This window comes from Scleropages formosus, chromosome 5 (genome assembly GCF_900964775.1).
Source record: "Scleropages formosus chromosome 5, fSclFor1.1, whole genome shotgun sequence".
In the NCBI taxonomy this organism is placed as follows: domain Eukaryota; kingdom Metazoa; phylum Chordata; class Actinopteri; order Osteoglossiformes; family Osteoglossidae; genus Scleropages; species Scleropages formosus.
In genome coordinates, this window is record NC_041810.1 from 25,228,334 (window position 1) to 25,362,446 (window position 134,113).

At 49.2% G+C, this 134,113-nt stretch overlaps 3 protein-coding genes and 1 long non-coding RNA gene across 5 annotated transcripts in view; 3 read left to right on the forward strand and 1 right to left on the reverse strand.

The window, feature by feature from the left end:
- Positions 1 to 68,674: 68,674 nt before the first annotated feature.
- Positions 68,675 to 89,614, reverse strand: LOC108942137 (uncharacterized). Its single transcript, XR_001966689.1, has 3 exons — positions 89,539 to 89,614; positions 69,855 to 70,018; positions 68,675 to 69,030 (listed from the first exon to the last, which is right to left on the reverse strand). It is a non-coding gene; the product is annotated as an uncharacterized LOC108942137 (long non-coding RNA).
- ehf (ets homologous factor) lies at positions 72,026 to 81,564 on the forward strand. The gene is made up of 9 exons (XM_018765271.2): positions 72,026 to 72,267; positions 77,671 to 77,799; positions 78,075 to 78,341; positions 79,131 to 79,184; positions 79,725 to 79,787; positions 79,888 to 79,956; positions 80,046 to 80,096; positions 80,297 to 80,492; positions 81,017 to 81,564. The coding sequence occupies exons 2-9, from the start codon at positions 77,703 to 77,705 to the stop codon at positions 81,114 to 81,116; spliced, it is 897 nt and encodes a 298-aa protein (XP_018620787.1). The 5' UTR covers positions 72,026 to 72,267; positions 77,671 to 77,702; the 3' UTR covers positions 81,117 to 81,564.
- A 224-nt stretch (positions 89,615 to 89,838) lies between the features above and the next one.
- On the forward strand, positions 89,839 to 121,145 carry pdhx (pyruvate dehydrogenase complex component X). Its single transcript, XM_018765834.2, has 11 exons — positions 89,839 to 90,012; positions 92,479 to 92,562; positions 94,381 to 94,481; positions 103,043 to 103,245; positions 103,918 to 104,016; positions 110,343 to 110,505; positions 113,328 to 113,475; positions 115,949 to 116,007; positions 117,280 to 117,438; positions 119,444 to 119,508; positions 120,289 to 121,145. The coding sequence occupies exons 1-11, from the start codon at positions 89,859 to 89,861 to the stop codon at positions 120,554 to 120,556; spliced, it is 1,503 nt and encodes a 500-aa protein (XP_018621350.2). The 5' UTR covers positions 89,839 to 89,858; the 3' UTR covers positions 120,557 to 121,145.
- Positions 121,146 to 127,171: 6,026 nt separating this feature from the next.
- The window catches only part of cd44b (CD44 molecule (IN blood group) b), an 11,910-nt gene continuing 4,968 nt past the window's right edge, over positions 127,172 to 134,113 (forward strand). Inside the window, exons 1-4 of one of the 2 annotated variants that reach the window (XM_018765287.2) lie at positions 127,172 to 127,241; positions 127,342 to 127,530; positions 133,568 to 133,733; positions 134,101 to 134,113. The exon at positions 134,101 to 134,113 is cut by the window's right edge and continues 127 nt beyond it. In XM_018765287.2, coding sequence (XP_018620803.1) covers positions 127,464 to 127,530; positions 133,568 to 133,733; positions 134,101 to 134,113 — 246 coding nt within the window. In that variant the 5' untranslated portion in view covers positions 127,172 to 127,241; positions 127,342 to 127,463. Of the gene's footprint in view, positions 127,242 to 127,286; positions 127,531 to 133,567; positions 133,734 to 134,100 lie in introns of those variants that run through there. The other variant, XM_018765286.2, reaches the window with a different exon arrangement.

Genomic DNA, 134,113 nt, shown 5'->3' on the forward strand with positions numbered 1-134,113 from the left:
TTGGAGGACATCACATCGCATCTCTCAGCTGTAGATTCAAAGCTTCTACCTCTTGGCCGCAGCGGTCTTTTAAGGTTTGGTTGTTGTTGTTGAAGAAGATCTCTCTAGATTGTCTGTCTCATTCGATGGATGTCGGCTTCCGTCCTTCCTTCCAGCGCCCCCATCGCGTGATAGAGTGTGGAAGAGTTCACAGTCACTTATGCACCCGAGTCTTCTAGCTTACTGAGCCCATCATATGTCTTGGCCGCAGTGTGCTCAAAGTGTGGTGCTTCTTGCAGAAGGTCTACTTAGATGTTCTGTCTCATCCATTGCAGGTAGGCCTCCATTGTTTCTTTCTAGTGCCTCCGCCGTGCGGAGCTGTTCACCGCCGACACCTCGCCTGCACGCCTGATTCTTCTAGCCTGCTGAGCCCATCGCCTCTTGGCCATTACCTCAAGTTGTCTTTGTTGAAGAAAATCTTCAGACTCTCCTTCTCATCCCTTGGTCTTCCAGTTCTAATCTTACCAGCCTCTCAGACCCTCTCACATTGCGCAAATACCTTGCTTTTACCTCTCCAGGTACCACGTCCCCTCCGCCTGACTCCCAGGCCGCTGTCACCACAGCTGTCCGCCGCCTATTGATCTCAAGTCCTTGGACTCCTGATAGGATGGATGGCTCTGAGCAGGTGCAATGGCAGCCACTTCTCGCTCCATCGTGTTCAGCCTAATTGCCACCGGGGCCACGGGGGTGTGAAGGCAGGCGCCCCACAAAATACAACCTTCCCCGTTACTCACAGAGCTCCGCGTGCTGACGGAGAGCTCAATCGTGCGCAAGGAGGGCGCAGATTCTGCAGCCGCCCTGTGCGAGGCGCTACGGAGCAGAGTGTCGAGGGAGAACGGAACAAAAAAAAAACGTTCTCGTTCACGACCCCACTTTTTGCAAACATCACATTTCAATAACGGAGCAAAGTTGGGGACAAACAGCAACGGCGGCGGCAGCATATTAGGAGAAAAACAAATGCACAGACTGTGTTTAATTTAAGAGTTTAAGTGTGTTTTCCAGAAGATGTTTCTGCTCCTTTGGACTTAATCTGCCATCGCAATTAATCTGTTTTCTCACGGGAAACCATTCCGTTCTCTTCCAAGCAATACACCGGCGGCCTACATTATGGCAGCGGCACAATGCTATTAGAGATATCTGTCAAAGAGGAGAAATATAAGGTGGTAAAAGCACAAATCCCCGAGCAAAAATTAAAACCGGAAGCCGGAGAAACAGAGAAAAATTACCTGCCTCAAAATAAATTCAGTATAAATAAATTACATTGTTGAGACGCACTAGACCTTTGAATTACCAACAAATGGTTATGAATATATAAGTGATGCCTTAAAAATGTGCATATGCATGGCATTATGCTGCATTGATTGGGAATCGGAAAATTCGGGTACAATCAGGGATGGACTGATAAACAGCTGCTAAAGTTTCCGGATATGTCGCTCCCTCCTCTGAATTTATGCACCCGACACCACTAAAGCACGTGCACATAATAGAATTCCAGCTTCCCGCACTAATACATCCAGTCCGTTGTGGAAATCAAGATCTTGGGTTTAATTTGCTTTCATTCCCAGGAAAGAGCAGCGACAGAGATAAGGTAACAGTGTGCAGTGAATGTGCAAAAGGAGCCCTTTTTACCACATCAGTCAAATAGAGGCAAAGCCCTCGCTTAGTTTATCGTAGACACAGTCGGGGAAGACACTTTTATTAAAGGTTATCAATACCTGTCTAAGCAGGACAGAACACGTGGATAAGAGCATTGTAAGTTTCGGAAGAGTCCATTTTTTGTAAGGCACTTTTCGCTTAGTCCTGTCGTTATGAACCACCGTTTCTCCAAAGTGCCTTAAAGTGTGAGGTTTGTACGCCGAACTACTTTCAGTGATTTACCCACTTACACAGCAGGGTCATTTTTACTGTATCGATTCACGGTAACTATCTTGATGAATGGTGCTGCAACAGGAGTAGGATTTGAACTCAGACCCGCCTGTGCCGGTGCCCCGAACCCTCACCCATCAGTGGTCGGGTGCAGTAGAGAGCTCACCGGAAAACTGACCTTGTAGTGTTTTAAACAGCAGGAGGGCGAAGCCACTTGGAGGCACAGCAAACAATCAACGGGGAGAACAATGGGCACCCCCCCAACCCCTTCAACCCCCCAAACCGAGTCTCAGCGGTCATCGGATCCATCTGTCCTTCATGAGACAAAAGGCTGTCACACGGAATCACGTCCACCTAGACAGTGGCCTCTGAGGGTTTTATTTGCAGCGAGAGCCACCCCTCCCAATCGCCCACATGGGTATGAGCTTTTCTGTGCCCCCCCTCAGAGCAGGGCGTGTCCCGAGTTGCCACCTTGGATGCCCAAAGGACCCCGATGCACGCAGAAGTGAAAGGCCGTGGGGCCCATCCACCGGGTGGCGTACGCGTCTCTGGCCCCCGACCCCGTCCTCACTTCATCACAGCTTCAGTCGCAGTTGCTATAGAAACTATTTTGGCAGAATGCTAAGGAGGCAAAAAGATTTCACAATGTATAGTCTTATTTACAACTTCACGCATTAAAAACTGCAGGTGTCAATGCCACGCGGGCGCACCGTCCTGGGAGACCGTCACTCAATGAAGCCATTATTTATTCATGCGTGTGACTCGAACCGAAGGCCTCGGCAACCAGTCAGCTCCCCTGGTACCAAAACAGGAGAAAGGGGGATTTGCGCCATTATGGGGAAATTGCAAAGCAAACGCAGGCAGTCTTAGGAGCTTCGCAGCACAGCATTCTGGGAAATGGAGGCAGAGCTCCAAAAGCTCACTCACAGGTGTGGTCTCCGTGCGTCGGCTGAGCTCGGCGATGCGGGCAGCGATGTTGTTGCGAAGACTCGAATTGGACCCGTGCGGGGTGGCGGAGGAGGAGAGGAGCGCGGGTGCCCAGCGCCGGTGAATTGCACCGCGGCGGGAAGCAGCGCCCCAGGGCAGGGAGCGCATTACGCTTATTTGTCTGCCACGCCGCTCGGCATTATCGGCGAGGACGGGCCGCTGGGGCCTCCGGGAACCCTGCCGATTAATCCGATTTTTTACAAATTACCTGCGATTCGGGCCGTCTCCGCAGACACGCTTTTATCTGTGTAGTTACCACGGTGCATTGCGAGGTGCCGACCTGCACGTGCGCGTAAATAAAGCGCCGGGGCCGGCAGCGGCTCGCCGCTGGTGGTCCCACGGTTGGCGCCAGCAGATGAGCAGCGGCTTTTAATAACGGCGCCTGTTTATTCATTTCCCTCGTCCTTCCTTTCCTTCGGAGACTCTTTATGCAGCGCGACTCCGAACGTCACGCACTGATGCAGCCAAACGGTTTTACCGAACCCATTAAATGACATTCAGTTCAGATCAATTTCGTTTTTACGCTGCTCCCTTTCCAGCACCGTGGTTCTAGAATGCTTCAAACTGCAGGGTCGATTCCTCGCTTAAGGATATAACGGTAAAAAGATGGTAATAACAGTACAAGACTGGCTGGCAAACGTTTGCTTATAAGGCTCTGCCTTCATTCAAGGTGTCTTACGGTGCAGATGCACTAAACTATAGTCAACTATGGTACTTACTGTTATCTACCGCTACAGAGCGGTCTAACACACAAACACACACAGGGAGACACCAGTGCTACCCACTGAGCCACTCTGCTGCCCACTGCCTATGATATATTCTATAACGGAAGTATGGTAAAACGCCGTTAGGGCAGTTATGTTGCAGTCAGAAGGTTTTTGGTTTGAATCCCACCTACTGCTGTAACACCCTTGATCAAGATACTTACCCCGAACTGAAACAGTGACAGTTACTCTGCTACATAAATGGGTAAACCGGTGTAAGTAGCTTAGTGTACAAAGGCAACACTAAGTCGCTTTAGAGAAAGAGGTTGGCAGAATCGCGGTAAATGAAGGTATCGATGGTGTCAAAGGAGTCAATGAAATGAAAAGCCGGTGACGCAAAGCACACTGCGAGCCGGTCGCTGTGGAAACCCCTACCAAGCTGTCTGGGAGCTGAGGCTCCTGATGTTGCGCTCCAGCTCTAAGTCGTCCTGATCTCGTCCAAACGGGAGACACCTGTGACAGGTGAGGGAGGCAGGGGACCAGGTGTTTGTCTCTGTCTCTTTCAAGTCTGCTGTTCTCTCTGCCATTAAGCCGCCGAGCGCCGAATCTCAGTCGCTCACCTGTGGCGGCTGAAGTGTTGATTCCAACGCTGCTGGCAGGGGTGGGGGTGGGGTGAAAAAAATCCTTTTCCCTCCACATTTTACCTTTTTCAGGCATCTGCTGAACATTTTGCCAAAAATTCCCGGATCCGGCGGCCGCTTGAGCCTCCAAACAGGCAGAGAAGCGAATGGAGCCGATGCGCTGCTCTCCTCCTATTGTGAGGACAGAGCTCGGTGTGTGTGTTTGTGTGTGTTTGCTGCGGGACGCCTCTCGGTGCCATGCGTCTGAATGGGGCGAACAAAGTACGGCGCCATTACCGCTGGCGCCATCTCGCAGTGCGCCGAGGCTCCGCGGCACCGCCGTTCATAAATAAATACATAAATATTTAACCCTCGCGCTTCAGAACAAAACAATGTTTTGGAGGCCGTGCGGAGTTGGCGGTGGTGCAGAGAGACAAGCACATTTATAAGCACTTATTTGACAAGGAGGCGAATGAAAAATTCAGGACGTGAAAGGCTGAATTATGTATAAATTCCTGTGTGTCCGGGGGCAAGACAGGCAATCAGCATCACACGTGTAAATAAACCTTCGCGATGAGTTTATCTTCGTTCGCCGTGATTAACTGCGCGGATGCGTCGGCTTCAGCGGGGAGGGGCGATTAAGGGGGCGGGAGGGTTTGGGGCGATGGGTTCTGCCCTACCTCAAGTCCAGAGGTGAGTAAAGAGGGAGCTGAACTGACAGCTGGTTCCTGAACACAGGGTTTACATGTGGCACTTTTCTCCAAAGCAGCTTATGGTTACTTACCCTGTTATACGAAAGGTAATTTTACTGGAGCAATATAGGGTAAGTACCTTGCTCAAGGGTAGAACAGCTGAAAGTGGGATTGAAACCTGCAACCTTTGAGGCCAAAGGCAATAACTCAAACCACTACACTACCAGCTGGCCTCAGTTTCAATCACCGCCTAGTGGCCAGAGGTCCTGGGTTTGAGTCTCACCTTCTGCTCTGGTGCCTTTTTCATCAAGGTACTTGAACTGAGACAGTAAGAATTACCCTGCTGTATAAAGAGTAAATCAGCGTAAGTAGCTTAAAAATGCAAAAGTGAACTGTTGACGATTATAATCACTTCAGTTCCTCAGAGGTGCATGAAGGTAGCAGCGCTTAAGTAAGTGAATGTAAAAGTACATCTACGGTGGACTTTAAAGCACCAGCCAATGAGACGCTACCGAGAAGGACGTGGTTAAAAACGCGTGAGCCCATCGTCGATCGTACCCAACGTAACATCCCTAAGAGGGCAAGGACACCAGAGCACACGCTGATGCCGCTGAGCAGGTCTTTTGTTTACCTTCGACCGGGTATGAACACGTGGAGGACGGAAGATCGCATCCCTTTAGTGGACCGCTGGAGTCAGCTCGTCTCCATGGTGACGCAGCCTCCAAAGTACCTGTGCGTCCAATTCCATCAGGCATTTTGCTCATGTAAAAGTTAATAAAAGACAATCAAAATGCCAACAAATGAATTAACTTCAGTATGTAAGCGAGCCCAGTGTGATATTGCTGGTTTGCTGGCGCTCTGTTGTTTTTATGCCTGAAAAAGAAGAGACAGAGGGAGAGCGAGAGCGAGGGAAGGGCTTTCAACGAAAATATCGAGGAACACCTTTTCCAGTTTCAAATGACGATGCCATATAAAGCAGCCTTATATTTCGAGCGGCCGAGTCTTCCGGTTCACTTTCCGTCATAACCGCGTATCCTTCGGCAGGGTCACGGCGCTCCAGAGTCTATTCCGGAAGCCCGGCCCACTAGGCTGCTACATGAGCTCACGACACGGTATTACTGCATATACGTGATATAGAAAATGAAGCGCTGTGGTCGGCGGCGTAACCGCTTGTCAAAAATAAGAATAGTAGTCATGGAGCTGACTGCTCAATATTAGAGTGTACGTGGTACCCACCCCCCACCCCCAATGTGTCATTGCTCACGTAGACGTAGTGTTGTCGGCTTTGCTTTCTCACAAAAATCACAATCCAAAGACTGGGCTGCGAATCCCACATCCTGCTGTCGTACCCTTACTTACCCCGAACTGACACAATAAAAATTACCCTGCTACTGAAATGGGTAAATCAATGTAAGTAAAGGCAGTAAAGTAAATCAGCGTGAGTAAAGGCATCAGCTGCATAGCGGTTAATGACAAGAATAATTACAATAACAATTAAAATCATCTGTATGTGGTAACCACTCGTAGCGATGTGGGCCGAGGCGAAGAAGGATACGCATGTGAACACACACACACACACACACAAGCTGGAAAAGTAACACTCCACAGCTCCATGCTGTTATTTTAATGTGTGTTATATTAATATGGATTATATGATCTCATGGCTCTGTATGATCCCTGCAGGTATGTATTTGGACATGGTTACATTTCATCTCTCGCAGTGCTGAAGGTCTCCCACTGTCAATGTTTAATATGAAAATCGGGTATTTTAGTGGCTGCATACTTAAATATAAATATATGAGAGTATATTCTGTGTGTGAAATGTGTTCAAAGTTAAACACAACGGGGTTTTGCTCCTCTTTCACACCCACATATGCAGATGAACAGGTTTCCCTTAAAGGCAATTTTGCAATTATTTTTTTTTTTGTTGTTGTGTGCTGATGGATGGATGTGGAAAGGAAGGTACGATTTACCGCGATGACCTGACAGCTGCAGTGAACAAACTGCACACGAGTCTTGTTTGTTCATGTTCTCCGAGCTTTTCCGGGAGGCGAGGGCCAAACGCACGCAGGGCTGCGGGAAGGTGCTTCGCAAGGTGTTTCCGGCCGAACTGAAGGACGTCGCCTAGACAGGGTTTCCTTCGCTGATCAAGGGGGGTTTGGGCTCGCTGATTTGGTGGCGCCGTCTCCTGGGGACCTTCCGGTGGGGTTTCTGCTACCCGCACGGGGAGGGGAGGAGAGCATTGGACAGAAAAATCCCATTTCAGGTGCAGGGCCTTTACCACGTTTCATGGTGAATAAGCAGTTAATACCTTTTACAGATAATAACTGATGGAAAAAAGAACAATAAGAGCAGCATTAAACACTTTACCTGCATTTCATAGGTCGCAAGTTCACATTTCGAAATGTTTATGTTATTGTTCTCGGTCATAGTTACGACTGTTTGTTGTAACAGTTGGTGCCAAAATAAGTCATTGTCGCTATTTCATTCATTCATTCATTCATTCATTCATTCATTCATTCATTCATCCCTTCCTTCCAGGATCGGCTTCTAACCCCTACAGCCACCAAGTGGTAAAACTGTTGAAACCTCCACACACTGAGGTGGGACTGAACCCACAGTCCAGGAGCTGGGAGGCCACCACAGCACCCTACTACACACACACACGTTGACTGACACCACTTGCTCCAGGTGGGGTTGCAGCGAGCCGGAGCCTAACCCGGCAACACAGGGTGCAAGGCTGGGGGGGAGAGCACACACCTAGGACTGGAGCATCCTACTATTACATTATTATTATTATTATTGTTGTTGTTGTTGTTCATTGCCTAGGGGTCTCTCCCTGTCCTGAGGGGGACAGTGTGCTCTGTCTAAACCAACACGGCACTGATTTCAATCTGTCATTTAAAAAAAGAGCAGCTCTGCGGTGGAGGCCACGATGACGGAGACTCGTTGACCGAGTTCTTCACAACCTGGGAGAGACGGTCGTTTGGCATTTCCAGGACGGACCCTAAGGACAGCATCCCCCCCCCATTCCTGACCTTCATCGCACCACCGACTCCATTTTGATTACTTTTCAACTCGCCGGTGTCCTGCTATCTGTCTCTCTGTCTCTCTTCCAGTTTGTGCGTGTGTGTGTGTGTGTGTGTGTGTGTTTCACAATAAAAATCCTGGATAGGCTAAACAAAACTGAATCTAAGCAGCGCCTGGAATATGACACATTTCTTTCTCTACTCAGATATGATTAAAGGTTGTGAAAGGATGAGTCTAAATGCAGTCGTTATGTCTCAGCGTAATAATGAAAATTAGTGTTTTTGTCAAATAGCACATCACAATTATGTTTACACAATTCTCCATATACACATATATAGTATATATACTCTATGTACTGTATACACGGCTGTAATTACTGCACCTTCATAGTAACACGTGCCGCGTCGCTGAATCTCCACTTTAATGGACTGATTCTGTACGTAGGAGTGACCTTTCTCTCCAGGTAAAACATACTCAATCCCATTTCTGAGTAGTTCTTCTGTTTGTACTTCATCTTTTTTTGATCATGAAAACAGCTGTAATAAAAACAGTGAATCTGCATAGCTCTCAGGGCTTATTTGCATATTTAAAGACACGGTCTGTTTGTTTCTGTCGATTGTCTATTTTTAGTTTCTTCTTGAAGATATATGATAAATTAAAGTCCCACAAAGCCAGAACGCTAGCGTATTGAAACCCTGCAGGAGATGGAAGCCCCCCCCCACCCCCACCCAGTGGCTCTGCACATAAAGGCGAGTGAGAGATAATGGTGCATAAAGTCAGCATACGGCAACGGGGTTCCTGCGGGAGCCGCTGAGCGTGAAAGTGCAGCGCAACACGCGGGGCTGTGTCCTCAGCCCAGACCCGAGCGATCCCCCAAAAGAGCCTCCGCTGCCACTCGCTCCCAACCGTCCAGCTCACATCCTCCACAATAATAACTCAGCCACTCTCTCCGCACGTCTGAATGCCTCCTTGCAGCTGATGAACCCTGCCGCTGTGCCGACGTCGGCAATATGGCAGCATGAGCCGCAGTGATGGGGGGTCCTGTAAGACCAGGGCTTAACCTCAGTAGCCCAAAGCCTGCAGGCTGTCAGAGCATCCCCGGGGGGGTGCAGCGGCACGAGACCCTGGCCAGATGCACATTACCGGGAGGGGAAGATGTGAACCTGTCTAAGATGAAGAGAAAGCCTCGGCGCTTTACAATAAACGAATTAACTAATTAATAAACGGGATAACGAATGAGCGCAGAGCTGATTTTCGCTCTCTGGAGGCCCATCTGTTGATTCCACGCTGAAGCTGCTAGTGAATCTACACATTTATAAAAGATTAAGGGGCAGCTACAAGACAAACGCCCATGAGCCACTTTCTGCCACGAAAGGTGCAGGGGAGGGGTGGGGGACACGTCCCCGGGGGTCCGACCTCGGCGCTGCCCGCAAAAGCAGCTGATGCCAAGATTTCATAACGGCAGCTATTGAAAAGCAATTAACTGCCACTAATCACCACGTAATTTATGCAGCTGCTCCGTCGTGAGTGGAGAGGAGGTGGCAAACCACTCGTGTACCACAAGTCGGTGGGGAGCGGCGACGGGAGCGGCGAGGTCCCAATAAGATCCTCTACTCGTGGTGTGACCGCTTCCTGTGGTTGGCATCAACATCGCTGCGACAGGTCCATCATAACATTAGGGAAGGGACGTTACCTTCCGTTTCCAAATACACTCAAAGGGACAGACCAAATGAAAGCAGATCTTCTATATGGCACCTGGGTGAACCAATATTCCGTCACTGTTACTGTACAAATGGTACACTGTCAAGGTTGTACATGAGCATGTGCTTATTGTGTGAGAACACAAGTGGAAATTGCAGTGACTTCATGTAAACTGGGGTGAAAAGTGACACTTTCAGAAATACCATCACTTTAGGATACTCTACACAGTGTCTCAACCGCATTCCGTTAGTTTAGGATCTGGACCCGAATTTTAATGTCCTTCATTGGAAGTCGGGACCGTTGAGTTGGGAAGCGGTTTCCGGATTGTGGGAGCACAGAAATTCGGGACAGTGAACCAAAAAGAAACGTGTCGGACGACCTGCGGGGACACAGACACCTAGAGGCTGAACGCTGAGCACGACACGTCTGAGGAAATAACACTGCAATCCCGGAGACCTTAATTTTAATGAAATTCTTCTTCAAAGTCATAAGCTTATAGAGGATAAATTATTAAAATCACCGATAGGACAAAGAGGAATTAAAGAAATTAGCCTGAACACAGCAAGAGCTTGAGAGCTGGTTGGTTCTGACCCCTCGATTAATTTCACACCACATTAATGTAAATAGTCCAGGGTCAATGCTGAGACTTGGGGACACACATATTAATAGCATGCTGACTAAACGCAATCTTTGTTCAGTATCGCAGGTCATTTTCAATTTTATTTTTTATTTATTTATTTATTCTTTCAATTACTTTTTTTTTAATTAACCCTTCTCCTGCCCCGGTGGGAACCGGGGGTTTTTTCAGGTCTTGCCCACAGTCAGAACTTTCCTTTCGCACAACGTACCCTCAGTATCGCCAGGAACACTTACTTGCATAACCTGTGGTTCAAGGAAAATACTATATTTGATATCCACTCCATGACTTTTTTCTCTCTCATCACGGTATTTGCCTTCCATTTTTAATTCTCATCTCCCCCAGGAAGTCTCACCACCTAAGTCAAGGGTATGAGAGGAAGGCGGGCAGGTTGCCGTGACTACGTGGCTCCATTTGCCTTCCCGGCAACTTTCCACCGTAATAACTACAATATCTTCTATTGACCATTGTAATGATCACGGATGAAGGCCGAGAGAACTCAGGCACGGGGAAAATAAGTAAAAATGCAGCGTGTTTGCGGGCCCACATATTGCCTTTTGAACAAAAGTTTGAATGCACTAAAGCGTGTTGCGGAGCCCCATTTACCTGAGTTACCAAAGCAGTGAAAGGAGAGAGGAGGAAGCGGAAACAAAGCAGCGAAATAAAAGCGACAGCAATCGCTCACACGCTTCGCCGTCAGGCCGCCCGAGGTGCACGTATTATCATTATTCATTTAGCTGATGTTTTTCTCGGCGACGCAGCTAAAACAAGACTGTAATCCACTGGGACAGCTCCAGAAATGAAGGTAAAACATCTGATTTGGTCCGATCGGAGGCCCAGACGGGCTTCGCTCTGGGGTGATGTGTGTGGTGACGAGAGCGTGCTGCACACACTGCCCATGTGAAATGGAACAGCGCCCTAGGAGAGCATGTTCGTCACCGGAGTTTTCCAGTCTGACAAGTCAGATGGCGGTTAAGTGGGCCGTGCGGCTGCGAGCTTCGGGTCGGTGGGACGCTGCTGGGAAATATTCCCGTTTCGCTCTCAGCTATACCTGCGGCGCACGGAAATAATGAGACTGAGAGCCTCCCCTGTGCTCCAAGGAAAACACTTCTAAGGACATGGGATGCCACGTGTATCTGTCGTCATGCATCTTATTTGTTGTTGTTGCTGTTTTTTTTTTCTTAAATAAGGGCACTTGGTGTAGCCTTGGAAAGAAAAAAAAGGGAAACTTGGAGCCCCCAGTAAACTGAGCACCTGGGGCCTGTAGCTGGTGAGACTCACATGGAATTGACATTAACGGCCCCGGATCCAGTTGTAATGTTATTCACGGCCACTGGTTCTCCTGTGTGATATTACCATCATTTTTATTCATGGTATCTCACCAAATTGTCCTTGGGAGAGAAGAGAGATTAGAGCACGCGGCGAACCATGGCTTGTGAATAAACATGAAAAACAATCACGGCTCCATTCGGAACGAGAAGCCGTCTACGCGGAGCCATGAGGAGCTGCAGGAAGAGTAATGGACTTGTTAAAAATAGATAGAAGGGGAAAGAAATAATAAAACAAATGACATTGTTCCTTATCATCTCACTCTCCTTTCTTATTGACTTCCTGGGTCCTTTTCATTGAGATGAAGGGATGAACATAAACCCAGCGGCGCATGTTCTCCGCCGGGCCGCATAGCACAGCCAAGGCCGTGGCTCTGGAAGCAGCATGGCGCTCGCTCGGCGTTGGGTCCTCAACTGCGGGGGAAGCCCACCACAAGACCCCCAAACAAAACAGCGCACTGTGCACCACATCGAGTGACAGCGTCTTCTCGAGACACGATGAGGCCCCTGAAGGACGCAGCGACGGGTCGTGCAAGATGAAGCGTCGGACTGACTGACTGAGTGAGTGACCCTTTGGCTACATCTCCTTGGGCAGGAGGATTAGCCATTCCGAGAAGCCGCTACTTTCTTTGCAGTCCAAATAGAAAAGAGAACAAGGGGAAAAAAAGAGGGGTATGGAGGGGAAGAGAAATCAATCTTACTCGCCGGTAATCAGCAATAGCTCAGGCAGCTAATGCCAAACATAATGACCTTGCAGGCAACGTGGCGATAAGCAGAGGAGCTGCGAGCGACTGGGGATGCTGAGAGATGGCATCTGACGGTGGCCCTCTGACAGCCACTGCTCAGGCGCTGGCAGCTACATCTGAGGAACAACACGGGCTCCCGAGTTGCCGGGTCTCATTAGGACCTTTGGAAAGGTCACGCCTTCTAAACGACAGAAACTGCAATCTACAGAGGAGGCTGGAGGGAAACGTTCTGCGAGCCCGGCCCGGGGTGAAAACAACACGCTTTCGCCTTCTACTTCACCTCCTTCGGAAGTGCATTTGGGGAAGGAAGACTCACGGGAGACTGCGAGCAAATGTGCACAACAAAAGAAACTTTCGTTTTTTTTTTTTTTTTTTTTGTCTTGGATGCATTCTCTCCGCATAATATCAGTGTGTCTGGGGGCTGCGCCGCCTTGCACTTCCAGGAGAGGTGCGTTCGGAGAAGGGTCCGCTGGGAGCCGACTGTAGTCGCGCAAGACTGAAACACGTGTCTTGAGCTGGACTCCTCTGTTTCTGGCCTGTACTCTTCAGGGTTATAGTCTGAAGACCCACAGCACCAAAGGCGGTCTTGAGGCCCCAACACGTCATACAGGTGTCCACATCTAACACAGTGCGGTACATGTGTCATGGATGGTTACGCTTACAGTGTTACTGGGAAGTTCCTTTAATTCTTATTTTCTTTTCAAAACTGCTTAATTAAATCAGCAATTTCACTGGAACCACTGAGGTTCGGTATCTTACTCTACATACAAGCTCATCCCGATGTTTCCACAGGCAATATTTCGGTAACATTATCAAATCACAAACTGCTATGAATCCTGCCACCATCACTGCCATCCGCCGACTTGTGGTCAACATCGCTCGGGGAAAAGCTGAAGTGTTACGCCGTGAATAAGACAACGGATCATTTAGTCCCGATGGGAGCTCATTGAACGAACAGGATGACTAACTGAGAGCTTTCAATGGAAGGCTCAAACTCATCTTTTCTGCCATCCCTCCTCTGCAGGCACCCCAAAAACATGGTAAAGAGTGTAAGAGGACACAGGAAGGAAGGACAAAATGGGCAAAAAGCCAGGGTCAGTCAATCAGTCACAAGGAGCCTTGAAAGTCCTGGTTGATTGGTCTGCAGTCTAGGGAGGGGAATGAAGGGGTGTCGACAACATCCAGTGGGGGAAAAGAGACTTTTACCTTCCACACCTTGAAAACAGGGATAGGAGTTAAAAGAGCAGCGCTCACAGCAAGTGGCCCAGCGGTTAGCGCAGCCTCTTCTGAACTCAGAGGTCCCGGGTTTGAATCACACCCGCTGCTACTGCAGTGTTCTGGATTGAGGTGCTACCCTTTAACTGATGCTGTATAAATTGGTCGAGGTGGTTTCATGTTGTAAATTGCAGTAAAACAAGCATCAGCTCATTCCTGGCTGTAGCCCATCCCCAGAACTGCTGGGTTCTGGTGAAAACACTTTGTTAAGAGGACAGTGAGCAGCAGATGCGGCCAGCTAAGCAATAAAGACCCCTTAAAGCTGTGCTGGAGAAGGAACGGAGATGTTGGTTTCATGGTTCTGTTTGTAAAACCATGTGCTCTGGTACAAAGCTTGGTGCAGATTTTGTTTTCACTTTGTTAGTGTGGTAGATTCTGTTGACTCATTATTGCCTTGGATTACTTCTGGTTGACATCATGGGCAGAAAGAACAACAATGGCTGCAAGTCCACCCACCGTTGCCCCATGTCTGCTCGCTGAACCCAGCATGCCCTGGCAGTATGAGATCCCATGAAGCACATCACGCAACACAAAGAGGAACAGAAAGGTCTGCGCATGCAGTGCCAGCTACAAGTATGACCACTATGGCCTCTTGCCAGCCCCGGTTGAATTGCCACATACGATAGATCCAACTGATTTAAATGACTGACTCGTTTAAAATCGTCTTCTAAATATGCATGTAAATCAGAGCAGGTGCCACTCTGCATGGCAATGACAAACACGCTCGTTACACGTAATGCCAACGCTTTATTACGCAATGTGGAGCTTGCCTGTCAAGTTGACTGCTTTGCACTTCCTGTGTGTGACACGTTATTCCGAACATTTGCTCCTGTGCGAGAACGTCGCTCGGCCTCATCCAGAAACGTCTCAAAATCACAGCGACGTTGACAGAGACGCCGAGCTCGGACACGCAGTTCCCGGACGGCGAGCCAGAACAAAGTGTACGCTTCAGCTCCCGTGCCATCATCGATGAAGCTGGACAGATACAGGCTGCAGATGTTAGGTCGGCAGAGCAGGGCAACTGGACTGATTCTGCCAGGAAACCGTTGTTTTTCTTTCGTGCTGCGGAGGCCAGAAAGTACCCTCTTTAGTTAAGCGACACATATCCTTCCTCATCAGTGATGATACACCTCAACCGAAATGGCGTTTTCTTCTTCCTGCCTTCACTTTGCTTAGGTTCTGGTGCCGCACATTAACATTGCAGCCACGCAGTTTCACGGGCAGCAGTGGCGGTGGCCAGGGGCAAGAAGGGGGGCCGCAGGATCCTTTTTCCCCTCCTCTACCTCACGGCGAGGCTTTCAAAGCAGACCGTGTTTAATCTCCAGTGTTGCCCTTGGGGTGACCGGGACTGATGTCACGGCTGAACCCAGAGTCCTCGGAAAGAAATGGAAAAAAGCCGCGAATCCAGCTGCAGGTGGTGACGGCGTATGAGTGCATTTCTTTATCTGATGGGCAAAGGCCCGATAAAAACAGGGTGCACTTGTGCAAACAAAGAGCGAGGAGGAGATCGCAGCGGGGCACCGGCTCTGCCATAGGGGAGGATAGATGAATAGACGGGCTCATTGACGGGAAGCGGCGTTCTCGTTGTTTTGTCGAGCCATCCTGCCTGTGGCTCATTTGTGCCAGGCAATTGTTTGGCTCCCAATCCAGCGCAGCTCGCCTCTTCAGTCCGTTGAATCCAAATCAGGCCTCGCTAATGACCTCAAATAGATTTGTTGTTGCTGGGGAAAAGGAGCTGTGCAAAGCATCGGAGTGCCTCACCCGCCTGAACTCTCCACGAGTCGCTGTGCGGTAATTGTAGAAGCGTGCGTTCCTAAATACAATGGCCACATTCATTTGAGGGAGCACCTGATGCCTCCTCCGCCACGGGTCCGTGGGGTCTCTAGTTGGCACGCCTGCCGCTTCAGCCATGCAAATCACTTTGCGTTTTGCGTCCTCTCGCTTTATAACTCGGCTGCGTCCGTCACTCGTGGACAGAGAGCTATCTCGCCATTTGACAGAGTGTCCGTTACGATAATGCAGGTCCCAGGGGAACACTAAAGCCTCTAATAGACACCGGCGCCCCGTTAGAGCACTGTCACTTACCCCTGCCTGTCTGGAAGAGGCTTTCTGCCCCTTATCTGTCATACCCATTTGTCCGACCACGCGTTCCCCAACTTCCGGTGACTTCCTTATGAGCTGCTCTGGGAGGTTTGTTTAGACACAACTGAGGTTTGGACGACACTAATCGTTTACCAATTGTTCCTTCACACACGGGTCTTTGGCATGGATTCATATCGCATTGGCTGAACGTCTTTTTTATGCCAAAGGGCTGTTACAGAAACGCTTCCAGAAGGCCTTTCTATACGAAAAATAGCACGTTTACAGTTCCGCGCTGGACTCCTTGTGAAACTAGTTCGGTACGAGGACTATTGTGCTTCTAATGTGGTAGTAAAGATCTGTTATCTCTCATTTTGCTGTGTTTCGCGATCCTTTGTGAGGAGGAGGAGAAGAAGAAGAAGAAAAAGAAGAAAAAGAAGTGCTCTCAATGAAACTGAATTGAAAGGAACTGAACGTAGCAAGTGATCCCTTTCATGAATAGCGCTATCATAGAACTTTCTGGGCCTTCAAATTGCTCCATCGTGCGATACTTCCATCACCCTAAAAGAGTAACATTTGTCCGGTGATCCGAAAGATGGACAGGTGTTTCCTATCTGTTCTTTCATGTTTCATTCACTAAGGTGTGAAGACATTCAATGAAAAAGCGATCATAAAAAGAAGAGTGCGACTCTGTGCCTAATTAAACGCACAGAAAAGTCTTGTGTCCTCATCAGTCTGGTAGACAGAAAACGGATGTCGATCCTCGCACCCTTGTTCACGGTACTTTCCTGCCCGCAGCTGTCGCTGCTGGGTCTTTGGCCCTTCGGGGAGCCCACCAAAGTAGCATGGCAGATGGGTACTAGTGGACAGCCTCAGGGTTCTGGGGAGGCTCCAGCGGGGCCTGCAGATCTCACGCACTCAGAGCATCATGGGAGGTCACCTGCCAGCTGCACCACGGGTCACTCCCCTCTCTGAACCGGAGCCACCGTTTGAACAGCTCCTTTGTGAATATTCATGAAGAACCCCCCGGGACTTTCTTGGATGCTGAACGAGTGACAGTTACAAGGGTTTAAAGCATCATCGACAGGAATCGGAGCCAAAAAAGCGAGAAACTGTCCCGCTCACGAATATTTCCGAGCGCCTCTCCGCTGCACGTGCTCTTTAACGTCCGGCGCGGCGAGCGAAAGAGCGCGGCGTTCTGGGAACGCGTAACGTCGCTTTCCTCAGCTGCAGCCCCTCTCGATGCCACGTTGAGATTCCATTCGAGACAATCTGTACAATTTCATTGTATTGACAGATGACATCGCAGGGGTTTCTCGTGCGAGCGAGCCGTGCATCTGGATCGAGCCGCACTCGCTTTGTTGTTTAATTTTCCTCCCTCCTGCCTCGCTCCCTCTTTTGTATTGGATTAGTAATAGGCGCACAATAGTGGCAAAGGCTTTGTGTTTCTCGTGGTAATGATAAAATGGGCCCTTGTCACTGCAGAACGCCGTCCATCTGCGCTCTGAATCCGGACGCGTGCAGCACTTAATAAGGCATCAGCCAGCATTACATATCGTCTCAGACAAAGTCTGCCATCAATGTGTCGCTCTTTCCCTCCCTCTCCTGCTGTGACCCGTGCGCCCGGCACCGCAGATCTCGGTTCCGCAAAGCGCCGCACATTCAGGCTGCTCACAATTACTCACATTTTCTGGACGGAACAAGCCGAGTGAATAAAGTTCAAGAAAAACATGCGGGTGCTGAACAGAGGTGTTGACATTTCAATAAGTGAGACGTCTCCTGACAGGCCCCTCCCACCCCCAGCAGGCCTCAAAGGCAAGGTCAGGTCCACACACCTCATTTGAGAGGAACCGATGTCCCATCCTCTCCTTCCCACTCCTGTAAAGAGGTGGTGGCTTACTGATTACTGAGTTTTTGCCTAATTCATCAATTTCATATCTGTCAAGCAAGAAATCTGTCAGGCAGACGTTACAATATAGTATTAATATTGTATAATGTACAATTTTACTTATCGATTAATTGTTCACTATTTAAAAAGCTTAAATAGTGTGTATGAAAAAAAACAAATCTGGTTTGATTCCCTACTATTTAAATTAGACCACTGTATTTGTAAAAAGGTTATGTATATAGTGTGTGTGTGTGTGTGTGTGTGTGTGTGTGTGTGTGTGTGTGTGTGTGAGATATGTTGGTCTATTATTTTGGATTTAGTAATCGGATGATTTCGGTGACAGATTTTTTTAAAAAAACCGATGCCACAGGAAATCGAGCCTCAAATGTTTTGCTTCACTGAAAAATTGCTGCCATGTGCACAACAAATGCTGATCCGATGTGACAGCGTAATGTCATCTGTCTCCAGCCCAGTAGCGAACGCGGTATTAAATTCATTGCGCGGGAGGAGCTCCTAATTTCTGACTAATGAGCAATTTGCGGTCAGTTGTCATTGTCGGCACGGCCGAGCCGAAAACATCACCCAGCTTTTAAGAGCCGAGTCTCTGAGTGAAATAAAGCCCTGGATAAATGAAGTTTTAATTACACTTGCTGCTACTTGGGGAGCGGACGTCAGCGGCAGCGGGGTGCAATTACAGTACGCTTTACTGTTTCCTTCCAAAAAGAAAAAGAGATATGAGGAAAACACAAGTTGGCTGTTTGACAGTGACAGAGTCGACACCGCCGGCGTTGTTTGCTCTGTCGGGATGATGAGTTGCTTACAAAAGGCGAAGAGCACTGCGGGCAGAGCCTTGCGCACGTGAAGCAAGCGCCTGATGTGCTCGTCCGGAAGGCCTGCCTGCGTGCCGGTGTCGAACCCCCGGCCGAGCCGCGGTGTGACGTGCCCCCATCAGACGGGGACACGCCGCTTTGCGCACGAGCTGAGTCCGGGGGCCACGCGACCCCCAAGGCCATCACGCCTTCTCAATTGCCGCACGACACGAGCGGCCCGGGACTCGGAACCGCCGGGCAAGATGAAGGATCGGAAGGCGAACCCGTCTGCCGGCAGACGGATCACTGCGAGAAGGCAGCGTCTCACTCATCACCGCTGAACGGCGCCTCCTGTCAGAGCGACAATGGCAGATACCGAGATAAAGATGTTTAAACGACGATCGCAATGTGCTTCCGCTCAGAAGATTTGAGGAACGCGTGGAAAGGGAGAAGTTTGAAAAATGGTACGGAAACGAGAGCAGAGCGTACAGACAGGCGGGATGGAGGCTGGGGGTGGGGGGTGGGGGGAGGGAGGCAGCCTGAGCTGTCATTTAGCGGAACATAAAAAGCCAAAAAGGAAAATATAAAAGGATTTCTTTAATATATTTTAAATTATGGGTTAGTCGCTCAGAAACATTGCGTCTTTTATGGATGCTGCAGAACTTGGCGGTGGGGGTGGGGGAGCTGAATAAATCGCTGGTTGGAACTGTCACCCAAACAAATGAATCAAATTAAAGAATAACCTTTCCGCGTTATTGAGGACGCCTTTTCCAGGAGCTTTAGCGCGTCGCCATCAATAATAAATTGAACCTGAAAAGATTAACATGGCATTAAAATGAAATGAGTCAATCGGGGAGACTGGGCACAAAAGAGTGCGCATACCACAGTAATTGTGCTCACCTTCCACATTTACACCACATGGAACGTGGGACAACTTCGGGTGCCGATACGGCCAAGAGCAGCAAGCGTTTATGAGGTTAGACAGGCGGCGCTCCAGGTGATGCTGCCTGTGCTGTATGGACACACACACACACACACACAAGGATTTCTTGCCGCCTCCTAAAGAGCCCGGAGACAGCTGAGCAACAGTGCCGACCGCGAACCTGGACCGCAGCCTCCACTGGCACGGAGGCATTCTACCGGGCCGGTGACTCTTGCCAGAATCGCGTTACTAAAGGTCACGCTAGAGTGGATTGTCAAACGGAGGATGACGCTATCTCCGCCACCCACGGGCACTTTGTCTTCTGTCAAAGCGGGACAAATCCTCGACAGGAAACAGAGAAACCCGTGTGGACATACGGCAATAAGTGAGCCTTTCCGGAAGCTGAAAGCGAGGTCCGGGCTCACGTTACCGTCCTCCTGACATTGTTCCTCTCCTCACCGCCATCCATTGCGTTTGTGGTTTCCGGGCGAGAAGCCGTCTCAACGAGACCCCGGATCAATAGTCCCCCAACTCCTAAGTTGAGTGCAATGGACTAAAGAGCCTCATCTGTAACCCTTTTCAATGTCCCCGCTGTCGGCCCGGCGATCATCCTATCGATCTGGCCCAAATGGGGTGCCCGTCCGCTCCAAACTCCATTTCGCCCCCGCGGGGAAACGACCGTGGATCAAGTAAGGAAGGGTGCGACCGGTGCGGAGACGGAGGAATTCACAGCCGGCAGCACGGTTTGACAAGCGATGTGGGTCATTAGCAGGGGAATTGAACCCGAGCAGCAGCTAATGCCAAAACAAGGCCGAGTTCCTAAACCGGACACGCGAAGCGGTTCGTGGTGCACGGCTTCGTCTTCGGTGTCTTCTCCTGGCAGATAACGTCAAAAAAAAAGTGCTTCGGGGGTGCTGGGGGTTGGGGCTCCTGCACGCCCAGGCATGTCTGCGTGGGATCAAGAATTTACGCATTTGTCCTTTTCTTGTTGCTCCTGCGCTCTTCCTTTCTCACTTTATTTATATATTTGCTCCAGGAGAGTGATTGAAAAGCTGCCCGCAGATCCGGGTGCTTCTCGAGGCCTGTCTGTACTCTAATCCATCCTGCTGCCCTGGACGCCAGCCGAATGTCAAGCACCTCGGCTGTGCCACGGAGGGGGGATGGGGGGGGGGGTGGGTGTATACACGGCTAGCTGGCCCACCAGTACTGAGAGAAAGGTAATTTCTGCAGTTTCACCTCACTACTTTTCTTCATGTGACTCTGATTAGCTGAGATAATGTATCTCTCGCATTAAAAGTGCTAATAAAAGGGTGGGGGCTGGGGGGTGGAGGAGGTTAATGGGGTCCCTGTCCTCTCTTTAAATAAACTCCTCAACCAACGTGTTTTGACACACACGAGCGCGACGGAAAGCTCGGAGCCGACAGGCGATGGAGGCGGCGTCCCGACACGTCACATTTACATTTACATCTTCTCAATGACCTGTCACGATGCCATCGTGGCGGGGCGGAGGGGCGGGGGGTGCTCAGAAATTCATCGGCAAGCCTACAAGCTTCAGTCGCCTCTCCGCTCCATGTGGCACGCTGCGGTCAGCAGGTGTGAGGTGCCACACGGTGAACTTACCAAAGGTTTACAAAAAGTATAGAAATATTTTTAATATAAAAGTCTCTGCGGTTCAACTTGCTCCTTCCCTCTGTCTGCCCCTTTAAATCCTTTGGCCGCACCTGACCCTCGTCTCGAACCGGCTGGGGCCAACAATCCAGAACGCGGTCGCGGTCCGCGCTCCGGCCCACCTCACCTGCCAAGGAACATGCGCGGAAGGGGCCGATTCCACCCCTCGATCCCCTGGATGGAAACATCCGGCAAAGCGGCCGAGAGCAGGATGGGAAGTAGGACCGTCTCGGTCAGAGAGCGCGGAAAATGGACCTGCTTTCGCTGCCGTTGCCGTGACTTTGTAAGTGTTGTGGAATTTCCCTCCATTTGGCAGCGCAGGAAATGTTTCTCCTCTGCGTGATCTTCAGCCCCCATCGCCACGAGTCAATCCTGCAGGTACACTTCCAACGCCCTGGATGCCATCCAGGCAACAAAGGAAGGTTACGGAGGGGCGACGGGGAGCTCTGACAGCTTTATAAATTGCTTTCTTATTTGATGTATGCTCGTCGAAGTCGGGAGCGCGAAGCTGTGTTTCCGGGCTGGTGCGCGCGTGTGGGTGTGCGCGTGCAAATGCACGTATTTCTTTTACTTCCGCAGCGCGCTCTACTCAAAAAAAAAACAGAAAGGATAGCAGTAACTGTGCGGGGAAAAAACGAGGAAAGCTCCCGTCGGGCGGCGGATCACTCGGCCCGAGTCGTTCCAAAGTAATTTCCTCAGACAAATTGAATTTGGGTGGCGCTGAGTCGGCCGAGCTGCGGCTAATTCCCAAGCAGGCGGTCGCCGTGCCGAAAGTCGCACTTGCGGTCCGTGAACGGGAGCCGTAGACGCGCGAAGCTGCGTTCGAACGCCGCTCACGGCGAGGAGCGTCTCCGGGCGCGCGTTAGCCTCCCTTTGAGGGAAAGGCTGCAGGAGGCGCCGTTCCCAAGCCGTTTGGTGACAGCGCCCATTGTGGCTTCCCGTCGGCTGGAGAGCGCTGCCGCATTAGCGTCCCCAGGAGGAGAACCACGGGTGGCACCCCCCACCCCCGACAATGGGCGGGGGGCAGCAGGTGGCGTAGAGGCTTGAGCCGCCACCTTCGCAACAAAGGACTCGCGTTGGAAACCTTGGCCAAGACACCAAACCCCGAACTGACCCAGTAAAAATTACCTTGCTGTATCGATGGGTAAATACAGTACGTTTCATGTGTTTTGTGGTACGAACACAACCCGAAGTCTCCTTGGAGAAAGAGGTCTGATACTAACCAGGTGAAGACGACATGTTCTCGTAAGCGAAAAGACGGACGAGTTTTCTCTCGGTGCTCCGGTTTCTCTATGTGCTCAGGAACGGAAGTGGGGGGGGGGGGGGGGCTGCACATGTTTTCACCTGTCACACATTTCCACATTTTTGCAGGTGACTCATGGCTTTTTTTGGCGCGCTAAAGAAACAGCTGCCAAATTCCGGCACCATCCATGTCCCCCTCCCACGGTAAAACGGACTCCATTAGCACAGGCGCGCCGTTAGCCGCCTAATTTCATTCATAATGAGTAGCGCTGCGTGTCAGTGGGGGTGTGCTAATAGTTTCCAGAAATAACCGGCCGGGGCGAAAGTCCGCTTCACGGGAGAGCGGAGCTGAAAGCGCGGCGGGAGAGCGACACGTGCGTCTTCACACATCGAGGCGCCGCCGTTTCCCCCAGGAACGTAAAACTGTTGGGGAAGGAGGGGGACACGTGGACAGGCGGACGGACAACGGGCCGCTCGCAGCGGAGACAAGGGCTGGAAGACTCCATCAACACAGGGGAGGAAGTGCATGCTGTCGTTGGGGGGGTGGGGGTGAGCCCTCCTCATGACGGCCCTCGCTGGGCCCCTTTGTGGCGCCGCCACGCTTAATGGGCCTGTTTTTGGCCCTAACAAATAGCACTGATTTTGTGGGCACGGAAGCGAAGGCATTTCTTAAACACACCCTGTCAGGCGACTCTTTTTTCCGCTGACGTGGGAAGCAGGACCGGGGTTCGAGCCCCTCCTTTGACGCGTGTTAATATGCGACCATTTCGAACTGCTGATTGAACTGCTGATTGTTGCCTCCACATTTGATCCATTTGTCCCGCTGGACACGGAAAAGGCGCAATTTTGCTCAAGTCGTTGGTTTGTGCAAACAGCAGCGGGACCCTCGTCTGCATTTCAAGCGGCGACGCTCAAGGAAACGTTCCCTTTCTTCACCTTGATGCGACACGTCGAACGCAACGACGCCGGTTCCCCACGTCGCCGACACCACTGCTTGTTTGCGACTCGTTTCGTTCGTAGCTCCAAAGTCACCTTTATTCATACGCCAGCTAGAGGTTCTCGATATACGAAAGGGTGCGAGCGCAGACATCCCTCCATCCCTCCCTTCGTTCGCTGCTCGATTTAGGGCACAATCTCGGTCACACTTTTTCATGCCTGTAACTCCGAGCGCCATACAAAGAGATCGATGTGAAACGAGTGAAAATCGACACTCTGCCCAAACTGCTGCGCTGACTGTCGCCTCATTGATCCCACCGACATTTCCCACGTCACACAAGAGCTGTAAACACCGTGGCACTGAGTTGAACTACGGTGGCTCCGCGCTACTTTTCTCCCGAGAGCCATCGGCTCAACCAGCAAATAAGTAAACAAGTCCTTTCGAGCCATTTAACGACCCCCGCCCAAACCCTAAAAACGCTCACGACACGGGGAGGCGGCGTCTGGCCACAGCAGGAAGACCTTCAGAAGAAGTTTGTGGACGGATGGTGAGGAAGCGATCGATGGACTACAAAAGAGCTTAAACAGAGGTGGAATTACAGAGGCCAATTAACCTTCTTGTAGCGGGAGCCCATCTGGCGGAAGTGCTCTTTCGCGTCGGAATTAGCAGGAAGTAACCGAGTGGATAAATAACACTTAAAGCCGAAATATTGTCGAAGGCCGTGCGGATAATCGTGATCGTGGGGGGACCTCAGGTCATTGTGCCCGTTCGCTTCAAAAGATGCTGCAATGTTTAATCCAGTCATAATGAGGAAGCGCCGTGCGGCTCGGAATAAACATTTACAACCTCATCATGGATATTATTTCTTATGTACAAAGTAAGGTCTCCGTGGAGACGGCGCAACAGAAGAAGGGCTTTAACACATAGCGCAGTCATTTTAATTATCCAATGAATTGTACACCCAAAGACATCAAAGACATGCTGTATTTTTTACAGTAAATCAATGAACCCACAATGATAATTATATTCTGCCAAGTCGAAAGCACCTTTATGTTTGTACACTTGTGTGTTTAATTAATCACGCTCTTCCCTCCCCAGCGGAGGGGGATTGTTTGGGAGTCTCTTTCTTAATTAGCCGTCCCCGAGCGTGGGGGGAGGGGGGGGAGGGGGCCTCAATTAGACACTTAATGAAAGTCAGTGATCATAAAACACAATTACTGCTGTTGTGCACCCGCTCTCAGAGAGCAGTTACAGTCAGGGTGACAGGTGAGACACGGCGTCACCGCGGTCACGGTCACGGTCGCCGGAGAAGGGCAGGGGCAAGACACCGCACCCTCAGGGGTATCAAATGCAGGATCCCACGAGTTGCCCGAACACAGACGATGCAGCGACAGGCCGAGCTCCAAGTTCAAATGCGACAACAACGGCGAACGGCGCCCAGAACGAGCCGTGTACATTGCATTCATTCAAACCTGAAAAGCAAAATGTGAATTACGATGCCTTCATTTGTTTTTTGTTTTAAAAACGAAAAACAAATTATCAGTTAATTATGTTTAAAAACCATTTTTTTGCTCAAAATGTAAAATTTTTAAAACACTCCTCATTTATAGTTTCTTGCAAGCTAATTTTTTGAGTTATTTTGTTTTGTGATATTGTGGAACTACCCGGATGATGTAAGGTAATGAAACCGTGCATAATCCATCAGTGGTTTCATCGAACGTGCTGACTTCGCTCCGAGTTTTTCATAAGCTAATATGGATCACTAGGTGCTTTTCAAAAGCAGCAAGACAGTGACAGCAAGGGAGGAGGAGATGTCCACCGATAAAATCAGCGGGATTTTTTAGGTGCTATTTCTTAAGAATCTTATTACTAATAAAGTGCAGGTGTTAAAAGCATAATGAAGTTCCAATTTACATTTATTTATTTATTAGACGCTTTCCTCCAAAGTGACTTCCAATGAACTCTATGTGGTGTTATCAGCCCACACACCTTATTCACCGCGGTGACTTACACTGCTAGATACACTACTTACACTGGGTCACTCATCCATACATCAGTGGAACACACTCTCTGTCACTCACACACTAGGGGTGAACCTGAACAGCATATCTTTGGAGTGTGGGAGGAAACCAGAGCACCCAGAGGAAACCCACACAGACAGGGGGAGAACATTCAAACTCCACACAGACCGAGCAGAGATTGAACCCACGTCCTCTCGCACCACCCAGGTGCTATGAGACAGCAGTACTACCCGCTGTGCCACCCGTTCTTGGTGAGGCTACTTGTTAGACAGGAAATATTGTGCACTTGAGGGCATTCATCATATTTGGTATTGTGAGATTTTTATTTCTGCACTTTGTATGATTAAACGAAAAGAGAAAATTAATAAACAAGTTCTTTTCTTTTTTTGTGTGTGTGCTCAGAAACAATAAAAAGCCATTTTTCATTTTTCTGCTTTCAATATTAAATCAAAAAATGAATGAACACAATGTACATGGACCCAGAACCCCGGAGAAGCGCGTTTCGTGAGATTCCAGAATGTCAGTCTCACCTGGACACAATGTCTCTACGCCACAGGGGCCAACGGGCAGCTTCTCTTTTCCTCAACAAAGCCCGCGGAGGAAGGTCATGCTGGAACATTTGCCTCCTGGGAAAACGCACGGCTGGTCCAGTGCCACCTCCAAACCTTCTGGGTCTTTCCATGAATGGACACTAAGATGTATGCAGGTTCTAACAGTTCTGTGCTCACACGGTCGTACCCCAAAATACACCCATTGGGGTTACTGGAGGTCGACTTCATGAGAAGCGTCACTGAAGACCAGAAAGCGGGTGGAACCGTACAGCGGTAATACAGCGTTCCAGAGTAATTAATAATGCAGAACTGCTCCGTTACGTCGTGTCGTAAGACCAGTTTGGCCAACTGTGAGCACCGCTGTCAATTCTAATGGATTGTAGTGATATTTTAGCAAAAATGGGTGTCGAGTTTGCGTAAAAACATTGACCGTTGAAACAAATGGCAATTACAAGAGAGGGGTTTTTCAGGAAGGCATTACCTTCGTGGGGGGGACTATGCGGAGATTTCCTTGACTTTAAATTTTATTAACTTCCCCCAAAGTTAAAACTCAAAGTGCATTTGACAGCTATACGTAACGGGCGTTACGATGGAGACGGACTGCTCACCGCGGCAATGGTCCTACAGCGAGTCGTACGTAGCCGAGTAAAGAGCTAGCGTGTCTTCCCGAGAGGGGCTGGGGGTGCGGCTAGCACGAAAGCCAGCCGTGCGAGGGGCAATTAAGTCGCTCAAGAGGAGCCCTCCAGCAGGTGCGGGAGCCCACGTCGGAGTTTGACTCAAGCCGGCTCTTTCCGAAAAATTGGCAAGTGACCCTAGAGCGCGGGGTCGCGCTCAATCCGCACGCAGCAATCGGCGTGGAAGGCATTGATTAATGGCGAAGACACGTCTCGTTAGGGCCGGGAGGCTGCGCTAGTTATGAAGGGCCCTATCTGTCCACCGGCGCGGCCAAGCTGCCGGCTAAAATAACAATTCAACAATTGATTCGAGCCCGTAATTAATGGCCCCCTCTCCGCTTTAATTTATGGAGGGTGTCAACACTAACTTGATAAAAGGAGCCCGGACAAAAGGGGACATGGGACCAATATGCCCGATATCTGGCGCGTGGTGAAATATGGCTTGACGCCATGTGCTGTTGCTCGGGGACGGGGCTATCTCTGCGGGAGGTCCCCCGGGGAGGCGGGAGGAGCAGCCTGCCGATGCGCGATCCCCAGGCGCGCCGAGCGGTGATCATTATGAATGATGAGTTCTCCGGCACAGGTGCCTGGATCGCCTTAGGAAGCCAGAGGAGGACGGCCGGCCGGTGGAGAGCGGATCAATCCTCTCCAGAGACGCTGACGGATGCCACCAGGACGACGGGTATGGATGTGGGAGCGCTCGACCGCCCCGCTCGGATCGCCGTTCGACGGCTCCGGGTCCAACGGCTCGTCGGCTCTGCCGTCTCCGATGAAGGGCAGTTTATGAACTCCAGCGGGTCCCTGCTTTTTTTTGTTTCTTTCAATCTGTACCGTGTGAAAAATACCCTGGCGAGTGGCAGGCGACTTGTCGACATGTCGTTAATGGCCTGGAATCGGTCCCCATCTGATACCGCATCACCCGGTCAGCTCCATCACCTGCGCCCACCTCCTTGCTTCGGCTCCCGAGGCTGAAACAGGGAGGACGGAGTCGCGGCGACACGTGAGACGGGGTGACGAACCGCAGCGCCATCCATCATCTGCCGTGCCGAGAAAAATAATCTCTCCGGGGAGCGCGAGTATTTCCTCCACAACAATGTGCGACAGCGCAGGTCAGAGCCAAACAGCAAGGCGTGATAAGTGCTGGGTGGATTTTTGAGGCTTTTGCAAAAAATCTCTCTCTGTTGCTGTTGTTATGCAATGAAATAAACATGAATCCCGTCCTCTTACTCGTCGTGCAGCAGAGAGTGTGAGCTGACTCACACACCACTCACAGTGCCACGCGGCGCTGATTTGTGTGCCTTTGTGTTTGCTTAGGAAATGAGTCTGAGATCCTTTCCGCAACGAAACTCCAACTCACATCCAGACCCCCGACAGCGGTGCTCATTGGTCCAATTGGGTTCCCTTTGTTTGTTTCGAGGGCAAAACATACATGACAAACCCAGGTAGAAAAGGGGCAACAGGTGGCGTAACGATTAAGGGCATCGCTCCGCAATTAAAGGACCCCCACCTCTATTGTAACCCTGAACTGACCCCCCACCCCACCACTGTACCACCCTTGAATGGGGCACTAATCCCGAAATGGCACAGTAAAATGTCCATTCTGTATACATGGGTAAATCAGTGTAAGCCACTTAGTTGCAAACCTAACACCGTAAGTAGCTCTGGACAAAAGCATGATGTCAGTAAACAGAAATGATACTAGAACAGAGCATAGCAATGGTGAGACGGAGCTGGAGACGGTTATGGTTCATACCGGTGGGGATGCAGACCAAATGTCTCAGGACCGTGTGGTCCACATGCCGTGAATGAGGTCCTCCTTTGCCGAGGCTGAAGGTCACTTAAGAGCCTGTTTCAACAGCTACGGATAAGAGTTAAGAACAGGTTTGAACCCTTAAAGTGGCCAGTCTGAGTCCGTAGAGGAGTTCAGCTGTGGAACCCTTAAGCCACATATTTGACCTGGAGTGCTGCAGAGAAAAACCCCCAGCTGTACAAAAGGATAAAACTGTGATTCATTTTGGAGAGACGGGTCTGCTGAGAATGGGAAATATCGCTCTGTATTCAGACAGCAGAGTGAGGCTCGTGGTGAAAGGAAACTCCTGGTGAGCAAAGTTTTTGCGCTGTTATTTCGGCGCCGCCGTGGAAAAACAGGCGACACATCTGAGTAACAGAGTGCGGTATTAAATAACTTTCTATTAAGGGCGTTTTCGAAATAGAGTGACGTTTTAATTTAATGGAGTTAACGTCACGATTTTCTTTACTGGGCATTAGATTCCATCCACCCACCCACCCATCCATCCATCCATCCATCCATCGCTGCTTATCCAGTGTAGGATCACTGTGGTTCAGAGTCCATGTCAGCAGATTTACTTATCACTATATTTTAAGCTTTGTGGAGCATGATCACCAGAGTGGGCCGGTCCACCAGTGTTTCTGGCACAGTCCCCCTGATCATTGCTGCTCTTCATTACCCATCTATGCAGTTTAGCTCTTTTCCCATCTCATCATCTTCCTGCACATTCACCAAGAGAGATGACATAACATAGGACATGACTTGGCTACAGAAGTATAAAGATTGCATTTTAAAGCACATCCGGTGTGTAGAAATGGAAGCTGAAATTCAATGTTAATGTCTATACATGTTACATTACCACTGATATGTGCGCTTGTTTACTCTGTTCCTTACACTTTCTCCGCAAGCAAAGTCATCTGGTGTACAGTGGTGCCTGATTTCCATGTCGCTGCCTGGTGCTCCACAATCCATAGCCGCTGTTGCTTGTAGCACCAAGTCAACTGCAGTGGGAAACCACCAAGAGCCACTCGATCAACCAAAAAAGCTAAATCAGAGCAATGTAGTGTGTTTGTGCGTGTCTGGGTGTGCGTGTGTGTGCGTGCTCCAGCGTTGTACGGTGCACCAAAGTACATCTTCTAACGCCCATCATTTTCTCATGTGTTTCACGCTTTTCTGAGCTCTTCCTCCCAATCAAGCATAAAGATTAATTGTAGATAAATAGACACGGGGAGGGGGTTCCTGCGATCCTTTCCGGCACATTCCCCGTGCAGTGCTTCGTCAACCTCGTCTGCTGCACCACAGACTAATTTCTTGTGGGAGATGGTGGAGCGATGAGCCGGCCGGCCTGTGAGTTCCCACCCCACGGACCTCGGGGGGCAGTCGTGCTGTTTTTCTCACTCTATATGTGATTTCGGAAAATCGTAGCAGGCAAAGATGCGCATAAATAAACGTCAGTGATGAAGAACAAACAACGAGGGGACGTTCGCAGGCCCAGGAAGCCCAGCTCAGCTGCAGATGAGCCAAAGCCTCCACTTCGCTTTATTGCACCTCTTTTTATTTTTGCCACCAGCAGGGAGGTGCCGGCGCGACCAGTTGCTGACTGCACCGAATGGGAAACAAGCCGCGAGAGTCCCTCACCGGCGCACCATTTGCCAGGATGATGTGCCGTAAACGGAGGGATGTTTCACTGAGCGGGCTGTGCAGCAGTCAAGGGAAACGGATGGACGTGGCCGGAAGGTTGTAGGTTCAATTGGCTAAAGAGGAAGAGCACTATATGCTGCACCAGACGTTCCGCTGGGAATCCGTTCAGGAAATAGAGACGCACAGCAGAGGGAGAAGGAGATGTTGCAGAAATACGGCTGCAGACAAAGCAGCGTGTTGCCCTGAACCGACTCCCCCGTGATTCAGTGTTTTCCCAAATCTCGTGACAGGAAGCTGCTGGTTCCTCAGACACTCGAGGGTAGAATTAGAGACCAGGTCAGCTCTGCAATGACCCTTAACCACAGCCCTAATCCCTGAGCATTACCCCAACTGTACCCCAACCCGAACCCTAACCCTAATCTCCTAACACTAATTCTACCCCAACCCATAACCCTAACCACTAACCCATAACCTTTCTCTGTGACCCTACAGCATCTCTGCCTTGCTGCTGATCGGTTAAAAAAAAATGTCAAAGAATACTGGGTGTTCTCGGAACATTCTGGAACCTCGACTGCCCAGCGAGAGCAGAGGGGATACACAGCTTTTATCCTGCCAGTGCAGTCGCTGCGGGACACAACCATCTGTTTCTGTAAGGCAGCGACCGCCTGCTCAGCGCCCAACAAGGGACCGGCCTGTCGCTTCCACAGTCACTCTACCACGCAAACTCGCCGCTTGAAAGAGCCCCGGGGGCAGCTCCTTAAAACATGCTGCGCTTGAAGCCTCCGCTCATGAAATAGCCATGTGAAAACATGAAACGACCCTCTGGTGTCCTTTTACCATTCCAAGGTAACCCTCGCAGACAAGGACGACGGCCCTGCTCTCCGGCCCTCCATTTTTACGGGTCATTAGAGCATCGGCGAAATACCAAACGAAGGGCGTTTCCTTGGAGATGACAGCTGGCCTGCCATTGGCTATCGCTCCTGCATGTTGTGAGGTCAGCCAATCAGATGCCCCCATTCAGAAAGCGTCGAAAATTCAATTAATCAGTAGAGGAGCTTGATTGGCTGACTTATAGAGTAAAAAACGGTGAAGCGCACTTTGCCAGGATATGACACCGGATATGTTTGTAAATAACAGAGAAGATTTGTATTTTACTGCTGCTGGCAAAGTGTGAGGCAGAGGCCACGGTGTGAACTCTGTGTGGAAAGGTTGCTTTCCGTGCCCATGGTACGAGAACCACCCTTTGCGCTCCATATCCACATTAGAGGCACATCCTTCCATCCATTCATCCTCATTTGGCCAGTCGGTCGGAGCCAAACCCCGACGGTACCGAAAAGAAGGAAATTAATTCTTTCCAAACAATGAGAAGAAATGCTTCGAAATAATTAAGCCGCCTTTATGAATTAAGCCCCCAGCGACAGCCTCCTCAGATGTAGCGCAATAACTGGCGAAGCTGCCGTGGCGCAGTGCGTGGGGTGGCGGGCCAGCGGGGGAAGGGGCAGGCGGACAAATGCAACGGGGGCCTTTGTGGACCCAGAGAACCAGGTCTTGCTCGGTAGGAGGGCAGCCTGTGTGTCTCGGTGAGTAGCTGGAGGGATTTATTGTGCCTGATTAATGGCAGTGATTTCTCCAGCCGCCTGCGTCTTTATATTATTTGTCTGTAATTCGGCCCGCTGCCGCTGACCACACGGGGCCTGATTAAGGGGCCTTCAAACTCAGGCTGATAATGACGGAGTGTCCTTATTTTTCCACCCACCAGGGGAAAGGGGCAGCACGAGAAGGGTGGGCTGGCAGGTGGGCGGGGCTACTGGTAAACCGGCGCAAAGGGAAGGGAACGGACGACACGCGCCGGCCTCTTGGCCCTCCACGCCCACTGAAGGCTTTTTTCAAAGAGACAGCCTTTTCCAGCACATGTTTTCGATGGAAAATACGATAAGTGTCAAAGAGTGTGACAAAGGTAATGGCACAACATTTGGCGCACAGCGGCTGTATTTTCAGCGCCGTATTTCCTCGCTGCGTATAGCCCCATTACCCGCTGCGCCGAAACAGCTCGCCGTACGCTCTGCAAACAAATAACAGCTTGCCCTTTTCAAAGTAATGCATGACTGTGATTTCAGCCTCTCACTAAGTTCACTTCACCACACACTCAAGTTTTTTCTCGCTGGATTCCGCAAACAGCCCAGTGTTTGCCGGCCGTATTGGACCGGCAATCTGGTCCACAATGCCAACCAATTACTCACTTACTGTGCAATTATAAATATTCACTAAAACATTAAATATTGATCACCGCGTGTCATCCCGGAGATAGAGCTAAATTAAAACAAATATTAATCAGAAACTGGGGTGGCAGCAATATTTATAAGGGCCATAATTGAAGCAAAGTGTTGGAAACACTCAGTGGAGTCCAGATTGTTTCTGTTTACGGCACTCTGCCCTTTCTAATAATTGTACTGCGGGATTTCTTCAATTCCAGCCCGACATGCGTCGGTGGCATTGCAGTTAAAGACACCCTGGGAAACACGTAAAACTGTAAATGAAACATCGTATTTCTCAGAGTCCTTGGTAACCTGTAGTGTGTGCAGTGATCCAGCCATTTGTTCAACAGGGTAATTCTACACTATCAGGTCACGGTAAGTACCTTGACCCCAGGTACTGCAGCAGGAGTGCCATTTCAAGGACAACCAAATGGCCTTTTGGAGAACTAGCGATGCCATTGCGTAGAGAACAGCCTCAGGGTTGCATTATACATTTAAAATGGTCCCTGAGCAGCTCTCAGCTTCGCTGTTTATGGACCACTTCACCGGCCATCTGCGGTCGGGGAAGACAGTCGGCGAGCGCGTAGCCGCGTGTGCGTATCTGTGAAGGAACCGTGACGCTCCAAGTGTCCGACAGCAAGGCCAACAGCCGAGACGAGCGGAGGGAAGGTATTTCGTGGCGGTGATCCTGGACTGAAGTGCACAGCTCTGCTGAGGGGTCTGTGTGCAGAGAGAGACATCCTCACGCAGCACTTACAGCGATTTACTCAGTTATACGGCAAGGTAACTTTTACTGTATCAGTGTAGGGTAGGCAGGAGGTGGGATCTATCTATCTATCTTCCTCAAGACAACAGCAGTAGTTGTCTATATTTTTTCAAATATGCATCTCTTTAGTGCTGCTCTGCCAGGGCCAGTCGATGGCTCTGCGATATCTTGGGCTCCTTTTCCAGCTCATTTTCTCGGGGAAAACCACTTCCTCGCTCGTCTTTCTCAAGAAGAGCATGATTTAAATACTGCGTTCTTTACTGCCCGCGCCATCATCTCCGTGAGACAATGCGGCGGAAGCACCCTGTTTTACGACGTGAGTTCGGAGAGGGGCGAAAAATACCGCATTTTGTGTAAATTTCTGTGTCGCTCCGAGCAAGATAGGCAGTGAAGATATCGCTTATAAATAAATCTGCATGACAACTTTATCTTTATTTACTTTGATTAATTGCAGGAGTGTGCGTGTGGCCTGCGAAGATAGAGGCCCCGGCTGAGCGCCGCGCTCTCCGAGCACAAATCACATCTTTAATCAAGTGAACGCTGTCACCCCGTGATGGCTCCATTGTCAGGAGAGACGTCACCTGCCGCATCCGTGCCGGGGGGGGTGCCCTTTCATACTTCACTGGGATGATGGATTGCTGCTCCCAACGGTCCCACGACATCTAGCAAAATGGCCATCAGAACGTCCTGTCGCAAGGGTTTCTGTTTGTTTGTTTGTTTGTTTGTGTGTGTGTGTGTGTGTTCCGGGAAACAGCAGCGTGAAGCTGCCTGACGTTACGGTTCCAGTAAATAATCAGTGCAGCACAAAGACACACGAGCGAAATCACGCTGCCTGTTCCAGCCCTTTCAGTAGGTCACTCAAGGTCAGGGCTCCATTGCGGAGAGCTTTCCTTCATCGATCCGCTGTCCCTCAAAGTGCTGAGCGAAGCACAGAGATGCTGCTGCGCCGAGCGCCCACACAATGAAATCGCAGCTCAAGAGCGCTGCCAGCTTGACAAGCCGCCGCTGCGGGGGGGGCTTGCGATGGGCAGACATCCTTCATTTGCATTGGCAGCGCTCCAGCGGCACGATGTCCCGGAGCACCAGACGGTCTTTAACCTCCCGACCGCCCTGTCGTTCCGGCAAACGGCCTCCTAGAGGCGCTCTGGTCATTCCGCCCTTCGGGCCGCCGCTCTTGGGCACGTCGCTGCCGTTCCCGGGGTATCGGCGAAGGGGCTCCGCCGTCACGCCCACAAGCGCGGCGCTTGACGCGAATCGCCGCGCTAAAATAATGTCGACTTCTAAGCCGAGTAAGTCGCTTTCGATAAACTAATAATGTAATTGTAATGTAGTAGCGGGCAGAGCGCTAATCCCGGGATTATCCGCTGCCGCGTTGTGAGGTAGCGAGCGAAATACGGCAGAAATTAATAGCGGGGCCTCGTCTCCTTATCACGGCCCTTCGCTTTCGGGTTCGAGGGGCCAGTTTCCGCCGCTTCTTCCATTTGATTCTCGCATCTACGTGTTGCGTGAAGGTTGTGTCTCAGCTCACTGACGTGCAGAAATACATCTTTGTTGCTCTTGTTTCTGCCTGCAGCGCTGTCACGCCAAGCGCCGTCGCCTAAAAATGATATTCGGCGGATGCGACTCAGCCTTGTCCGTTCACCGGCTCCCTGTGTCACCTAACATCAGCTTTATTACTTAGTGGCACTCAATCAAATATTAAAATGGTTATGCAAATAAAGTCGGGAGTGGATGATGAATCTGTTTTAGACAAGTATGTTGCTGGCTGGAATGAGCTCGAACGCAAGCCCAACGCTGAGTGGATTATGCACACTTTTTACAGTGCGGGTGATAAACTCGTACTGTTGCCTTTCCCTCTGTGCGGCGGAGCTCTGGGGAAAACAGTAGGTGGTGCAGTGGTTAGAGCCCTTCCCTCGCATTTAAAGAACCTGCATTGGATAGAAACCCTTGATCAAGGGGCTCACCCTGAACCAACGGGGGAAAAATTACTCCAGGAATGGATGCTGCATGAAGGGGGGAAGTCACTGCAAGTAGCTGTGCGTACAAATGCAGTAAGTGACCTTGGAGAAAATCATCAGCCAAAATAGTACTGAATGTGTGCGGAGCACCTTGTAAGTGGAAAATATCGTTTTAAATGTTTTAAAATATTTAAATTTTTGCACGCAGCGAACAGTGCCGCTCTGGAAAAAGACGGCTGTGAAAGTCACTTTGGCAGAAAGGCACGGGCCAAATAAAAGTTATAACGATAATAAAGTTTATTAGTCGCAAAAGCTTATTCATTCCTGGAGCTTCCCTCGCAGTTCCACTCTGGTTTATTGTAACGCGTAACGAGAGCCTGTAACGGCAACTTCGCACTCAAGTTCTCGGCACAATTAGCCGACGCCACTGATTCTCCGGCCGAACCGCCACGGCTCTCCGGCCCCGACAAACCGTTTGTTTTCCGTCCGTCTTCCGAGAGCAACGTTGGTCTTTCCGGGCGCCTGCACCTCCTTCCTCGCTTTGAGTATAAACGCTAGCTGGCGCCGCATTTGAGTTCCACGCCACGTTCTCATGGCACCCCTTCTCCGCCGACGAGAGCCCTGCCCGGCCAAGGCCGATCCAAGCGCTCCGCAGACGCTCCTAGAGGATCGCGGGAAACCGGGCAGCGGCTGCTGAGCGGTTCCGGTGGTCGGCCATCAAAGCGAGAGGCGCGAACACACACGTGCGCATGCGCACGCGCACGGCGGGCGCGCACGGCAACATCAAACGGTGTCCTCCTGAGACGATCCATCTGTGGGGGCAGCGCTCGTTTCCACGGCGCTAATGAGATCAGCGGGACTCGACGGCCCGTTTCCATTGTGTTTGGGCTCAAACGGATCGGCGTGCATTTCATCTCGCAAAACACGTTTCACACTAGTGCTCCTAATCCGGTCGCTTCCAGCCTGGCAGATGGAGGAGAGCAAACACACAAACACAATGCAGTGCTGGGCCTCTGTGTGTGTGTGTGTGTGTGTGTGTGTGTGTGTGTGTGTGTGTGTGTGTGCGGGGCGCTCTCTGATTTACACGTCTGACCGCAGGGGCTGAGAGCACCGCGAATCCCCGACCAGCTCCTCGCGCCCCATCCCGGCATATCGATTGCGCCGCTCCTGAATAATCCTGGGCGATTTGAGCGCTTTCTCGCCCGCCGTCCCCGGCAATCTGTCTCCGACATGCCCGGCGCCTCTTACAAGCCCTGGAGGAGCGGCGTGCGTTGGCAGCCACGCGGCAAAAAAACAAACAACAAAGCATAACGACATCTGTGTTACAAATCCCAGCCGCCGCGCGCTCCACCAGGTACCACCGCCCGGCGCTGTGGCGAAGGCCATGGTGGTGACGTCATCTTCCCGCCCTTTTTTACGGCGCCGCCGACAGAGCTCACGCGGAAGGGCTGACCTCGAGCTGCACGCTACCATCTGTGGACCGAAAGAGTCCGAGGAACCGTTTCTTAATTAAAACGAAATAAACACTCGGCGGCGGGTGGGGGGCGTCTGCGGTGGTTTAAATGGAAATTAAATGATTCATCCAGCGCCGTAGAGGAGTCGAGGGCCGCTGATGAGCCATCGAGGACGGAGCAGAGGCGATATTCGCACAGCGCTTGGAAGTGGAGGGACTGAAATAAAGAAGGAAAAAAAAAACATATTTTGATATGTGAAAAACAGTTATTGTAACCAAAGGTCATCTCGGGTCATGTGCTCCAAACGCAGGGGCTCGGGTGAATCAGTCTCTCTCTCACACACACACACACACACACACACACACAGAGCTATGGTGTCACAAAACAAAGAGGTAAAACTTTGTTCAAGGCACTTCAGATGTTAACTATTCATCTTTTCCCTGTCAATAAATGTAACGCTATAAAAATATAATGCAGCGAAAATAATATTTCTCTTGTTTTAAAAATAACATTCATACATTATGTTGTGATTTCCAGTAAAAAAAAACGGACATGTATCTCGGCGTATATTATTTAAAGGGCCCATTTATCTCCTTATCCGGAGGAGCCAGAATATTAAAAAGGGCTCTTAATACATTGTTCCGGAAATTTCCCGAAATTGCAGATCAGCCTGAGTTTGCAATAAAAACGCAGCAGAACAAACCGCTGTGCACGGAAACTGCACGCAATGGATCACTGACAAAAAAACCATTTATCCAACTGTACAAAAGCAGTGGAGAAAGAGCATAAAAATGACTAAAGTGTCCCTGCATCCCGGCGACTGTTTTCTCACTCGAGTCTGAAACAATAAAGCAGCAGAACATGACAAAAGAGGGAAAAATGTGAGGAAAGGAGCTTCGCTCCCCAGGCGGCTGCCTTCACAAAGACGGGCTCCACTGGAAACCTTTATTTTATTCCATTCATACGTTTCGAAATGGAAACGTTCCCACTCGTGTTCCGCTCGCGAGGAACCGACCATTTCGGAGACCTGAGACTGTCTCCATTTACTCTGTTTGAGAGTAAAACAGAGACAATGTGCATGAACGGACTAACTGGGCTTAAATCTCAATTCTGTTGGGTTCGCGACTGAATCCCACCTCCAGCTGCAGGACCCTTGATCGTGGTACTTGCCCCGGTACTAACCCATACGGTACAAGTGATCGCGCTGTAGAAATGGGTAAAGCGGGGTAAAGGCGGCTATTCGGTGCCGGACAGTGACGCTGTCAGTGAAAGAGGTCAGTAGTGATGAGTGGTGATGAGCAGAAGTTTGTTGAATATTGACAATATGTATTTGACCAAGGGGGCACGGTGGTGCAGCTGGTTTGGCCAGGGCCTGCTCTCCGGTGGGTCTGGGGTTCGAGTCCCACTTGGGGTGCCTTGTGATGGACTGGCGTCCTGTCCTGGATGTGTCCCCTCTCCCTCCAGCCCCGCGCCCTGTGTTGCCGGGTTGGGCTCCGGCTCGCCGCGACCCTGCTTGGGACAAGCGGCTTCATACAATGTGCGTGCATATTTCACCATTTTTCTTTCCTCTCAACAGATATTTGAGAGATAACAAGGTATTCACACGGTAAAGTCTACATCCAAGCAAGTGTAGAGAACAGTTAAGCTTTGTGCATATTGTTGGGGGGGACATGCAACGCAATCAGTCATCGCCGTGAAGATCATGAGCTCATGTAAATGTTTCGTTACAGACCCACATCCCGGGTTCCAGTCCCCCATAACCCTCTCTCCCCCGACCCCCCGCGGAGCTTCTATCAATGTTTCACTGATACGCAACTCTGTGTAATTATGGGTTGCCTATTGATAGTCTGATTCAGGTCGCCGATGTGGAGTGTCCCGTCAGAGTCGATGTAAAGCGTGTTGGTGTGTGTTCCTCGGGGGATTGATGGCCCCCTGCGATTGCTCGTGTTTGTCGGGTAGGTAAGGAAAGAAACGGGAAAACGATCTCTGTAGGAAGGCGGGAAGCGTTGGCCACCTGTCGCTGGCGCGCCTATTGGTTCCATTGTGAGTGGACAGCTGGGACAAATGGGTCAGAAGCCATCTTTTGTGGTGAGATCTAAGCAGAACGGAAGAAGAGTGCATTTATTACTGCTTGGGCACAAAAGAGGACATCCAGTTTTCCGCGAAAATCTGCGCAGAGATACACTTCAGCCGAAGATGGTGTTGTTTCAACCCAGTGATTAGAGGTACTGCCTTTGGAGCCCAAGGTCACAGGTTTGAATCCCACCTCCGGCTGAAGGATCCTTGAGCAAGGTCCTTACCATAAATTGCTCCAGTAAAATACCCCAGCTCTAGAAAGGGGTAAATAATAGTAAGTAGCTCGACATGGGAAGCGGCTTTGGAGAGGAGAAAAGTGTCAGATAAAAGAATAAATGTGAGCGAGCGACACTGTGGTTGAGCTCGGTGGGGGGGCTCCGGGTCGCTCCGCCGCAGTTGGCCGAGAGGGTCCACCTAACCCGACCCGTACGCAGACCGCCGCAGTGAGGCGCCGCAGCCCCCGTGCAAACGCTCCTGCGCCCGGTGTTCAGATTTGGCGCGGAGCATCAGCTGGCACCAGGGGCGGCGTCAACAATCACATTTGCTCGACCTCTGCGGAACGAGAGGGAGACCCTCGGGGATCCAACCCTGCGACGCTTGGCACGGGGTGATCGATCACTGGCGCCGCCGCCCAGCACGTTGAAAACACTGCTCTCGCGAACAGTGGCGGCACACACACTCCTACGAGTGGACACATCGGTGGTCAGGGGTGTTACCTGTCTGCGGCAAAAAGCTCTTTGAAAACCTCTGCGTTTCTACAGCGAACGTGCGGCGAATGATGCATGGGGCAGAATCACAAATAGTGATACAGAAACGGGTCCATTTGAGCAGAGGGGCGGAAAGGAGTTATAATGAGGATGCGGGTCCAACGTTAACTTCTCCGGAGGACGCAACGGGACACTTGAGTGAACAACGTATCTATTAACTTTAGAAGCATTTTTAATCATGCCAAGAATCATACTTTTTAAATTTTCTTGGCGAACTTGCGCTGCACATAGTCATTATTGTGTCACATTTGGTGGCAATAACTTAAAGGCCCAAAAATGAAACAACTTTTTTTTTTTAACAAATTAAATCCATGTTGAACTCGTATCACCCCCTTGTTTTTCCCGTTGGTGCAAATGACCTTTTCGGACGCAGCACCGTTACAAATAAAACAAGCAGGGGCCTCCGCGCTCACTGCCTGAGCGCCCCCCCCCCCCATCGTGCCCCAGTGCGGCTCTCCACACGAGCACTGCTGCCGCCGGGAGGAGAAGCTCCCTCTACGCTGCACTCGACCACTTTGGTGCCACTTTGCCAGCAGAACGGCGACGACAAACAAAGTGGCGAGAGATGGAGGAAAGAGAACGAGACGCGAGTCGCCTTCGCTGTTTTATTGTTACTGGACATTAGAACACGACTCCCCGTCGCCGCTCATTGGTGAGGGACCGCTGTTGCACTTGGGTCGTATTTATTTCTAGAACATGCACAGGCAAAATGGCACCATTTAACATGAGGGATCAATGTAAGAGGAAGCGTCGACACAATCACGTGGGTTGCTGGAGGGGGGGGGGGTTTATTCAACGGTGGGAGGATCAGCAGACAAAAGGACAGGGGGAAAGGGAGGCACAGGGAACTGGCGTCTCGTCGGGGTGCTCGGGATGAGGGGCTGCGATCGGGGTCGGGGTTGCGTGCGGGTTCGTGCTCTCTCTCTCTGACGTCTCGGGGTCGTCTCCGGCGTCAGCTCCTCGCTCGCTCGCTCTCTCTCGCTGGTCGAACCGGGGGGAAGAAATAGAGGCCTCGATCGGGTTCGGCTGCTGTTGTTCCGTCCCGGGCTCCGCCCCCCTTCAGACCGCCCCGGCGCGCTACAATCAATTATTCATTTTTCAAGGCCCACGAAACCCTCCAAACACCGGGTGCAGTAGAACAGCACTGCGGTACCTCAGTCCTGAACTGTACTGCTCCCGCTTACTCTAACTGCTGCTTTTCAGATTGGCTGGAATTTGGACCCCACTCCCCCCACCCCATCGCTCCCTATAACCCCCAGAGAATTCGTACAACACATCCACTTCCCAGAATAACTTAAAAGGCTAAATGCACCAACGTACATGTTAATAGGCTTACGGCCGAAGGTGAGACGCGGCCCAAACTGTCCCGGTTCAGAGACGCGACCCACGGTGCCGTCGCCTCTGAGGGAAGGCGGGTGCTGGTCCCGCCCGTCAGGGAGCCCAAGCAAGTTGGCCGTATCTGTGAGTTACACTTCCAGTTCATCAGTATGGAAAGTTTAGCATTAGGATTAAGGTTAGGGTTATAGAAGATGGAATGAAATGTTTAAAAGGCAAAAATAAAACATTGTGTGTAAAAAGAATGTGCAATTATACACCAGTGTGTGATTCTTTATGGTTTTCAGAATGTGTTTTGTGTGAAAACTGACAGCACTCTGTGTGTGTGTGTGTGTGTGTGTGTGTGTGTGCCTGTATACCTTATGTGACACATACACACACAGATATCGATCTTAACAAGCACAGAAAACACGTGGAAATGTAAGACACAGGTCCCAGGGATCCTGCAAAGGCAGCCGAGCGAAACGTGAGCTTCGCCTTCGTAAAACGTATTCCTACCTTCACCGGCGCCGCCACCGCCCGCAGAATTGAGCGCGGGAAACCAGGAGAGCGGCGGGCGACAAATCTGTCACTTCCCCCGATTCAGCTGAAAATGCTGAACGCCAGAGTCGGGCGTGAGAACACGCCGAACGGAGTGGAGTTATAGGGCCAAAAATATTGACACACAACTAAAAACGAGGGAGAATCAGAGGTTCGGCACAATGAAACGCTCGTTGCAGCGCTATTGATAAGGTGTTATCGAAGGGCCTGTTTTCCCGAACAATATTGAGCCCATGAATTAGAGAGATAAAGAGAACCACAAACAGCTGCGCTTTACTGCGTTGCGCGCTCCTCGGTTTCACAGGCGCCTTCGCACACGTTGCCCTCAAAGCGATTCATCACGGCGCTCAGTTTACGCCGCGGAGCCCCGAGGTGCGGAGCCTCTTCATTTGTCTTATTTACTCCTCTGCCTTTTCATTTCTTCCGGTCGCGATAAAAGTTGTACTCTCCAGGATCGGTTCTCAGAAAGCCTCGCGCCGCCTTATAGATTTCCCACTTATCTCTCCATCCATATTGTTGATCGTTAATTCTCTTGGTTTGCTGATAAAGGTGCCCGACGTGTTTGGCGAGAAAAAGTCTGAGCTAATAGCGCCGTACCGTAGTACTCGTTGGAGTCGTACTGTACACCGACACTGCTTTGGGGTCTTTGTCCATCATCACTTCCTTTTCCCAACTATGATGAAGACACGACCCACGGGTGTGTACGGAATGTACCGGTAAATAAACGGCGATGGGCTTTCATTTGGAAAATCCTCAGCATCCTTTGCACCCCAGCACCGGGCAGGACGGGCCCCGGGACTTCCAGACGCACCTCGGGGTGCTGTTTCCTATTCTGGGCCCTCACGTCATGGGCTGAGATTGCGGCGTGGCCGCTGTGCTGAAAGGGACCCCGGGGCACTTTTTCGAACCCACACTCACCACGCGTACAAGCCGGGCAGCTGGCAGTCTTTGCAGCAGACAGGTCCTGGAGCACCGGGAGGTCCCACTGCGGGTCCCACTGTGGGTCCCCTCGTCCCTCGTTTCTGGGTCCCCGAGCGCCCTCCCCCCATGATGCTGGCAGAGCCCCGCTATTTGCTCCTGTCCTTTCAAACAATGGAAGGGTAATGGCTTCCCTAAGGCTCTTTCTCCTCACTCTGATTAGGCGCCTGGCGCTGGGCGGCCCTGGCAATGAAACAATTAGCTTCATTCATCAACCTTACTGCTGGAAGCGGGGGGGGTCGGGGGGGGAGGAGAAAGGGCAGGAGGGAGGCTGCCGTGATAAAGAGTCTCCTCGTTTTCTTGGCTCGCGAGACTTCCCTCTATCCATCCCAAGTCTGTCCCTGACCCCCCACCCGGTGCTGCAGAAAGGAGTGAGCGCCAACACCCCCGCAACCCCTACTGTGTACAGCCCAGAATAAATCACCGCCAGTACCATGGTAATACATTAATTAGGCTGTAGGTAGCGTGCCGCTTCACATCCCGGCGAGCTCCGTGCTCGGCGGTGCCGCCCGATTTGTTCTAGTTAAATGTGTGTGGAGAAAACGGTGAGTGAGCGTGGACGAGTGCTGCAGCCTATCAGCATCGCAGCAAATTACACTAGTACAACGCAGTACAAAGTTTGTAAAAAGTTTCCACTTTTTCAGCTGCACCTGCTCGGGAAACTTCCAAGTCATCGCCAGGGCACCTGGTACCCTTTGGACGCAGTGGTTGCAGGTTTGAATCCCTACTCCAGCTGGAGTGCGTTCGAGCAAGGTACTTATCCTGAATTGCTGCAGTAAAATTACCCAGCTGTATAAAAAGGTAAATAACTGTAGGTACCTTAACACTGTAAGTCGCCAGGCGGGAGTAAACACGACGTGAATCACCGGTCATTTACACCTGTGTCCGAGACGCGGCGGTTGGACCAGTCGCCTATGGTGATGAGCAGGGTGAACGACAGGCGCTCCGACAGGGAGCTCATTCTCATTCTCAGCCCAGACAGACAAATCGAAGGATACCGAAATGAGGAGGATTTGGGCGGGATTAGCTGTGCCGCGACGGGTTTTATCGGACAAAGTTGTCATTGTGCAAAGGTGAGTGTGTATCGACCGAGCGGCAATTCTCTCGCACCCCCGGCAAGCGCATGGACACTGGACACAACAGCCGCCTGGGCCGCCTGAAAGCACCCTGGTCCAGCTCACCTCAACGATGGGGTGGTCAAAAATGAGCGACCGGGTATGGAACCCACCTCATCCTCAGAACGTGAAGCGCACCTGTGCGTGCGGCGATGTACCAGGGTACAGTCGTACGTGTCGAAAATACCACAGGAATCCGCGTGTCATTGCTCACTCAAAGCAGTCCCCTCGGTACGAGCTGCCAACGCACGGTACACAGATCCTCTGCTCCCCCCCCGGTGTGACATCCATCAGCTGAGGTTTGGGGTTTCAAGGGTCGCCAGTTCACAGGGAGACAGTGGGACAGTGTGGAAAACGAAACAGAACGCCACGCCGTGGTACACACCGAACGTGTGTGTGTGGAGAGAGAGAGGGAGAGTTGGGGAAAAGCACATATAAAAATAAACACGTCTGAAAGACGAATGGTCGTCCACCGCCTTTTCCCCAAGGATGCTGTATGAGAGATTTACAATAGAAATATAAATACGCATAAATATAATTTATCCTATAAATATATGGAGTGTATGCCGTATGTTTCCTGGCAGTTGTTTCTCCTTGTCCGTCGTTCTGAATAACGGGGTAAAGCGTAACGCACAGTTGTCCACGGCACTGGGCTTCTCCTCCATTACCGCTCTGTCCGCATTAGGCCTTTTTCTCGTCGGTCGGCCTTCGACACGAGAGCTTCTGCGAAAGCAGCACGGTCCTAACCACGAGTTTTATTAGCAGAAGCTCAGTTTTTGTGGACTCCGCACCACCGAGGATTTGCTGGCAGTAGCCTGCATCGTATTGATCCGGCCGTCAATCTGATCGGATTATTGGCTACTCTCATCTCCTCTCCACCGCGTTTTTATCATGTTCGCATCTGACGTCAAGATGCGGTCGCCGCCAAACCCGCAGCTTCGTCTCCCACCATGTGAGCTGGGATTATTCTCGGTTACTTTCCCTCTTTATTTCTCTGAGCAGCATTGTTCGACCTGAGCTCAAAAATCCAACTAAATTATCATTAAACCATTACAAGATTCAATCACTGTTAAACTCAACTGAAACACACACGCATCATCTGAACCGCCTGTCCCGTACGGGGTTGCGGGGTGCCGGAGCCAAACCCGGTAACACAGGGCACAAGGCTGGAGGGGACACACCCAGGATGGGACGCCAGTCCATCATAAGGCACCCCAAGCAGGACTCGAACCCCAGACCCACCGGAGAGCAGGACCCGGTCCAACCCACTGCGCCACCGCGCCCCCCCTCAACTGAAACAATTTTCCAAAATAAATCCTTGACCATTAAAAAAAAAAAAATTGCATCGAAGAGCAAATGTTTTTCTTCCTCAGCGTAACCCTGGACGCGACAGAAGCGCTGGTCCATCCGTCTGCAGCCGTTTTCTCTCGTTCTCCTCGATGCCCTGATCTGTGGAGATATTTTCACCAAATCTGTCCCCACTCACAAGCGAGACGTTTAAATACAGCGAGCAGCAGTTGTCCCCGAGGCTAAATTATGATTAGAAGTGAAAGCAGGTTGCGAGAGGTGTGCACCCCCACCCCCCACCCCCAGCAACGCGGCCGCCAGTGGGGCACATCTGTCAGCGTAAAGAGAGCCGTGCGCCGCTCGCGCTCCTCCGTCAGCCCCTAATCTTCCCTCCTTTCTTCCTGCTATTAGTCTCTCATTTCCTGCTCTCATATCTCATAACCCTCAGATATGATATTAATGAAGGTTCCTCAATGGCGGCGCTTCAGCCCCCTCAGATTTGGGATAAACCCACCTCGCGGACACAGATACGGGCCCGTCGCGGCTACGACCGCAGTGTTAATATTTGTGGGGGGGGGTGAGTGCGAGACGACTGGAATCGGAGGAGAGTGACCGGGGGGATCCTGCCTGAAGCGACGTTGTGAAATTTTCCAATGCCACTTTTTTCAGCCGCTGAGCAAACTGGACCAAAGTAGAGTGACGCCCAAGAGAAACGCAGGTTGGCTCCCACGCACCTCATCCTGGAACCTCAAACCGGGTCTTTTCTCAGCCAAGACCCCAATGCATCATATGTGACGTCAGCTACACATCACATGTTTCAGCAACAGAGCCAGCAGGTGGCAGACTGGTTAGAGCATCACACTCTAGGTACTTACCCAGAATTCACAAGTAGAGTAAAAATTACCCTGCTGCATAAAACAGCACATTGCTGTAGATCACTTTACATAATAATCTGTAAGGTGCGTTTGTACCCAGGGAAGTGTGTGATCATACGCAAGGAAGTGTGCGTTCGTACGATTCACACACCTCTTTGTGCCGTTTACCTTGTTGTTACAGCAGCTCCGTTTCCTCAGTGTTGGATCTGCATGCACCTCCCAAGTGAGATGGGGGGCAAAGTGTGTCTCGCAGCTTCAGCACCTGACTGTGATCTCACCGGGTCCACCTTGTGCGTGCGCCATGTTCCTCTGTCCAGGGTAGCCCCTATCGGACCCTATCCCACGTGTGACCTGCGCTCTGCAGCAAAGTGGGAGAGCATAGGGAGGGAGGGACTTCATCTCGGCACCTCTGTCTCCGCCCTGCTCCCCGTAACACACAAACACACACTCACACACGCAGCACGTACACAACAGGTGCTGTGAAGCGTTGCCCATTTCTCTCCGCCTTCCAGCTGTGGCGCCCCCCTGTGGTGGTGCTCACCTTGGCCGCTCGCGCGCTGCCGCTGCGTCCCGGGCCGGTGGGCAATCCTTCACATTGCCGCCCCTTTGACACATTGTTATATGGAGGCCATACATCATACTGCACCGTCATGAGGGGTGGCGGCAGGAGCGGAGGGGAGGGGAGGAGAGGAGAGGAGGTTAAATTAAGCAACGAAAGAAGAGAACTGGGCCGAGCAGCGGAAACCTTCAGAAAACAAAGGTTTTCTGTTCTGGCTCCAATGTGGTGGAATGAGATCCCTCGGAACTGCTGAATCCCTCTTGACTCATCTCTTTCGGACTCACTTACCGTCCCCTGATTTGCTGTGGGCTCCACGAACATCTTTAATAATTAATAAAATCCCCTACATGCAACTGTGATGTACACTGTTTATACCGTGGTACGTGACAAAGTGACTGCACTGCAGAATAAATGTAAAGTTCTGCCTCAAAACCTTAAAGGGTTCGTGGTGCAGCCAACCTGGCGGCGGTCTAATAAGCCGGTGGGACTCAGATCTGGGCAAGAGCGCTGTCGGCGGGGTGTCAGCAGGCAGCGCCAGTGTGCGCCAACCGGACTCGGGTCCCAGGACAGCAGAAGCGCGCTGCTGTTTCATCACAGAGCAAAACGCGTAACCAAAAATACCCCGGTACAAAAACTTCATGAAAAATGAATGAAGTGCCCGCACGCAGAGCTCTGTAAGTCACTCTGGATGAAAGGTGTCTGCTGAGCAAATAAGTGGGGATGACCGCGGAGGGACACCGTCTAGCATTGTCTCCGGAACACGCGGTGCATGATGGGAGAGGGGAGCGGCGCCGCCGCAGAGCACCGTCACGCACCCGTTTAGGCCCTTTCAACTCGAACCTTTGAAGTGACAGTTGCGGCATTAATAATCATCAGTGCAAAAAGTCGTCGTCTTTATCCGGTCGGCTGCAGGAGCGTCTTCCCGAGCGCTAAATGAGACGCCGCTGCGACGCCGCTCAGAACCATGCGTGAATATTTCATGTTTTCCTTTTGTCCTGCGCATGACAAAGTATCGCAGATGCGGTGTGTAACGACTGGTGAACGACGCCGGTTTGGTCGCATCTTGAAAGCGCTCATCTCCGAACTGCGAGAATTCCCCACAGCGCCGGGCCTCAAGGACACCGGCGTCTGCACCGCCAGAAGGCCGTTCTTTGTCGGGACTAGGAGACGGTCCTTTCGTGCGCCATCCGGCTGGAGCATCCTGGGAAAATCACGGCGGTTTCGTTTACGGACTCTGTGCCCAGCAGACACGGAGGAGCTTTGTGTCACTTCAGAAACGCCAGGAATTTCGCCGCCGACGGGCGATGTGTTTCCTGTAAAATCGCCGCTCTCCAGTCCCTTCTAAGAAAAGTCGCTTTTTTCATCCACACAAATGAGTGAAATGTGGCGGGCAGCTGAAAGATGCGGAAGCGGCACAACGATGAAGGGACCATAAAAATGGGCAGCAGCACCATAACTGGGTATTTAAACGCCGGGCCACACTTGAGACACCCTCCAAATTACAATTAGGGGATCTGACTCTCACCACCACCGCTGCCGTCTCCATGAATACATTAGAGGACGTGTTCCACTGGACCGGCGGGGGTCCTCGTGTCTCCGTGCGGTGAAGGCCCGGTACGTTTACCCACTGACCCATGCCAGGGCTCCAAATGGACATAGGATCTCAGGGAAGGTGTCCGCTCACATCCCCAGCCGCCTGGTGCCTCATCACCATGACAGCATCAAACAAGCTGTTAAGCACAAAGTAGAAGAAACCCCAGATGAGGCGTAATGAACGTTCCACCTTCGGGGCCCTGCCTACCAAATGGGGTACGGAGGGAACGGCGTTCGCTAACTGCTGTAGCAAGCTGACCGACAGGAGACGGTACGAGGACCCAGGACAGACCTCCGCCGGTGTGGTGGAATGGCTTCCTCTGTCCCTCAGAGCTGCTGACTCCCACAAGTAGCATTACAGTTATAATTTTTATTTGGCCAATGCCTTCGCCCAAGGTGACTTACAGTGTGAGGCTTGTACACTGAGCTACTTACGCTGATTTACCCATTTGTACAGCAGTATATCAGTGTATCAATTCAGGTTAAATACCTATGTGACTAATAAATATTAAACAGAGGGAATCAAAAGGGTGTTTTATGATCAAACAGAGCCTTTCGCTCTAAGTAGAGCCTTTGATCCGCACCGACTGTCCCGGCTCACCGCGTCCCTTTCGACACAGCATGAACTCTCGAACCCTGGATGCATTCGAGAGGAGACATCGGAACGTACACTTACTCACGTTAACCTACCTCTGAGTGATATACCACGGAAGGTTTGAACACTGAGCCACTTACACTGATTTACCCAGGTATGTTCAAACCCAGGTCCTTTGAATGCAGGGTGACATCCCTCACTGTAAGTGTCATCTTAACTGGGACCGTGGCCAAAAATTTGACCGTGTGTCACTTTCCAACACAACTTGCCGTAGTGATCCGTGACCGGAAAGGACCGGAAAGGCCGCAGATCGCCCGGATCCCACCCCCCAGGTGAGCTGACCAGTCCATTACCTGCCGGTCCTCGAAGCGGGCCATCGCAGCCCACGGTCGGACCTGGCAGAGCTGCCCGTTGACACAACCGTGTTCTCAGCGCAGAAGGAAACCCTTTTAACCTGTCAGCGCAGGGGCAGTTAGGTCGTGCATGAGCAACCCCCAGGAGTTCTGACATGTTAGCGAACAGAGACCCGTTCCGCCGCTACCCCTGCCGCACTGATATGATTGACATTGGCATGCGTCGCACCGTATTAGCCCCGCCTCGCAGACCGAGTGCTACCCAGCTGGGTCCCAAAAAGCACTTAGTGCAAAAAAGTGACTCTCTGTCTGGAAAGGGAGGCAGCGGCAGCAGTGGAGACGCGTCCCTCAGTCCAGCGACACCTGTAATCCATCCGAAAGCAATTGTTCTCCGAAGGGACTTTCATACATTGCGCAAGGAGCAGGGCACAAAAGAGGACGGGTGAGTTGTGAGCCGTGTGGATGCTCTTGTTCACGCTGGATCTGCCCGTCAGGGTCCAGCAGTGAGGCGTCGACATCAGCGGCGTACGATACGTGAGGAAACGGAGAAAGGACAGGAGCCGCGGCACAAGAGCGACAGAGAAAGTGCCTCCGCATAACCGTCGCCATATTCGACACTTGGCAGAACACAGGCCATTTTTTGGCCCCGCCCCTGACCCACCGGCGCCTCGGGGTTCTTCCTACTTATTGAGCTCCACGCGACTGCGGATAAGTCCGAACCAGCCGGGTGAGAAGTGCGCACATGGAGGGACACCGCTACCACGGTGAGGTGCCGACGGTGCTTTGGCCCCTCCTGTTGGTGATCCCAGGTACCGCAGCCGGCCGGACCAGAACCTGCGTACCGCACCTGGTTCCAGAGCAGCGTCACGGTCCGCTGGGGGTCTGAGGTTTAAAGCTGTATTATGTGTGTCTTATGACCGCGGCATTTTTGCACCTCTCAATCGCATTCCATCTTCTACTGAGTTTAAGGCGCATAACTGCGTGCACAAGTGCATTCTGGATAACAGAATAGTGCACAAATTCTCCTAGGGTGAAAGTGATGCTCTTTATCGCACTCTCTGTACATCTTGTTCTTAAATATTATTGTTACAGATGCCTGTCACCCATCTGATCTGCGTGACTCATCCATAGCGAAAGACTATTTTTAATTATTTAGCCAATGTCCTCATCCAGAGAGACCTACAGTGATTTCTCCACTGGCATCCATACCCATACAGCAGGGCAATTTTTACCATGTCAGTTGGGGTAAGTGCCTTGATGGACAGTACTGCAGCAAGAGGTGGGATTCCAACCCAGGGTGGGATGACACTCCAGTCATCACTGTGCCTGCTGCATCACACCATTATAATTAGTTTGGATACATTTGTCTATATTTGTCTACCTCACAACTGACTCTGCCCAATTACTTGTCCAGGCCATGGTGACTTCCCGTCTGGACTACTGCACCTCTCTTCTGTGTGGCCTTCCTGCTAATGCCATCAAACCTCTGCAGCTTCTACAAAATGCTGCTGCACGAGTCGTGTTTGATTTGCCAAAGCGTTCCCATGTATCTCCTCTACTCATCTCTCTGCACTAGCTTCCTATAGCTGCCTGAATCAAATTCGAAACCCTGGTTACTGCGTACAAATGCATCAATAGAACTGCTCCCGGCTATTTACAGGATTTGATCAACTGGTACACCCCAGCTAGACCCCTTCACTCATCTGCTTCTGCTCGCTTGGTGGTCCCGCGCAGGAAAGGCAAAGCTCGGAGGTTCTCGGTTCTGGGTCCATTGTGGTGGAATGACCTTCCGATCACCCAGAACTGCGGAAACTCTGTCTCCATTCAAGAAGGGTCTGAAAATTCACCTTTTCCAGACCCATTTTGCCCAAGGTCTCTCCAGCTCATGTGTGGTGTAAATGTTCATCCACCGTAACTTCATGAGCATCACCAGATAAAGCCTTTATTCAGCCACTACTCCAGCAGTGTTTTTGCTTGTTGTGTATCCTATAATATTAATAAAAAAAATTGGTGAAAGGGTATCAGGTTTTGTCTATCCTGTGTTTTATGCACCTACTTGAACGATGAACCTCAGTGCAGCAAGCGGTAGGTAACTAACTAGGTTTACTTGAGTCACATCTCTGCAGCTATGTCTCTTTCTCTTAATGTAATGCATAAATTGTGCTTTTACTGAGTTGTACGTCGCTTTGGACAAAAGCATCTGCTAAATGAATAAATGTAAATGTAATATGTTCATAAATATTAATTTATTCTAAGGGAGGAACCTGTGTGTAAAAATGAAATACTATCTACCCAAAAAACTATCTTCCTGCTCACAGTCGGTCCTTCCAAAAAATAATCTTGAAAATATTTGCTATTTTCTGGATTTTTCTTATATTTTTGGGTGAAGCTACATTTCCACGGTGAGGCCAAGATGTTTACATCATTTATAAATCACACACACACACACACATTTTCAGAACCGCTTGTCCCATACGGGGTCACAGGGAACCGGAGCCTACCCGGTAACACAGGGCGTAAGGCCAGAGGGGACACAGCCAGGACGGGATGCCAGTCCGTCGCAAGGCACCCCAAGCGGGACTTGAACCCCAGACCCACCGGAGAACAGGACTGTGGTTCAACCCACTGCGCCACCACACCCCCCCTTATAAATCACAGTTCTGCAATTTTCTAATAAGGCTGTTTCTTTATTGACCTGATTTTCATACATTCGTTCCAAGATGACTATTTTTTTATTTTAGCGGCATAAATTCGGTATCCCCAAATTTTGGCACCAGTAGGAAAGTACCCCTGTTCGCTCAACTGTAAAACAATGTGTTCCGCAGTCGTCCTCGGCCGCGTCGGGTACACCCTGGACGGCACAGTGGTCCATCAGAGACGTCCCACACCTGTTTGACACTTTGCCCCTCGGCGAGTCATTCATCCCGGGTGCAGTCCACCGGCGCTCTACGCCGTCACACTTTCACGCGTCAATGTTCTCGTCTCGTCTTTGGCGACCAGTCCTCTGAGCCCCAAGGTCAGCTACCACCCCCAGAAACGCCCTTCCCGTCCATGCTGCGCTACAGGCTGGATGACGGCCCCCCAGCGATGACTTTGGAGGAGATGAAAGCTGTGCAGAAGAAGCTCATTCCACCCAAAGAGGAAGCACCTGGGTTCCGACGGCGCGATCCGTCACACGGATTAATTAGTCTCCGTGTCCCGGCGAGATTCCCGACGAGAAAGAACACGGAGCGCGGACTTCTCAGTTTTAAAAAAGTTGACGCGCTTGTTTTATTTTGCCACACCGAATTGCAGCTTTGGTTTCTGCACACAACAATCGAATTTCAATGGAGGCGTCTCCTTTGAAGGCGTGCGCACCGTCGGTGGGGGGGCTCACGCCACGGAGAGGAGAGAATTACCTTCATGTGTGATGAACGAGATGAAAGGGGAGGCATGAAACAAACCGGGGGAGGGATCTGGGGGGCTGGGGGGGACAGGGCCTCGTTTGCCGGACGATAAGCGCCGTTGAGCCCATCAGCCGCCGCCTCTTTGGGCTGGATTTCCACATGTCGCCCGAGTTTGCAATCAGAGCGAAATAAGGGAGAAGGAAAGCTTTTGTCGCAGCCCTGGGAGTCGATTAGCTCCACCATGATGGAAAATGTCCAGGAGATCCCCCCTCAACACCCCCGCCGCAAACCTCTTCAACTCCAGCTCTTAAAATTGAACTAAAAATTGAGTCCAGCCGATTACAGGCAAGTCCAAAGCGCCGAGTTCTGTTTGCAAAAAAACTCTCCAGTTTGATGAGATGTGCTCACAATTTAAATGGAGGTTTTTTTTTTTTCCCCCCCTCAACACACAACTTGAAAACGCCATGAAAGTAGTTTTTTTTCTTCTGGAAAAAGAGACGATCTTACAGTTGTGGAGAAACCATCCGAATGCTCCTCTTTCTGGCAGTACCAGTCTGACTTCAGGTCGATGCCGCTTGGCAAAGCAAGACGAGACTGCGGGAGGTGGGACCTTCAAGTGACCTTGAATGTTGACCTTCAGTATTCGCTGAGGACAGTGCTTGAGGGACGAGGGGACTGCAAACGAGGTGCAGAAGGAGAAGGAGCTGCTTCAAGGCAGTTTGACACGCATTTCCCTCCATCTTCGTCTGAGCCAATCAGAGAGCAGCTCAGGGTCAGGTGCTCAAGGTGAGGTGCACAACAGAGACAAATCTTCCACAGTTTGACCCTTGACTCTCCGTGTTTATTCCACACTGTGCGAACGTGAGCTGCCTGCTCCCGTCTTTCCTCCCTCGTTTGCCAGCGAGGACCACGTGCCACGCTATGACCCTTTTGGACCACGCCATGAACCAGGACCCTTGAGCACAGCGTCCATCCGGCACATTTTAACGCCGTGAGCCGAAGTTCATCGTGAGTCAGAACCCAATGCTCAACATCTCCAGTGCGCAGAGGAGCAACTCCGTGTTAATTAGTTGCTACGGGGCTTAAATTTCCACACTATCCATTTATAGGGGGATTGTTTCTTACTCAGAAACTCGGGTTTTATGCCTCGCTCAAGGGTGCGACAGCAGAGGGCACCCGGTTCTTTAACTGCTGTGCAGCTGCTGCTTACTCACTTGTTCTCAGACCCTTGGAGAGAGAGCGAGAGAGAGGGAGAGAGAGGGAGAGAGAGGGAGAGAGAGGGAGAGCCTTTCCTCACAGGCCACAATGAATATTGTGCAGTGAGAGAGAGAGTGTGTGTGCACAGTAAGTAAATAATCCCAGATACACAATTAGCTGATACACAATGCGCTCCATTAGATTCCCGTAGCTGCATGCGAGGCTCTCTGCTGACCTGAATAACTGCTTCCCTTTACACATTTAATTGGCGTTAATAAAGATCCTCGCTGGGGTCTCGCTGGGATTCGGGACGTGAGCCGAGTTGGGCAACTGCGCACTCGAGCCGCCTGCTGGGGAGGGACAGCGAGGGCATGTGAGGACAAGGACAGTTCCCCCAAATGAAAACGAGTCACCGATTAATCAACGGCATCGCTGGTTCGAGAACACGGCGGATGGACAGGAAGGATGACAAACAGATGGGTGTTGGATCAAATCAGGCCAGAACTGTCTCTGGAAGCATAGATGATGAGACTGAGCTCCTTGCTCTTTGGACAGTAAATGTTGGGAAAAGTCGGGGAAAGAAGAAGAGATGAAGAGGTGGACCAGATGGAGGACAGCGATGGAACAGAAAACCTGCAGTCGGGTACTACAGTAAAGGGCACGGACTTCCCTGTAGGGTACTATGGTAAAAGAGAAAATCCTGGAGCGGGACACTACAGTAAAGTACCACGCCCCGCAGTGAGGCACCACAGTGAAGTACCACACCCCGCAGTAAAGTATGACGCCGTCCCTCCAGCAGAGATGTCTCCCTGAAGCAAAGTGTCCAGGACGAGTGCCTCCATCTCGCTCTGCTCTCTCAAGCTCATTTGCCTGCGTTTTCCAGCTCATTTCAATGTGGAGTCGCTCTGCCTGCAGCACATGAGCCGCTCCTGACCCACTTTCCAGTCCCCTGTTTTCGGGGAGCGGCCACGGAGGGAGAGGAGGAGGGAGGGAAGGAGGGCGGAGACACCCGAAGAGCTCTGAGGTACGTTCCCCTTTCTCTGCTGAGGATGTCCTTTTACGACAGCAGCAGGAGTAGACCCCACGGCGCCTCCGGAGGCCCGGCTGGCCCGCGATTCCCCACATGACCTTCGATTCCGCTCACATGTATCTGTTCGACAGTCCGGGTCCTCTGGGTGGCGCATTAGCAGTCCGCTCCTCAAGGGTTCCAGTGCGCAGCCAGTTTCTCCACTACTGCTTTTGAAGAGCATGACCTGCAACGCAGGGAATTAATTCCGAACTCAAACTTCTTACATTTGGCACATCCGACTTTGCTGTATTTGTTGGCGCAGGCCACGGAACTGCAGGAAACCGTCGTATTTCAGCACCAGTGAAGATGAATGCTCTTCTCTTCCCTTGAAGGTCCCCCGGTGCTGCTCCGGCCTCGTTGGGTCATGTTTTCAATTAGCAGTCCTCGGAAGGTGCAGCTTGCCGACCTCCAGCGGGCCAAGCAGAGGCCTCATTTCAGCCGCCGAATGATGAGCGACTCCGCGATTCGCCATGTGTGGATGAGGAGGACTCATGGAGAAATGGAGAAAGTTATTTTGTGCCACAACCAACCCCTATTCTCCATCAGCCAGTCTATTCCCCAGTGTGTTTTTTCCCTACTGGATGGAATGAGGCCTGTAGTTATCTGCTCAGCCTAGAGATGGAAACAAAAAAACACCCAAGCACCCAAACCAAACTCCCTCCCACAGTGTTTAGAGATTGTGTCTCGTGTTCCTGAGTGATCAATAATAACACGGGGAGCTTTGAATGTGTTTGTCTTGATAGCCATCAAACTGAATGCAGAAATAAAAAGTGTCCCTAGGAATCTTTTCTACTTATCATAGCTGTATCCGAGACTTTTACGGAACTTAAATTGTAAATAAATGGAGGGAAGTCAGTGTTATTAAGCTTTACTGACAGTGATTTAGTGGTAAAGGTGACTTTTGATTTAGGAACACGCTTCTCGGCTCGGTTCTGATGCAACGACAAAGCAAGAAACACACAGGACACACAGGACACGGCGCTGGACAATTACTAGGCAACTACTGACCACAACTGTAAAGGACTCACCCTTAGGCAGTGACCATGCAAAGCACATGCTATGACAATTAGCATAAAAGGCACGTTCTGCTCGGCTCCACGGGCACCTGACAGCCAGCGACTTGGCACTCGCACATCAACAGATGCCATGACTGGCTCATCATCTGCTGGGGTGGGGTAGTACCAACCTTTCCATAACCTTCTTTGGCCCTACAGTTCATCTTCATATCCAATACTGCCGTCGCTTCAAAGCACAGAATATCCTCATATAATGGTGCTAAATTATAAATGGACGAGGGACTAAACTCCTTCCAAAGGGAAACAAAGGATCGGCGTGTTTTCAGATGGTGGAAGACAAGACAAGACGCGATGAATAATTTATCCGCCGGTAAATCATATTTTTCGGCTCATTTGAGCTGTGGAAAGGTGCCCAGTGTGGCACGGGCAGCCTAGAGAATGTCGAATATCTTCTTCTGCCACGGGACTGGAGGGTGTTTGGAGGGCAAGGGATGTCGGAGACGGCCGAGAGGACCGCGGAAGTACCGTTTGTGGAAAATGCGCTGTGCCGCGCTGCCCCATCTCACCGCCGTTGCCCCAGAGGCGTCCCCAAAATAACCCCCTTAATGAAGCCCCTGGTGCTGTGTTGCTGTGGCGGCAGGAAGGCTACACGCTGCCTTGTACCCCGACACTCAGACAGGAGACGCCCATCTCCACAGCCCAGAAGAACACGGGTCCCGAGCGCAATCCATCACCCGGACCCGTCTCCACGGCTCAACCTCGGACCGGAGCCCCTCGGAGTACCTGCTGAATTATGAAGTCTGGCAATAACGGATGTTTGCCTTTCATCCGATTTTGAGCTCCGTCCCCCGCCGGCTCGACACCGCGGCCTCGCCGCGTCCGACCCCCCTAGACACCCCCTCGCAAATCAATATCAGTAGAAGAAATGCATTTGCAGACATACATATTGTTTGTACTAAATGTGTGCTGCAGGGTGGGCAGCTTCTCAAAATGGTTGTCATTTGTCATCCATTAATAATTCATACCGTGGACAGGGGGGGCTGCCGCCTGGCCAGGTAACCTTGTTATGCGCAGTTGCCGCGTTTTTACGGAGCGGCGTCCCAGCACAGGTGGCTCTTGTCGCCAAGCGCCGCGCCTGCGGAGACAGCCAAACTGCACAGATGTCCGCATTCTGCTTCGGCGGCGTCAGTTCCACCGGATGGACGGTGGCCCAAACGAGAGCTCTGCGCAGACGGATTCGCTGCCCGTCCGCCTCGACCGGCCTAATGGGCCCGGCTGGGACCGCGTGGCCCGGCACCACGGCTCGCGTCTCGTCACAGGGCCCAATTAGATGGGCGCCGGCAGAGCCGGGAAGTGACAGAACCCAGAGAGACGCTCTCGGGACGCGCCGCCACTCCCCAAATCGCAACTACATTAATAACTGCACAGAGTTGGGCTCCTCGGAAGCGCCTCTCAGTCGCACACCCCTTTGGTGAGGACGTGTGCGGATGCATGGGCACGGCAGCCCAAGTCGGGGGCATCAGGTGGCGTAACGGTGAAGGACGCGCTCTTGTCACCAGAGGGCGGTCGGTTCTAGCGGAGCTAGAGGCACCGCTGCGGCCTGTTCGAGGGACAAACCTGACCACTGATGATTTTCACACCAAGAATGAGTAAAATCAAGCAACTCAATAAAGATGATGCAGATATGAAACACAAACTATCAAGTCATTTTTCATTTAGTTTGCAAACATTGACCCAGTTTATCATTTATTGATTTTGCAGATGCTTTTCTCTAAAGGCATCTACCATGATTTACCCTTCTACACAGCGGGGTACTTTTTACCATATGAATTCACCAAGTCGCCTGGTCAAGCGCTACAGCAGGAGGTGGGATTCAAACCTGGGTCCTTAGGCAGCTTTAACAACGACACCACCTGCTGCCCCTGAATGCAACTGCCCTTTAATTCCCAGACTGCATAGGAAGCCTGTTCCGGTGCCTCCCTTCCTGCCACATCCGCTCCTCATACCCAAATATGAGTGGTATTTTTCCCTAAGCCGCAGGAATATTTGCACTCGTTTTCTCATGCGCGGTAATACGAAGCGCAACGGAAACCATGACCATTATAACACCACAGCTCTGCTTTTGCAAGGGGGGGGGGGCAGAAAAGAAGTGCTTTTTCGACATAAGGACGAAACGCTGCAGCTGTGGCCTAAATACACAGAACACGGGAGGCCGCACCACTATATTGCGTGTTCGCATTTACATATTTACAACGTTCTCCTTCTGTGCCGCACAAACTCGGCTGCGGACAACAGTCAGATCTCCTGCGCCGCATACTCATGATTTGTACGGAACGGCTCAGAGGCAAATGGTGCCAGCTGGACAAAGCAGCTCCTAGAAGCGTTTACTGGAAGGAGAAACCCATTTGTGCAGGTGTGCAGCGTCCAGATGTATTCTGGTCTCGACTGCTCATTGACAGTATTGTGGCAACATAGAATAACGTATACAATGTGCACAAATTCATGCAACACCATTTACTATGCGAGTATTGCCTGCTTGTGCCAGCATGCGTGCGTGCGTGCGTGTGTGTGAGCACTCCATCTAAGCCAGACTGCATATTGCCCAAGAACGGCAGCCTAAATTTAATACGTCTAAATATCCAGTTTAACAAGATTGTTTGGAAGAGCAAATGCACAGATTAGGAGAGGATGGATGCCGACGAGAGGGAATAAATCAGGGGCTCGGGAGAGTTCGGTGTCGCACCGCAGTCTGGGGATCGGTGCCGAACGAGATGACATTTTTAAAAAATGAGTGATTAAACCGATGGCTCCCCGCGGGGCTCTTTCTCGATCCACATACACACGCGATCCCATTTCCGCTGCACACTGGAGACCTAAAAGGACAGGGAAAAGTGAACATCTTTTACAGCGGAGAGGAGGCACACACTTTAGTGCACCTTCCAGGGCCCCCCGCGGAGTCGCTTTCACAACCCCCACCCCAAACGAGCAGCGATTTCGGCTCCCTGCCCTCCCTTCACATATCGCGGTGCTGCTGGGATTTCAGCGCCACGGAGACCCCATTCAGACATAGTTTCCGAAACACTACTAGCCATCATTTATCTGGCATTTTTCTCCAAGGTCACCTACAATGTGATGTTTCTGCACTGGAGGACACTGACACCACTGGGTCACATCCAGAGGTCACACAGACATCCATTACGGTAACGTCTCTATACGGACGTGGGGGTGCGAAAGTCAGGTGCAGAATGAAAATATGGGTGTGGGGAGTAAATTAGAACCTGAAGTGCGGGTGTGAGAGGCAAAACAGAGGCACTTCAAACAAGGACCACGAATGTAATGGGACAAGGACTTCAGAACACGGATTAAACAGGACCGAGACACAGGAGCAGGACAGGGGCGCGGTGGTCAAGTACAAGGAGGACGGAAACTCAGGAGTGGACCAGAAACACATGGCAACAAGATCTTTGGAGACAAGCAGCTGAACAGGGACCATTAGGGAATCGCAGACACCCGCAGTGGAGAGCAGAACGAGGAGCCCCCGCTCTGCGGGCGTCTTCTTTGCCTTTTATAGCTTCTTCTCCAGTGGAATCATCGGGAACAGCTGTGCCGCATTCTGCCGGGTGATTTGGACCCAGACTTCAGGTGGTTACTTTCATTAGTGCTCCTGGCACACATGACACATGACACACTGACCCTGCTAACACTGATTTACTGTACCAACTCCTTTTTACTGTCTGAAACCACTCCAACCGCTACGCCGCCCACCTTGTTTTTTAAATGCCAAAATAATAACGGAGAATCTTCCAATAACTGCACTGTACACTGCATATAACATAAATGCATAATAAAGTTTTGCTAATTGCTGCTACTAATGCAAACGAGAGCAGATTATAATGCATGCGTTTCCCAGCAGTACATACAGTATGTAAATACTCTGGGAGAATATAGATTAGCAAATGATATATCACAATGGACCTTATCTCACTACGGTATTTGCCTTTTTTACAGGTGGTGGATGCAGATGCGCGGTGGTATCGGGCGTTACAGAAATCTTTGATTTCCGATCAGCGCTTTCAGCCCGAGGCAGTCAAGCATGTGGGGTGAATCACGGGCACCACGAGAGCGTTTCAAATTGCACCAGTTTGAGTAAACAGAGCGTTGGGAGGAAGAGCAGAGCACCATTTCTTATTTCATCCTTCAAATAAATGCTCCACGCTGAATTGTTCATAATGAAAGGCCTCTCATATTCCTTGATGGACTCAGATTTACTGCACTCTATATGTCTGAGCGTGAGCGGAATGGGCGAGGTGCAAGGCCGCAATGTCACCCTGAAGGGCCTAAACGTCGACCCAGCTACATGTGAAAACTGCATTGATGCCTTTTTCCTTCTTTCTTTCATGCCAGAGTATCGCTGCTCCCAGTAAAAAAAAAAATGGCAGGTGGGGTCATTTAGAGTAAGAGTACCATGCTCAAGGGTACTACAGCTGGAGGTAGGATTCAAACCTGTGACCTTTGGGTCCAAAGGCAGTAGCAGCACTAACCTACTACGCTATCAGCTTCACCTGTGACTCTTCTACATGACAAAAGGCTACAGATCCAGAGTAAATTGAAAGAGAGAGGATCTCAGCTCAAATTTTTGTGAAATTTGCTAAAGTTACAGTGACCCTCAACTCAACAGGTGGAGAAGCGCAGTATTCTACTTCACCTGATGGATGTTTTCTTGGAGAGCCCTTTAGAAGAAGGCCGTATTCCCTTATCTGACCTCCATGTGTTTATCAGATAATGATGCGGTATCTTTTTGCGTATGAAACCGGCATTACGCCGAAATCATGAGCTGGCCAATAGCAGCCGACATGCCCAAAATGTGTCGGGTAAAAAAGCCACGACTGTGACCTGCAGCTAATTAAAAATGCAAAAAATATTGATGTGTGTCTGAGTAATCTTTGTTCTCTGAACAGAATAATCCTGAGACATCATTTACATGCCCTCCAGAGTTTGGGTATTTGCCCTTTTGTCAAAGGCTTTTACTCTAATAACAAGGCCTTGCTGAATTATATTACTATCCATCTCCCTAATGAGGTAACCTTTGGAGATGTCCACTAATAATGTTAGCCTTTCCGGGGTCGGCGTCGCAACCGGGCCCGTACAAAGAGGTTGGGGGGGTGGGGCATCAGGACCGCAGCTCGCAGATGTCCCCGGCCGATAGGAGTCTTCGCACCGGGCCGTCGTCTCGGATCTCGGCGCTCGACGTTTAGCGTCGGACTCGACGCTGGGTGCAGGGCTCTTCGCTCGGAGACAAACCAAACCAGCACAAAGATCGAGTGCCTCCAAGTGGATTACAGCGTCTTAAAGGACGCCGGACTTCTCAAAAACTGCAGAGGTCCGCAGTCCCTAGCATGGCTCCCTTTCAACATGCGCAATATTTTCAGGAGAAATATGTACAGTAGCAGTGGGGTTTGATTAATTATACTGGCTGCAGTGGGAGTGGTGCTCATTATCGTGGTAAACCCCTCCAAAAAATGATAAAGATGTCAAGCAGCCCATGCTTGTACCGTATGACAACGCATGATCTGCTAATAACAAAGCCATCTTTGTGGCGACATGTAGCCGTGGCTATAAGGTGGGGAGGGTGAAAGCTTGGTAAGGGCAGGGGGGCTACAGTATTTAACTTTGCGTCTCATTAATTCATCAGCTGCTTGTCACTTTATCGGGCTCGCTTTACCCTCGTGTTGTGGCATGCGGCACTGGCCTCCACGAAACTCTCTGGGACCTTTAAAGCAACACGTCTTGAATGAAATGTCCTTCTCGCCTATAAAATATTAACCTTCATAAGGTGAATTAATGGATGAGACCACTTTATCGTTTCAGTTGTCCGTGAGCTCAGATTCCCTTTTAATGTCCAATTTTAGTCAGCACTCTCATTTGTAATCCCCGTTTCAGCAAATTGGTGTGGGTTTTATCCCTGACTTGTGGTGCATTAAGCACTGGGATATAGGAGATTGCGTTGCCTTAAGGGGCTGGGCAGACTGACCAGATCGATGAGCCTCGATCAATCGGGCAAATGAGCATGCGTGCGAAATAGGCTAAGCCCCCGGAACAACCTCAGAGGGATCGATGCCTGGCTCCAGGGCCAACGAGGACGGAGCGTCTGCTATCGCCTGCGATTGGCTGAGTTCCGGTAATGTCCAAGTGCCCGCCCTGCCACCCCGCACCGCACTGCTAAAACCCCACAGTGTCTTTCCTTCATTTCCAGCTAAGAAGGCCCAGCACCATACCAACATAGTCCTTTGACAACCCCAAGCTCAAAGTGCCAGCAGCCCTCGGTATGTCCAGGAAGGTCCCCTACTGGTCACATGATCGTTTTCTATCGTGGTGCCCGTGACAGTCCATACACAGTACCAATAAAAGGCGCACTTGCTAGAAATGTTTTTTTTCATAACATTTAACTTAATTTTTAAATTCCATTCACATAACGCATACTTCCAGCTCACTACGTTGACTTGTCTTTTCCTGTTCTTCTAAGCAAGATAATTTTGTACAACTTTGATGTGTTTCAGATTAGTATCTTGCTGAAAAACTAGTGGACTATTATTATGAAATAATAACCATAAACGCTGGCTCAGATAGCCATGGACTTTGTAACGATCACCAACTTTGTGACTAGCAAAGCAGCCCCGCAGCATGACACTGCCTCCACTGCCATGTTGCAGAGTGGCAACCACACGGATGCAAGCCACGTTTCCACCTCTCTGCATCTTACAGATACTCAGCAGCTGTACTGGCACATTTCAAATTTTCACTCACAGGTCCATAAGACTGTCTTATATTCCTCAGATGTCCAGTTCCTGTATTATTTTGGCTCAGGCAATTCTGACTTTAAGCAGATATACTCAGCCTTTTGACTGGTACTATACTTTTTTAGCCAGAGAGGCACAAATCATTGGGGCACTAATTGAGAGCTTGGTTAGTTTTCGATCAGCTGAATCAGATGATTAGGGCTCCACGAAGAGTGGCTTTGAAAGCACTAGCTTTAAAGACTAAACCACAACCTTCCTCCTCATCTTGTCCTTGGTGTATTAGCTGAGTGAGTTGTCCGTACAGCATCAGTCCCGGTGCTGCCAATTTACAGCTCCTAACCGGTAAAGTGACTTTAAGGACACTGACTTTAGCGTTGTGCCACATGCAATTATCTATTTTTATTGTCTTTTTTAAGTACCTAGGGGCTCAGGCTTAGTGCAATGATGCCAGGAGCACTCGGTAATCAGTTGTGGCATTTGAGCGTCAACAGCAGTCCTTCTAAATGGGAACAGTTTGAGACGAGGGGCCCTCCCATCAGGCTGTCGTGCCCTTTGTGTTTGTTGGCAAGGCCATCATTGAAACAGAGGACCCCAGCGGCAGAGCCCACTACCGACAAGCCCCCGCTGCTCCCAATGCCTGGCGTTAACTATGTCAAAAATAAACTTTTAATGAACCTTCAGCGTCGGACTGCGTCCCTCTCGGCTGGAAGGCAGGTGCGGAGACGTGATGAAGGGCGACGGGAGGTTTGCTGCATCGCCCGCATCACCGCAGCAGGTCAGCTGAGCGCCATCCGAAGTGACGGACGTTAAAGAGGCGACGGATGACAGCAGGGGGAGCGGGCGGATGTGGCGGGAGACACCCCAGTGGAATGCGGCTCTCCTGCGCTTACACAGCTGTCAACGCATGTCTCACACGCTCGCGTTTGCTTGAAAAGACCCTCAGCCGCCATGCTCTCCTCTACCAGAAGCACCAGCCGAATCACTCTCTCCAGGTCTGTGACCACCAAACTTTGGGCTCTATGAATCCTAGAGTCCAAAACGGCCCCCCTGACAGCAGAGGCGACACCCCCAGCATTTTGATTAATGGGTGTTTCCGCCCAAAGAAAAGGCCATCTCCAAGTGCAGAGAGCAGAAACGGGGGCCATTACGGATGCTCTCACAGCCCCCATCTGCTCCCTGGGTGTCGACACAAGAGAGGCGGTCGCGTGTTTACAGCTCCGGCGGCTCGTTCAGAGGGCGGCCGACTGGACTCGGTGCTAGTGACACACTTACCGGTACGATAACTGACACCTCACTTCCTCCGACTGGTACTTTTTATGGGGCTCTTATGTTCTCGGCCATCAGCACAAGTAGAAGCCATGGAGCAAAATGGGTCAAAAAAGACCTTGCTGTTTCTCCTCTTTGGGGACACTGTTAATTATGGACTATGGGAATAATAAACGGGGATACCTCATTGTGAAAAGCTTCACACCCACCCACCCCCCACCTCGGATGCATTGTCTTTTCTTTTTTTCACTGTCCTCTCTACTTACGCTCCGTTGGCTTCAATATAACATTTTCATCATGACATTCTGACTTCTCCACATCTTCATTGATTGAAATGTTCTAACAAGCAAGGATTGAAGGAAGCTGCTTTCTTTTTTGCTCCTTTTCTCACAAAATCTCATCTGTTACTCAGCCCAGTAAGAGGTTAGTGCCATAAAAGCTTCCCCTTTCAGTCGGGACTCACTAAACGTAATTTCCAGTCAACTCGATTTACCACAATGCCGTCTGACATGCCCACATCAGTTTTTCGTCTCATTCTGCTACATAGATGGAGAAGTTTTGCGGCTGGTTCGCCAGATTCTCTGTTATCATTTGTGTTCTTCATATCCAGGCCATTGTGACACGTGATCTGGTCATTTAACGTGAACAGGGCACCCCAAACGGGACTTGAAGCCCAGACCCACCGGAGAGCAGGACCCAGTCCAACCCATTGCGCCACTGCACCCCCCCCCTTTTTAGAAACATCAATTTGGAAATATGCATTTACAACCGAAACTTTTTATTTTATTTAGTTTATTTTGGACCAGGCTGCTTTGCATGGCAACATGGGCATCCTGAAGCCGTGCAGGGCAACTGAGCGAGGGGGGCACAATGCAAACGAGCAAATCTGGGACGCGGACCCGGTGGGCGACCGGACCCACAGCAGCAGTCCAAAGTAATTCCAGCAGTCCCGCGTCCTCAGTTGACTCCGTTTGGCCGCTGCGACACCTGACAGCTAATTAGACTCTTAATACTGGATCCCGGGTTCAATAATACATTCAGCTTTCCATTTTAGCTCATCAGTGAGGTACCCAAAGTACCCGATTGACATAATTTTCTCCCTTATTGAACTCATTTAGCCTCCTCCACAGCACTGAGGTTTGTTGGCGGTATAAAGGGAACAAGAACACCCAGAATATTCACGGAGCAGAAGAAGCAGGATAAGAGACCTCGGCACTGGTGGTTCGGAGCTATCGTTCCAGCTCACCGGTGCTTGGGGTTGGGCATATTCCTATACATACGTACATACATACATACATACTTTTGTGTGAATGTGTGATTTAGAGAGCATCTTTACAAAAAAGGTCCCTTCTGGTCATCCATCAGCAGCAGACAACTTTAAAACTTTTATGAGCTCGTATTCTGAGAGTGAATTATCCGCGAGGGAAGGGGCTCTGCTCTCAACATGGGGCTCAGGGTGCTGGCGGAGGCACGATGCCTCTGCCACAACGGCAAATGGCTTTCAGCAGCCCTGGAGTAGCACAGCTGGGGCCTCGGACATCAGCCCACAGCTTTGGGCCCGGAGGGGGCGAGGGCAGGCACAGCTGCTCGAGCACGGAATCGAGCCACCCCCCTTCCCTCAACTCAAGCCAAGGCCGCTCCATTGGCCTGGGTTCCTGGAGCTCCCGCTACATTCGAACCCCACGAGTAACCTGAGACGAGCTTAATTTCTAATTCCAAGCAATAAACACACAGAGTTCTGTTCCAGAACTGATCCAGGGTCAGGGGCATGAAGTGCGGCAAGAGCAGGTTCTCCCGGGGGCCTTTACTGAACATCCTGGGGGCTCGGCCAGCTGCTCACAGATGCTCACGCGATCTTCAGCACTCCGCATACCACCGTCGGAGCGCAAGATGGACACGTGGACAGAAGGGCCACTGACAATCGAGCATCTTGCCGAAAGACGCTCCGAGCAGCTCCCCTCCTTGAAAGACATATAAAGCACGCCAATCTCAATTAAATGAATTTTTGTTCAGTTAAGTCGACAAGTAAACAAGGAATTCAAACCAAACATTAATTATAAATGCTTTTGTTAGAAGTTTCTTGGTTTCTCGCTAGGCAGTCATTAGCAAGCTGTGTCTTGGGGGACGGAATACATTTGTACGGCAGAAAAGAGCTGCATTGTAATCCCCGCATTTGAAATTTCATCCGAGCGATTAAGCGATCTAACTCCCCTCCTCAAAGCAAGAGTCCTTTGGCGTCAGCTCCTTTCCCCAGGGGCCGATGCAGCTCGGCGGAACGAGGTAGAACACTGTAAGTGCGGAGGCCGAGCACAGGCCGGGGCCGAGTCGCCAGGTGGCGTGACGTGGAGCGTCTTACACTGTGCCGCACTGCAGAGGAAGAGCACCGGTCAGCGAGGCGCAGGGAGCAAAGGCAGGAAAACGATTCCCCGCTCCAACCTGTAGGCTGCTTCGCTGTCAGCTTGCTGGTCCATCTCTATTACCGTCTGTGCCGCCAAACGCATTTATATTCGTGGCCTTCTGTTCCGATAATCAGGCCGTTCAGATGCGGATCGCCGCTCGCTCATTCCTGCGGTCAGCGTGAGGAAAACGCCACGGGGCAAAATCAGAACTAATCGCATTTTACCCGAAGGCGTGCAGGAAGGCCTCGTATCAAGGATGAGCTCATTGCAATCGGCTCGGCGAATGAGCTGTCAGTCGGCGTTGCCCTGCGCCGCAGGGGGTACCGGGCGGCGCTCATTTTCCTAAAATAACCCCACGTTAAAATGTCGAGTGATGGAACGCACAGGGTTGTGCGCTCACACACTAACACACGTGGGTGCTCATCCTGCCAGCGGTCACAGGCCACGTCTTCGTGCTCCGGGCCTCGCTGAGGTTTCCGGCACCTTCGTGTTCTATTGCACCGCATACATCCCATTACTGCAGCCAGCCGCTTCTCTATCCCGTAATTCATATATAATTAGTGATAGAATGGAGCCCAGCAATGCTAATTGCTCCTCGGATGCTTCCCGGCGTCCGTGCAAGGCCTTCCGGGAGAGGTGTTGACCTGCTTGTAGGTACAGATAGCCCGTGGGCCTTGTCGAGTGGAACAGGAAAAAAGGTTGCGTTTCCTCCTTCGCATCCTTTTCAGCTTTTGTTGCGCCTTGCAGGTCAACAAGAGACGGAATGTTGGCAAAGACGGCTTTTCAAAGGCCGAGCTTCTCTATATTTATTTTTAATGTTTGTGTGTGTGTGTGTGTGTGTGTGTGTGTGTGTGTGTGTGTTTCATCTAAATGCTTTTCGGCAAAAAAAAATAGGAAACTGCAGTTGAAAAATTGAACAGATTCACCAGACATAGAATCCCCGTGGCGCAGCGGAGCAGCAGTGTTCAAACGATGGAGCTCCTTTCTCGAAGAGAACACCGGTGTCTTAAAGAGGCTCACACTCATCCTGCAATTATTCATTTACGGGACCTTGTTGTCCCATTAAGACTGATTTTTTCTTGTTGCCAAGGGTGTAAATGCTGTAGTGTACAGCAGTGTGTCTAAAAGTTGGCATGCAGCTGTTGTCGGTCGGATTTGTGGAGCGAACTGATGAAGAAACTGAGAAATGAGGGGAAAAAGCAGAAAGTTCTGCAACCTCGGGGAACGGGAGCGGCCCGATCCATCCCTGACATCTCCAGCCAGTCCAGTGGCTGTGGGGCAGAGCTGAGGCCCAATAACTAACAGCGGCAGCTTTCATTCATTTGACCGGAGGGAATCAAGACTGTCTGTGTAACCCTTGGCTTCTATCTATCTATCTGTCTATCTATCTATCTACTAATGGCCTCAGCTGTAGCAGTATGAGTGGAATAAAATGTAGGAAATATTATTTCTCATGCCTGCCCACGAAATTATTCCACACAGCATAATTTCTTCATTTCCATGCAGCGTTCCACACCAGTTAAAATTAACATTTAATTCTTATGTTGAGCCACATACTGTAGATGACCTTTGTCGGCACAGCAAAATGGACTGGTCATAACAGCAGCACAACGAGGGTTTCCGGAAGTTTCTGAGTCGACGCTGAGTGCTCCTTAGCCCGCCCCACTACTGTCCGGCACTCCGCTGACTGGCCTGGGTGAAGCCATCCTAGAGCACAGTGACCACCCATTCGATGACCTTCCCCCCAGATATTGAGCATCTATGTTACTCGGGGGGTCTATAATAATGTCCTTCAGATCTTCCAGAGCAGTCGGGCAGAGAGTAAATCTCATTGCGTTCCATTATTTACAGTGACGAAAGACCACATGGCCATCGATCTACTTGACTTGTTGACTTATCTGCTCTTTCAGCACGAAGGCCTGCTGTCATTTGTCTTATTTACCTCGGTGTTGCTCCACTCGTGCAGGACACCATAACTGCCCGCATCAGTCATTACAACTGATTTTTATTTTTTACCATCCGCACAGGACCATCGAAGCAACTCTGCACTTGAGGAGGAAACATCTTTGAGTGCGTTCGGCTTCCGCCTCTCATTGCGCTCCGTGCGGCTGGCGCTCACAAACCAAGGACCCCCAAAGCCGGCGCTTGACAGGCCCCCAACACGCCCTGCGGCGAAACGCCTCTATTTATCCATCACTCCCTCCCTCCCTCCGTTTGCTGCCCTGCAGAGGAGCACCTTGTCGAGCGATGCCGCCACTCAGGAGGATTTCAGTTCCTGTTTCTTCAGAGAAGGGACACACACACATGCCGCAGCGGGGGGGTGATGAGCTCCATCAGGTGGTTTTCCACAGCAGCTATTCAGCTCCCCCCCAGCTGTCACCCCTCCCCCCCACCCCCAAGTGGAATCACAGCTATGGCACTTTCACTTGAGTGCAAAGGGAAGGGGAGGGTCATCACCATCCCATATTAATAAAAGCCAACCTCCGCATTCCACACCCCCCCTTCCCGCACTCCCCCTTTCTCCACCCACACACTCTTTCCGTTGGACCTGCGTCAATGGGTTCTTCCCCCGTCGCACCCCTCCCTTCTCGCGAAAAGCAGGCGCATAAATAAACAGGAAGATCCATTAATTCCCACATAAAGGTAAAATGTGTAATACCGCGGTGCGGCGCTGCACCAGCCGAGCGCTCGTTCAGGATGCTTTAGGAGTCGAATGTGCGCCTGAGATGCACAACAAAAGAACTCATGCATAAGCTAAAAGCGGTTTCTGAGTGTGTACGTGTTTGTATTTTCTCTTTGGGTCTGTTTCTGTGGCTCAAAAAGGTTTTTCCACCTACTGTGGAAAGCCACCCCCCCCACACCCCACAGCCCACAGAGGCGTTTCGCAGAGCAACAGTGACCCCTAGGGGCACGACCGTGCAGAGCGGGTCCCGCGGCACTCAAGGAACGACTGGAAAAAGGCCGACAGTTGGTTCCCCGTCCAGTTTCTTGCGTCGACCTTCCATCAATAGCCGATACTGAGTTCCTATTGATCGCTGCGCTGCGGCTCTCGCCACTCGTTCCGCCACCAGGACAAACATGCGATCCATGAAACAGCGCGGATAAATTCGAGCTCACGTTACTTCCTTCGTTAGCGTAATTACCGGGCCATTGTTCATACTGCACAAAAAAAAGAAAGAAAAACACACAAAATTGTAATTTTGGCAGAGAAATCTTCATTCATCATTATAATTGGCTCTAATAAAACGGCTTTTTCCAGCGGATCATATGCTAATCAAAATACGGAATATTAAGGACGACACTAATAGGCATGATAAGCCTACAATTAATAGATGGTTTGAATGAGGAATTTCATGACTGTAATTGGCATGAAGTGTTGAATGTGTTCGCATTCGTTAAGGCCGCTGCTTCGCTCCAGACGTGCATCTTTCGTCACCCGGGGGGGTGGGACAGGCAGAGATCTCGTCCGCTGCCAAACTGCGGGCCGCGGCTGTGGTGTGCGACATCCCCAGGGTTTGGCGGTGCTCTTAAACTGGCTCGTAGAAAACCTGTGCAACAGAGACCAAGGATACGTGTGCGTCAGTGAGCGTCAGTGTGTATGCGGCACAGAACCCATGCTCTACGTTACGTCAAACACAGCAAACAAACAGAGGAGGGTCGGCGCTACGCTAAACCGCGGCTCCACTTTGATAGTGAGCAGCTGCAGCAATAAGGCAAAACGGTCCTGTTGAAATGACTGCAGTTGACCAGTTTTACCGCGCTGGACATGAGGGATGGTGCACATCATTATGGCTATAAACAGAAGCACAAACGTGCACTACAGTCATAGTTTAGGCCAGTATTAGTGCAGTAATGCGACACAAGGTACTCGGCTGCCATGGTTTTCTTCTCCTTCCTGTTCCAGCCACCCAGTTCTGACGGTTCTGATGCCTCATTAACTGAGTGGGGAAGATTGGCTCCGCCCTCACCGTGGGGGCGGGACCCCAAGGGGCAAACAGGAAGAAGTTCACTTTCCCACATGCTCCTTCAGATGCCCGAGGGGGATGGTGGGCGTCGTCCCCAGGGCAGCTGCGCAATGCGACCTGTTTCCACGTTCCGACGGGGCGCCACGGTGAACGTTCGCACGCTCGCATTTCCTGCAGGGGTGGGGCTTCAGTTCGGACAATCAGAAACAGAGAAAATTTCCAAACGCCTCCAAAGAAGGCTGATTAAGGAGAATCGCCCAAAGTGGCCCCGTTCAATTTGGATTGTCTTGGCACGCGACACAATTCAGCAGCACCGTTCAGCCATAATGAGCGCTGCCACATACACACAAACACGCACACAGAGCCAGCCTCATTACCCACAATCCAAATTAATGAAACACACAAACCTCTGCTTTGTCGCTTGCAAATGCAGCAACTGGAGGGAGAAGCGCCGGGCAGCCACTTCCTCTGGCTCTCGATTTGTACCGTCTGTGTGAGTCCGCAGTCGGCGGCGCGTGGAATTGCCCACAAAAGCAATCTAACCGTCTGCACAGGCGCCGCAAGTCAAGGTCTTGAAAAACAAAACATGAAAAAATGAAGGACATTAAACAAATACAGCCAAAACTATGACCCTCATTCGTATTCACCGCATATTCGTATTCCGCCGAGGACGTTTTGGCGCGATGCCTTAACCGCCTGGACAGAGCTGCGGGCCGGAACCCCTCCGTGATTTCAAAGTGTCAGTCGGGGAAATTGGCAAAATTAGAAGGAAGCCCCCAAAAAGTCCCCTTCCGCTGTGGACCTCAAAGCTGTGAACCCAGATTGGAACACAGTCGCAGCACGGGGTGAGTATGGTCACCAGTACGGTCACATGTACAGGTCATTTATTAATTTCTCATCAGTTTTCATCAGTGTTATTGGGCACAGAATCTGTCAGGAGTGCACATGTACTCATTTCGTGTAACCCGTCACGAGAAACCTCCTTCCCGACCAGGATGCAGAAGGTCTGGATTCCATCCCGGTGCAGTGTCCGGCTCAGAGGGGTGCCGGTGCGCAGTGTTTGTACAATGTGCACTTTCACTGCAGTAGACCAGACCCCTTCGTCAGCATTATCTCTGCAACGTGAGAAGCGTGTGTGTGGCAGTCTGCACTACATCACTCAAGCTCAGCAGATGACAGACAAACACACCTTCACCAACTGGCCTGGACTGCAGGCTCTACTGCCACCCAGTGATCACAACAAGTGCTACACGCAAGTCACGTTTATCCATTTATCAGTTACCATTTATACAGCTGGGTAATTTTACTGGAGGAATTTAGGGTAAGTGCCTTGTGGAAGGGTGCTACAGCTAAAGGTGGGATTGAAACCTGCAACCTTCTGGGTTCAAAGGCAGCAGCTCTTACCGTGACACTGTGGCCAGCTGTCTCTCTGAAGTTATGCAAAGAGTTTATTTAGTGCTGAAAGCAAAATAAGACAAAACATGTCCGGTGCTGTAAACGCATTTAATGTTGATCAGCGTATTCTTATTCTGCACGGACAGGAAGAGAAAAATGCATTAAAATGTGAACGCTGTGTTGGAGACCATGCAGGTTGTAGTAAAAGGGGGGTGGTGAAGGGTTCATCTCTGTGGCCCACCAGGTTGGGGGGTGGGGCTCTGGGGGGTGCTGCACCACCTGCGGTTCCTCTCTTTACCGTTTACCTGGATTGATTTGGACCTGAGCGCCGCTTTAGCGAACGAGAAAAACGAGAACGGCTGGCAGCGAGAGAAAGAATGCAGGAAGTTCCAGGGAGTGAAAAGAGTCCCTGTGCCCCACAGTTTGCGACATGTTTCATGTCCTAAGAGCCCATGGGGGCCGAGTCGCTGCAGGGGATCAATTGTGGCACCTGACACCACAAAGCAGGAAGTCAACAGGCAGGACCAAGTGCGATGCCAACCTCGCAAAACCCAGCGAGTCATGTGAACAGTGGCAGAACGTGGCTTTTTCCCGCTTGGCTGCAACTAGAGAAAATAATATCACAATATCTGTATTATTTTGCCTCGAGAGAGGAGGCACCTGGTCCATTCCATGGGCGGAGGAGGGTTTTGAGGAACGACGGAGTCGACTCTGGGGATCCGACAGACACGTGCGCACGGAGCAGGAACAGCATTCCTTACGTGTGTGCGTGTCTTTTTAGGGATTTTACCTTCAAACACATTCACAGAGTTGGATTTCCATATGGTATTCAGACATCACATGTTTCTCCTTCTCTCAGAGGCAGCCAATACATATACATATACATACACATATACACACACACACACACACACACACACTGACAGAAAGAGACAAGCAGTCCAGGTCAGTATGGTGTATTGCGTGTATATGCATACACATACATAACCCAAAATAATCACAAATTTCTATATATATAATGTGTGTGTGTTTCGGTGTGTGAAAGGCCACCAGGTGAAAGATTGCAGTGAGAGTAAAAGAGAAAGAGTGAGTACACCTGCTGCTCCGTCCCTCATGCAAATGAACATGTCCAGATATCCAGTGGGCGAAGGAGGAAGTGCAGGTAAGAAAATCCGGATTGGTGGAGCCGCCAGGACCCGTCCGCCCGCTGACACCTTCTTTTAGAGTGGCAGAGGCGCAGCTGGGTTTTACTGTGCTCAGGTGCAGCAGAGACACTTGACAGCTGCCACACCCCCCACACTCACACGCGCACACATACACACCTGGCCTGACTCACACGCTGTAGCAGGACCGATCATCGCCCGGACTCACCTGCGTCCCCGAGCGAGACCTTCTCCCCCTGGACAGACCAGCCCCGGGCCTCTGGTAAGCAGACGCAGCTGTCGTGGGGCTCGGTGTGTGCGGCGGGATGGCTGAGGGGGTGGGGGGGGGGTCACTGACCCCTAGGGGGCTTTTCCTCTCAAGGGGTCCCTCTAGGGGACACTCGGGGACCGACTTGGAGCCAAAAGGGGTCCCACTGGGTGCAGTCGGGGTAGTCGCTGCTGCGGATGCTTCCACGTTGCCAGGCGGCATACATTTTCGCACCTGCGATCCCTTCCCCCAGCCCCCACCCAGTGTCCTCTCTCTGACAATCTGCGCTCTCATTTCCTTGAGCAACACAAAACTACATTTTGTTATAATCATACCAGTCTGAATGAATTGAAAACCCTGAACTGAAACCGCAATAAAAAGTTACCGTGATGAACTCCATCTCAGTTCAGCTGTATTTTAATAGACTTTGTCGCAAAACACCTGCAATTAGGGAAATGGAATATTATGCGAAATAGAGCATTAAACTGTAAAGCACCCAGGCAGAAACTCTGTAATTATGTGGTGCTGCATTGCACTGTCGCTTTAAATGTTTGTACTTTTGTGAGGTATCAGTTTAAAAAGTAATTACATCAAACATTATGGCTGAATGATGATATATATTTTTAATATAATACTGCATTTTCAGTATTGCTCGGAGCAGGTGTTTCTGACAAGTACAGGTGGCACAGTGGGTAGCACCAGTGCCTCTCTGCCCCTGGGTAGTAGGTTAAGATACGGGTTCGAATCCGACCGTGCGGAGTTTGCATGTTCTCCCTGTGTTTGCGTGGGCTAACCCCGAGTGCTCTGGTTTCCTCACACAGTCCAAAGACAGGTGTTCCAGGTGCACTGGTGACTCTAAATTGCCTTTGCTGTGTGTAACGCTGGTTTTCTGCACAGAGGTGTCGAATTTTGAGTTGCCTCAGTCAAAGACACCAGCTAAACGTGTATAGTAACAATAAAAGTGAATGTATGTGCGTCTCAGCCAGTTGAAAAGGTGTGATTGCCGGTGCCACCGCATTTATCTCCTACAAAGATCAGGCATTGCGGAACATCGGTGCGGGGGGAAACTCCGGTGGCTCCAGCGTCTCCTCGCACCCAAACACGGACTGGCTCAGGTGGTTATACTTCTCAAGCCCGTTCTGCTGGTGTTCGCCAGCCAAGGCCTGGGTAACGTGATCCCTGTGGGCTCCTTGTGCACTACGCTTTCGCCATTGCATCATATCATATGTTTTGGGCAAAAAGCCCCAGAGCGGGGGGGGGGGGCTGGCAGTCCGGTCAGCCCTTTGCAATCGAACCCGCGCGGTATCATTGGTTCGGTCGTCAGGTTGCGACATGGCGCGTCTCCATTCGCTAAGGGAAAGTAAGCCAAAACTGTAACGGCTTATTAAAAAAAATTTTGACGATTTTATTGCCGCACTTCACCGACCCTCATCACCCGTAAACACTTTGCCTCCCTGCTCCTCCAGCTGTAAATAACCCAGCCGCTTTGCATCCTGCTTATAAAACGGCCACATGAACGCTGATACAGCCTAGGTTAATACGGTTCCTCTCATCGTAACGATCTTCATACAGCTCTCCTCTCTTGCTGTCATGCTACCACGGCTTCCTCCGGAAAAATTCAAATGTTGGCTAGAGGTGGTGCTTCATGACTGGCACTCGCCCGCAAAGTTTCTGCAGTCCCTGCAAAGAGGTTCACTGCACTTCACAGCGGCATATAAGGGAACTTTATCAACTTTCGCAAATCACATGTCACGTCACTCTGTGGGATTTAAGAAGGACAGGTAGGTATGTAAGTAAAGGTATATGAAATATAGCTAAGACAAAACGTCTTTAAGGTGACAGCGTGATGATTAAATGTTGATTATGTGGCTGACTGGCAACAGAGGAGAGGAAAATTAAAAACTCCAGACTGACAACTTGAACGAAAATGCAGCTCCGGTGGGGGCAGGTCTAATCAGTTTGCACGCAGAGCATCAGTGAAAAGAGACACCTCTAGCAGCCTGGACAACACCTGTATGGGACACGCTGGACAGACGAGTGAGTGAAAGCAAGGTAACACACAAGTGTCCATCATCTGTGGGAGCCGGGAAGACACGGCACCTCATTTCCCCAAAAAACAAATGCGAACAAAAACGAGTCTACGGCGCATGTACTCAAACTTTTGACTGGCACTGTAGGTGTCCCGTGTATCTCGGACCCCGACGAATATGTTTGCTATCGGACATTATATAGCTCATATACGTCCCATATAACCGCACGAGTTGTTGGCTCTAGAAGAGTGTAGAAGAACACATTGCATACACCTGAGGATCTACTTTGTCGCATGCTGCTCCCGAAAACAGTTGCTCCTGAAAGCTTATTTTATTTTTCTTTTGCTTGTATCCGTGAAGCTTTATTGAATTTCACACAGTTGCAGAAGCGAATATGGCCTGCATATAAAAAGCTTCCGCTCAACTGTACGACTTTGAGAACAATAAATGTTCTCATTTTATCAAATTTTCTGTTCAGCTTTTTCTTCTACTCAGAATTAGAAACGAATGCAGGAAAGAGTGAAAGGGATCATTTCCCCTTGCTAATATGTTTTTTAAGGTTTACTCGGTCTATCGGAGCGCTCTGAAGCTAGCTGGCTTTGCCCTCCATCCCGGGTCGGCTGTTGGCCACCAACAAACGCTGCCCTATGAACCCGACGCCTGCAGCGTCTCTGTGTCCCCGATGCTAATGTCGCTAAGCCAGGTTTCCTGGGCGCAGACACGGGCCCAGTTGAGATGCCACGAGCGGAATGAAGGAGCGCCGAAGTCAGAGGACACGTGTGTTAGCAGGACCTCAACAAGCCCCCGGCACGGCCCTATTAGTCCACGTGCCTGAATCTGCCTCCCTCGTTCCATCGTTTGCCCCGTCAGCCATTTTTTAGCTCCCGCGCGGATAATTAGCCGAACGTCTCGATCGATTCCTCGGGTTAATGCAGTGACGCGCCGATCGAGCTAATTGGGTCGTGTCCGGCTCTGGGATTGATTACAGTTACACGCCGAGGGCACATTATTCCGCTCGAGATTTACAGCAGCGTGCTGAGATAAATGTGTTTTCTTCAAATCTGGAGCATGATTCAGATTCAAATGGCCTGTTCGGAAAATGCCAAACTTCCTTGGAGTGGGCGGCGAGCTCGGCACCCCGAGCAAACAACAGGAGTGGCCGAGGCGCGTGTGAGCTGGCACATGTCGGCAGAGAAGCTGTGGAATAGGAGCCCGAGGAGATGTCCGAGGCGGAAAAGGACGGTTAGGCCGAATCAAGCGACTCGTGAGCAAGAACTGGAACCGGACCGACCCGGTCGCACACCTGTGTTCGGAATGCGGTTACCGATTGATCTGCGCTCATGTTCCTCAGCGGCATTTGATAAGGAACTTGGGGGAGATGGATAGAACTCGGTCACAGCATTATGGTCAACATAGCCCGGTTGTCACGGTCGCGGACAGGAGACCAGAGGTAGGATTTGGACCCAAGTTCGGGTGCTGTTGTTTGAGTGCCAAAACATGGGAGCAATCAGAGAGTGAGGTCAGGTACAGGAGTGGATCTTCCGAGGTGCAAACATCGTTTAAAGGGCGCAGCAATACTCAGGAAACCGGTACACAATCTGAGGTCAAAAAAGCCAGGAGAAGCGTTGAACAGGGAATGGGGTACTGGGAAAACAAGACGCTGAATGCTCAAGCCAAAGGATGGGCGTTGAGATTCTGCACCCGTTGCCGTGATGGTGCTGCCTTTATACGGCGTTGTGCTAATCGGCCACAGAGGCTGTCGCTGAGCCGGTGGGTGCGGGCGTGACACCGGTCTTCAGGTGTATCGGTGCACATTTTCATCCATGTTTCTCAATCAACAAGGAAATAAAATGTGATACATCGCGGCCTTTTTCCATATTTACCTATCGATCCCGAGCCAAAAAACAGTTGTGAGTCATGTCACAATCAATACGAGTCATGTTCGAGGTGGAGAAAAACACGCCCTCAAAACTGAAGGGAAACATAAAACACAGCGTGTTCCTGCGGCAAGATAGGCGCCGAGTTGAGTCTTGCGGGCAAAGTAAAGAGCGCGTCCGAGCGGACTTCATCACTTCGCCAGGCCTCAGTGGCGCAGAGTGGCAACGCCAGGCATCCAGCAGAAGCATGAGAGCAAAACAGCCCAGAGCTACAGGACACGTTCGGTCGCTTTTTCTTCAGTGGTGCATTTCAGATGAGTCCTACTCATTTAAATATCATATGCAAACTATGTTGATGAGTAGGCCTTTGACAACAAGCGCAACTGGAATGTGCAGTTGCACAAAGCTGATATTTTACAGCCAGTCCTTATACTCAGCCCAGTGCATGTGAATACCTGTATATGAAATGAAACTAAAAGTTCATCAGTAGAATAGCTAAATGAGAGCAAAAAATAGAATCGTTTAAAAGTGTGCATGTAAAAATGGAACTGATGCCGTCAACAGCAGCCCAGTGACATGGTTTGAATACCACTTTTAAATTCCGTGAGCTGCATGATTTTTGCATTTCCCCCTGGCTGCTGGGGTTTCCCCCCGCGCGCTGCTTCCTCCTCCTAAGGAATGAATTGCAATGATCCAACTCACTGGTGACACGGCGAAGCCAGAGGAGACGATGGGGAAATGTGACCCACAAAACGTGACAGCTGGGAGTAGACGAGCCAATGCAACCTGCAAAGCCGGGCAAGTTGCTTCTCGCTCCATCAGTTTCAAAAACCAATGGAAACATGATTGCGGGAGTTTCTGAGAACGTGTTCCTAGGAAAGCAGGTGCCGTCTTCTAGGTAACCTCATTGCCAGTCCAACCGGATGTGTTGTCTGAGACGTTTACCGTGGTTAAACACGGCAAAGCAAACAAATAGTCAAGAGTGATAATAAGAGACACAAATGAGGTACTGGAGAACTGCAAATAATTGCACATCGGTGGAGAAGAACGGTGACGAGCGCCTTGGACAGGGCCGCGCTCTCCAGTGCAAACCCGGGCCTGTAACTCGATCCACGTAAAACGCATACACGCTGCCCTGTTTTTTTCAGCCGAAGAGCTGATAGCATCTGACAAATGTCAGCAATGACATGGTTGAAGGCACCTTGGCACCTCCTTTTGATATATATTAAGATTTTGCGCATTTGCAAGTTATCAATTATGCACAGCTTTGTAAACTTGCCTCCAAACCATGGCCAGCTGCGTTCTGAAGTATGCAAAGCAGAGCCGTGCCCGTTAGTCCGGTTCAAGCTGGTGTGTTTGCGTTGGACAGCGACCCATGTGCGGAGCAAAGATGGCATGCAGAATGCCTCCGTTTCCTTGTTTAATACAATGATTTCATGATATATAAGCTGATATATATATATATGTTTCCATGCGATGAGCCGCTCAAGAGCAAATTCTTCTCATTTCAGGTCTGCGTCGCCCGCTGCCCCAGCTGTGTACCATGGTGCGCCACAACACCTGCCTCATGAGTATGCCTTCAGTCAGTGCCAACAGCCAGCTGCCAGCCACCTGGAGCCCACACTACACCTGTGCGGATGGTGTGTGGCCCCACTCCCAGTCATTGTAACATCGCCCCCTCTACACTGGTTCCACTGCTCATCCACATCACTGACCAGTGGGGTTCCTATACATCCCCAAATCAGCAAATGTATTTGTATTTGCCGTCATATAACCAGCAAAAAGACAGAAAAGCCACTCAGAACCAAAAACTATCTGGTTGCAGCCCCAGGGCCCTTAATACTACAGTCCACAGTGACTTGAAGAGCTATTTGGGCCTGTGAGTCAATAATGACTGCCTTGTCTTGCCCCCCAGTGAGCACCATGGCTCCAGGCTACACGGGTCGCCTCTGGACCCAGGAGACGCCGCCCCAGTTCTGGTCCAAGTTCCAGGTGTGGGAGTGGCTGCAGCAGACACTGGACATGCACCAGATCGACGCCACCAGCATTCCCTTCCACAACTTCGACATGGACGGGCGCCAACTCTGCAGCATGAGCTTCCAGGACTTCACGCGGGCTGCCGGCTCCGTGGGACCCCTGCTCTACCAGAGCCTCACAGACCTCAAGTGGAGCGGCGGGGCAGGTGGGTGCAGGGCAGGGGGGCACGTCGCAGAGAAATGCCACAGAGGATACGTGTTCGCATCCCTAAAAATGCCTCCTCGCTGAGAAACGCTTAGTGGTTAATTATCTTCCACTTCTGCACCTTCAGTCCAGCAGTCTTTTCACAAGCGGTTGTATGTTCCAGCCACCAGGGGGCGCGAGCTCAAATGTCTCCGCCAACATGGGCACCGTTTGATGAACTGTGTGACCCTCAGAGGAAAACAGCAGGGAGGAAGCAGTGCTAGAACCTGCCTTCTCCCCCACAGAGCTGCCGTTGCTGGATACGTTGTTCCCAAACAGCTGCGACTCATTAATAGGCAGGAAGTTGATGGAAAAGCTCTCCAGTTAGCACCGTGTGCACGCAGCACCACTCACACGTGTCACGCGTCCCTCTTACTGACATGGTTTATCATCCCAGCACCTCTGCACCCATGCAGTGTATCACCAGGCTGCAGTAAATAGCTTATCACTGATAATAATTAATAAGAAACTTACAGTAATAGGAGGCTGAACAGCAGGAAAGTGGCGTAAATCCGGAAGTTCACTTTACCCATAATTCATAAAAGGCGGTAAAAAATGCCAGTGGTAGCAGCTGCAAGAGAGATTTATTGCATAATTGTGATACCGCAGGAGCAAATGTGCCTGTTCGACACACAACGGCCATGTGATTCAGTGCAGAAATGGCAGCAAGTTAATAAAATGTAAATATTGGTCTCTTGATTTGCTCTTGTGAGCGTCAGTTTCTCACCGTGTCTGTTTACCATGTGGACAGGTCAGTACACCGCAGAGATGTTTACGCCATCTGAGGTTAAAACAGAGGTGGAAGGTGAGTGTGGAACTCTCTGTCTCACACACGCACGCACGCACCCACACACACACACACACACACATACACCTATTTTGCCATAAAGGAATGCATGCACAAAATAGCGCTTTACATTAATTCACTTTCCTTCAAGATGACTTGCACTGTTTGGATAGCACACAAAGATACTGAGAAAGATTTACCCACTTATGAAACATGGTAATTTTATACTGTATGAGTTCAGGGTAAATAACTTGATTAGGGGTACTGTGGGGATTCAAACCCAGGCCCTTCAGCAGCAAGGCAACAGTTGTAACCAGTAGACCACCTGGTACACCTATCGCAGTTCACACACGACAGAAAGTACAGTTCCACACAGCAATAATAACGCATGCAATGACTGAACATCCCTCCACCGCTCTGACCTTAACAAAATCACAGAGGATTCTAAAGGCCTGACAGCATCTGAAAACACTGAAATATTTTTACTCCTTAGTTAGCAACAGTTCTGACATTTCAGCCACCATGCTTCTGATTTTGTTCCCTCTAATGTTTCAACAGAATTTTCCTGCTCCTTGCTGCCGTTTAAGGAGGAGAGCTACTTCTACAGTACTTCACCTTCAGGTACCGCACAGGGAGGTCTCGTGAAAATGAATGTCTGAAATATAATGAATATTTAAACTGTGAAAATTTTCACTTTTGTCATTCTTCCTTTGGGCCACAGACCTGTACGATATGAAGCAGTCCTTCCCAACCACTACCACTGGGATCTCCTCCATCCCCGCCAGTCCAGGTGAGGGCTTCTGGGGCACATCATAGTCTAGGTGACGTTTTGAGCCCTGCAGCGGGTTTTAGGTGTCTCAGAATCCCTTGTCTTTTCAGAGTCAAAGAGACAACAGAGCCGTGCTCCAGTCGCACCCGTCAAAAGACACAGTGAGTCCCCGTGCTCCACATCTCACACACACTCTCGCTAGCTCAGTGTTTCAGCACCTCTCTCTCACGCTTTGACCTATTAATGTGGGATAATGAAGTTAGAAACACACCCTTTGGCCACGTGGCCTGCAAACACCAACCCGCACCATAGATGAAAGTGTCTGACTGGCTTCTCCCCAATCTCCACCCATCGGGACCAGACCCCCGTGGGACGCACCTCTGGGAATTCATCCGCGACATCCTCCTGCACCCGGAGCGGAACCCGGGCCTCATTAAGTGGGAGGACCGTGCCGAGGGCATCTTTCGCTTCCTCAAGTCAGAGGCCGTGGCCCAGCTGTGGGGCAAGAAGAAGAATAACAGCAGCATGACCTACGAGAAGCTGAGCCGCGCCATGAGGTACCGGGATCGCAGCCCGCTCCTGCTGTGAGCGCTCACAAGGTTGCTCAGAAAAAAACATCCAAAGATGTGTGTTTCAGTTGAAATGGTGACTCTACATTGCCCGTTGCTGTGCGTGATTGCCCTGTGATGGACTGGCATCCAGTCCCAGGTGTATCCTGCCTCATATCCTACGTGTGCAGGACAGACGCTGGACCACTGCCACCCCGAACTGGACAACTGATCATTGATAATAAACTGTTGATAATGTCTGTTCCATATGTAAAAATGTATTAATTTGTAATATTCTCCATTATTCCTTGCAAATTGGGGTGTTTACTGTTATCTCGTTTGTCTACTGGACTGCCTTACTTTCTCACGTCGCCTGCCCTGACCTGATGGTCCAAACATATGAGACACACGAATGTGTGTCGTAATAATGCCCTCAGGATACTTCTGGCAACTGCAAAATGTAAGAGGAATGTGCTCTCTGGTGCCGTCATACATCTGCTGACCTCTGACCTTCCCAATGTCCCCCTCCGCAGGTACTACTACAAGCGAGAGATCCTGGAGCGGGTGGACGGACGCAGACTGGTCTACAAGTTCGGTCGAAATGCCAGGGGCTGGAGGGAGTCCGACAAGTGAGGGGTTTGAACCCCACATCCTGCCACTGTTTGCAGAAGCACTGAGGAAAAAGCAGCTCTTCACAGCACCGCATCTGTTACTGGGAAAAAAAAAGACTGGAGCATCTTTTATTATCACTCTCGTTTTTGTATCTTTGCTTTGAACCAACCGTCTCTGGAAAACAAAAACTATGAACGTCTGTTTGCTTCTTTTGTTTTGTTACTTCTGTTGACAAAGGAGGTCGTGGAGCGGGACGAAGAACATGCACATCGCTCCTGCAGACATAAGGGTCTGGTGGTTGGCACGCTCCACCAAAACATATTCACATTCACGGCTTACGCCTCCATTCTGCTGTGGAGGCACCAGGGGGCACAGTGATCAGAGCTGCTTCCTTCCACTCGAAGGACCCTGGGTCAAATCACACCTCCTGCTGTAGTACCCTTGATCAAGGTGCTTATCCTGAATGTGATACGGTAAAAATTACCCTGCTGTATAAATAGGTAAATCAATGTAAGCAGCTTAGTGTAGAAACAGATAAATAAATGAAAATAAAATCTATTGAATTAAGGGTCAATTAAAATATTTGTGTTTGAGAGCCTAAGCTCCACTTGTGTTATGTTTATTTCTGTCTGTGGTCATGTAGACCGGTCTACGCTTGTTCATGAGATGAGAGGAAATGTAGCAAACAGAGCTGGACACTTTGATGGTTGAACTGGGAACAAGGTCGGGACAAGGGCAACAGGAGCAGAGGACTTCGTCTCGAAGACAGCAGCTTGCTGTCGAGATACTCAGATGCTGAGCTGAAAAATCCAGAGTCCATGCTAGACACACAAACACAAAGATGGGTGGGGAGGGACTTGGACTTTGCTCTGGTTTTCAATTACCAGTTACACTTACATTTATTCATTCAGCAGACGCTTTTCTCCAAAGTGACACACATCTCATAGAAAACACAATTTGTGCATTACATTAGGAGGAAGAGACATAGCTGCAGATGTGTGACTCTTAAGTACAGTTAGTTTGTTTCCCTCACCATATGCACCAATGCTCATCACACAAGTAGCTGCTTAAAACTTTGCCAGAATGTCGCTGATTCCTAATCACCCTCCTAGTAGGGTTTTTTTTGAGATACATATAAACATTTACGTTACACTGGAGGAGTGGCTCTGTAAAGGATTGATGCGAGCACAATCATGAACAATTATACCTTACATAAACTTAAGAGATCATGGGCAATGAGAGTCCAGAAGAGATGAGTTTTAAGACCTTTTTTAAATGTGGACAGAGTTTCAGCAGTTCTGAGTGAGAGGGGGAGGTCGTTCCACCAAAACGGAGCCAGAACCGAGAACCTCCACGCTTTACCTTTCATGCGCGGGACCACCAAGCGGGCAGATGTGGAAGAGCGTAGCAGTCTGGTTGGCGTGTAGCGAATGATCAAGTCTTGTAGATAGTTGGGTGCAGTTCTACTGATGCTTTTATAGGCCATAACCAGGGTCTTAAATTTGATCCGGGCAGCTAGGGGAAGCCAGTGCAGAGAAACAAGTAGGGGAGATAGATGCGAACCTTTCGGCAAGTCAAACACAACTCGGGCAGCAGCGTTCTGTATCGGCTGTAGAGGTTTGATGGAAGTAGCAGGAAGGCCAGACAAGAGAGCATTGCAGTAGTCCAGACAGGATGTCGTCATGGCCTGGACAAGTAGTTGCGAAGAGTCTGTTGTGAGGTAAGGACAGATCCTGCGGATGTTATGCAGGATGCATCTGCAGATCCAGGTTGTGGCTTTGATGTGCTGAGAGAAAGATAGACTTGAGTCAATCATCACTCCAAGACTCTTAGCCAAGGAGGCAGGCAAAATGAGTGAGTTGTCCAGTTTGATCGAGAAATCATGACCGGAAGACAGGACAGCTGGGAGGTGTACGATCTCTGTTTTGGAGAGGTTGAGTTGTAGGTGGTCATCAGACATCTATGCAGAGATATCTGACAGGTAGGCAGCAATGCGTGCGGAAATGTCTGATGCTCCAGGTGGAAAGGAGAGGAAGAGCTAGGTATCATCAGTGTAGCAGTGGTATTTGAATCCATGGGAGGCAATGACAGGGCCGAGGGAGGAGGTGTAGATCAAGAAGAGCAGAGGACCCAATACCTAGCCCTGCGGGACACCAGTTGAGGGAGGCAGAGGAGAAGAATGGGAGCCCTGCCAGACTACTTGACAGGATCTGTCAGATAGGTAGGTTTCAAACCATGTTAGTGCTGTTCCTTTGATCCCAACCTGACTAAAAGAGAAAAGTAGAATCTGGTAACTGAGAGTGTCGAACGCTGCAGACAGGTCAAGGAAGATGAGGACCAAGGAGAGGGAGCCCGCTCTGGCCGACTGGAGAGCATCAGACACCGCCAGAGGTGCCGTCCCTATGGAATGACTAACTTTGAATCCAGACTGATATCCATTGAGAAGATGGTCCCGGGTGAGGAATTCAGAAAGTTGATCACAGGCTGCTCGTTCTACAGCTCTAGACAGAAAGGAGGAGGGGGTTTCTTTACCAGAGGTAAAATGAGAGCAGTTTCGAAGACAGATGGGAAGCGAGGAGTTGACGATCTTAGCAATGCAGGGGGAGAGTTGCGGGGAGATGGTCTGTAGGAGTGAGGATGGGCTCAGATCTAGTGAGCAGGTGGTGGGTCGGTGTAATATCAGGAGGTCAGAGACTTCAGATTCTGAGAGTGTCTTGAATTCTGAGAGCAGGTCTTTGCAGGGAAGTCCAGGGCGAACAGGGCAGGATAATGCCAAGAACTTGTCCGTGATCGTGTTGGCTTTGTCTCTGAAAAACAAAGCAAAGTCATTAGCAGTGAGAGAAGAAGGAGGAGGGGGCGACGGAGGACACTGTAGGGATGAGAAGATGGCGAAGAGTCTGTGTGGTTTTTTAGTTGCAGACTATTTTGTTATGGAAGAAGGTTGTTTTAGCTGAGAAGACAGCAGAGTGAAAAGTAACAAAGTTATTTGTAGACATCCAGGTCTGTACGAGTCCTGGATTTATGCCATCGATGCTCTGCAGCCCAGAGTTTGGTCCTGTTAGTACGTAATGTATCAGACAGTCATGGGGTGGTATTGGGGCGTGCTGGTCTAGAAGATAGTGGACAGAGAGAGTAAAGAGAGGAAGATAGAGCAGAGAGGAAAATGTTAGTAGCACTGTCTGTTGATAGATCAGAGAATTGTGCAGCAGAAGGGAGAGCAGACAGCATGGCAGAGACAAGGCAGGAAGGCGAGAGAGATCTTAAGTTACAGTGGAAGATAACAATGGGTGCAGAAGAAGGAGAGGGATTATTGGTGAGACATGGTTGGAAAGAGATGAAGAGATGATCGAAGAGATGGAGTGGAGTAACAGAGATGACAGGACAGCCACAGTTACAGGAGGAATTTAGAGACATGGGTCTCAGATACTGTGGTCCTGGTTGGACAAGTCTGTCACACAGGGTCCCAGAAGTCCATCAGTCACAAAAAGAGACCAAAAAATTATGTAGACATGAAAAGGTGTGAATTATTTTTACTTTAACACGAAGCAGCCCAGGTTCGAGTCCATTGCTCAGTCTAGAAATAATGACCACAATGTCAGCTCATGCCAGCAGAACCACAACTGCCAATTTCAGCCTGGAGTCCCTCTTTATATTCGGACCGTGTTGCCTCAGCAAACACAGAGAACGTTTTCAAGCAGCTCTCAGAGATGTCTGTGAAGTCTACGCTGTAGAAGGGTGTGTAATAATTGTGAAACATGCTATAAACCAAATAAAGGGTGTATATTTCAAGAGCACACTGGAGGATGTGGTTTTTCAGACACAAAGCTAATGATAATGGTCACCAAGTCACTGGTCATCCATGCCATGAGGTCCTGATGCCACAGTGACACAACGAGTGGGGAAGAGGGTCAAACATCCAGCTGTATAAACAAGTAAATAATTTTAATTAGTTTAACATTGTAAGTCGCGTTGGAGAAAAGATAAATGTCAGATAAATGAGCAAATGTAAATCTATTAATACCAAGTTACACCGATTTATACAGCTGGATAATTTTTACTGCACCCATTCAGGGTAAGTACCTTGACCATGGGTACTGCAGAAGGAGGATTTGCAACCAGAACCTTCTGAACGGCCCATGACACCACCTGCCCTTCTGAGTTGTTGCTCATAAATTATGTAGTATCGCAGGTACATCAGGTCTCCATGCAAACCAGGGCAAATGGAGGAGCCGCTCTCCTACCTTCAGCGCTGGGGGGCAGCGGGGCCGCGTCCCCGAAATCACAACTCAAATCAATGTGATGCAGAAGCCAGTGGTGGCTCTATGCAAGGCGTAGGTAAATTCCAGCGGGGCAAGACCCTTCGATGGACAGATTACTGGGCTGTTAGGCAAATAAGGTCAACAGATGTGGGTGGCTATGCTCCTGGCGGGAGGCTCATTTCCCTAACGGACCCTAGCCGTGTCGCAAGGACCAGCGGGGCATCTGCTCACACCTCCACTGCCACGCCTTCTCGGTTCCCAAAGCAGCGTGGTAATTCTGCAGTTGGTACGACATACTGTTTGGTGTCGGAGCATTCGCTGTCATTTGGGCAGTCTCCTCACTGTCATGTTTGCAGCGTTACTCTGGTTTCACATTAGAACACTGATGACTACAGTGTTGGACACCGACTGCTGCTTACACTCCAGTTATAACACTGGCATTTGGTGTGTTTCTGTTTCATCATTTTAGCACATCCACCCATGACCAATGACCGCTTGTTGCAATGTGAGATGGGCTAAACTCAGAACAGGACACCATGGGGAAATTTTACACACACACACATAACAAAGTAGTTTAGAGTCACCAGTGCACCTAAAACGCATGTCTCTGAACTGTGGGAGGAAACCAGAGCATGTGGCTGAAACTCACACAAACACCAGGAGAGCAACCAAACACTACACAGACTGAGCTGAACTAGCAGCTGCACCCAAAAACACAGCACAGTAGCTGTGAGAGACCTGTGCTTCCCAGTCACTTCAGTAGTCATTGTAACAAAGAATATAATAACAGAAAAGTAGTTCCCTTGTTCGGGATAAACATGAAGCAACAGCATTCAGAGCCCCGGCAGCTTGTTGGGAACTCATATGAAACTGTTGAATGAATGAATGAATGAATGAATGAATGAATACTGCATTAATCCTGGGGAAACTGTATGTGCTACAGCAGCACACACAAAACAATGATGGGATGGAGCAAAAACTAAAAAAATTTATAAATGTGTGTATGTGTATATGTGTGTGTGAAACTATGAACATATTTGCTATCACATCCACTATAAATTGAGCACATATATATACTAATTAGTAAAATAATCAGAAACATAAGTAGAACTAATTTATGGGAAGGCGATGGCCCAGTGGGGGCATGGGGGGGCAGACCTGTGCTATGGACCACAGAGGTTCAAAATGCCATTGGTTGATAACTCAGCACAGCGTTTTGGGTAAACAGGAACGAGGTAGAATCTTTGGGGTGGACAAACTGGCCCGGCGAGTGTCTCACCCCACCCCCCTACCCTCAAACCGGTTGCAAACCACACCGCAGGTCCTGCCACACTCCCACACACTGGCTGGGCAGAAGCGGCAGGGGGAATGTGTCATCCAGAAGGATCCTCCGCGGCAGCATCCTGTTTCAGCCTGCGGCCGGGCACAGATCCAATGCGCCACCGGTCACTCTTGGTGTCACTCTCTGTACTCTCGTTCACGTTATCACTGAACCCCCCCCCGGGGCCAGTCACAGGGCAGCGAATGCCTATACACACTCTGGGGCACACCGGACACATGTATGCGTGTGAGCTGTGGCAGCTGGAGCTCCACCAGCACCCCACAGTGCAAAAAAATGGTGTCGTGTACCATTGTTGTTTTATATTTCATAAATACGTCTCGCTGCCCAGCATTAGTCGGCACGCAGTGCTGCTTGAGCCACCTGCTCAGCTCTTATTACTATATCACTGATCCCAAATTACAATTTCCATGACAGTTGTACCCGTGATCCTCTTATGATTCATTCGTCCGGAGCAGTTTGAACAAGAGCAGCATCTCTGACACCGGTAACCTTCAGGTCACAAGTGTCACTCTTCAACCACAGCGCCACCAGGGTGCCACTCGTGGCCTTGCAGCGGTAAACTAGTCTCCTTTCAGGGCTCTGCTCGCCAAGCAGATTATGAGGCCATAAATCCAAAAAAAGGATTTATGAAAAAGTGCATGTGAATAATCTAGACTGATCGGAAGCACAGAAAGTGTTGTCTGGGCAGCAGAAGAACTTGATATACAGTATGTGTGTGAGTATATCTACTAGTATATCATATATACTGTAAATGTTAAATGTTAATACAAACAGAGCTACAGATGAAGCAGTTTGTAGTGGGATTTGATGCAGATCAGGAGCCTGGTGGCTACTTAGTCAAATCAGTGCTCCTGAAACCTCTGGTCTCAGTACACATCTCGACATACATGCATGACACATGGCTCCGTATCTGTCGCATCAGGAAGACAGCGCTACCATTTGAATGGCCAGAGCACTTTGCACAGCTGATTTCTTCAGATATTAAAAAGAGAAGAGAGTGATATAAAAGGTTTGTGCGGCAGGAAGAGGAAAATGATGCAAGATAAGTGTTGGCAGCGGTCACATCGCCTGGTGCTCCTCACAAGGGCCATTGTTCGCCAGGGAGATACCGAATCACGACCTTAAAATAATAGCGCTTATCGTTTCGGCCCAGTGCTCAAAGCTCCCTTTGTGGTATCTGGTGTCAGAAGCCATACACACCTGTAACACAGAGTGCATGGGGGGTGAGAGCCAGCCATCCCTCCCCATACACCCCATCCCTTGCCTTAACCGCACCCCCTCACCCACCTCGCCTCTCCACACTGGGGAGCGTGAACGATGCACATTCAGCACTGCTGTTGAGAAAACCAAACACGCGCCCAGTCTCCTTTCGGTTTGACTTTATCTTCACGGCCCGGGTCTGGACCCCCCCCATGAGAGATCCGCTCCATAATTCGTCTTCAGAAGGAGAGGCAGGAGCGGAACCCGGAGCCCAGCGGGTGGGAACCGCGGGGAGTCGAACACTAAAGGCCTACAAATCATCTCCCTTGGCCTCCTAGGAGCCTTGTTTGCTGCGTGTGTAAACAGCACGACTGTCTGACAGCAAAGCACCCATATCTGCTGCCTCTCTCTTCTTTCCGCTTCCACTGGAAGCACAAGGCAGCAAGGAAGGCTGGGAGCGAATATTAACGATGTCGAGGCAAAACACTGATCGTTTCCATTTGTTCTTTCAAAGCGGCAACTGCCGGGCCCACGAGCACGTACATACACGTACACACACACACACACATAGACTTTGTCGCCCGTAACGTTTTCCAGAATGAACTTGTCAAGTGACATTTTTTTGTTTTCCCAGCAAGTCTCCGCGGTAACTACTGCCACCCACCGGCCACTCATCAAAGGGACTTCAGCGGAGGCGGTTATTTATAGTAAGCGTAAAGAAGAGTTTACACTGTTTGCACAACATCCCGTTTGCTGGAGAGGCCTGTAAAAGATAAGCAATGCAAATCAGGGGCTAAGGCACCGCGGTACTGCACCGAGGGTTTATTTAACACCAGTGGAAAAGTTCAAGGACCTGTTAGACGTGCAATTACAGCACCGTCAAGGTTCAGGTCTAAACTAAAGAACTTCTGCTCAAAACATTCAATAATTTGTCAGCAAACTGCCATCGGTGAAAACGTTCAAGGTCAATTTCATGGAAAAGTAGTTCTTGAAGAAGAGGGTCTTGATCATCCATCAGATTATCCAGAGTCTATCCCAGTCGCATAGGGCCTTGAGGCACGGTACACCCCAGTACACCAGTCCATAAGGGTAATGATCTCTTACACAGCCACACTCACTCTCAATTTACTTCCACTAGTAGCTATTAGATGGACTGGCATCCCATCTTGAATCTTGTAAGTATGGAGAACACATACACACACATTGTCTGAACCGTTCGTCCCATACGGGGTCACGGGGAACCGGAGCCTACCCGGTAACACAGGGCGTAAGGCCAGAGGGGGAGGGGACACACCCAGGACAGGACACCAGTACATTGCAAGGCACCCCAAGCGGGAATCGAACCCCAGACCCACCGGAGAGCAGGACCCGGTCCAATCCACTGCGCCACCGCACCCCCTAGTATGGAGAACAATTTCAGTTATTTCCAGTTCATGAAGAACAAGAAAAAAAGTGTGTGAACAAACCAGCCATGGCAGGGTCAGGGCGGGGGGGGGGGGGGGTTGGAGAGAGTTTTTCAGAAGGAAGCAGTGCCCCCCCCCCCCCATCAACATAAAAACCAACACACTGACTTTATGTTGTACACGGCACTACTTCAATGCATTTCGCTAAAGCAGGGATTTTCGGGACGGCAACGACTCACCACACACACTTTAACATTAAATACTGACGTCCTTAACTGGAAGAAAAAAAAACACTGACGGACCCTCGGGGTCCTCTCACCAAGCCACTGCCTGTATCAAAGATGACTGCCTTTGCAAAACATCAAATTCACAAAAACAAATTAGAATATCAAATATATAATAATTCGAATATTGTAATAATTGTCATACTATATTTTAACTGAAAAGTTTCTCATCTTATCTGCATGAAACGTGATATGGTGGTCAGCGCCGGCAGTTGTTGTAACCTTTTTCAGGCACATCATAGAACAGCACTGACGGCTGCTGTGAGGACACCAAAATGGCGGCCTCCTGGTGGCTCGGTCGGCGGGGGACGGTGCTCGGCTTGACGTTAATCAAACTTAATTCTTCAGTGAAAATACCGGCGTGTTCGTGGATGCCGCGCATGTGTCGGAGTCACTTGAGACATATTTTCCAGTCGCCAGCTTTCCTCGGTAAATGTTACTGTCCGACTTCTTCTCAAGCTAATCCTTAGCTTACTTCTCTGAAGCTAGCTGTCATCATTGCAGTCAGGTCAATTGCATATTTGTACATTATAAGTTTTTTTTTCTTTTTCCCCAGAGATAAATGAAACACTAGCTGAAAAAACGCCTGAAAACTTTGCAACGTCACGTGTGTTACCTGACAGCTGCTTTTAATTGAATATGTATTACAAGTACAGACTAGTCTCACACACACAGACAGTCACACAGTGTTGTGCATTCAAATTTTCGATTTGGTATTTTCTGTGTGTATGAATAATTAATTGAATTGTGATGTATTCAGTATTTTCAGAATTCAGTAATGAGAGCGGTGAGTCTTTATCCAAATACAACAAAAATTATTAATCTGCTTTGCAGAGTAACTAAGTTTTAAACATGTTTATGAACTTCAACTTGTTGTTGAAAAGGTGTTGAACTCCCCTTTTCACCGTTCATAAAGTCTTATATACAGCTACAAACTGTTGTGCGCTGGTGTTGTCCTATATGATGATGCCCTTGTGCGCTGATTGTCAGAACAGTAACCAGGAGAGCTTTTTTGACTTTTTTTGTTGTGCCACTAACACTACAAATACACCCTATGAATCTACATTTCTTTATTTAAAATATAATTTCAAACTACATTAACATTTATTTAAGATGACTGAAAATAAATTTGAATCTTGGTAACATAATTTGACTTTTGACAGATTTGTTGTGTAAGTATCCAGAACTCCTTAATATTGATGGGGGGCCAACAGTACAATCCAGTTTGAGTGCATATTTGACCACTATCTAATTGCTGGCCATTTAAATGCAGATTTTGCTCTGCACTGCAAATTCTAGAAAAATAAGTACAGAAATAAAATAAGTTAATAAGCTGGAAAAAGTGTAACACAATGTGTTAATCCCACTCCTTTTCCAAAGCAATTTACAATGTTAGAGAATCAACTTTAACATAATTTACCAATTTATTGAGCAGGGTAGTTGTACAGATCAATTCAAGGTACTTTGATTAGGGGGTACTGTAGAAGGATGCAGCATTCTGACCTTCGCATTATGAAGTGATGGCTCCAACCACAGTGTCACCTGCTGCTCTCTTCATCAGCCACTATCTATCCTGCTTGTGTAATTGTCCACCTGCAGAAATAAGTAAAAGCTTTCTTAAAATAGTACTTTTTTTTTTTCTTTTAAGGGTTCTGGCTAATAAGTAAAGTGTTTTTTGTGGAATTATTCTGGTTGGCTGTGGTATGGATTCTGCATTTGAAAAGCTTTATTCATTCACTTAGATTTTAGATACACAGATGGAATTCTGACCTTAAACATAATTCTTTTTATTTCTCAGTCACCAAACTGACACCAATATTCAGCGGGCTCAGTGTTCACACAGTGAATTAGCCAGGACTGGTCTCTAGGGGGCAGTAGCAGCTCACTGATGGACAGTCAAAAGTTTTGACCTTTTTTGCCATGCTTTACTTCAGCCAGGGCTCTTGTAAAGCCACATTACCATGACTTTTATTAAGAATGTCCAGCCTGCCTCTCCCCCAAACCCTCGCTAGATGACAGCCTGTGTCACTAAAACTGACAGTACCGTGTTTGACCTCAGCGTGACTGTGACTCGGGGACGTGTGGTCAGAAATGTGGGTGAGGTGCTTGGGGCCATGGTCAGACCCCGTGACCATCCCCACCTCCGGCCCCCTGGCAGCTGACCTTCTGCCTTCAGATGAATAATGAAAATGAATAATAAAAATGCAGCCAGAAGGTGTTCCAAATGCCATCTGCCAAGCTGAGCACCACTCATTGCAGAAATGTGCAATGTTAAATCTCAAGTCGGTAGCAGTGGTGCCTCACCACTCCCGGGTTGTAGGTTCAAATCCAGCTCAGTCTGTGTGGAGTTTGCATGTTCTCCCCATGTTCAAATGGGTTTTCTCCCAGCGATATGTATTGTAGGTGGACTGATGACTCCCATTGCGACTCCGCTTTAGACAGGCAGATATTAATAGTGGGTGAATTAATAAGTCACAGATGTAACTGAGTAGCAGTGTATGAGATCTGAGGTATAAGAGGTGCACTGATTTTCACCTGGGGGAGTTTCTACACTGCTGCTCCATGAAGTACCTGCTCCACCCTGGAGATGTGGTCTCCAGAAACTCGCCCCATCCACCTAGGATCAATTACCAGGGAGTTTCTGAGCAGCAGGTTCAACCCATCCTTCGGTCTCTGTGTCACCAACCTGGTGTCTGTAGGGAGACATCCTCCTCTTATTGCCGGCTGGCTTTCATGTATGACCACCAGATGCCCACTTCCAGCAGGAGGCTTGTGATTCCCTCTTTCCAAAGGCTTTTCCATGCTGCTGCCTCCTGTGTCGCACTGGCCTGCTCAGGATTACACCTGCATGCTTGTGGTTGGCTGTGACTGAGACGTTCTCTCCATTTCCTGTAGGGGTGCCCCCACTGAAGGTGGAGATGCCCGCTCTGTCTCCCACCATGGAGGAAGGCAACATTGTCAAGTGGCTGAAGAAGGAAGGTAAAAAGCCATCTGTCATCCCAAAGTCCTCAAACAGACATTTTTACAAGCGGTGTCCACGAGCTGTAACCTCTTGGCAGGTGTTAGTGCCCCCGACTGACCAATTCATCGAGGTGCAAGCAGTCGTTTCAGTCGTTTACGTTGACTCGGAAGCTGTGTGTGTCAGGGAGATGTCATCAATTATTGACCCCTGGACCATGGTGACATCATTTCCATCTGTAGCTCGTACATCAGCATTAATGAAACCCCTTCTGGACCTCAGAATGAATTAGCACCACAAGACAGTACCTGTTAAATGTATAATTTATTATCAAGGCCTGTGAAGGTTGTTTTGTCAAAGAAGGACTCATCTATCAGTTGAATTTATAAGCTAAACCCTGTGTTTCATCTTTTGCTTTTCGCATAGATTTATTCTTGCTTATTTCCATTCTCAATGGTGCCATAATGTGTGATGTCAAGAAAAATACTTTAGTTTGTAGTGCATTTCATTTTATTAATTATTAGAGATGGCAGCATAATGGAGAAATAGGTAAAAATTTGAATAAGCCGTAAAACTAGGAATAAGATGAATATGAAAGATAAAGGATGAATCTTAAAGGCAGAATTTTGCTTTGCTTTTATGTATTCAACAATGTCCTCACCAACCTCCAAAACTGAGGTAGAAGTGAGTGCTCTTTGTGTCCGCGAAGCTGCAAGGTTAGTAGTCCAAGTCTATTAGCATGTGAGCAGCTGCTTCCCGCAGCACTGGGGTGAGTCACCGAGAGCCGCGTCGTGTCCCATTAAGACCAGCAAAACCCCTGAGGGGTTAAGACAAATATCTGGATCCTAAAGCAGTCTTCCACTTTACTGTGCAAGGACTCATATTGTTGTTAATAATAAGGGTCTCCTTACCTCCCCCACTGCACCTTTTTCAGGTGCCGCAGGCAGTGTGTGCTGCACCACTGCTCTACAGGAGAGGGCACCGCCGCACAAGGATTCATATTGGAGATGGCTTGTTGTTGTCATCCTGTTATCCAACCAGATGAAATATGACTAATAGGATTTTTTGTGATTGCTCAATTTAGGAGTGATCATATACAATCTAGAAAAATAAATATGTGTGGGCATGCCTGAAATATTCAGTCCTGCAGCAGGTAACAAAGCGAGGAGTCCTGGGCCTGACTCTCTCAGCGATGTGTTTTACTCCAGAGGTAACAGTGAACGCCCACTGTTGTTCTTTAAGAACACTGCTCTCATTCTCTATTCTCATATTCTCATCTGCGTCATGTTGGTCTCCTGCTGAAAAGCTTCCAACTAATTTTTCAAAATACAGGTTTTAACATTATTTTGTTTTACTGGGCATTCCCGGTTGCCCTTACCTTATGCCCGTTTTATGTGTTTATATTTTCTTTCCTGATTCTCACACTCCCACTCGAATGAAGTGATTTGGGTCCCCTTGACAAGGATGTGTAAGCACTTCCTTTTCCTTCTCTCGGTGTCATTTTTCCTTTCTTCTTCAAGGGCCAGGAGCAGGGTCTTTGTAAAAAAAAAAAGATATTAATCAGATGTAAATGGATTCTGAGAAAGTGGGCCGAGTGATGTATTATTTGGGTGTTTTAAAGAAATCCGTATTGTACAGGACAGCTTCTCGTAAGTGAAGAATCTAGTATATTTCAGGGCAAAAATACTCTGTTCCTTACATGTTTATTAGGTTTTTAATTTCCACTTAATTCATTCAAAGACTTGTCTAACTTTGAGTTTTTAAAGGTAGTTATGTAGTTATACAGCGAAACTGCGTGAGTGTTTCCCTCTCAGTGAGCCCGTGTGTGATACTTGCAGGCGAATCTGTGGCAGCGGGCGATGCCCTCTGTGAGATCGAGACCGACAAGGCAGTGGTCACCATGGAGTCCAACGACGATGGAATTCTGGCCAAGATCCTGGTAGGGCGACTCGACCCTCATTCAAGAGTTACCACATTACACCTTTTTCCAAGCGAAGTTTATGGTACTCCCATCACATAATGTTGACAGTCTTGTTAAAATCACAAACAAATATTTTGTAATGTCAGTGTGCGTGATTATGTGTGATTGAATAGTTGTGTGTGTGTGTGGTTGGACTTTTTCATTCTGTTTCAGCCTCCTTCACTAATTAGAGCAGCTTGTTTGGCTCAGTTTGCTGCAGATTGGCAGCCCAGCATTTAATGAGAGTTGTTTAGCTCTGCTAATTCTTTTAACTTAATAGCCAGAACAGCAACATGTGCAACAGATAGTGAGCAAAGACCTATTCCTGTGTGGCACATTTGTTAGGCTGATATGGTAGGAGATATGATTGTGTTCCTGTGTGGTATTACTTGTGTAAGCACTAGCACAAATAATAAAATTACTATGCATATATACAAATGTATGTGTGTATGTATGTCTACATATATATATGTACAGTATATATATTTAAATCCAAACACATCACTGCTTTTGTTTTTGAGTGTATAGTTTCTCTCAATTTCAAAATTTGGAGGTCAGCAAGTATGCTTTGATCTGCACTTATGTTTGCAAATCTTGGTTCTGATGTGCTCCTCTCTATGCTGAAGGTCTGACTGTTAAAGAACACACGTTTAGGATAGAGTAGGGCCACTACTGGGAGATTCTGCTTTAGGTCACTCCTTGTATTCTGGCTTTTTTCTCCTCATTCTCCTCAAACAATGTTCTTTCACATACACATTGTTGTGTTCTTTACAGATTTGGGGTTTTTTAAAACTAACATCTACATACCCCATTTAACCTTTTCTTCCTTTATAGTGTCATGTTGCATATTGTTCTGTTGCAGGACAACAGCGATTTTGGCATTAGCAGAATTTTTACCAAAATGAAATCCTCAGAATTTGTCTTCAGACTGGCCACCTTATATTTTTGAGTTGTGTTTGTTAGATGGTAATGAAATTGCATTGTGTGAACCTCATCAGTGATACAGATGAGAAGCTGTGAAGATTAAGCGCAACGTTAGAGCCACTTGGCAGCCAAAAGGCACAACATCGAACTGTCAAAGCCGAGGTGCCTTTAAACCGAAGTTATGTTTCCACGTCCGAGTTCATCACGTCATGTTGTTTACTCTCCATTTGAACATCTGCTCGACTGATCGCTTCGACTTTCTTTCGCGTGGTCACAATTCAGGTGCCACATTTGTTAACGCACCAGATGTACTGCTTCATAGCAGCACACTGATGGAATCAAAATGTTTCTCTGTTCATTCAGTGAACATAAGTCTCAGGTTCTCTCCAGCTTCCAACTGTGGCTGCAGTGAAGTGGTTTCCATGGAAACCTACATGGGGGATGTATAGAGAGAAATGTGGCCCAACGACCCCCACCCTCTGTTATGCTCAATGTCTGGTCTGCGTTCATCAAGATTTTAGGCAGCAGCACAGAAATTCCCATTTTTGTGAATCTGTGAGTTCCTGATTTGATCAGCACTGAGAGCGCCATACTTTGGGCCACCTGTGAGTACAGCAGTGTTTGGCCTTTGAGGATGCCGTGTTTTAAGTCTGTCATAACCTGCCTGACGGGGTTATTTGTCAAAGATCTCCAGTCCCCAAGGCCACCAGCCAGGTCTGTCGACACTTGCAAGAGCTTGATTTGTGAGCACCGTCAGCACACTGATTTATTGTGACTTCACCCACCCCAACCTGCCCCGGGTGTTCATCTCGATGAGAGCGATCAATTGGACGTGCACCGTGAAGAACCTTAATGGTTTAGACAAACGGGTAAATAAGCTGTTGCATAATAGATGTGGTGACAATGAGCAGTAATCTAGTTCTTTGGTAATGACAGGATTGATGAGTGAAATGGTTAAAAAGTGGGAAGCCAGTGAAAATGGCAACGCTCCAAGCTGAACAAGTCCGGTCGGAACTCGGTCTCCTCACCGTCAGCTTTGTGTCACTCTCAAGAGAACAAATCGAGAGCTGTTGGCCAGAGACAGGTGATGAGACCGACCGTGCTTCGGGAAGATGGCGCAAGGCACCACATGCCGTTTTCACCTTCCAAAGAGCTTATGCAGAGCAGCTGGAAGGTGCCAGAATCCTCTTAGCAGCATGCTTCTCTCTATCACTCCCAGTCTGGAGTCATCCTTCTCCTGCCGGATCAGTTTCCGTTCCACCCAACGGTCCATCTGCTCCAGCCCTGGCGTTGGTCCATGTGAAGGCTGTTTGTGCAGCTGCTATCGTTCCATTCTGTTGTGCACTCTTGTCTTCCAGTGAGTGTTCATGTTGGATCTTTTAAGGCTCAGGTCCTTTCTCCTTCATGCCTTCCATTCAGCTGCCCTGCCCATGCTTTCTTCTTTCTACTCAACAAATTCAGTTCTTTTAACAGGTCTTAGTACAGCCTGCAGAATACCTACACATTTGGAGGTGTGAATTCATATTTGCAAGATGAAATTGGTGCTTCGGTGTCATAATGATTAATGTCGGATCTGAGAAACAAGTCAAAGAGCTGAAGCTTTGACGTGCTTCTCAGGCTTAAATAAGTTTGAGATGATTGCTGAGTTAGAACACAGAAACATCTTACAAAGTGAGACAAACAACAGGTGTTAATATATACTGGCTCTTCGATTTAAGAATGCAGGCACAAGTGGACATGTGTTCCTTATTCCTTTTTTCATAACTCCAAACTTGAGATTTAGTAGCGGTTTGATCTTAATCTTGGATGTGGCTGTCATTATTTTTGGAACACTTCATACTTTATCTAATGTTTTTCTAAATCGGTTCTGAGCTTTAAAGTGCTGTATACCAGCAGTTACCCCTGTCCAGTTTTTGCACCATGTTGCCCACCTGTCAGCTGAGCTTCATCCTCTCTGGACCCTGAGAAGTCTTTGTCCAGCTCATACGGAGAAGCAGCGTGTCCACAGAGCAGTGTTTAACTCGTGGTGCAGCGTTCGCTCTGTTAACTGTGCTGTTGGGCACCAAAGACAGATGGGGACTTAGCCTCTCATAGCAGAAGGCAGTGCAGGCCTTGCATGATAGTCCCAAATATGGGGTTTCTTTCCAAGACTGATCAACCGTCCACGGTGCGGTGTCCTCCAGTCTTGACTGTGTTTCCACACTGCCGTTTTTCCCTGTTTTTGGCTCGTTCTGCATTTGTGCAAACTGCCGTTTTTGCTTTCAAGGCACCGTGCCAGTGGAGGGTTTCCCTGTCAGTACACACACCCGGCGCTCTCCTCCTTTCAGACGCTCATTTACACGTCATTTACACGTCCATTCAGCACCAGGCGATGCATGCACACACACACACACACACACACACACACACACACACACACGTGCGCACACACGTTGTCTGAACCGTTTGTCCCATTCGGGGTCGCGAGGGAGCCGGAGCCTAACCCGGCAACACAGGGCGCAAGGCTGGAGGGGGAGGGGACACACCCAGGACAGGACGCCAGTCTGTTGCAAGGCACACCAAGTGGGACTCAAACCCAGATCCACCAGAGAGCAGGATCCGGTCCAACCCACTGTGCCACCGCCCCCCCCCAGGCAATGCAGCTACCCCTAATAAACCAGAGCAGGCAGGTCCCTGTGGGGACCTTGAAAAAAATCAGCAGTAAGACCGGTGTTTCAGATCACATCAACATTTTGGGGTTTTTGGGCTATATTGAGATTTTTTTTGATCCGTATTTCACTGTAAGCTATAGTTAGTTAAAATGTGCCGGTTGTGCCCCCTAAGAGATACTGTGATCTGTCTTCTCTGTCTCTGACTCAGAGTTGGATTGGCTCATTGTAGGAGGACCACGCAGTGGTGGTAGGACAATAATGCTTTTATAAATTGTTAATTTGAAAATGAGCCTGGACAAATAAGGTCACTGCTACTGATGTAAGTCTCAGCCTCTCCTTTTGATGAGTCCGGCTGTGTAGTTTCTCAGCACAAAGGCCTTCTGTTGGAGCGCTTCATTAAATTACCTCGGGGATGATTCGCTCTCATGAATGCCGATGATCCTCCCTTCACAGCATCTCTCCAGCATCTTGTAAGACACAAGCTGACAGAGGACGGTGACGGTGAGAGATGGAAGAGCCCAGGCGGAAACTTGTACTCCTAGTGTACAGTTTGGAGAGGGGCGACGGAGCTCCTGCCATCATCTAGTCTGAGTTAGTTGTTTTAAATAAAAAAAGCAAAGTATACAGAAAAAACAGGGCCTCCACACCACTGTTTATTTAATAAGAATGCACTGGCTGCGAATCGTCTGTATTCTGCCCAGATACACAAGTGGCTGACTTCAGATACACATTTTTTTGTTTACTCTGCCTTCTGCTCCTAGCGGAGCGGCTGGGGGAATTTTAGAGCTCCGAGTTAAAGGAACTCCCTCCTGTCGTAATTGCTGGGTTGTTTGTGTGCAGTATCCAGGTCCAGAGTGCACGGCGCATCCGGGAGAGGGAGAGCAGCACCATCCAGTCCACTCCCCCCTTCCCCTTCTCCGCTTCATAGAGGATGTCTTTGAGCTGTGAAAGATGCTCAAAAACATATCATGCCCATCCTTCACCTGGTCTTATTGGCTATTTTTAACTCTTCCTGCCCAAAGGCAGAGCGCAAGAACATGTTGAATTTGTCTCCATTGTGCTGCTCCTGCCCCCACCCCCTGGTACCTGACCAGCTCAATGCTCAGGTGCAATAACCGAACCGACGAGCGACAGCTGCTCCATCACACCTAAAGGTGGAGGTGAAAGGTTGAAAGCGTAGTGTGGCCCAAGTGCCAGACGATGGCACCGTTGAGTCCACTGAAGCAGCTGGAGATGCGTGGCACTGCCTCAGAAAGCACTCGTCTTCCAGACAACACGTAGAGCGCAGAAATCTCACGCTTTGTAAATCACGCCGAAGACACGGTGCCAAGAAGGGCAGCCTATGAAAAAACGCTGTCAGCATTGCACTATAAATACCCCCGGCGTAATGAGTGTTTATTGACTGTCTAATTGTGGGTTGCGAGAGCTCAGACTCTTTTTGTTCTCTTCTTCGAGGAGGGATGACTTTCGGGCTTAATCGGGTCTCCAGGGATCCTGGTGCTTTCTTACGTGTTGAGGGCGAAGCCGAGATTGTTCTCGCACCTGAAATGCTTCTCTTGTCCGTTCTCACCGGCCTCAAGGCTAAAGCATGACGTCCCTAGTGGTCCTTCCCCAGCAACACCCTCATCTTCAGCCCGCCGCTGCATCGCCATGGTTACAGCGAGTGATGGACCTCTCCGTCCAGCTCTCCAGGAGAACTCTTTGCATCTCAGGTCTCCGCTGGTGGGAGCAGCAGGGTGGAGTTTCAGTGTCTGACAGGCTCTCGTTCTGATGGGTTACATTAAATTGTACTTTACTGCCACCAGTTAGTGCCCCCGTTAGACATGTTTTGGAACCCATGTTCCTCGTATGTGTCCACAAACTGGAGTATGACTCTAGCGTTGTCGGTGGAGCTCCCGTCAGGGCTCCTACTTTTAGAACCTTTGAAAAGGTACTTAGCCTGAATTATTGTGGTGGAAAAGAAGCTTGCTGTGTAAATAGGAGTGGAATTGGTTGCTATGAGTTAAAGCTGAAGCGACGTACTTGTGGTAAATTCCGAAGGGGATAAGTTTATGGCTACTCCTGAATGCCCCTACAGGATCATTCCTGCAAATGTTCAGCTGACAACTTACTTCCTCATCACTGTCAGTAGAGCTCCTTTCTACACCTGAACTCGCCTTCATCTCCATCACACATCCAGTTCCTTAACCACCCTGCCACCTTCTTAGGAGAAATGATGCAACAATTGTGGCGACTTGCGCAATCTCTCTCCTCAAAATTCACAGCTCATTTGGTCAATGATATAATAGGAATAATTTTGTCGCAATAATGGCATTGATGTAATTATGCAACATCCTGTAATGGCTCCTTTGATTTACGCAGTTTGCTTTGTTCGCTACATAACAACTCCTTTTCCAAACGAGCTTTCACTCCTACGTGCGGCAATGAGGAGCTGAGTAATACACCTCGCTCATTGGCAGCCGCTCATCCTCACGGTCTGTGGCAGCTGTATTGGTTCACCATGATCACATTTTTTTCTTTTTCGATACATAACAATTGTACTGCTGCTGTTATTTCAGAGGGAGGGACAGTGCTCATCATCTGGAAATGTTCACTGGGTGGCCATGGCCAACTGATCACCTCATTTCAACTGCTATTACTCCATTTATTACTGTATAATTATCAGTTACCTTCCTCAGAGGCGACTTTCTACGTGAGGTTTGTACAATTAGCTACTTACAGTGATTTACCGGTTTGTACAGGAGGGTTATTTTTTTACTGTGTGAGTTCTGGATAAGTACCTTGATTAAGAATACTGCAGTAGGAGCATCTGTTCGAACCCGGATCCTTCATTTCAAGGTGATGGTGCCGAGTGCTGCTCCCCCTGCTGTGCCTATAGTCATTGTTTTTCAGTAGTAAGTTGATTGTTGAGCTTCTGAGTCACAGCCAAATTTTACAAGCTTTTTTTAAATTTTTTAAATGTCCACTTGCTGAGTTTTATGTTGAGGAACTGAAACCGCATTTTGCTTTAGTGATCTCTGCCAGCACCCCGCTACCTGGACTGAGTGCAGAGAGTAAGAGTGCACAAGACGGGAGCCAACCGTAGGGCCTGATTCTCACACACTGTTTGAAACTGGCCCATCTGATCTCCTTTCACCAACCTCAGGTTGCCCTTGGCCCATGAAGATGCCCTGGTGTATGCCGCTGTAGCCAGCCAGCTATGGACCGGCATGGCTTTCTGTCACCAGGGAAGGTTAGAGATAACATGGGGAAGACATGGTAGCCTCATCTTTGGTACCAGCTGAATTGTGAGCATCTCCCAGAAGCCCCAGTCCAGCCTGGTGCTCTAGAAACCCCCTACGTGTGTGTGCACTGCACGACACCGCTCAGATCAGTTCTCCTTCCTCCATTTGACCAAAGTACATGTGGTACCGCAGGAGCTCCTCTGGTGCCTCTCAGTTTGCTTACGGAAAAGCGAAATCCATTGCTATAGACAGACACTTTCACAGTCTGATTGTATCAGTGCTCCAAATTCCCAGGGATTTGTGATTTTGAGATGATGTGGGCTGCTTTGACTCCCTTACATATCACTTAGCATGTGTATTTCAAGTTCCACCTTCAAAAGCCACATTGAAATATTGGGGCAGTCTTTTTCTTAGTAAACAGGAAGTCCCTGTCGTGTGCGTGCTTGCCTGCGAATGTTTGCATGTCACCTGTAGCATTACAGTGCAGCGTTTCCAGTCGGTCCGAGATTTGTTAGAACAAAGAATTCCCTACATAAATGTGAAGTGAAGTTAACCAGGTGTAAAGAAACAGGTGGCCTGAGCCCAGTTTTTGGATGCTATTGAGGCCTCTTTTTGCCGTGGTGATGAGTAGACGCACTGATGCAACTGATGGGTTAAAGCAGGGCAATGGCCAAGAAAGGTGGCTCTCGAACCTCATGTGAAGGAGAGACAGTGCCTTTAGAGCTGCCCTGCTGTGCCCAGCTGAGAGCTGACGTTCCTGTGCCATGTCTGTGAGGTCACAACCCCGTTCACCCATGTTTGTTGCAATCACAAGCGTGTTCTTTCTGTGTTCTCTGTGTGCTTGAAGTATGTACTTCGAAAATAAAATCAAGGGTGACACCCAGTTCCTGGCTGCTCATTCAGAACTAACTGGTATCGACTTTCATAGCGAGAGTTTTTTTTGTTTTGTTTTGTTTTTTCCCTGCAGTTTGCATGTGAAGAGGTGGTGCCTTTCAGCTGGTTGTGAAGAGTCACGCAACAGTTCGTGTCGACACAAAAGCGCGTTGAAATATCGAAACCTGATTGGATGCGGATAGAATGAGCCCCTTCGTGCACGGTGCCTTGTCGTGGCTTTGGAGGAGGAAACGAAATTTCAAAGGCAAAGGGTTAAATAACTGCTAATCATCCTTTTGGGAATCCAGACAAACGGCTCATCAGGATGTCCTCATTATTTCTATAACGTTCTTTGTCCTCTCCTTATTGATAACCCCAAGTGAGTCTTTGAGGAAAACACCCTAACTAAATTTGATTCACAGAAATTTGCGGGAAGGCGTCTTCCGCCTCCATCTGAAAGCGACTATTCATCACCACAGACACATTTCGGCACTCGACGCATGTAGTCTCCTCCTTTCCTGCTGTGTTGCTCCAGGAGTCAGAAAGCGGTGGGGGTCTGTCTTATTATCTGTGGGTCTTGCATTTTAAAGGGCTTTACTTCCAGCAGCACCATTCGTATACAATTTTGATTTTCCCACCTACAGTTGATTGCGGTTTTGTATTATGAATATGTGCTTAAATATGCCTTCATATACCATACATTCCAGAACTCATGCTTCACAGCCTGTCTTGTAGTGTCTTCAGTATCTTGTGGAGTAACTTTTTTTTTAACCAATACGCAGCAGTTTGCGTTCTATTTTGTCAAAAAAAAACAATTCTGCTTAATACAATTTTGTGACTAAGCATTTTTCTTTGTGTTTGTCTACAGATGGAGGAGGGCAGCCGAGGAGTACGCCTGGGCACGCTCATCGCCCTCATGGTGGAGGAAGGGCAGGACTGGAATCAGGTGGAGATCCCTGCCACAGCTGAGGACAAAGCTGCAGCCACACCCTCTTCTCCAGGCCCCACCCCTGATGTTGTGGCCCAGCCCCCTGTCCACCAGCCAGTCCCTAGCGGGAGGAGACCTGCACAGTGAGTTAGGCATCGAACCCTGGAGCCTCCATGTCCCAGTGGGCAGCGTAATAGGGGCTAACGTGGTGAACAAGAGTTCATTGACGGTTTATTTACACCGTACACTCGGTCATTGAGGAAAGGTGCTACAGCAGAACAACGGCAAAACTGGAGCCTGTTTGCTTTGCAAATAGTCTTTTTGCTGAGTTTGCATCTTCAAGCTTTTTCCAGGTTTCTTTCTTTCCCAGAGTCACACATTGAAATAAGAACCACTCCAAGTTATGGCAGCACTGCTTTCTCTAGCCACTGTGAAGTGTTCAGTCCAGTGTTGGTCTTTATCTCAGTGACTGTCCAGCCCTCATCGTGAAAAAAAGCACATTTGGAACCCTACTACTCTTAGATCTGCGGTTTGTTTGCTTTGATTGTTCAGTTTTAATACATACAAGCGTCACGCTTCGCACACTCTCGCGCAGACTCTGTGTTAACGAAGGGGAAGGTACCCTGAGATCATTTTACGCTCAGCCTGGACTGCATGTTTGATAAAAGAAGGTTTCCAAAGATGCTTGCTTGCCAGTAACACTGTTCATCAGGGTACTCTAGCTGTACAGCGGACAACAAGTGCAGTGATGCTGCCTATGTTAATGTGTAATGGTTTTATTGCCTCACATGTTTTACCTTCCTTCCTTTCCACAGGCTGCGGCTGAGCCCAGCTGCACGGCACATCTTGGACACTCATGGCCTGGATCCCCAGATGGCCATGCCCACTGGGCCCCGGGGCCTTATTACTAAAGAGTAAGTGTAATCGCGAACGTTGATAATCATAACCATGTTCGTAGTTGGCGTAAGGAGGAAGAAGAAGACTTGACAGTTGAAGGTTTTGCACAAAGAAGCTTAGGCATGGTGCCGTCACTAATTCCTCTCTGAGCGTTAATCAGCATGGAAAGCACCTGAAAAGGCCACCTCCCATTACATGGCAATGTCCGGACTTGTACTCAGTACGGATAGGTATGGCAGGGTGGAGGTAAGATGGAGGTGGAATCGGAGGGGGGTGGGGGGTATCTGGGGTGGCTGTTGTGGTGTGGTAAGGATCAGGGATCTGTTTCGACTGTGCCGGGGCTATGTCTTACAGGACCACCTATGAAAGTGGCCCGTCTCCGCTCTTCCGCTGGCCGCTCAGACAGTGACGGCATTCCAGGTCATCTTCTAGGGAACCTTACTACAAGCTATTGTCACCATGGCAACCCAGTCTCTGCCGTATCCATAGTAACAGGCCCTACGTTCTGTTTCTGCGATCATTGCCTCTTTGTTTTTGTGCTTTGGAGTCATGGAGGTCCGTGATCTTTACAGCAAAGGACATTGCAGGAATTCCGATTTTCGATGAGTGTCAAATTGGCATATTTTAAAGCTCCATAGTCCATATTAAATGCCCTTAAAGGACTGACACAAAACAGTACAGCAAACGCGATACATGCGGCTCATGGGTTCAACGCACGACTTATTTGAAACGTTTGCCATGGTTACGGACACGAGGAGTCATGTGCCATGGGAAAACTAATGAGAAGGGGGACAGACAATGACTTTGTGTTGGGGGGGAAACGCCCTGCCCTCACATCTCTAATTCTGTATGAGCTGATCTTTTCAGAGAGCTTGCTTGTTCTCCGTGACTCTTCTCTGAAACCATATCAGTAGTTGAGGGCTTTTATTTAAAACCTCTCTGATCAATGCTGCGCTGAAGGAGACTTTCTGGTGTTCCGGATAAAGAGTCTTACACAAGATAAATTTCTCTGTCTCTTCTCATGCTGCCAAGAGCTTGCTAACAAGATGTGGACAGTTTTCGCAAGAGGGCAGTTAGCATGTATTTATTATGTATAGCAACTATACATTTGCTGAGGCCCTTTCTTTAAAAGCTACCTGGGATGTCATTTCTGGCTTTCTCTTAAAATAGGGGAATTGGCCCCTGGTGTCTCTTCTTTCTGAAGACGCTGATGGTAGCGTAGCTCGTGTGCACATCACACCGGGGGCTGGACCATGAGCTCAGCGGTGGTCAGCAGGGTGTTTTCAGGAGAGTAATTGGACATCGGTCGCTTGAAGCACCAAGCAAGGAACTTCGCAGTGGACCACAGAGCACAATAGGATGCGGCTGCAGAACAGCAGTCAGACAGACAGGGTCTTGTGTGTTCATTTAGAAGCTGACAGGATGTGATTGGCATAGGAAGAATATCAGCGGTATTGGGTGTGGAACGTGATTGTCCAGCATTGCAATTTTTATTATTAATATTATTATTGACCTTCCTATGTCTGAGACGTTTCTCTGCAGTGATGTACATTCTGAGGCGTGTACTCTAAACTACTTCTGCTGATTTACCCATTGGTAGAGCTGGGTAACTTTTACTGTATCAATTCAGGGTTACTACCTTCAACAAGGGTACAACAGTAAGAGCATCATCAAGGAGGCAGCCCAAACTGCTGCGCCACCTGCTGTCCCTGTATCAGCACAAATTAATTACAGGCAGTCCCCAAGTTACAGACGCCCATCTTACGTACAACCCGTACTTACGAACCACCCCCTTACAGACTGGAAGTTGTTTGTTTTTTTTTTTTCTTTTTTTGGTCACCCTTAAGTAACAGTCAGTTGAAAACTTCATCATTAAGCCTATTATATTAAAAATTTGAGTTACTGTACATACAGTGGTTCATAATAACAAACAGGCAGTATGTTGTAACGTGCAAAACATTGGGCATCTGCAGCGGTTTGTTGGCTCATGGGCGGGGTGCGTGAGCCCAAGATAGGACAGATTTCCTCATTTTCCCGTTAACAGTGACTCGTGTGTTACTGTATTTGTCTTTAATTTTTTTGTTGCTACCCACCTAACCATGACACCAAATTGTAAATGTGATGCAAGTGATGGTGATGCATCCAAGAAAAGGGAAATGATTACGATTGAAACGAAAGTGAAAATAGTAAAGTGAAGGGTGAAACTCCAATGAACAATGGAAAAGCAAACATTGTTTCTTTAATGTTTTGCGCTCTCACGCACACACACACACACACACACACACACACACACACACTGTTCTCTCTCTCGCTCTTTCTCTGAGAGCTCTCGGCCATAAAAGACACTTTTTCCCAGTTGCGGCATCTCACTACAGACAATGCCAAACCTCCCCTGCGTTCTTGAACATACTTCACTTTGCTCAAGTCCTGTCCATCATCATTCCCAAGTCACGTTCCAGGTCTCTTTCATAGCGACCACCTGCCTTGTCCTTTGACCACGATTTCGGGTCCTCGTCTCTGTTCAGTTCGCCTGTCCCCAACCACGAGAACACATCTAGTCCTTTGATTCAGAAGAAACGATCCTCCTGCACTTGGCTTCAGTCACCTCCGTGTCCTCTGTTCATCATGACAGTAGAAACATTTAGTATCTCTTTCTGTGTCTCTCTATTATACATACTGTAGTTACATTTATCGTTATTATTATTACATTGTATTATTGTTACTGTATTGTTATATTAAAGATTTTTTTTTAGTGTATCCAGAAGTGTTTCTTTAATGTTTTTTATGCATAGAAAGGTACACGATATACTAAGACAAACATCTGATAAACTGACATTAAATACCCACCATATCTAACTGTTCCGACTTAACATCAAAATTCGACTTAAAGGCAGACTGAGGACACGGAACTCATTTGTAACCCGGGGACTGCCTGTATATTACTTTGCACTCAAAGTTGCTGGCCAGTCAACCTCAACAGGTCTTTACACTTTTCACAGTCAGTATTGTAAGTTTCTTCCTCACACCCTGTTATCTCCAGGGACAGGGGCCCGTGATTTCAGCCCCCTTTTGTTTGTCAGCTACTTGGCTTTGTGTGATAAGATCATGTTTGCTGGAAGTAGAGAAGGTCACAGCACTCCTTGTTTCTCATACACGTTGCTGTGAAATCTGCGGGATGAACTCCTCAAGTCTGACTGATCCTGTCCAGCTGGGCTTTCGAAAGCGATACGGATGTTTATAATCCGTGGGCTTTTTCAGTGTGTGTGCGTGTGTGTGTGTGCAAAATTTGCATGCTGTTGCATATATACGGTATGAATAAAATTATCATATAAAGTAAAATCTTTGAGATGTGCATATCTAATCTTATTTTCTGTCCACTTGCCATCACTCATTATTTAAATGCATATTTTTGTCTTATTCTCTTCTCATTGTTATTAATCTTTGAAATAAGTAATTGTGGCACATTTCATTGAAAATATTCCTGCAACACAAGCGAATCGGTCACAGTGGGGATTCAAACCCGCTCAAGTGTTGTTGGTTTCATTTACCTATTGGCTTTGCTGCAAAGTTTGCAGTGTCCATCATGGGTTCTGCAGCAAGGCTCCCTGCAGGGCTTTAACCAGCAACCCTTCGGTTCAAAGTTGGCTCCAATACCGCACCCAGGCCTGTGTGTAAGGGAGGTCATTTCCCCCAACTGTTCTGGTCAAGGTCCAGAGTTTATGTCAGTGTTCTGGTCAAATCCAGGACTTCCAAAGGGGCTGATACCAAGGCATGTTTCTGTGGTGTCCAGTATGGGGGGTATAAACTGCTGTGGATGCCCCAGGTCCCCCAGAGCACACAACGCTGTCAGGGTTCTAATGTGGGCCCTTTGAAATGGGGTTACATACAGATGCATTGAAGATCAGTGTGCAGCAGGTTGTGCTTGTGTTTGTCTCCTTGTTTGTCTACAGGGCTGATTAATTTTCACACAGTTCTCTTTGATTTGCCCTTATTTACAGCAAACCCCAACTGACGCACTTGCAGATTGGGGGGCCGACATCGAAGGCCAGGGGTGGGGTTCTGAACCCATTCACAGAATCCTTTCGCAGCCCTTTTATGTAATTTCTTAAAATGCTGTTAATTGCGTCCACAGGTTGCCAGTGGGGGGATGGGGGTTCCCAGCTCTGTTGATGGGAGCAACATACTGTGATCCCTGTAAACAGTAATGAGGAGCAGTTGAGTGGGGGGGCACACGCTGGAAGCTGAGCAGCAGGTGGGAACAGGGCTGCCCAGACAGACCTCCCCCATCCCTTGGTGAAGCACAGTAAGCCAACACCCCCACCTTCTCCAGTCCCATGTGTTAGCACACCTGATACCACTCCTCTTCCCCGTAAACAAGGCATTATGAAGAGCAACGCAGACTCTCTCACACATATACACTCCCACACACTCCCTCTCTGTGTCTGTCTATTTGCTGTCTGTATACGTGCACCACATGTTTCCAGCACATTCGGTAGCAGTAGTTTTGTCTGCAGGGCTTTTCAAGGCTTCCTGCCCCTGTGCCCTCTATCAGTGTGTTTGTGTATGGAACCAAAGCATTTGCTGTGGCCTGGGAGACACACACTGTGCACACACCTACCTATGATTCACTCTTGTTCTGATCTAAAATACGAGATGAAACTACCCACAGGGGATGATTAGGTCATCGGGAGTTGGAATGACGGAGGGTGTCATTCGCACAGGGCAAGAAGATACCTGCGGCGTCTCACTGCTTTGATTGATGACTGTCAACGTGACCCGGATTAATTATTACAGCTGGTCTTCCATCGGGGGTGGTGGTCATGAAACCTGGCATGACTCCTTCATCTGCTTATCAGCATGTATTTGGTCGGCAACGGAAAAGCAACAGTTTTCTTGAGCCCATTGTGTGACACTGCAGGGAACAGCTGTGATTTGGACAGTGTCATGTGCTTCCTCTGTACCTGTTATTCTTTTACTCTGTCTCCAGGTGTTTGTCCCACATTGCATTTAACTTGTTTTAAGTTGAAAGCTGATCATATCAGTTGGGAATAAATGTCGGAGATATTTGTGCGGCCCTTGTTTGTGGCTGATTTGCACTAATAATAATAATAATAATATTATTATTGACAATTTTCTCTATAAGAGACTTATGTTAGGTTTGTGTCCTAAGCTACTTACACTGACTTACACAAAAATGACCCTGTTGACTAAGTGGGTATCAGTTCAGGGTTAGTACCTTGATTAAGGGTACTACAGAAGGAGGTAACATTCAAACTCAGGCCCTTTGATACCATGCCTACAGCCTAGTTAGAGTATTTTACTGTGTTGTAAGGAGAAATACAAAAGCCACTGTGGCCAGGAGTGGAGAGAAATTTTCACTGTGTTGCACGTTAAAGCAGAGCAGTTACACAGGCAGTGGTGGCATACAGCTGCTGCCTTGCTCTCTAAGGAATCTGGGTCAGTTCTCACCGCACGCCATAGTACATTTCAGCTTTATCAGTAGGTAAATCACTGTAAATAGCTTAACAGTGTCAGTCGCTTTGTATAAAAGTGTCGCATAAATAGCTAAAGGACATGTGCTGCACTCTGGTCACCTCCATGTTGAGATTTTCAATTGTAGCTGAAAGATGTGATCAGCTGACTGACTGGGCATCATAAAAAAACACCTTGATAGGCAGCTGGAAAGAGCCAAGCGAGCTTTTCACATTACAGCCTCACACCCTGCAGTCAGCAGCATCCCAGGTTGCACATGTAAAGTATCTCTTCACGTCACCAAGGAAACGGATGGGTGAGACATGCAAATCTGAGAAACGTCCCTCAGGTAGCTGTAGTGTCGGTCCGCTGGACCGGACAGTAACATGACTTTTTATACAAAGGTTTGAAAAAAAGACACAGAGTGAGGTAGAAGGTTCACACCAGCATAGAACTGATCCCTGATAGTGTATGGTGTGTGATTGTACTTACAGAGACGTTTAACATAATAATCCATATCTAGACTGGGATCAGGTTCCACTGCATTCATCCAGCTACAACCTAATTTAATTTAATTGAACTACAACTATCTATTTTCAATCCTGCTGCTGTTTCCATCTCTGTGCCCATTTCTCTTTGATGTGCTCATATGCAGTCCTGCCTCTTTTTGGACTGGTTGTATGTTTTTTGTCATTTGTTCACAATTTGAGATATGGACCATACCACTTCCGGTGTTGTTCTGTACTTTGGAAGCATCTGAATGAGCATCTTCCATGTTCCGTTCCTTCTTCCTTGTACTTGTGCGTCAGTTGTTTTATCTTGATGTCTTGAGAGCAAAAAGTGACTTGCATCTGTCACCTGTTTTTCACAGAGATGCCCTGAACCTGCTGAAAAAGAGCGATGCCAAGACTCCACCAGTGGCCAGAGAAGCCCCAGCAGCAGAGCGCCCCCGTGCCCCCACTCTGCCCACTGCACCAGCTTCTGGAAGACCCACATACCCGCCAGTGTCCGTGCCGGGAAAGCCTGGAGCACCGGTCAGTAGACAGGCAACCCTCTTCCCAGGCATAGACGCAGTGCAGCCATAAAGTCTCCATCCATCCATCTTTAAGTGTTTGCCCAATCCAGGATCATAGGGCATGAGACAGTGTACACCATAGATGGCACATCAGGGACAATCTCAGACACACACACACACACACAAAGAGTATGAGTTCAGTTACCGGTCCACCTGAAACACACGTCTCCTCACGGTAATGATCATCAGCTTCTTGTATCTTAAATTCACACTTCCAATCACATCTCAGTTAGGGCTACATCGGGCTAAAAATCAACCGTAAAACCAAGAAATACCAGCAATTTCTGTCTCGAGTGTTTCTCACTGTTAAGCGTGAAAATCTTTTTCACTGTTTCTACTTTAAAATGCCCATGAAAACAAGTTGAAATTGCAGCTATGAAGTGTTCTCACACTGTTGATTTTGTCATGTTTGGAGGCTCGTAACAGGAGCTGTGGACCCCAACTGATTCTAACAGGCAGCGCTTGTTCTGCTAATACACATAGATGAGTGGAAAAAAGAAGGAAGCAGATGCCCAGAGGGTGTAAATATTTAACAGTGCACAGTGATGTGCTAATTAGCATTAATTGCTCACGTATGCTGTTGAGGAATACAGTGAGTAATTCCTATAAGGCTCTCATTTACATGTTCATTACCTGGTGGTGTGTGTGTGTGTGTGTGTGGGTGGGTGGGTGTTTGTTTGCTGGAGACCTACGTGTGTTGTGTTTCTTTTCTTTTCAATTCTCTCATGAAGGCAGGTCCCTCTCCGGTTAACACCCTTTGTGGCTTTTTGTTTGCCAGCATCATTGTTGAGAGACAGGCAGAGACAGGACTGTTCCAGAAAACCGAAGAACCGGTTCTGTGTTCTTTTATTCGCTGTGGGGGGGTCGGTCAGTGGTCAGTTGTACCTGTGGCCACATCATGTCACAACATCACTCAGTAATTCATGCAGAATTACTGTTGTTTACTAATTACAGATATTTAATGTGTTTTATTTAATTTATTAATTTATAATTTCATAACAGAAATAGTAATTTACAGAACTGATATTGTGTGTTAACTTTAGTTTATCTCACACTTTTTTCCTAGGTGACCTGCAGTGTGAGATTAGTACATTAAGACACTTTATCCATTTTATGCACACACGTTGTCCGAAACCGCTTGTCCCGGGCGGGGTTGCAGTGAGCCAGAGCCTAACCCGGCAACACAGGGTGCAAGGTTGGAGGGGGAAGGGACACACCCAAGACGGGATCCCCGTCCGCCACAAGGCACCCCAAGCAGGACTCGAACCCCAGATCCACCAGAGAGCGGGCAAAGGCCAAACCTGCTGCACCACCGTACCCCCCCTTCCATTTTATACAGCATGGTGATTTTCACTCCTATCAGTTCAGGTTAAGTACCTTAATCAAGGGTACTACAGAATCAATTCAGGGTAAGTATGCTGATTGGGGGTGTACTGCAGATGCAGCAGGAATTCGAACCTGAGACCTTCTGAGTGTAAGGTGATGATGCGTGGATGCTGAGGGATTTGAGAGAAAGTGGCTTTGTTCACCAGCACAGTGACCGAGCTGGTAAGGGGACGTTGGGTCAAAACCCACTGAGACATTTCATCGTCTCTCAGGATGGAGTGAACTAACGCCTCATCGTGTTTTTACTGTTTGTTTTGAATATTAATGAGACACAGTGCCCTGCAGCAGCAGGAACGATCAGCCCAATTCGCCCTTCTCTGCAGTCTGTGTCAGAGGTCATCCAGCCCACTGGCCTGGTGGCACCCCAGTGGCCCCCTTCCAAACATCTGCAGCACCCCGTGTGATCCAGATAGTGCGCCCTTCAGGGATGGGATTGGATCTGATCTTTGCTCTTCTCCTTCATCCATCATTTCGGCAGTGGGTGCAAACAAGCACGCATCACGCTGAGCCATCGCCAAACAAAAGCCACACAGGAAGTTGCAGCTTACGGGCACATCCACAGGGAGCAGATTGTTTACCCCAAACCCGCAGGGTCAACCACCAGGTCACGGCATCACGTCTCCGCACGCACCCACAGCTCCCTTTTTCACAATCTCAGTTCTGCTTTGCTCGCCTGCCTTCCTCACATGTCTCCCTGTGGGCAGAGAAAGCGCAACGCCCCGCTCTGTTGCGACACGTTAGCCAAACCCGCTACGGCGCCTGCCGTTTCATCCCATACCCAACAGGGAGGTGTCTGTTTATGCAAGGCTCACAGACAGCTGTGGGTTCGGGGCTGGCACCTCTTGGGCGCAGGAGCTGCTCGGTGGGCTTTGCTGAGTCAGCTCTCCGGAAGCACAGTCACTTTCTCCTTTCTTTTCCAACTTGGACCTTCGTGGCTTACATGAGTCATAGTACATGTTTATTTTTTTTTGTTGTCCCACCCTCCTCCCTATTTTTTCCTCCTCTCAACCAATAATGGGCAGCAGGTGGCGTAGTGGTTAGGGCTGTCTTCTTGCAAACTCAAGGGTCTAGGTTTGAATCCCAGCTCTTGCTTTCTCTCACCCTTGATCAAGGTACTTACCCTGAACGGATGCAGTAAAAATTACCAAGCTGCACTAGTGGGTAAATCAGTATAAGCAGATTATTGTACTGTAAATTCACGTCGCTTTGGGGAGCAGCATTTGAAAACACACAAATGTGTGAGATTACAGATGAACAAAGACCTGAAAATGTTCCAGCAGTCTGTAGAGGACTTTCCATCTTATGATGTCACATGTGACCCCAGGTGAGTCCAGCTTGTGTCGTTGAGAACTCCTGAACCCGAATTCCTGGGATGTGACTCCTCTCTCGGCACAGGGCACCTTCTCGGACATCCCAGCCTCCAATGTGCGGCGTGTTATCGCCCAGAGACTGACCCAGTCCAAGACGACCATCCCTCACGCCTACGCCACGGTGGACTGCGACCTTGGCGCAGTGATGCAGCTGCGCAAGGACATGGCCAAAGGTGAGGTGGGCCTGGCGAGTTGGGTGGGATCGAACTTGCAGGTGAAGAACATTCCAGCACCGTGCCGCCATTCCTTTATTTCATTAAAACAATTCAGTTTGTCCTCACAGGGGGGTGTGGTGGCTTGACCCGGACCTGCTCACTGGTGGGTCTGAGGTTCGAGTCCTACTTGAGGTGCCTTGTGATGTATTGGCTGAGTGTCCCCCCCCAGCCTTGCGCCCTGTGTTGCCAGGATAGGCTCTGGCTTGCCGCGACCCCGCTTGGGACAAGTGGTTTCAGTCAACGTGTGTGTGTATGAGTTTGTCCTCGCATAACTGAGCTAATGGGCACTAGGGACGTCAGTGACTGGCTAGCCATTCAAGTGTCTGTCGTACTTGATTTTTTTTTAGGAAAATCATTTTGACATACGAGTAATCGTGTTATATTTAAAAATTTCATTTTAAAGAATTTAAAAATATTTTTTGTTTACTTAGATGTTTACAACTCACTTGAAATATAGATTTTTTTTTTTTTTTTTTTTATTTTTTTTTTTTAAAGGAAATTGTATACCATTTCAGGCAGTATCCTACCACTAGGGAGAAAAATTACCAGCAATCTTAAAGAGAGGGAGAAGCCTGGAGCAAAGAGTAAATATTGTTGGAATTCTTTCCAGTTGCGCATTTACCAAAAATAGTAAGTAAAAAGTAAATGTGAAAATCACTTTACACATTAAATTTTTTATTTAAACAAATACTTTTCCAGTTTGCCTTTTTTCTTTTTTTAATTGTGTAAAATATTATTTAAACAGAATATTGTGATGCACTGGACTGTCCTGTCATGCTCGCTCATATGAACTCTATTGCCATTTACCTGTATGAACTGTCCTCCCGACAGCGAGGAATCAGTTCAGCTGACTGCACTCTTTCAAATGTCGACTCTAGTGGAACATAAAAACAAAAATGTGCGTTGCCCGGTAAGACGGAACAGGAGTGACGAAGACGAGAGCTATGTATCGCTGGCTGAGGTTTTGGGGAAAACAAACACACACCAGTAGCCACACACACCTGCGTGACCCACTGAACTGGTTAAGGCCACAGACTCACGCACGTCAGTCATTCTACCTGGAGCTCCGGGATGGAAACAGGCCTAATGAGAACCAGGTATTCGTCAATTCATCTATAGCCTCAAGTGCAGGTCCTAGTAAGGGTGATGTTTGGTGAACCAGGCCAGAAGGTTTGGTTGGACAACCCCAAGTGACCAGTAGTCCTTGAAGAAACATTTCTTAATTAAGAAGTATTTCTTAATTAGTTTAGTACTTTGCTCCTGGAGACCACAGAAAATCTAAAACTAATGAACATGAAACATTAAATAAGATGCACTGTGTTGCTGTGGCTTTGATTAAAGACTCAGGGACGCAGTTGACTATCACGGCCACTCGCGGTCAGAGGAGGGAAACCGCACAACTTCGTCTCCTTGTGTAACACACACCTGACAACTCTGCCGCTGACAGTAATGCGTAGTGAAAGGTGCCAGAGAGGGTAGCGAACATGTCTGAGCGGTACATGTCTTCACACCCGAACTCGGGCCTCAGGCTGCGGAAGTACTAAAGGGCCCCGACTTGTGAGAAAGTTCCTCCTTGGCATCGAGCCACGACCAGCACCTCCGCACCTCGTGCACCACTGTGCATTCCACCTCAGGTTTACTCATTGCATGTTCAGGTTGCTACAAGGTTGATAAGGATAGATGTTTTATTTTTATTATTGTTGTTATTTTGTTTTATTGTTATCTCAGACTCTAAGGGAGGACAAACCCCAAAGGAGAACTGAATATGAATTCATTTTTCGGGCGAGGTGTCGCCTATCGGTGTCGTTCACCACACTTCAGAGCGGTGGTCATGGTGCGAATCTCCTCACAGCTAATGGCCGTTTACGTGTTGTGTTCACATGGCGTTAATTGTCCCTTAACTAAAAGCAAACTCATTTTGGCGTGTCATTATGAGTCGCTTGAGTAATAATGGCATCTTTGTTCAACCATGTGGAATAAGAAATGCAAACAGAAGTATTAGTTCCAAACTGAAAAAAGAGACAGGCAATGGTGGGAATACCTCACAACAAGCACGTGAATGAAGGATGGATGGTCCTGCCATAATGTTCGCCATACCCCCCAGTCTGCCAAAGGTCAGGGTTCAGGTTCAAGTTCAGGTGGGAGTACGCCGATTTGTGCCAAGACTCATCCCACACAGCAGTCATTTGTACAGCTCATGTGAGACTGTGGAGGGGAATGCACTGGAACCAAGATCTCAACATGATCAGTATTGATTCCACATCAGTCTACTGATGTGTAATGCCGCTTTCCCCAAAGAACAGTGTGTTTGTCAGGGTGCATGTCCTTCTTGCTGTTCACCTATTGGTCACCACCAATCCCATCTCACAGGTGTGAGTTTGTTCGTATGGAGGGTTCCAGCTGATGGCCGTTTCTTACCTCTTCCTTTCAGAAGAGATCAAGGTGTCTGTCAATGACTTCATCATCAAGGCAGCTGCGGTCACTTTAAAGGTAAGTCCTACAGAACCCTTATTACCCCACAGCAGAAACACTGATGTTTTGGACAAGCAGTGACTCGGTATATTGGTTCGATGAGCAGGTGAGATGAACACGCTCCTGCTCGTGTGTCCACACAGCACTGCATTTGGACCTGAAGTGCAGTGTAGTTGAGCTCAGTGAGGACTAGACTCCTCTGAGAGTCTCATCTTTGGACAAGAGAAGCAGAAGGCTATCTTGTTCAGGAGCTGCACCAGAAGGTCTTGAGTTCGAATCCCTGTGTGAGTGATTTATATGCAGGGCAATGCAGCAGTAAGACAATAACACTAAGCATTGTCAAGTGGCTTTGGATTAACATGTCTGCAAACCGATAACAGGAGATGGCGTGCAGCACAGATTAAGCACCATGCTGCACTTGTGTGTTTGAGTCAATCAGATTGTCATTATGGGATGTCACAACTGGTTGGTCTTTATTCAGCCTTTTTGTTAGCCACAAACTCTGTCACGACTGCTTTGCCACACCTGTCCTTTCTCTGCCGGGAAGTTTGTGTGTGCATGTTTGTAGACACGTGACCTAGGAGGAGTGGCCTTGTTATGGAAAAAGCCAAAATGTAGTTGAGGGTTTTAGGAAATAAAGGGTGATGCTGCTGCTACTGCCGCTGCCTTTCAGTCTTTCCTAAACAGGAAGTGACATTTACACCTTAACGTCTTCCAAAAAGAGACAAATTTGGCTTTAACTGATTTTTAACTTGCTGGTATACATAAGAGCAGAGCAGCCAGACAAGGGTTGCCTGTTACATGTGAAGCCTGCAGTCCAGGGTTCAAGTCACAGCAGGTGGGAGACTCTATATGGTGATAGCGCCACCAGGCAGTGTGATTACGCCTCCCTCTCAACCTCCAGCTGTGTATCCAGGGTAAAAAGAGAACGTTCCTGCCACCAGACTGTTGGCGCTCGACCACGTTTGCAGTGCAGTGTGTCCTAGGTTAACGGCTCCACGTGAGCCAGTCACATGTTGGATGGACAGCAGCATGCTGGGCTCTTTGCTTTCACCTTCAAACTAGCCCATATAGCAGCCATGTGCGTCCCCGAATGACCCCCACGATGCCGATCAGCCACGTCCAGCTCAGGGGAAGCCAGAGGAGCAGGTGTGATGAGCATCAACCTTGTAGTGGCTTTGTTCTCCTGGGCAAGAGCACTCCTGTTTCCGCTCGTCTATTCATTCGGGGAAACATGTTCATGTCCGCTCCCTCTCCTCCTCAAAACTGCTGCTCTCGACGCTTCCACAGGAGATGCCAGAGGTCAACGTGACCTGGGGGGGGGAGGGCCCCCAAGCACTAGAATCTATCCACATCTCCATCGCCGTGGCAACGGACCGAGGCCTCATCACCCCCATCATCAGGGACGCTGCCAGCAAGGGAGTGCAGGAGATCTCTGCCAACGCCAAGGTAAAGAGCCCAAACTGACTCCTTCCTTATTAATTTCCATTTAAATTAAAATAATTTTTGGGTTATTCATTAGTTTTGAAATCAGTAGCAGGTATCCATGGTAACAAGATCTTGGGTGATTATTGGTGAAGTCACACTGAACAAATGCGGGTCAAATATTAGTTATGCAATAGGCCTCAATACAAAGGTCACGGGGTCGACTGCTTGCCTTGTTTGTCTCAATTGACCCCTTGGGCCAGTTCTGTGACCCTGATGTCACAGTAGTGAGATGATAAAACATTCACCATGGTTACGCAACAGGAACACATATAAAAACATCAGAGACTGCAGTGTCTGTGCAAATTTCTCAAACTGAGTTATAATTTAGTTTGTTTTAGTGTTCCGGCATTTTAAAATATACTGTGTACCCAATAAAAATGGAATTGATTTACATACTAAATGTCACTGTGTGCTTTTATGCAGGCTCTACGTGTGCAGCGATGTAAATCATGAGAGTGTGTGCTGTGGGCTCAAGGGGTGTAAAGACTGTTTTATTTCTGCTCTTTATTACACACGTCCCCCACTTTAATGACCTTTGGGCAGCAAGCGTGAAATATTAGGCAGCGTTGCAGTCAAGTGTGCAGCTGCATTCTTTCATATTTATATGTGCTCCTGTTTGGTCCGTGTAAAACAAATAGAAACATTGTGGTCACCGTGTGCTCGCGCACGCATGTGTGAATGTGTGTGTGTATTAGAAATGGCATGCTCTAGCTCGGGGTAACCTTCCCCAGCAGAACCCTCCCCATACCGAAGGTGATGTGCTCAGACACCTCCGTATAAAAGTGAACTCCTGCCGCAGGTGATGTTTGGTTTTGATTCTTGTGATGTAATGAGGAGCAGGTGAGATTAAAGTGTTAAATCTCTTGTTTGCTTCCTGTGAAGCTCCTTGCTGTGCAAGTAGAGCCCAATGTGAAAGCATAACTGCGCTTACCTGGAAGGGTGTGCTTTTCCACAGTTGGTGGAGTCAGTAAAACAATTTTGGTTCCAGTAAAATGCTGTCGAGTGGAAAGACTGTGTCACTGATGATTGATCACCACTGTGATAACGCAAATGTTTATAGAACCTGGTAATAAATGGGAGACAGCAGTGATCTAGAAAGGCCAGTTGTTTGCCACAGTTGTTTGTGCATTAAGATACTTACAATGATTTATACAGCAAGCTCATTTTTACTGTCTCAATTCAGGGCACATACCTTGATCAAGGGTACTAAAGCAGGAGGTGAGATTCGAACTTGGGTCTCAGACCGTAAGGTCAGCTCTAACTGGATCTTTGGAAAACGAGAACGTGGCACTAAGCCGATACTTCATCATTTCATGACGGGTGGAATATGGAACGTCAGTGATTTTAGCACAATTCCCAGCAAAGGACATCAGCGTAAACAGTGCAATTTACACCCCACAGCTGCTGTGTCACTGCAGTTGTTCCATTTACACCCTTAAAGAACCGCGTGTCGCCATGTAGCCCTGCTGTTTGTCTTTGTTCTGTCTGCACCTGGCTGCCAGTTTCGTTTGTCAGGAATAAATAAAAGAATGCAGCGGCACTAAAAACAGTCAGGATGTAAAAATTGGAGGGGAGGGGTATATTCCCATCTGTTGGTTAATTAAAGACAAAGAGGATGTTACTGCAACGTTTCTGTATTTACTGAGCAGCACCAGCCATATGGCACTTCCCACTCATCGACCAACAGCTTCTCTCGTTTCTGATAAAAATGGTTTTTCTAATTTTGTTACATGGACTATCAGTTGTGTGTAAAAGTCAATATGCAAAGACTTGTTTATAAAGAAATTCAAAATTCAAATGACGGTTTTGGATGGAGTGTTTGACCGCAAAGGGGCGCGGTTTGTGTATGAAGAGGGGTGTCAATTTTCAGTTCTGCCCAAGTGGAGTAGCGGATGTTGAGCTGCTCCCTCAGGAGCCCCCAGCTGGTCCCTAAACCACACCTGATGTCTGTGTTTCCCCCCTCCAGGTGCTGGCCCAGAAGGCCCGTGAGGGAAAGCTGCTTCCCGAGGAGTACCAGGGCGGTTCCTTCAGGTAACCGGCTCCTCGCTGCTCCTTTTCACCACGTATGCGATCAAACTTTCACCGCACTTACAGCTGAGCTCCTTGTCTCAGGAACAGTCAAATTATGTGCTTTCAGTGAAACAAGCATTTTCCAGTTTATTTAATAGCATTTTCTTCACTTAGATATTTCCTGAAATTCCTGTTTGTTATGAAATGAAAACAACAAGTATTTATGCAGTAAATTTAGTGATTGTAGATGTATTTCAATCTGTGAATAAGTCGAGAGGTATGAACTTATTGAGTTATGAACACACCTCCAGCACTGATTGCGTTTGCAAGTTGAGAAGCCTGTGTACTCTGTCCACATTCTGCTCAAAACCACTTGTGCATATTTATGAATTTTCAGACAGGGCTGGGCCCACATGTTTAATATAACGGCGTTATATATTCTCTGCCGTATATGGATTTCATCACTTTTTCACTGCAATGTGCATGAGGAGAAAGTTAAACCCCTTGGCTTTCTCTCTGAGGACACATGGGGAGGGTTAGAGACTCGTCCTCTGAAATGACTTGTGTGTTGTTATAGCCCCTGCTAACAAACACTTTGCTTTCACTCAGTGTATTTTTCCCCTTGATGGAAAGATGACACATCAGTTATAATAATCTAATTTGTTGCTGTGATACTTTTTCAGATTAGACTGTTTTCCTTTGCAGATCTCGCTTTTGCACGCACAGCAAACAGGCCATTACATTAATCCTCGACTGTCTGTCTGTCTGTCCATGTGTTTCCTGCTTAATCCATCTGCGCAGCATCTCTAACCTGGGCATGTTTGGGATCAGCGGCTTCAGCGCAGTGATCAACCCGCCCCAGGCCTGCATCCTAGCCGTGGGCCGCTCGCGGATGGAGCTGCGGCCACCGGCGCCCAGCGAGGAAGAAGGAGCTGCACTCCGCAGGCAGCAGCTCATGACCGTGACGTTGTCCAGTGACGGGAGGCTGGTTGACGATGAACTTGCGTCCCGCTTCCTGGACAGGTTCCGTGCCAACCTGGAGCAGCCACAGAGGATGAGCCTCGCTTAGGGAGGGCCGTCGAGCAGGATGGGGGAAAGGGGGCTGAGATTGAGAACGAGGCAGGGGGCGCTGTTTGGCAGAATGTTTCTGTTGGGTCACTAGAGCATCCGCATCTAGACTCCACCCACTTCATAGAGCTGTTACATTTCTGTTTTAATTTGCATAGCAGATGGCTTTTCTTCAAAACTACGTGAGAAACGGACAATCTGCCCCACTGGTTGTTTTCACTTGAGCACAGTCCAGCTCGAGGGGCACAACGTCAACTTTCCTCCTGCGTACTGAACCTCTGACCGTCTGGTCCCTTTCAGTCGAACCCTCATGTGATTCACAGATGCTCTCCTATGTATCATGGCATTGCTTACTGTGTGGCTCCCATTGGCACTTTATTGTCCTCCTCAAGTGTCGCTATTACTGTAGTTTTCGAGGCTTTGCTGTGATTGGTGGCTCCCACCGAACCATTCTGCCATTTTGGCTGTGTAACAGCAGGGATGTGTGTGTCGCTGCATTTCGAACGTGTATAGTTTCTTCTCTCAAACACTGTTCTATTTATTCACATTGACCCATGTGAGCTGCAAACAAATAAAAAAACAATACTTAAACGAGCAACGTGTCGAGGTTTGGTGTTGCTTTCTGCTCGTGTGGCATGTACAATAAATATATTGTTGTGTAATTTCCTTATGTAATAAAAAGAAAATGTAAATATGGTTATTTAGAGGAATTGCACCAGTTCAATTGAAACATCTGGGCTTGGTTGAAGTTAATGAGGTTCCAGCAGCGGAGAATGCTTTAAATAAGTCTTCCTGTGCCCTGCCTGTGTTTTCAGGCCCTGCGAGGACAGGTGGTGTTGTTTCTTGGACCAGCTGTTTACCGTAGGGGTTCGGCAGACAATAACATCCAATCGCATCGACACGGTTGCTGGTGCGGTAGAACATGCCCAGGAAAGACAGTATAAAGGAGGCCTCCTCACACTTCTCAAAACATCTCCCCTGCCGGCCCATCGGTCACATCTTTGGTCATATTTGTTGATATATCCCAATATCTTCAGGGCCTCTTCACTCCCCAGAGCCCAGCGAGAACGCTGTGCTCCTCCGCCTCTGACCACTGAAGCCAGCTGGTTCTCGGTTTTGGTCCCGATGTGGTGGAATGAGCTCCTTCTCACTCAGAGCTGCAGAATCTCTTTCAATATTCATGAAGGGTCTCAAACACCTCTCTTTCAGAGCCATTTCTCTCCTGATCTTCTGACAGCTACATAAAGTATGGCCCCATCTGTCAAGATTTCCTCTCTATTTCCTGTCAGTTCTCTATGCAGCTACTCTATAACAAGCAGCAGCAGAAACGGCAGCTTTGGACACTCTGTGCTTTGACAATCGTGTATCTACATCTGAAGCTCCGCATCCGTTCGTGATGCACTTTCATTCTTGCTTTTCGCTTTGGAGAACAGTCTGATAAATGAATAAATCTCTGTGAAACTTCACTTCTGAAGGACAGTTCTTGTTCCCCAGTGCCTTGCACACCTGGTCACCTGACTGTTGCCTTGATTCTAGTCAGTGTGAAATTTGTTTTTTAAAGTGGTACTTTTCAGCCCGCTTAACTGGTTCTTCCCAGTTCTCACACGTGGAAGTCACCTGCACCCAGATGATGATTCGATTTGCATGTGGCCTGCAGTTGTGCCGTCACACAGCAGTTCTGCCGCTTGTCGTATTGAATGGTCCTGTTTCAAAAGTGCCATTTCCTCTTGTCGCTAAGCTGGTGAATTTTGTCAGCAGTTGCTGGTATGGAGACCCGCTTGGAGGTGCTGCTCTGTCTGAATGCGCACACAGTCGCAAGATCTGTGTAAAACGAAACTTCACAATGAAGGGAGGGGGGCTGGACAAACCCATCTCAGAGCAGCAGGTTTTCATCAGCATTTAAAAAATACGCTTGTGTTGCCTCTGCGCTTCACAAGAAGTATGGGCTGTCTGCTCTGCCTGGTGGCCCAAGAACTGAAATTTTCGTCAAATCAGGAAAACATGACGTAAAACCAGTCCCTGTTTAATTACTTTAAAATGCTCCAAGTAATTGTTGAAACATTGCTGTAAAAATATTGAAACGAATGTAGTCTCTCAAAGGATATCGTTTCATAAGTGGGACAGCAGGTGGCGTAGTGGTCAGAGACAATACACTGGAGTCAGGAGATCCAGGGTTTGTATCCCCACTCATGCTGAGGAGTTGTTGATCAAGGTACTTACTCTGAGTTGATACAGTAAAATTTACTCAGTTGCATAATTGGGTAAATCACTAATTTGACATAGGAGTTATATATCTAACTACAACTGCTATAGTTGAATTTAATGGCTTCTTCCATTTTACTACAACCCCTGAAACGGCTTGCATTCCCCTGCACCGCTCGAGGTCAAGAACCCCACGTCAAGCAGCACGAAACGCCGTCGATCGGGACGCGGCGGGTGTTCTTCACCGAAAGTTGAAAAGACGAGTCAATCCATCCCCGCTCGGGCTCTGAGTCAGTCAGTGTGCTGCTGAATCGGGTGTGACCTTTCCCTTGACTCCCACCTGTGTCTGACATTTAACTCTCAGAGCAGAAGTGGGACATCTAAGAAGAGAGGGGAAAGAACTCATTAAAGGTAACAGTGGGAGATAGGACTTTCTGGAAATAAAGTTAAATCTAATTTGGTTTCTGCACAGGGTTTTCCCCTTCGCTGAACTTTGAGCGGGTGATAAGATCCCTGGCGGAGCCGGCTGACCGTGCGCAGAAGGGTCCCGAAACCGGGGGCTCCTGGGGGTGTTATGTCAGAGATGGCAGGATCGATTCAATCCTGCTCACGATCTCTGTTCACAGGCTTTTGCAGAATGTTGCAAGGAGAGCACCCCCTGCTTCTCGGGCTCAGGGTTGTGACGTCCTGTAGAGATGGGGACCGCGAGCATCATCAATGTGGCATCTGAAAGGTTCACCCAAACCCGATGAGGGAAACTGCCTTCTTAGATACATTTTATACTGCCTGAATGATTGATGACTAATATTAGCTTCTGGTATGGAAATTGGGGTGGGGAGCGGAGCCAGTTCTGGGTTTTAAATATTGTGATTGATTCCATTAGGTCGGTCGGTCTTTGGGGGGAGAAAAAAAAAAAAACCTTATAAAGGAAATTGTAGATTTGGTTTGTTTTATACCATTTCGGCGCTAGCTTGCTGTTCAGCCGTTGATTGTGTTAATCGCATTTATTTTTGTGGCCACTGCTTTCCTGGATGGAGGGACTGTCTGTTGGCTCATCGACAGTCATCTCTTTGCCATTCGGAACAGTTTATTGTGGGTGAATCAGCCCAGCCCGGCATGTCTGTCTACACAGATTGTGAGTCGCTCTCCGGCTTGGACAGAAGCCCAACTGTCTCTCACGTGTTTGTTTAAGGGATTTGTTGTCAGGATTTCTAATCATCTTCCTCCTTTTCTCACGGCCCCATTCAGTCAGATCTTCCATTTAATGCCTAAATGAATATCTCAGACAAAGGTAAAGAACAACAACAATAAAAGTCTACCAGGTCCTGTGATTTCAACCAAACACCTAAAATTTCTGTTGCGTTCCTACAGCAGTACATGATGTACTAATGTCTTTTTTAAACAATGCAGATGATAATTCTCACATTTTCAAGACCGAGTCATTAGGGTAATTCTTAAAAGTAGGAATGAGTTCCGTGTAGAAATATGATTTGGCAAACCTCTGACAGGTCCTCCCACTGCAGCCCTGCAAACAATCTTGGGTGTGTCCATCTCCAATGCTTGCTCCTTCCCCCACTGCCTACCTGAACATCTCTCCAGGAGGAGTTATGCCAAAGAATCTGAATCACGGTCCTTCTCCTTGTCTCGATATGCCTGTTTTACATCCCCCAACACATTTCCAACTCGACTTTGTGCCACAGCTACCATGTGCAGATCCGCCCTAAAACCAGCAATCCTACCATAGAAACACACACACACACCACAAGCATTTATACCCACAGGAAGCTGTGCCACTGAAACCAACCTTCAGATTTTGTGGTTGTGCAGCTCAAGTGAGATTAGATTTCTAAATTATTCTTCCGCTTAGTAGGCACTTTTGCCCAAAGTGACTTACCAAAAAGCAAGCAGGGACCTCATACCCATCAGAACATGGATGATTTATTCAGGTTGAGTATCTAACACAAGGGTTCCACAGAAGAGAATGTGACCTTCTAGCCCTGAACCTGGAGACCTTGAGAGCATATGTCCAAAATGTCCTGGGCTACATTACCTTCTCTGGTATTGATACAAGGCAAATCACATGCATTCTCTCACGCTCACCTAATGTATGTGTGAGCATCACTTGTCAGTAACGCAAAGTCATTCCACAGAAGGGAATTCCAGACTGGTGTTCTTCAATGTCTCTGCTCAGTCATGAGCACAAGGTTTCAGCTCTCAATCTCCCAGTGGCTAGATGCGTAACTGTCGAGTCATCCTGTGAAAATGACCCTGCCACATCCCATCAGGTTCCCGGGCTTCCTCGTTCCTGCCGTTGAGCTCCTGGCCTGGCATTTGGGCTGTTTTTTCACCTTTCAGCACCTGGTGCCAGCCCAAAGTAGAGCGCTTCCTCCAGCGTCCACCTCCTCCGTTTGGGTGATAACAGAGGGAGCCATAAGGGCTTCTCTCACGGTTTCTGAGTGCCACTTTATCCACTATTTACCGTCGAGCATGCTGTGTTTACCTGTTCAAGTGAAATAGCTGATCCTCCATTCTCTTGACTCTTGAAGGTATATAGGGGTTCAACAGCAAGCACACACATTTTTCAGGAATACAATGCGCATGGCTCATATCTACTATCCTTTTACCAGGAATCCATGAATGGATTCATTTCAAAGGTCTTATCACCACCTCTTTCAAAAGGAAATGAACTTGTGTACATGAAAGTACAGTCCATTATACACCTGTAATTCAGCACACCCCATAAGAAAAATTAATCATATTTGGGCCAGACTAGTGATTTCCCAGAAGACAAAGACACTAGAATATGCACTGTTCTATGTAAATCAACTGAACGAGACATGGCTTCATCAGGCACGCGAGGGAGACCGAAGGGTAACGCAACGTATTGAGGAAAACCTGGTGAATCTGCGAACTCTTTCTTTGTTTTCAAGTGCCAGGGCTCTCATTTATTGTTTTTCTCTGTGTGTATGTGCGAGGCATGCATGCTCTGAGTTTGTATTTGTGTGTGTGTGCAATACCATGTTTTCCTTCACTCATCTGCACCTCATGCTTTTATCTGTAAAAGAGGCAAACACACATCTCATCCCCATGGCAACATTTCAAACAACACATTGCAGAAACGGGAAGCTGTGAGGTCTGGAGTAGGGAGGGTTCACACCCGCCACCAACTCACATCATTGTTAACAGCACACACACACACACACACACACACACACACACACACACAGATGCACATGCAGACATATTTAAGCCCGTGGGTTCTGACACAGCCATTATATTGCCATTATTCAATGGAGTCATTAGCATCAATAAAGGCAAAACCAAAACACAGAGCCAAATACACCAATTTCTAGCCTCTGCTGGCCAACTATGTTTGCATATGCAAGGAATAAATCATACACTATGCAAATGAACTTCAGCGTTAGGGTGAAGTGCATTCAGTCCGAGGTGACGCTTCCTTTCAAAAAACAGCCACTCGAAGCGATTGAATGCTGCACGTGCTTTTGATGGAGCGTTGGCCTCATTCTGTTGTGTGCATTTGGGGGGAGGGGTCAGCCATTGAGAAGGATTACGGGTGCCCCCGCCATCATCGGAAAAGGAAACGCTATTGTGTAGATTTCAACAGAACAGTTAACATCTGCCTATTTATTTAACCACTGCCATCTGCAAGTAGTCACGGTCTAATCGTGTCCCCGGCGAACACCTGCTATTCTGCAGCATCAGCGGCGTTCATTACAGCATTGCTGTCCACAAAGCTGGCGTGACGCTGCATAAAGGCATCTCGCACGTGAGGTGTCGAAAGAAGCGTTTTGTGCAAGATTTTGATTGAAAAAATTCTGGTCAATTTATGAGCCGGGCATTCCTGCAAAGGAGAATGTGGGAAGTCTGGTCATACCTTGTTCAAGGTTACAGCCCATCTCCTGCCAAGCCCTTCAGTACCTTAACCGCCGCCAAGACTCCCGTTTGAAGAGCTGAAATGCGTCGACTCCTTGTGTGTCAGCAGTGGACTACATGAGAAGGTTGTTGTGTTTTTGATGTCAAAGATCACCTTTGGCTCAAGTCTAAGTCGTGTGTCGGAGGTTCGTCTCATACTCAGCATTAGACAGACGTTGAAAAATAGATTACTGACGGCCCCGTAACCACGGGGTCCTTGCAGTGTCACGTTACCAGTTTGGCTGGGTGGCACAAGCTGTGTGTGTGTGTGTGTGTGTGTGTGTGTGTGTGTGTGTGTGTGTGATCTCAGCTCATTGTTTGAGAGAGCAATGGGGAGAGACGGTAGGAAGCGTAAACACGAGGAGGTGAGAGAGGAATACGTGTGCAGCAACTGTTGCTCTCAGGAAGGGGCGTGGTGGGGCACGGAGTGGGCAAAAAGAAACAAGAAAAATAGCAACAGGGAAATAAGACTAATGTCTAGCAGCGCACAGAGCACCAGTGAGGATGGTGGAGAGGCTGGAGCTGTCAGAGCAGCGGTGGAGAGAGAGTCGGTGAGAATGGGAGGGCCGTGGGAGGAGGGAGGGATTCAGAAAAGAGTGTTTGCACCCTCCCTCCTCATGCCATGAGCCACTGGTGTGGCTTCTCTCACAGGCGCAGAATATAAAAAAGTTCGTGAAAGTCTGCAGCTGCCTCAAAAGCTCCCCAGCAGCCGCCCGAAGCGACTCCCCCACGACACAGTGACACACACACAAGACACACACTCCGGGTTCAGGATGATGACTCTGCTGCTGGGAGCTGCTCTTGGATTACTGGGGCCCCCCAGGTTGGATGCGATGCAAGGTGAGTGGCGGCTTCCCGGTCTCTTTGTGTGCGCATCTCTGGGACGGACGACCAGCAGGGTGGACGGGGGGGGGGGGTGTTTGGCCCCCTTTGTGGCGCACTGATGTGTGTGCTGTAGGTGTGTGACAGGAAGAGAGAGAGGGTGACTGGGGCGAGGTGCGGGATCGTCGGCGAGGAGGCGTCCGCCAGCGACCAGACAGAGCGGCGGGGGCTGGGGGAAGCCAGGGGGAGGGGGGCTGCCGCTTGGCGCTGGCTGAGCAGACACAAAGGAGGCCGTGTGTACGACCGCGCGTCCAGGAAGAGCAGGTGGAGCCGTTACACCTTCGACCACATGAATCGGCACCAGTAGCTGTCTTCCTATTTCAGGTCTCATGTTCAGTCCAAAAAGCCCGTTTAGGTTTCCTTTCTGATTGTTCCCCCCGTCCACCGCTGGAGTCCATTCTCCACTGTGTGTGTGTTAGTAGGACAAAAGGGAAGCACCTCTGGCTTTTCTCTGTCTCGTCCTGCGGGTCCTTTTGTGTTCTGTGCTTCGCAAGGGAGCGAAGCGGCTGTAGAATCAAACAGGTCTGGGTTTGCCGCCCTTCCGCCCCCATGGCTGTCGCTGCCAAGACCTCACCAGCTGTGTGCTTTGTGATCCGAGTGTGTCTTTGTGGTGCAGCTGGGGGCCGGGGGGAGCCTGAATTCCCCCGAATGGATCAACGTCACACTTTTGCCTTTTTTTGTCTTAAATTTAAATTGACCGCAGAACCGAACCGGTTCACTGCAACACGGAGACAATCGGTGCACCGAGAAAATAGAAAAACGTACAGATACAGGGAAATAGGGTAAACGGTGACAGTGGGTCATGTAATGCAGTGTAAAAAGTTCCGAAAAGGCGACTAGACTGAAACAAAATCTGGGCAACAATTTACCACGTGTATGGAAGGGGTTTTGTTTTGTGCCTCTGGTTGTGTAGCTTTGTGTTTAACCCGTGTGAAAAAGAACGAGTTGCCTGGTGGGGTGGAGATGTTAATCCCACAGGGGTCCTGGTTTTGAAAGGCTGCTGGGTCCTCCCCCGGGACTCTCAAACACGTGTTCGGTACAAAACCCGAAACTACGAACCTGAGGGACGTACTTTGTGCCCAGGAGCTAGGCCCCTGAGGGCGAGAAGGTCCCTCCAGGTATCGTCTCGCAGCCGGGTTTGAGGATCCAGCCAGAATAAAGTGCTATTTTACACTCATTTATTTAGCCGACTTACAACGTAAAGGTATTTGCAGTTATTTACGCATTTACACAGCTGGATAATTTTACTGGGGCAGTTTTAGGGTAAGGGTACTTCCGTCAAAGGTACTACTGTTAACGTGGGAATCGAACCCTGCTCTAACCACTAGCCAACCAGCTGTCCCTATTTTGGACCTTGGGATCCCGCTGAGAAGCAGATCCTTGGGGTCCCTCTTCACTCAGGCGGAATGCGAGCGCCTGCGAGCCGATACTGTCTGGTCCCCCGGTCACGCCGGACAATACACAATGGACGAGGGTCCCCTTGCGGACGCGCCCCAGCGAGGGACTGGCTCAGTGATCCGAGTTCCAGATGGGGCAGGCTTTCGCTCGACCCGCCACCCCACGCCGCTCTCACCTGGAGTGTCTCATTTCTCTGTCCAAGGAGAGGGGGGATAGGTGTGCGATGGAGCATGACTGACAGTGAGCATTGACTGTGCCCCTGTCCCTCTCCCTGGATTTGCAGAGATGCCCAAGCGGGGTCTGGGTTTCGACGGAATTTGGAAAAGGCCACCCTCCCCTGCCTCTCAGACACCTGGCGGGGGTGTCCATCCTGCCCCATCACCGGGCCCCCCGAACTCTCATGCACCGCTCTGCCTTTCGATGCGTCTGAACGGGTGCAGGGCGTCTCGTATTTCAGGCTTCCAGCATCTCCCACAATTCCCTGAAACCTATTAATTACACTTGAAACCCTTATTGCGTGAGCTCCCAGCTCCCCCTTCCCCGCCATGATACAGAAGCCTTTGTAGAGGCCGTTTGGCCATTCCAAGAGGCGCATTAATGTGCACGGACCCCAAAGGAAGGCGACGAGCCCAAGAGTGGAGCGCCGAGTCCCGCACCGACCCAGCCAGGAAGTCACTCCACCGGTGTGGCCAATGAGCACACTTTCTGGGAACTGAGCTCCCTTTGTGCTCAAGGTGTCACGGATAACCTCTAAGGGCCTCCGAGCGTTTCTTTTTTTCCCTTCCACCTCCACAATCTGCCCGTGTTTCACCTGGTTTCGCCTGACGTTCAGAAACCGTGCGACGGGAGGCCCGCAAACACGGCAAATGGAGAAGGACGAGGGTCTGTTTACTGTAAACGCACTGTGGTTTCGCAGCACAATGGAGCCGAAGACAGATGGTTTTTTTTTGCCACTTTGGCCATGGTTGAGCTAGAAGAACCCGCTGCGGGAGGCAGCAAGGGTTGCCGAAGTACGGCCTTGCTTAGCAATGGAAGGGCATCAGGTGGCCTTGGAGTTGACACCCTGGCCAGTCATCCGAAGGTTTCCCTCCGTCACACTCTGGACAGATGGACCACCTGAACTGCTCCCGTAGAACATGCAGCTTCATGAAAGGATGAACGGTACAAACTGGGCAGTAGCAATAGGCCCAGCAGGTGGAATAACGTGGTACAGCTGCCCCTTCTGAATCGAAGGACCTGGGTTCAGATCCCACCTCCACCAGTAGTAGCTGTAGAACCCAAAGGTTCGAATCAGGGTAAGTATTGCGATCAAGGGCACTACAGTCAGACTATATACTTTGATTCTTCTAGCTTTGCAGGAAAGCATCAGCTGAAAGAATAAATGTAATTTGCTTTGGATGAAGGTTTTGGCCAAATAATGCAATGATTCTGTCGAGACATGTCCAATCTTCGTTGTCCCCAGAAGACGGGCGGCACAGTCTCACTGAAGAGAGCGCTGCTGGTACAATATCACTCCGATGAGTCGCCGCAGAGAAAACAAAGTGTCTTTGTGTGGGACTCGCTGTCTCCTGCGTGAACTTTCATCTGCTTTTGGCAACATTGTTGGCGGAAGGTGGGAGAGGTTGCGGCTGGTGAGGCTTCGTGGGACCGCCGAACGGCGCGCGTTTTTGGGAGGTGTCGTCTGAAGAGCCCCCAGTCAAACTGGAAATGGAGTCGCAGTCTTCGTACCCGAGATCTGCAAACCTCCCCTGTCCGCAGCCAAGGGTTTTGGGCTCACCGCCCAGCCACAGGGCCAGCAGTGACCAGAGCACCACCCATCGACGTCCCAGAGCTGCTCCGGTACCGCTCCGACTCACAGGGTTTCAACAGCTGTTTACCCGTGTGGGCTTTTCTCATAGGTTGCAGGTTCCAATGCGTCAGGACCTTGGTGCTCCACACATGGTTTCACATGAAATTCAGGCAAAAGATGAAGCGGAAGCCAGTCATCGTTCTGCTCTGAAAGTACCAACCTAAACACTTGGAGCGGAACTGCGAGGTTCTTAAGCAATCCAAGAGGTCGAGAATGAACATGTTAAATTCCTCGTTTTCATTGCATTCTGGCTTTCAAATGAAGTGATGTGAAATAAATTGTGGACTTGAAAGGTGCTGCTAGCGGTTTTGGCGTTTCTGGAGCCACACCCAGGTCCTGAAGGAGTCCTGTGAATGAAAGGGACAAACCACTTCCCTGTAAAGAACACTGGTAGAAAAATAAAAAGAGCTCCACCCTCCCCAGTCTCACATAAGTCGTAACAGTGAGAAGCAAAAGTATGCCGTCCATTCGTCTCATCGGTTTTCTGCATGGACACGACTGCAATGAAGCTGAACACATGGATGTTGGATTGGATCAGGTCAGAAATGATGGACACGTCATGAAGAGGTTGGATTCTCTCAAAGATGGTGGTGACGATGATGTAGAAATTTGTAGGAGACAGAAGAAGAGGACGAGCAGAGAACAGAGACACGGAATCAACCGCAGAGACAGTGGAGATACATTTTAACACTAACGAAGTAGTGGGCAGAACTTTCTGGAAGGACCCTACATGCGGTCAAGGGGAGGTGACATTGAATCATCGACACAAACACAGCATGCTAAGGTCAAAATTTCTTCTTTTGTTTTCACACACTTGGGGAGGGTTTGGTGAAGCTTGTTTAACTGGCACAGGAGCAGCTCCGGGTCAGTGGTTACACCGAACACGGTCGTATGAAGGACCACGTTGATCTTAATGATCTTCTAAAACAACTGCAGCGCCCCCCTGAGGATGGCTTCGGACCCTTTGCCCACGTGGTCTTTTCGCACAACTTTAATTTTCAGAAATGCTGCTCTGAACCTGATGGAGATCGGGGGGGGTGAAAATAAAGAGAAATAAAAGAGGTGACTGAGATCCCACTGACTGTTAATTGTGTTTGCAGCATCTGTCGCTCACTCAGTTCCCTTAAGCGCTTGTCCAAGTCAGGGTCGCAGTTGTCCACAGCCTATCTCGGAAGCAAGGAGAGGAGGGGCTGACCGTGGTCCACTGTGGGTGAGACGCCCCTCAGTCTGTTCAGAGCATCAGCGGCCGTTCAACTGCAGGAAGTTGAACACAGCGCCGACGGTTGTTCTTTTGTTTGGCGCGGTCCTCGTTTCCTTGGCGAAGATTGATTGTCCCACCATTGCCAAGAGGCCCTGGATTAATTTTTAACGAGACATATCAGCAAAAGTGGTAATAAATAAAATAATAAAATCCCGAGCTGCGACTGCTCCGAGTTCTGCCGTCACGCCACTGATACCGGAGCGACACTCAAACCGTCCAAAAAAGCGCACATGAAAGGCTCGCATTGGTTACACTTTGTACCGTTGCAATATGTACCGTGTTTTTCACTGGATGTATTAATATAAATCTTTAAATAAATACGAAAATATGTCATCATAGCCTGACTCACTCAGTCTCCCTAACCTCTTGCCCAAGTTGGGGTCGCAGCAGGGCGGAGCCTATCCTGCAAGTACAGCAGAGGCTGGATGGGACTCTGGACACCTCTCACTTTTATGTGTGTGTTCATTCATCACACACTTTCCTCTATAGTGATTTATGTCAATTTACCCATTTATGCAGCAGCGTAACTCTTACTACATCTCAGTACTGTGTAAGTACCTTGCTCATGGGTACTACAGCAGCAGGTGGTATTCAAACCTGTGACCTGCATATCCAAGGACAGCAGCTCTACCCAGTGGCCTATAAGCCGTCGCTCTCGCTGCTGCTTCTGCATGGAGAAGCTCGCGGCACCACGACCCATTTCCCGAGGGTCACCGAAAGACAACAGTAAAGAGGTGTAAATGCCATGAGGCCGGTCAGCAAAGCATACAGTACTTACACTCCCCCACGTTAGAAGGTGTGACCTGCTGCCCTTGAACCCAAAAATCACAGGTCTGAATCCCACCTGCAGCTGTAGTCCCCTTGAGCACGGTACTTACCCTGATTTACTCCAGCAAAACTACCCAACTGTGTATAGAGGTAAAAAACTGTAGGTGGATTAACGGTGTAAGTCATTCTGGAGAAAAGTAAATGAACAAATGCGAACGTGAAGTTTCCTCACTGCTTTCCGTGTCGAGCATTTTCACCCCCAGACAATGATGTCTGTACTTCACATAAATCCTTTTTCGAATGTAAATATCATTCAGTACACAAGTAGTTCCACTAGAACAATGTAGCGCTTTAACATTGTTTTACCTGATGAGGGTAACAGAGGTTATGGGAGGAAATCATTATCCTGAGATAAAATACTGAAGGGTGTCAGACAGCTGTGCTTTTGTGAAGTTCATAAAAAGTCCCAGCAACTGGGAGGTGGGGGTTGGTGGAATGCAACCTTGCCTCAGGTTCCTGCTCGACTTCCCGTTTCACAGCCCTCGAACCGCAGCGGTGGGGTTTGGGGCGGGGCCGGTAACTCGCCTCTGTCGGATTTGCCAGGGTTGTCACGGCAACCGTGGGACCGGCAGGTGGTGCAGGGCAACGGCACAGAGGTGAAACATGGATGTACGTGGAAGAGGGTGAAATAACCGTCTCCCTCCCTCCCTCCCTCGCAGTCATATCTCGCACCTGCAACTACGCAGGCGTGTTTCACATGGAGGTGGGTGGCCGCTACGCGCTGACCCTGGCGCAGGCGAGGCAGATGTGCGAGAGCCTGGGCACCGCGCTGGCCTCCCAGGAAGACATCACCAAGGCCTACGCCAAAGGCCTGGAGACGTGCAGGTGGGCATCAGAAACCACGGCAACACCACGTTGCTCAGCCGTTGCCCTAACTGTGAATCGTCCTTTATCCCCGGTTTGTCTGAGTCAGATAGCTGCTCTTCTCATGTATTCGGTACGACACACAAGGAGTATTCCAGTCTTTTATCAGCTGTAAAATATGAGTGTAATTGTAACACAGTATGTACATACTGTATACATTTCCATGTGGTGAAATACCATAGTACTCTATTATAGAGTACGTGCTGTATATAATGAACCAGCAGGTAACAGTGCCTGCATGTCAGGGTCACTCACTCGACTGAAGATTTTGAACACATTCCATCGATCACCGATCACCTGCACCGATTGATTAGCGGTGTCCCCGCAGGTACGGCTGGATC

Bases quoted from the DNA above. Each gene is read 5' to 3' on its own strand.
- pdhx (XM_018765834.2), top strand. From the start codon at position 89,859: ATGGCGGCCTCCTGGTGGCTCGGTCGGCGGGGGACGGTGCTCGGCTTG. The intron at 104,017-110,342 runs GTAAGTGTAATC...TGTTTTTCACAG, and splicing joins CGGGGCCTTATTACTAAAGA to AGATGCCCTGAACCTGCTGA. The intron at 117,439-119,443 runs GTAAAGAGCCCA...TCCCCCCTCCAG, and splicing joins AGATCTCTGCCAACGCCAAG to GTGCTGGCCCAGAAGGCCCG.
- ehf (XM_018765271.2), top strand. From the start codon at position 77,703: ATGGTGCGCCACAACACCTGCCTCATGAGTATGCCTTCAGTCAGTGCC. The intron at 79,185-79,724 runs GTGAGTGTGGAA...ATGTTTCAACAG, and splicing joins GGTTAAAACAGAGGTGGAAG to AATTTTCCTGCTCCTTGCTG. The intron at 79,957-80,045 runs GTGAGGGCTTCT...TTGTCTTTTCAG, and splicing joins CTCCATCCCCGCCAGTCCAG to AGTCAAAGAGACAACAGAGC.